Here is a 123,858-nt window from a genome sequence, read left to right as displayed (position 1 = left end):
CCCAGGAGAGTTGTGTGGTATGACTGCTCATCTCCAAAATGTACTTTCAGATGATAGCTTTTAATGAAAAATATTAAAATGATTTCTGAAGCCAGTGTTCTCAGTCTCCATTTTTTCACATCTGTAGATTTACAGGGCACAATTTAGCACTTCTCATGTTGGTATGGTAGTAAGTGTGAGGTCCTGCCCCTCCCTGAGTGAGGAGAGGTGGGAGAAAGCGGTCAAGGGTGAAGAGCATCCAAGGGGCGAAGGCTGGAACTACTGGGTCAAAGATGAGGTGCTGACCCAGGGACCCTGTTGGGTTTCATGATTTGATAACCAAAATGGGATTAGGATAAATGCTTGGATTAATTTGGTAGCAATTTGGATGGAGAGGAAGGGGTGGATTTTAGCGATACTGTGAAGGTTGAACTTACAGAATTTAGCGAAGGCTTTAATATGTGGGTTGAATGACAAAGTGGGGTCAAGGGTAATGCCAAAGTTACAGGCCTGTGAGACAGAAAGGATGGTAGTGCCAGCTATAGTAATGGGAAAGTGTGCTCTGCATACAGTAAGCGCCCAATAAATTCAATTGAATGAATGAAAGTGAGCAGGATGACAAGGTTTGGGTGGGAAGATAATAATAATAATAATGTTGGTATTTGTTAAGCGCTTACTATGTGCAGAGCACAGTAGTTCAGTTTTAGACATATTAAGTTTGAGGTGACAGGAGGACATTCTAGGAGTTATCCAGTACAGGTACCCAATACAGAGCTCTGAACACAGCAAGCACCCAGCCCAGCACTTTGCAACACAGCAGGCATCTTAGTAAATAGTAATGACTGAGACTACACTGTAAGCTTTTTGTGGACAGGGATACTGTCTTTCAACTCTATTGTATGTATTGAACTTTTGCAAACACTAAAAATGTTGCTTCAAATACAGTAAATGCTCAATAAATACCACTGCTTGCTTGCTTGCTTGATTCATAATGAGAGAAGAAGGGCCCTTGAAATGGGAATTTTGGGATACTTTGGGCCTGTTAGTCTCAATTTTGTCAATGATGGCAAGGTCAGTATGGATGGGAGATTGGGGAACACAGGGGAATGAGAGGTTTAAGGAGTCAGTTAAGGTCTGGAACAGTTGTTGAAGGCAGTGGGCATAGGAGTAGAAATGATGCTGAACAGAGGAAAGGGTAAAGTTCTAACAAGTGACAAGGAATTTAAGATGCCCGAGGTTAAACTGCTGCTTGGATTTCCACGGCATGAACACCTGAATGGAGGAAACATATTGTGGCCTGCCCTGAAAATTGTCTGGATGAGATAGATGGAAGGACAGGGGTGTAAGACAGTTGAATTTGGTTGGAAGTGCAGAGTTGAGGGAGTGGATTTGTGCATTAGGAGAAGGGAGGCTGGGTAGGAAGTAAATGGGGCATAATACCTGGGTTTAGTAAAGGGGCTCGGGAGATCAGAGGTCTATGAGCAGGAAGGAAACAGTTTTGTGGCAATAGGAGTTTGGGAGAGAAGGCAGGTAAGGAAATTTTGTTTGAAGAGTAAAATTTCCGATGCGAGGTTGGAGATTGTACCATGATTAAAGATGATAAGAACAAACATGTTCAAGTTGGGGAGTGGGAGAGGTGGGGTGGACAAGGAGGTCAAGGGAGTTGAGAAGTGTGAGAAAGTGGTTCGCGAAAAGGTCATCAGGAACAGCAGAAATATCAGGAACAATACATTTTAGTGGAAAGAGAACAGGCCTGGGAATCAGAGGACCTGAGTTCTTATCTCATCTCTGACACTTCTCTGCTGTGTGACTTTGGGCAAGTCATTTAACTTGACTCAGTTCCCTCTTTTGCAAAATGGGGATTCAATACCTTTTCTCCTTCCTACTTAGACTGTTAGCTCCATGTAGGATCTGATGATCTTGCTTTGTACAATGCTTGATCTCCAGTTATTTGTAGGGTTTCCCTGGTGCAGGATGGTTTATTACATCAGGTTTCTTCAGACTTATTGTCATGCCAGACTGTTAGACTGCTTCTGTAAAGCAGAGAAACTTAGTTCGGTGTCCATCTTCCCCTATCCAGCTGAACAGAAACCTTTGAGATAAAGAATCAACTTCTGAACAGTCAGCAGTTGCTCCTCAGCAACTTTGCAGTGGCTGCTGGGCTGTGATAAAAATCCCACTTCCTCCAAAAACTTTCCCCAATTACTTCTCCTATACCTGGAGACATATCTTCTCTTCAGCCAGGTCTAGTGCTCAGGAACTTATTTCCCCCATCCCTAACACACATATATATATATCTGCTCCATTTTTTTATGATATTTGTTAACTGTCCGGGACCGTACTAAGCGAAGTGGTAGATTCAAGCCAAATAGGTTGGACACAGTCTATGTCCCACAGGGGGATCCCAATTTCAGATGACATAACTGAGTTGCAGAGAAGTTAAGTGCCAAGGACACACAGCAAGCAACTGTATTTAAACCAAGGACCTTCTGACTCCCAGGCCCATGATCTATCTACTAGGCCTTGTTGCTTCTCCATCAATTTATCATGACCCTTCTAGGTGTAAATATTTTTATGTTTGTCTCCGTCATAGGAGTGTAAGAGCCTTGTGGGCAGGGAGTGTGCCACTTGGTTATTCTGTGCTTCCCAAGCACCAAGTATAGTGCTCTGTGCCAAGTGAGAGCTCAGTAGTAATAATTAATAACTGGGGTATTTGTTAAATGCCTGCTATATGCCAATCACTATACTAAGCACTAGGATAGATTCAAGATAATCAAGGCCCACATGAGGCTCACAGTCTAAGTAGGAGGGAGAACAGGTATTGAAGGAACTGAAGCACAGAGTTAGGTATGTGACTTCACTAAGGTCACCCAGCAAAGAAGTGGTAGAGCCTGAGATTACAGCCCAAGTTCTCTGACTCTCAGGCCCATGATCTTTCTACTAGGCCACACTTTTGGCTTCTATTGCTACTCGGATTTTGGGTCCCAAAGTCAATGAAGCAAGAATCTGTGGTTTGGTATTCCAAAGCCTGAAACCAGTACCTCAGTTGGCCAGCAGCAACACTTTTGGCACTTTTGCTGTCAATCAATACTATTTATAGAGCATGAACTCATCAAAATTCAGCATTGCAGAAGTGTGCTCCTGGATTTTTTCATCCATCACAGATAATTTACTAGGGCCCTGTATAAGAGTTGAGTATAAGGGAACTGGGAAAAGGGGTTTTCTAGGTGTCCTCCCTTACCAGAAAATTTGGGGCTTGGGCAGGAAAAGGCTTCAGAGAGGGAGCAGAAAAAATTTTCCTTCTCCGATGTCTGAAGGGCACAGTGATGTCCCTCAGCCGGTGGAAACTACAATTTGGGAAGTGGTGTTTCTCTAAAACAGATAAATGTCAGTTCTAGAAACCCAGTCCTAGGGCCACAGACAAGGCCTGATTAATCCTTCTATGGACCCTGGCATAATCAATTTTTTTTCAGCACCCCTCTTTTCCCCCCAACCCAATGTATGTGTGATATCATTGGATCACACTTATGACATCATCAAAGCCACCCCCAGGATTTGCCCTGTTCCTACCCCCAACCCCAGTAGCACTTGTCTGCCCAGAAAGATTGAAGAGGGACAATATGAGGCTCCAAATTACACTCTTGGCAAGGAGCCTCCCCCCTGCCACCCTGGCTCCCCTGAGCCATTCTCAGCTTTTTTGCAGCCTCTCAGTGGGTTTCCACATCATGGGAAAAAGGTCATTCAGCTAGCCTCTCATCCAATTTGCTCCCACTGCCAGAGCCAGGGAGGGGGTGGGGTAGGGAGGAGACACTGGGCACTATGTGTTTAAATGGTTCCCAAGGTTCTCCAGCTGGGGTGGGGAGGAGGCAGTGTCAGCAGTGGCAGTGAATGCTTGTATTAAGCATGTCACTGTTGCCGTTACCTCAAGGTCTTAGGCTATGGCCTATAGAACAAGGAGCAAGTGATAGTGAGGGATGAGACTGGTGACATTCAGGCATCAAGTCAAGATCCCTGGAGCACCTGGAACTCCAAATCACCACCCAGGGCAACTAGCACAGGGTCCCGGCCAACAACATACTTCATGGTAGTCTCCAACCCACTGCAGCGAGGGCATAGCGGTAACAGGGAGAAGGCCACTCCCTTGGTCCTGTCTTATCCAAGATAATGGTATGACTTTGTCTGTCCTTCTAACATCAAGGGCAGCTATTCATATTTGACTCAGCTCATCACTGATATAGAAATTCTAATAAACCTCATTCACACCTTTTTTTGGGGAAAAATACTGTCCCCCTTCCTGTAAAACAAAACAAAAAAAACCTGTTAACTCCTTGAAAGTGGTTATTAAAGGCCCTTTTAGGGTGCCACATTTATGGTGACTGGAAAAATTTTTAACTTTTTGGGTTAGTATTACAAGAAAAAAAACCCATCGTTGTGTTCTACAGGAAATTCCTGTAAAGGAAACACTCACCCACTGTTTCAATTCAACTTTACCACAAACCTATCAGCTAGAATAGGCTGGTCAGAGAACAGTTTGAAGATACTTGATCTTTCATGTCTTTATCTGTCATTTTCTCCCTTTCCACTGAGCTGTAGTTTTCTTGATTTTTTTGCAAATGGCCAAATATTTTCACACCACTATTTTACAGCTCTCCTGAAATAAATTGTCACTAAAATGTACAGTCACACATTACACACAAATGTTCTTTCTCTCTCTCTTTCTCTCTCTCTCTCTCCCTCTATCTCTCTCTCTCTCTCCCTCTCTCTCTCTCTCTCTCTCTCTCTTTCTCTCTCTTTTTCCCCCTTCACAGTGTTGGTCATTATTTTCTTACTGATGACTTCTGACTCCTGAATGGCTGCTGTAAAGAATCAAGGTGAATATATGATTGATAAAAGGATTACATCACTTTGAAAATTTACTTTTTCAGATATCTCTCACCAATTATACCATCTTGCAAGAGTTGAAGAAGGCAGGGAAGTTCCTTGTACTTTTTGCATGTCCTTCTACAGGAAGTCAAGGTAAGAAACTATTTCATTTACGGCGGGTGGGGGTGGTCAAACTGTCCCATTTCAGTAAACTTTTAGAGCTATTGAAAATGCCTCGGGAAATGGCAAATCCTAACTGATCAGTGTTCTCTATAAAGTTCAAAAATAACAAGGGTGCACCCAGCCCCTCACCCCCCCCCCCCCCCTAAACATACACAGCTGCATTCAAAGTCTTTGAGCCTTTTACAAAAATGGGTCTAGTTAAATTCAAGAGGTAATCCAATTTAGTTTTCTTATCTGAACACAACTGTAAAACCCTTTGATAGCAGGGACTGGGTCTTCTCTAAACCCTGTAAATCTTGAAACAAATACCAACTGGCTAGAATAATGTTATTTGTGTTACAGTGTAGCAGAAAATAGCTCATGACATAATTTGTGTGTTTAAATTATTCTCCTCTGTTACAGTGATTTGTTGGGATTTTGATATGGATAGCTAGGCTAATTTGTGGCCTAAATAGCCTTAATAACTTCATGAAGCTATTTTGTATTAGTGAAAGAAAATATAGGAAATAGATTTTGAAAAAGAATTTACTGAGAAATGGAGACTAAGTGGTGGATTTAACATTATTTACTTTTTAGGTCTTCATGTTTCTTTTTGGGAGTGTTTTCTGCCTATTTGGGGACACACTGACATTTAATTTTCAACACTAGAAGAAGTGCTTATACAACCCATTGCAGATAGACTTTTTATTGTGTATATTTCCATACATATGTGAATCAACACTAAAACTCTACCTGAAAAACCCTCAATTGTAGTTTGCTCGGTATTCAACTTTGTTTATTTCCACCTCTGGTTTTCTCTGAAATTGAAAACCTTTTAAATGTATAGAACATGTTCAGTTCCTGAAGTTTGGGCAGATGGTTGTTTAACATGTTTAACAAGTACACATGAGAATGCTGGAGAAAGGAAGATGGGTCAAAGAGACTCCTGTGATCCTTTCTATCTCTAGCAGGGCCTGTAATTCTGTTTGATTGTCTTAGTCTCTCTGTCACTCTCCCTCTCTCCCACCTACCCCTCTTTGTCTAAAGTCTCTGCCAAAATATTCACCTTAGTCTACAGAATGTGTACTGTGCTTACTATAGTAACCTCCTGTGAGTGGAATGGCATTTTGGGATTTTCTATAATTAGGGGATATTTTATTTAAAAAAATGATGTTGATGATGACCCCACTGCTTTCATTTCCTCCCCATAGTTATCTGCCACAGCTGATTTTTCCATCCTAAGTTCCCCAAAACAAAGGGTGCCCTTTGAATTGATGTGATTTGAACACTCTCGCACCTAGAATTTTAGGAACATCAAATCTTGCATGTATTACCAGCTCAAGACATATCCCAGGGGCAGGGTCATTTTGACAACTCTGCGAGCCCATGGATAATGCATTTTTCAGGGCATGGAACATCATAGCGTAATGCTGTGCATGATGACACTGGAGCTGTCTCCACAATTTAACTGGTTGGAGATTGGAAAGAAGCCTCCTCTATCTCCTCTGGCTCTCCTGTGCCACTCTGCGATCCCAGTAGGGACTGTTCATCTCTTGTAAACTCTGGACCTTGCTCCCTTTACCAAATGCTAATGGGGCTATCAGGATGTTCATCCCTGAGACTGGTGTTTTCTCCTGTCGGGTCATTAAGTGTGGCACTGTGGGTTCATCCGCTGGCAGGCAAGAACTTGGGGGCAGGGGAGGAGAGGATAGGTGAGTGTGTAATCCTCCACCCTGGTTTTCTCCCTGCAGGTCGACAGTCAGCAGTGTGGCCTAGTGGAGAGAGCACAAGACTGGGAGTCAGTACTGTATTCATTGGGCACTTACTGTGTGCAGAGCAGTGTACTATGCCCTGGGGAGAGTACAATATAACAATATGACAGATACATTCCCTGGAAGTCAGAGGACTAAACCCAACTCTTCCATTTGCCTGCTGGATGACCTTCTCTGTGCCTTAGTCAGTATTTGTCAAGTGCTTGCTACTGTTTTAAGTGCTGAGGTAGATGCATATTACTCCTGTCCCATGGGGTCCACAGTCTAAATTGGAAGAAGAATGGGTATTTCAGCCCTATTTTGCAGTCAAGGAAATTAAGACACAGAAAGGTTAAATGACCTGCCCAGGTCACATAGACGGGATTAGAACCCAGGCCTGTGCTCTCTCCACTAGGTGAGGAAGCTTCCTTTTTGGGATATTGTTAGCTTTTTACCATGAATTGAAAATTTGTATGCTTAAGTGATAATCTGCACAATTCAGAAAAAGAAGCCTTTGAAGGGGGCAAGAAACTGAAAAAGGTTAAATAGGACAAAAGCTTCTTTGAATACAGGATGATAGCTGTTGGGGATGTGGAATAATCTTCATTGTGCTTCATTCTGTGCTTTGAAATCTTCTCAAACAAGTCATAAACTAACACTGTTGCCCCATTATTTTTTGATTAACTAAGGACAGTCGAAAGATCCAATGACACCCTTTCTCAAAGGAAAGGATCAGGAGCTGAAAGTTTGCCCACCCCCCAAAAAATGTATAGGCACTGTGATGAGAACAAGAATGCTCTTTGGGTCTTCTGGATTGTGAATTGTAGCGATGCCAAAGCTGGAAGACCAAACAGTAGTCCAGAATTGGTTTTACCTGCAGCCATAAATATGGCGAATTGTTTTCTGGACCAAAAAAATAAAAAGCTGGTGTTGTAAGCTCCTTGTGGGCAGGTAACCTATCTGCTGATTTTTGTGTTGTACTCACCCAAGCTTTTAGTACAGTGCTCTGCATATAGTAAGTGCTTAATAAATACCATTTATTGATTGATTGATTGATCGGTAAAATAGGGATTACATACCTGTTCTCCATTCTACTTAGTCTATGAGTCCCATGCAGGACAGGCATCATAACCAAGCTGCTTATTTTCCGTCTACCACAGTGCTTAGTACAGTGCTAGCCACAGAGTAGACACTTAACAAATATCACAATTACTGGGGTGGTAGATAATAATAATAACAATAGTACTTGTTAAGCACTTACTATGTTCTAAGAGCTGTTCTAAGCACTAGGGCAGATACAAGTTAGTCAGGTTGGACAGAGTCCCTGTCCCACATGGGGCTCACACATTCTTAATCCCCATGCTTTGCACATAGTAAGCACTCAATAAATTCAACTGAACTTAATTTTACAAGTGAGGTAAATAAATTACGGACAGGTCACAGGCAAGAGGAGCACTTAGAATTCAAGAATCAAAAGCAAGGGAATGAAATGGTATATGAACAAATTGACAGTCCTTGCAGGGGATACTCCTAAAGATCTTCACCCATTCAGCCATAGCCCCTTGTTTTCAAAGAACTACTGACACTCCAGTGTTTGAACATTTCCAAAGGCTCCATGATCCTGATGAAGAGTTTCCTCAAAGACTGGAGGGCAGAGGGTGAGTGGGGACAGAGGGGGGCCTTTGTGAAGGTCAGAGAAAACAGTGATGTGGAACTTCCATGGTCCATGTCCCCAGACTCTGCTCACTCCCCAGCTCCTTCCCTAGAAGGTAAGCTTTCTAACTAGCATGTCACTCAACCAATCACAGAGGAGGAATTGGGCAAAGAGACAGGAGTGTCGGGGGGGAAAAGGAAAATTGAAAAAAGCAACAAACCAGTAAGACAGTTCAGAACCTAAAAGAATTCCAGAGGGATAGGGCATGCCAACTTTGTGAAAAGGATACAGTTCATTTTATTGTCCGTCTCTCCTAATAGGTTGTAAGCTCCTTACAATGGTCTACACTACTGGTCTACACTATTGTACTCTTCCAAGTGCTTAGTTCAGTGCTCTGAACATAATGAGCTCTCTATAAATATCACTGATTGAAAAAGATGCCCTGGCAGAATTGCAGTGAGCAAAGAGAGGTCCGAGATTCAGCAAATTACCAAGGAAGGACCTGTGCATGGTGATGGGATATTAAGGGAAGTACATAAAATACAGACCCAATTCTTAAGGGTTTCAGAATAAAAGTACCACATGGTTTTAGCATACAAATCTATAATTTAAGTGTTTTCTCTCCCCTGTCATACTGTAAGACCCTTGAACCCAAGGGTCTTGTCTTCAAACTCTTTTGCACTCTCCCAAGCACTTAATACAGTGCTCTACATATAGTAGGTGCTCCATAAATGCAACCTGATTGATTGACAAGTTCAAATTTGAAAAAGATTAGAATCTAATTAGCTCACAGTCTAAGTAGGAGGAGATTAGGTATTTTAACCCCATTTTACAGATGAGGAAACTGAGGCACACAGTAGTTAAATGACTAGTCCATGGTCACCCAGCAGGCAACTACAGGGCTGGGATTAGAACCTAGATCCTCTGAATCTCAGTCCATGCTCTTTCCACTAGGCCCAGCTGTTAAATGCTAAGGATGGTACTAAAAAATATGTAAGTGCTAAAAGTAGCTGTTGTGTTGACATGACTCAGAATATTCGGAGTTAATTGGGCAAGGCTTGTTAGAGGAGGTAGGATATTAGGTGGGCTTTTGCACATGAGGAGAGCTGTGGTCTGTTGGACAGTGTATCTGTTTATTTTTACATTGTACTCTCCCAAGTGCTTAGTACAGTGCTCTGCACACAGTAAGTGCTCATTATGTAATAATAATGTTGGTATTTGTTAAGCATTTACTATGTGCCAAGCACTGTTCTAAGTGCTGGGGTAGATACAAGGGAATCAGGTTGTCCCACTTAGGGCTCACAGTCTTCAACTCCATTTTACAGATGAGGTAACTGAGGTGCAGAGAAGTTAAGTGACTTGCCCAGGGCCACACAACTGACAAGCAGTGGAGTCAGGATTAGAACCCCATGACCTCTGACTCCCAAGCCCGGGTTCTTTCCACTATTACATAAGATTGACTGACTGACAGGTGTATAGAGAATTCTAGACTGGTGAAATAACATGAGCACAAAATAGAGGTAAGAGAATTGAGAGCGGAGTACAGATAGAAGATTAGCTTTGTACTGGAGAGCACAGTACAAAGTGTTTGGGAGAGTACAATAGAAATAGCAGATATTCCCTGCCCATAATGAGCTTACAGCCTAGAGGGGGAGACAGACATTAAATGAGTAAATAAATAATTTGTAATATATAATTTAAAGATATGTACATAAGTAAAGTAAGGATGGGGGTGAGGCAAATATCAGATGTCCAAAGGTCAGAGATTGAAGTGCATAGATGATGCAGAAGGAAAAGTGAACTGGGGAAAAGAGGGCTGATTCGGGAAAGACCTCTTGGAGGAGATGTGATCTCAGTAATGCTTTGAAGGTAGAGAGAATGGTGATCTGGTGTATATGGAGGGGGAGGAGTTCTGGGCTAAGGGGAGGACATGGTGAAGGTGTTGGTGTTGAGATAGATGAAATTGTGGCACAATGAGTAAGTTGACACTAGAGGAGCAGAGTGTGTGGGCTGGACTGTAGTAGGACCATAGTAAATTAGTGAGGTGAGGTAAGATGGGGCAAGATGATTGAATGCTTTAAAGCCAATGGTAAGATGTTTCTGCTTGATGCAGAGGTGGGTAAGCTAACCACTGGAGGTTCTTGAGAATTGGGGAGACAAGAACTGAACATATGAGGCACAATCCTGCCCTTTTTTATGGTATTTATTAAGCACTTACTATGTGCCAGGCACTGTGCTAATTACCGGGGTAGATAAAAGCTAATCAGGTTGGATGCAGCCCCTGGGCCACATAGAGCTCATGCCTTTGAAGAGCTTTACTTAAATTGACAAATATAGAAATGTTAAAAAAAAGCATGATCATGGGAATGAAAAATAAACACAAATGAAAGAATCAGTAGCAAATAATCAAAGAAAAATTGCTTAAGAGTGATGAGGAGACTGATGGGAAGTCCTGACAAAGTTGGAAGACAAATTGGTGAAGTCTGACTGGAGGAGGTGGCTTTTTAAAATTTTTCTGAAGGATGGGAAGGATGCTGTTTGGCTAAATTAAGCTGGGAGAATGTTCCACGTTCTCCAAACCCATTACCCAAAACTAGAGAAAATAGTTTTTGGGGGGGGGCGGGGGCGGGGTTTTTTTTTGATGGGGCTGCAGCATGGTTTATCATGAGATTGTCAGGCTGCACTTGTGAGCTCTTTCATAAGCCTCCTGGAAAGCCCAGCAGGACACACAGTTGATGCTCCCCTCTCCTTCCCTCAACACTTGGCATGAAACAAAAACTCCTCACTCTTGGCTTCGAAGATCTCCATCACCTTGCCCCCTCCTACCTCACCTCCCTTCTCTCCTTCTACAGCCCACCCTGTACACTCCACTCCTCTGCCGCTCACCCCCTCAAGGTCCCTCGTTTGCGCCTGTCCCACCATCAACCCCTGGGCCACATCCTACCGCTGACCTGGAATGCTCTCCCTCCTCACATCTGCCAAACTAACTCTCTTCTCTTCAAAGCCCTACTGAAAGCTCACCTTCTCCAGGAGGCCTTCCCAGACTTAGCCCTCCCTTTCCCTCTGCTCCACCTCCCCTCCCCATTCTCCCTTCTCCCACCCTCAGCTATTCCCCCTTCCCCTCCCCACAGCACTGCGCATATTTGTATATATCATTTCTTATTCTATTTATTTTGTTAATGATGTGTATATATCTATGCTTTTATTTATTTTGATGGTATTGATGCCTGATTACTAGTTTTGTTTTGCTGTCTGTCTCCCCCTTTTAGACTGTGAGCCCATTATTGGGCAGGGATTGTTTCTATTTGTTGCCAAATTGTACATTCCAAGTGCTTAGTACAGTGCTCTGCACATAGTAAGCGCTCAATAAATATGATTGAATGAATGAATGAATGAATGAATAAACACTTCCAGCTGTCTGGCTGTCTACATGTGTCATAATGCCACTCTAGGAGGGAGCGAGGTCAGGCAAGGAGATCAGATAAGCCTGAACCACAATCAGGTTGACACCAGGTCCTGGGAAGGTGTGATGTTGGGGCCATATGTGCATCCACACAATCCAAACATCCCTCTACAGTGTAAGCTTTCCAGCACTTAGTACAGTGTCTGGCACATAGTGTTTTAGGACCACTCAAGGTGGGAGTAAGATCAGCCAAGGAGGTTGTGGGATTTGGCAAGCCTGAACCACAATCAGGTTGACACCTGGGCATGAGAAAGTGTGATGTCAGGGCCAGATGTGCACCCACAAAATCCAAGCATCCATCTAAACTGTAAACTCCTTGTGGACAGGGAATGCATCTACTGATTCCTGTGTTTTGTACTCTCCCAAGTGTTTAGTATAGTGTTCTGAACACAGTAAGCTCTCAATAAATATCATTGATTGATTGATCTCAGAGGGTCAGGAGACAATTAAGGACAGGTTTGCCCCTGTGGAGTAGTAGGAAAAGCAGAACTTTCTCCTAGGTAACCCAGCTGCGAAAACTACCACTTCCTGATGGATACATGCAATCTGGGTTCTTGTGAGAACAGGTTCCTCCTTAAAGCTCTCCCTTCACTCAAACTAGGTAGCTTCCTCTATCTGGGGGAACCTGACATTTTCTTTTGGTTGCTTGTGGACCATTTTGATAAAGCACGTTTCTAACACGGTGCAAGGGAGCAGTGGAAATGGAGACTCTTGCATGACAAAGATTTACCTTGTGGAAAAACTTCTCCGAAACTGAAAAACTCTTGCAGCCAAAAGTAGCTATGGTAGAGTGGGTGCAACGTCTCCAGTAGATCTGAATGTGGGGCTCCCAAGGGTGAAAGTAGGACATCCCAAAACAAATGCCCACCCAATCGAGATTTTTCAGTGAAATGATGCAAAACCTGAATGGGTGTGAAACCTCTTGTAACAGATTGTATTTCATAGCTTCCTGTGTGACATGTATTGCACCATTGGTTTCTACTTCCCCAATCCCATCTCCTCATGTTGCAGCAATGACAAGGACTCTGACTGTGAAGGTACCGCCTTCTCCCCTGCACAGTTTCCCGGAGCCCCACCGGCAAACGACACATATTATCTGAGGCAATGAGACCCGAAGGAGGAGACGATGTTCTGTGGAGGCTGGATCCTTTTCTTCCTGGCCACAGGGGCAGGCACTGAAAAGCTGGATTGGGCAGGTAAGGGACAGTGTTTCCCTTTCCCTCAGGAACCACTGAAAATAAGTCAGGTTGCTGAAGACCAGAGGGTGGTGATGCATCATGGATAATTATTTGGAAAAGCAGGCTGGCCTCGTGGTGAGAGCATGGGCCTGGGAGTGTCTGGGAGTCCCACCTCTGGTTCAGTCTTAATACCTATTTTTCAGATGAGGTAACTGTGGCACAAGGAAGTTAGTGAGTTGCCCAAGGTCACACAACAGACAACTGGGGAAACCAGGATCAGAAAGCAGGTCCTTCTGACTGTGAGCCACATGTGGGACAGAGACTGTATCAAACCTAATTATCTTGTATCTACCCCAGTGCTTTGTACAGTGCCTGGCACATAGTAAGTGCTTAACAAATACCATAAAAAAAGGGAAAAAAAAAGGGTTTACAAATCCAGTGACTGCCTGCGTGGAAGAAACCTGGGAGGAGATTTGGCTGTATTATCGATGAAGAGCACCTAACTGCATCAGGATCAATATCCATGGAATTGATTGAGCACCTACTGTGTGAAGAGTTCTGTATACTAGAGCTACGGGAACATTAAGAAGGATGAAAAGCACAATCCCTGACCTGGAGATGCTTATGATATAAGAAGGGAGACACTGATGAATCGATAAGAGTGAGAGAATAGGTACAAATGACAGACCCAAATGTAGGACTAAAGCAATAATAACACTTAAAAAACCATGAATGCCTCAGTGATATGATGGTGTGAACTGACTGGAAATGTGGTAGGGTTAATCAGGAAATAATAAGTCTATCAGTCAATCATATTTATTGAGTGCTTACTGTGTGCAGAGAACTGTACTAGGTTCTTAGGAGAGTACAATATGACATAGTTGGTAGACACATGCCCTCTCCACAATAATAATAATAATAATGTTGGTATTTGTTAAGTGCTTACTATGTGTCGAGCACTGTTCTAAGCGCTGGGGTAGTTACGATGTAATCGGGTTGCCCCACATGAGGCTCACAGTCTTAATCCCCATTTTATAGATGAGGTAACTGAGGCACTGAGCAGTGAAGTGACTTACCCAAAGACACAGAGCTGACAGGTGGCAGGTCTGGGATTAGAACCCCTGTCCTCCGGCTCCTAAGCCTGTGCTTTTTCCACCGAACCACACTGCTTCTCAAGAAACCTGCAGGCTAAAGGGGGAGACTGACATCAAGATCACTACATAAATTACAGGTATATAAATAAGTGCTATGAGGCTGAGGGTTGGGTGAACAAAGGATGCATTTCCAGGTGCAAGGGAATGCAGAAGGGAGTGCTGGTTTCACCTTTACAATACCGCCAAGATCCACCCTTTCCTCTCCACCCAAACGGCTACCTTACTGCTACAGGCTCTTGTTATATCCTGGCTAGACTACTGTGTCAGCCTTCTCTCTGATCTCCCTTCCTGCTCTCTCGCCCCACTCCAGTCTATTCTTCACTCCGCTGCCCGGCTCATCTTCCTGCAGAAATGATCTGGGCATGTCACTCCCCTTCTTTAACAACTCCAGTGGTTGCCTATCAACCTCCGCTCCAAACAAAAACTCCTCACTCTAGGCTTCAAGGCTCTCCATCACCTTGCCCCTTCCTACCTCTCCTCCCTTCTCTCTTTCTACCGCCCACCCCGCACGCTCCGCTCCTCTGCCGCCCACCTCCTCACCATCCCTCGGTCTCGCCTATCCCGCCGACGACCCCTGGGCCATGTCCTCCCGTGGTCCTGGAATGCCCTCCCTCCTCACCTCCACCAAACTAATTCTCTTCCCCTCTTCAAAACCCTACTTAAAACTCACCTCCTCCAAGAGGCCTTCCCAGACTGAGCTCCCCTTCCCCCTCTACTCCCTCTACCGCCCCCCTTCACCTCTCCGCAGCTTAACCCTCTTTTCCTCTCATTTCCCTCTGCTCCTCCCCCTCTCCCTTCCCATCCCCTCAGCACTGTACTCGTCTGCTCAACTGTATATATTTTCATTACCCTATTTATTTTGTTAATGAAATGTACATCGCCTTGATTCTATTTAGTTGCCATTGTTTTTACGAGATGTTCTTCCCCTTGACTCTATTTTTTGCCATTGTTCTTGTCTGTCTGTCTCCCCCAATTAGACTGTAAGCCCGTCAAACTGCAGGGACTGTCTCTATCTGTTGTCGACTTGTTCATTCCAAGTGCTTAGTACAGTGCTCTGCACATAGTAAGCGCTCAATAAATACTATTGAATGAATAAATGAAGAAGAGGCTATGAGAGTTTAGTTGGGGAAGACCTCTTGGAAGAGATGTGCTTTTAACAAGGCTTTGAAAGTTAGGGAGATGACTTCTGAGAGAGGAGATTTCTTGGAAGACAACTGCGCAACTTGGGAGACAACTATACACATGGGAGACAGATGAGAAGCAGAATGGGCTAGTGGATAGAACACAGACCTGGGAGTTAGAAGGACCTGGTTTCTAATCCCGGCTCCACCACTTGCCTGCTATGTGACCTTGGGCAAGTGACTTAACTTTTCTGTACCTCAGTGACCTCACCTGGAAAATAGGGATTAAGACTGTAAGCCCCATGTGGAACATGGGCTATGACAATCTGATTACCTTGTACCTACCCCAGTACTTAGTACAGTGCCTGACACAAAGTAAGCACTTAACCAATGTCATAATCCTCCCTCCCCTCTGAAACTATAGTTGTCCAAATTGAAACAAATATCTGGTGAGCAGCCAGATCTCCAATTCCGTTTGTCCTGTGCAGGCACACCCCAACAACTATAGAGAAATCTCAATCGTCTGGAAGGAGTTTCCTTGTAGGGTAATGAGTTCACTTATCACATTCTCTATTGCCTGTGTTTTTAGACTGCCCCCATGATGGTCCTGCTTGGAGATACCGTGCTATGGCCGAGGAGAAATTTTACCTGTTCTGTGCTGAACCACCCCACGGTCAAAGTCCTCTCTTACACAAGGATGTCCCGGCCCTGAGACAGGGCATGTGCCATGAAAAAAAATGCAACCACTCTGCAGTGCGATGGTTCCAACAACTCCAGAATAGTAAAGATCCCCAAGACATTAGCGGCATGAAGGGCCCTGACATCAAACAGGAGAGGAATGCACTTTGCTTCCGTGCAGTAAAGAGTGAAGATGCTGGACTGTACTTCTGTACAATCAGGTACAAGCTTATAACCTCAAGCATTTATTGGTGTCTGAGAACTCACTTGCTACAAAATCTATTTGGTGCTTTCTTTGTGCCAAGCGTAGGACCTTACTCCATGGGGACAAAGGTCTCCATAGTTGTGTGAGGGGGAACTCCCAGAGTCATTGATGATCTTTATGGAGCTCTTATTGTGTGTAGAGCACTATACTAAGTGCTTGAGAGAGTACAATACAACAGAAATGGTGAACAAAATCCCTGCCTACAAGGAGAATAATAATAATAATAATGATGATGGTGGTATTTGTTAAGACCTTACTACGTACCAAGCTCTGAACTAAGCACTAGGGTGGATACAAACAAATCAGGTTGGACAAAGTCCCTTCCCACATGGGGCACACAGTCTTAATCCCCATTTTACAAATGAGATAACTGAGGCCCAGAGAAGTGAAGTGATTCACCTGAGGTCACATAGCAGACAAGTGGCAGAGCTGGGATAAGAACCCACATCTTTCTTATTTCCAGGCCTGTGTTTTATCCACTAGGCCATGCTGCTTCTCTGCAGTTTAGACTCACTCACCCCAGATCTCTGACTAGATCTAAGAGCTTTCAATCAGGGCTAAAAAGTCCCCAACTGGTGTTTTTTTGGCCTGTTAATTCTTGAAGCCTGTTCCCTCCCAATCAATCAGTAATATTTATTGAATGCATAACTGTGTGCAGAGCTTTGTGCTAAGTGTTTGGAAGAGTACAATACAACAGAGTTGTACAACAGAGTCTTTTCGACTGTGAGCCCATTGTTGGTCAGGGATTGTCTATATCTGTTGCCAAACTGTACGTTCCAAGTGCTTAGTACAGTGTTCTGCACACAGTAAGCACTCAGGAAATACAGTTGAATGAACAGAGTTGGAGACGTTTTCTTTCCGTAACAAGTTTACAGCTTAAGGGTGAGTCAGACATTAATATAAGTAAATAAATTTATTCCCTATGAAATTCCTGTCCTTTTACCATCCCCATGCTCAAAATGTAAAAGTTGGAAAGTCTGGTGCAAAGCACTGTTCTACAAGCTTGGGGAGAATAGAAGATAATCAGATCAGACACAGACCCTGATCCATATGGAGACCCCAATCTAATAAGTAGACAGAACAGGTATTCCACCCCCACTCCTTAATTTCAGAAATCTACAGAGGTAAAGACACTTGCCCAGGGTCACATAGGTCAGTGCAGAACTGAATTTAGAGGTAGTAATCAGTCAATGTTATTTTTGGAGCAATTACTACATGCATACTACTGTACTAAGTTCTTGGTGGAGTACAATATATAAAGAGTTGATAGACACAATCTCTGGCCAAGAGGTGCTTTCTTTCTTTTTTTTTTATGATATTTGTCAAGTGCTTACTTTGTTGTGCCAGGCACTGTACTAAGAGCTGAGGTAGATACAAGATAATGAGGTTAAGCACAGTCCAAGTCCCACACGGGGCTCACAATCTTATTCCCCATTTTACAGATAAGTGAGATAGGGAATTAAGTGACTTGCCCAAGGTGACACAGCAGACAAATAGCAGAGCCAGGATTAGAACTCAGGTCATCTAACTCCCACATACATGCTCTTTCTACTAGGCCACACTGCTTACAGACTAGAAGGGGTTATACACATTAAAATAAACTACAGTTAGGGGAATCAGTATTATTAATAACATTTATTGAGAACTCACTGGGTCCAGTGCACTGTACAACATGCTTGGGAATTACAGAAAAACCAAGTGACATAAGATCTGCTTAAGCACTTGGGGAAGCAGCTGGCCAGTGGATAGAGTACAGGCCTAGGAGTCAGAAGGAGCTGGGGTCTAATCATTGGTCTGCTACTTATCTGCTGTGTGACCTTGGGCAAGTCCCTTCACTTCTCTGTGCCTCAGTTACCTCATCTGAAAATGGAGATTAAGACTGTGAGCCCAGTGTGGGACAATCCTAACCTTGTGTCTATCTCAGTGCTTAGTATAGTACCTGGCACATAGTTCTTAACAAATGCCACAATTATTATTATTTTTTTATCTGATAATAAGGAATTTTCATTCTAAAGGGGAAGACAGTCATTAACACAGTTACAGCTCCCATGGTCAAAATAAATTGATGGAGAAGAGTGATATATGTGATTGCTAAGAAGAGTGAAAATAAATTCATAAGTACTAGAATTGGCTAAGGAGAAGATGGGAAATTAAGGAGGAAGTTCCAAACTGGGAAAGCAGCATGAACATGGGGGTGGAGGGTGGAGAGCAGCATTTTGGGGAACAGTGGGAGAAGCAGCAAGACCTGGTAGATAGATCTCGGGCCTGGGAGTCAGAAGGACCTGGGTTTTATTGCTGGATTTGCCACTTGACTGCTCTGTGACCTTGGGCGAGTCACTTAACTCCTCCATGCCTGTTACCTCATCTGTAAAGTGGGTATTAAGACTGTGAGCCCCAAATGGGAAATACTGTGCCAACCAGATTGGTTTGTGTCTATCCCAGGCCTTAGTACAGTGCCTTACACATAGTAAGCTCTTAACAAATACCATAAAAAAAGAAAGCAGATAGATATGGTGGGGCCAGATGATGGAGTTCTTTGAAGCCAATGTTGAGTTTTTGTTTGATACTGCAAGACCCAGGGACCCACTGGAGGATTTTGAGGAGAAAATGGAGGTAGGCTGAGTGAAACTTCATGCACTAAAAAACTCAGGTCTCTTGACTCCCAGTCCTGGGCTTGTTTCACTAGGCCAAATAGCTTCACATCTGAACAAAGCCCTCCTCATGATAGTTGTTGTTGTTGTTGTCTTATGCTGTTGAGTCAGGTCTGACCCAAAGCTATGCCATGGATACATCTCTCCCAGAATGCCCATCCTCCATTTGCAGTCATTCTGGTAGTGTATCCATAAAGCTTTCTGGGTAAAAATACAGAGGTGGTTTACCATTGCCTCCTTCAGCGCAGTAAACCTGAGTGTCCGCCCTCAACTCTCTCCTTTGCTCTGCAGCCCAGCACAGGGTAGTCTTGACTTGTAGCAGATTGCCTTCCACTCACTAGCCACTGCCCAAGCTAGAAATGGAATGGCTATGCCTCTGCTTGACTCTTCCTCCTGAGACTGGTAAAGTACTGGAAACTCTCCAGGTGCAAACCCAAGAGGTGTCCTCATGATTATTTCCCAGTAAAAGATATTAGATTTCCCCAGCGGACAATCAGATATTTATCCATCACCTAGTCTGTCTTAGCCCATCAGGGAAGTATCTGATCCCTAGCATAACCAAGGACTCTGCATCCACCTCTGCATCAAACAGAATCTCTTCACCATTGGCTTTAAAGCACTCAATCAACTTGCACCCCCCTAGCTTAACTTGCTTATTTCTTTCTTTTACCCAGCCTGCACACTCAGCACCTTTAACACCTACAGACTCTCTGTACCTTGATCTCACCTAGCTCACCACCGATCCCTTACCCACATCCTGTATCTGGCTTTTTACCCCCTCCCTCTTCCTATCAGAGAGACCCCCACTATCCCCACCTTCAAAGTCTTATTTAAGTTTGTTGTGGGCAGGGAACGTGTCTACCAACGCTTAAATTGTTCTCTTCCAAGGACTTAGTATAGTGCTCTCCACTCAGTGTGCATTCAATAAATACAATTGATTGTTTAATTAAAATCACATCTCTTCTGAGAGGCCTTCCCTGTTTGCAACCTCATTTTCCCTACTTCCTCTCTCTTCTATGTTTCCCTTGCCCATGGATTTGTAGCCTTTATTCACCCCTCCCTCATGTCCAAAGCATTTATGTACAGATCCATAATTTATTTCAATGTCTGCCTTCCCCTCTAGACTGTAATCTCCTTGTGGGCAGGAAACCCATCCACCAACTCTGTTGTATTCTCTCAAGGGTTTAGCACAGTGTTCTGCATACACTAAGCACTCAATAAATACCATTAATTGATTGCTTGAGTGGCAGCTCATGACTAAGCAGTATTGCCAGCTCTGTCACTGTCCTAGTGCTGACTTGAGCCAGAGTGGAAGAAGACCTGGTCCCATCATCCCTCCCTCTCTGCCCCTGCTGCTGCTGTGTAAGTAGTAATAATAATGATGATGATATTTGTTAAGTGCTTACTATGAGTCAAGCACTGTTCTAAGTTTTAGGGTAGATTCAAGCTAAGTGGGTTGGACACAGTCACTGTTCCACAGTCTTAATCCTCATTTTACAGTTAAGGTAACTGAGGCACAGAGAAGTTAAGTGACTTCTACAGCAGACAAGTGGCTGAGTTGGGTTTAGAACTCAGCTCTTTCTGACTCCCAGGCCCAAGCTCTATCCCCTAGGCCACGCTGCCTGGGCCTACTTTCAGGTGATGCCATGCAACGAACAGTGACTCTTCAGCTTCAAACATGCCCAGACTCTAGCTGCCTTAGCCTTCTTAAGACCCCTGAGCTGCAATGGAGACTTCTCCAGTGGGGACAGGGATTTGTGTGAGAAAGGATCAAGGATGGGTCAGAAGGAGAGACAGTAATGGTAATCATAAGAAACAAAAATTGTGGTATGCATTAAGTGCCAACCATGTGCCAAGAAGCGTACTAAACAGTTGGGTAGATATATCATTGGTTGGGAAGAATTTTGTTGGATTGTAGATTTTACAGAATGCTGCTAGGCCACTTCATTTCATTTTGTACAGTGACAAGGCTGGTCTTCTTCATTTCGTACAGTGACTATGTGAAGCACCATCCCTCTGAGCCTAGATCAGTAGTCTAGTGTCCTGGAAATGTTCCCAGCTTACTCTGAACAAAACAACTAGGCTGCTCAGAATCAATTGGTGATATTTATTGAGCACTTACTGGGTGCAGAGCTCTGTACTAAATGCTTGGGAGATTACAGTACAACTGATTTTGTAGACATGTTCCCTACCCACAGTGAGTGACAGTCTAGGGGATGAGTGATCATTAGCAAGTTCTTCTGTCTTTTTCAGGTCTCCTGCAGGACGATCCAGTTGCGTCAAGATGATCTTAGATGTTCAGCCAAAGTCAAAGTCACCCTGTTGGGGCTCTGGACCAAACCTGGTAGACTTCCTCATTGGGAGCCAAAATTCAATTTCTTGCCCCGGTTTCCATTGCCAGCATGATTCACTCAAGTCAGCCGTGAAGTGGTACAGGGTAAGGGGGCTTCCTTCCTTTTGTCTTGGGACAACAAAGAGCTACCAGAAGGGACCCTATAAAACTGTGCCAATAATACATGATTCCAAGGCCCCTGACACTAAGCATCAATCAATCAATCAATCAATGGTACTTATTTAGTGCTTACTTTGCGCAGAACACTGTACTAAAAAAGAATTGGTAGACAGGCTCCCTGCCCACAATAAGCTTACAGTCTAGATAGGGTCAGATGTTTATATGAATGAATTAATTCCAGATGTGTACATAACTGCTGTATGGGGCTGAGGATGGGGTGAAGACCAAGTACCCACAATGCAGCCACTGAGCATTCCAGGGACACCTCCAACATTGTTGTTGAAAGGAACCTCTGGATTGCTTTATAGGTGCCTTGGATGAACTAGAATAATAATAATAATGATAATAATAATAATAATACTAATGGCATTTGTTAAGCGTTTACTGTGTGCCAGGCACTGTACTAAACCCTGGGGAGGATACAAGCTAATCTGGTTGGACACAGTCCCTATCCTACACGGGGATCAGAGTCTCAAATCCCCATTTTACAGATGAGGTGACTTGAGGCACAGAGAAGTGAAGTGACATGCCCAAGGTCACACAGCAGACAAGTGCTGGAGCTGGGATTAGAACGCATGACTTTCTGACTCCCAGACCCGTGTTCTATCCACTATGCCATGATGCTTCTCAAGAACAGAGCTTGAGTGATCATACTATTTGATAGTGAAGTCATAAGAGGTGTAAAATTGCCCTGAATTTTATTGGTTTTTTGAAACAAAAGGTCCTCCCCTACAGTACTTCCAGGAGATCAGTTCTGAATATAAGATACAAAAGACTTCACGGGAAAGAGAGTGCCACAGTTTGCAGCTATTGTACAGGGTACCTGGCCTCTCAAATGACAGGACCTCCAGCTTCCCATTTTGTAAACTGCAGCAGCTGATTTTAGATCTATCGAGGGTCCCCAATGACTCCTGGATCACCCCCACTAGCTGGTCTGCAGTTCACATGGGAGGCCTAAAACCCAAGTGCTGTCCCCACTCCCCAGCATATAATAATAATAATCATATTTGTGAAGCACTTAATATGTGTCAAGCACTGTTCTAAGTGCTGGGGTAGATCAAGTTAATCAGGTTGGGTGTAGTTCCACATAGGGTTCACAGTCTTAATCCCCATTTTGCAGATGAGGTAAACTGAAGCACAGAGAATTGAAGTGACTTGTCCAGGGTTACACAGCAGACAAGTGGCAGAGTTAGGATTAGAACCCAAGTCCTTCTGATTCCCAGGCTTGTGCTCTCTCCACTAGACCATCTGTACTGTCTCAGATATTTTCCAACTAGGTTGATTCTCGATATGGACAGGACCAGATTACTGTAGGAGCCTGAGGGACTGCAACTGCACAGGCCAGGTTTTGGACCCCTTCCAGACCTCACCCCACCTCCCTCGTGTGATTTGAGCATTCGCTTCTTCAAATGGTCAACCCCTTACCTCTTGAATTTATCACCCTGGACATTATGAAGATGGTGCCTGGGAAGACACCCAAAATAGCCATCCACAATGTGTAGCATCAGTAGGGGCCTGTAGTCCTCTAACTGAAGCCCACCTCCACTCCCTCAGCCCCTGAGTCTTCATGGTGGCCATTTTTCATTTCTGAGCTCTGCAAAGGAGTGGCTGCTGATGGGGATTGGTGAGTGAAAGAGCATCTGGTGGTGCGGACCTTATCCCCGCCTCCGAAGCCTGCTCTAGACTTGACCCAGAACAATCGCCGCCAACCTTCCTCCCGCCAGTACATCTTTCCAGCCAGGCAGAACCCCAAAGACCAGATAGCTTGTGCCTGTCTAACGTCTGTGGCTGCTGCTTTATGTGGCTCATCACTGGTTCAGGGCAAGCCAAGAGGCTGGATGCCTGAGAGAGGAACCCATGTGTCCTGGATCCAGCAGTGAGGTATGAATATGGGTCCTCTCTGCCTCCACTCCTCTTCCTGGGCCCCTATCAGGTTTGCTAGGTTGAGTGGGTGAGTTCCTGGAAGAGAAAGAAGCAGTGGAGGGGCATCATTTTCAGGGCTCGGGCTTGAGCAGCCTCCTTCTGGTGCCCAGCCTGCTCCCGCTGCCTTCATTGGGCAGCTGGTACTGTGGGAGCTAGATAGGGCTCAAGGAGGAGGCCTGGAGAGTGGGTGACTGAAGGTGGAGGGTGTGGTACAGCTGGGTGGTGTGGGAGCTTCTAAGAAACGGCCTGTACCACATCCTGGGCTGCACCCCACTCAGTCCTGAGCAGTCTAGGCTTATTCTCACACCCTTTTGGGATGGAGGGTCCTGGAGGAACTGGCAGCAGAGTTCCCAGGGCTTGAAGGGCTCAGCAGCAGCAGTTGTTCCAGCTATCTTGTTCCAGCTATCCCGGTACCCTCACACCCTGACTGCGCTGGGCCCGCTGATCCCCTGCATGGTGCTACTGGCTGGGCCCCTAAATGATTTTGCTACTTTCCTACTAAATAATCCAGCCACATACTTTGTTCCTCTAGTGCCAACCTTCTCATTATACCTTAATCTCATCTATCTTGCTGCTGACCTTTCATTCATGTCCTGCGTCTGGCCTGGAATGTGCTCTCTCCTCATATCCAATAGACAATTATTCTCTTCCTAGCTTCAAAGCCTTATTGAAAGTACACCTCCTCAAAAAGGCCTTCCCTGACTAACCTCTCCTTTTCTCTTCTCCCTCTCCCTTCTGCATCACCCTGACTTGCTCTCTTTATTCATCCCCTCTCTCAGCCCCACAGCACTTATGTATGTTTCTGTAATTTATTTATTTATATTAATGCCTGTCCCCTCCTCCAGATTATAAGGCCATTGTGGGCAGCGAATGTGTCTGTTTATTGTTAAAACATGTTTATTGTACTCTCCCAAGCTCTTACTACAGGACAATGTATGATTGACTGACTGACTGACTACTGAATGGCTGAATCTTTGGATCTTTGGACTCCATATCAAAGGCCCCTTTGCACTACCACTGCCTCTTTCACCCCACACAAATCTGTGCTAATACCCCATCACTAGCAAAGACCCCCATCCTCCTCCTTCCTGTCCTCTTCTTCCTCATCCTTTTCTTCCTCCCCTAATGCACTCTTCCAAACATTTAGTTCAGTGCTCTGCAAATAATAAGCGCTCAAAAAATACAATTGATTGATTGATTGATGGATTGATTCTCCTCCGGGATATCACCCAACTCATGGTAACCCAAGCTTGGATTTGACAAGGGGCTATCAGTGAATGCTAATGGCGATCTTTCACATTCATGGACACACTCCTTTTTCCTCCCCACCTTCTGGGAGCAGGAACCCTGAGTTTGCCTTTTTGTTAAGACCTGAGGCTTGGAGGTTTAAGAGACTGGGGGAACAGAAGAGATGGGGAGGGAGGATGTAAGGCTAGGTTAGAGAGAAGGAGGAGATGGATAATTAGGGAGAAGGAGGAAATGGAGGGTTAGAAAAATGCAATGCTGTGAAGACATCCTCTGTGCCCAGTGTTACGTGAGGGAGCTTGTGAGACAGTCCAGCCCAACTTGAGAGTGGGGATATCTTTTTCCAAGTTGCTTCAGGTGCTAATGACATTGGGCCTGGACAAATCCTCGTGATTGCTTCATGAGGGAGGAAGGAGATGCAAAGAGCAGAAAAGTTGAATGATTCTAAGCTGGGAGAGACAGCAGAGTCAGGATTAGTTCACCAGGCCTGTATCCCAGCTAGGAGATGCTGCTGTCTCTCCCGGCTCCTCACTGCCTCCTTCGGCTTTAAGGTTACTTTCATTCATTTTCCCATGGACGTAAAGTTTTTCGGCATTAAACCCCATGGGAGGCAAATAGTACCTTAGTCTGGTGAAGGGGTTGTATCTGGAGCAGAGAATTTTATCTGGCCCCGAGGTCAGTGACAGTTGTATCATCTGCCTTTTTTTTTCCTTGGCTAGATTGAAAAGCCTTTTTCTCTTCCCATTGAGAACAGTAGAGTCCATTTGAAAGAAACCTATAAAGATCACCGTGGAACCTATGTGTGTGATTATGTCCAGTCTAATAACAGCAGTTGGTGGACGGTGAGGTCTGTTGTTCAAGTGAGGACTGTTGGTACGTAACAATTATGTTGACACTCATGTTTGGATGGGCTAACCAATATGCAAGGGAATGCCACCTGGGGAATCTTCCTCCTGGAGCTTGTGTGGCAAGGGAATGTGTCTATTTATTGTTATATTGTACTCTCCCAAGTCCTTAGTATAGTGCTTTGCACACAGTAAGTGCATAATAAATATGACTGAAAGAGTGAATGGAGGCTCCTGCCTTTTTGAAGCTGTGTGGTCTAGTGGAAAGATCCTGGGCCTGGGAGCCAGAGGACTTGGGTTCTAATCCCAGATATACCACGTGCTTGCTGTGAGAGGCCTTCCCTAACTAAGCCCTCCTTTCCTCTTCTCCCACTACATTCTGCATTGCCCTGACTTGCTCCCTTTATTCTTGCCCCCTCCCAGCCTCACAGCACTTATGGGCATATCTTTAATTTATTTATTTCTATTAATATCTGTTTCCCCTTCTAGACTGTATGCTCATTGTGGACAGGGAATATGTCTGTTTATTGTTATAGTACAGTGCTCTACACACAGTAAGTGCTCAATAAATATGATTGACTGACTGACCTTGGGCAAGTCACTTAGATTCCCTGGGCCTCAAGTACCTCATCTGTAAAGTGGAGATTCAATATCTGTTCTCCCTCCTATTTATATTGTGAGCCCTATGTGGAACAGGGACTCTGACCTGATTATCTTGTGTCTTCCCCAGCACTTAGGGCTTGACAGAAAGAAAGCACTTAACAAATACAAAGTTTTATTATTACTGTTGTTGTTCTTATCATCATCATCCTTATGGTTATTATCATTATTATTATTCTCCTGGACCATGCTTATATCATTTGGGGCTGGACTGTATGGGTACTGCTGGATTTTACCCTTATTAATTGTAAAGCTCCCAGGTCTTCCCCTGCCCCTCCCTTCCCCGGCTCACCCCCTGCAGTTCAGCTGTTGATGTTCTGGCCACTCCAATTCCCCCGCCCCACTCCTTATAGCTCCTCCCCACTTCCCTCACCTTGGCACCATCCCTCCTTCCATCCCCGGAAGGATGTTAACTCCTGGACTTGGGAATCATGAAGAAATTCAACTAAAAAAAAAAATCCCAATTTGTTTTAAATTTTAAGATTTAAAAAATCCCTTAAACTCAATTTTTCTCCAAATTCAAATAAAAACCAAAAACAATTAAGCTAAGAATAACCCCAATTGCCCCTTTAAACCCTCTGATTTATTCCTTCCCTATTCCTATTACCTATAAATCTGGGACGGTCCTACTCTGGGGAGGTGAGGGAGTGGGGAGGCCAAGCAAGGTGACCCAAGGTCAATCTAGGGATTGACCCAACTGATCTGTTGATGTGTGGGGACGTGGGGAGAAACTGTGGGTCTTTTGGCTAAACTGGTTTCCTGGGTGAATCCAGCCCCAGACTATCAGCATGGTTCCACAGTAGTAAGTAGGAGTGAGAGGGAGGGAATAAGATGATCTCATTTCCACAAAGGTCTGGAGGATTGAACCCAAGGAAAAAGGAGTTTAGGTTAGCAGGAAAGATGCTCAAGACGGTAACTATCTCAGCGACATCACTGCTCTCCCAAGCGCTTGGTACAGTGATTTGCATACAGTGTGCTCAATAAATACTATTGACAGATCCCTGTGGGAGCTTGATCTGAGTAGTCCATTGGTCAGATTCTGTAATATCACAGTTCATAGGCTTATGTTCTAGAAAAGAGACCCCAAAATGCAGAAATGCCCCTCCAGACAAGGCAATTGACTTCTTGTCCCAGAGGAACATTTGACTCTGCTCTTTATGCCTCCAAAGCAAACTACTAATTGTCTCTTGCTCTTGATTTACCCATCTTGAATCATTCATTGCCTTTTTTATCCTGTCCATAACACCATCCCCTTCTTCTTCCCATGCCTCTTCTCAGTTCTCTCCTCCTTCAAAACATCCTTTAAAAGTCACATCCTCCAGGAGGCATCCCTAAATTATTGCCAGCCCATCAGTCACCTCAGAACTTGTGTTTGTGGCATACTGATTTAGGTATTCACTCGTGACATCATTAGTGTAACTAGTCTCTTACACTTGACCACTGTTTATTTAACAATTTTTGTCTATTGTTTTCCCCATTAGATTGTAAACTTCTCAAGAACTAGGCTCGTGTCTGTCAGTCAGTCATATTTATTGAGCACTTACTGTGTGCAGAGCACTGTACAAAGCATTTGGGAGAGTACAATATAACAACATAACAGACACATTCTACCTCTTCCCTCAGACAACCAGTGGTAGGTTTTGAAGGCAGACTCTGTGCAGAGAACCATACAAAGGTGCTTGGGAGAGTACATTAGAGTTAGTAGACATTTATGCCCCCAGGCTCAGGGCATGCCTTTTTTTATTTTTAAAGTTATTTGTTAAAGACTTACTATATACCAGGCACTGAACTAAGAGCTGGGGTAGATACAAGCTAATCAGATTGGACACAGTCCCACATAGGACTCACAGTCTTAATCCCCATTTTACAGCTGAAGTAGCTAAGGCACAGAGAAGTTAAGTAATTTGCCCAGAGTCACACAGCAGACCAGTGGCAGAACCAAGATTAGAACCCATGTTCTTTTGACTGCCAGGCCCAGGGTCTGTGCTGTTGATAGTGCTACACATACTGACATATTGGATCACCCCCTGCAAAACCCTCCTCATCAGAATAAATTCACTAAGTCCTATAGATTTGGACTTTATAACTGAAGGTAATTTAATCACAGCCTCCAAAACCTAAGACATAGAGATATTGCTAGATTATCCAGTGTGGCTAATGATGTTTTGTTTATCTTTCCAGTGGCGTTTACTGAAATGAAACCAGACATTTTGGAGCCCATAGAGAAGACCCTGGAAGTAGAACTAGGTAAGCTTGCCATAAATAATATTAATGATAATGATATTTGTTGAGCACTTACTCTATGCCAAGTACTACTAAGTGCTGGGTGGATACAATCAGATCCCATATGGGGCTCACAGTCTAAGGAGTGAGAGCAGGTACTGAATCCCCATTTTGCAGATGAGGGAACTGAGGCATAGAGAAGTTAAGTGACTTGCCTAAAGTCACACAGCTGATAAGTGGCAGGGCTGGGATTAGAACCCAGGTTCTCTGACTTTCAGGTCCATGTTGTTTCCGCTAGGCCATATGGCCTCTATCCTTTTTCCAAGCCAAATCAATCAATCAGTGGTATTTATTGAGCCCTTACTCTGTGCAAACATGTTGACAGACATAATCCCAGATACTTCTTACAGTGAAGCACAACATCCCAGCTACCTTAGGACCCAGAAGAAAATATATTAAGTACATTCAAGGGAATGATTCCCACATGCCCTAGAGGAGGAGTATTAAAGAATTAAGTTGTAACAACAATCTTTGCTCTTTCTGAATTCTTTGGAATTGAAAGCAAGTCTAGAAACATGGAGCATAGGAGCTTGGTGTATTTAGATTCACAGTTTGTTCCAAGAGAAGATACATAAGACCACGAAAAGGGCCCTTTTTTGGACAGAAAAATAGTTCATCCATCCCTTGATTCTATCATCAAAAGTGTTCCCAAGATGCTTGTCAGAACTGTGTGTTGTTTGCCCTACTTAACCTCAATCTTTATGGTTAGTGTGGCATCCTCAATTTCTCCCTCTATATTCACAGTTGTTTTCTCTAATAATCCATTAATTCACCTACACCCCATCCCACTGCCTCACACACAAGCATATATGCATGCACACACACACACGCACATGCGCGCACACACACACACACACACAGCCTCTCACCCTCTCCTTTTCTCCCTTTCCCTCCCTCTCTCTGTTGCCATCTATTTCTGATTCTATTTTTCGGTCACTCTATGGCCATGCCTGTTCCTTTCTTTCTTCTGACCCACTCTGAACCCCTCAAAATCTGGCTACTTTTCTCTCACAAACAAGTTTGGGGGAAGCCAAAAATATATAATCAGCAGATGATTTTCTTAATTATTTCCCCTTAAAACAAGAATGATATGGGGACAGTGATTCTCTGGCAAAATCCTAGAGTTCTGCTTCTCAGGTGTTTGTTCTAGATCTGATTACAGACTTACAAATATTTAAACATAACTTGGGAACATTAATATAAAGTTAGGACTCCTGCAGTTCAATGGGATGATTTAGACTGTGTGACATGTGGGGCAGGGACTACATACAACCTGATTATCTTGTATCTATTCCAGCAGTTAGTACAATCCTTGGAACATAATAAGCAGTTAAATACCACAATTACTATTGTTATTATTGTTAATATTTTCATGGTGATTCTTCACCTTTAACTCTCTTGAAGATGTTAGATAATCACCCAGTGCATGTCATCAATGTCCCTCTTCTTGCTGATATCCTAGTCTAAAACTGAATTAAAACATTCCTTTACCAATTACGAAGCATAACTTTTAGAATTTGCAGTTAAAAATGTACATTTTCCCACCTTTGGAAGAGCATGTCCTAGAACTGGATCTATTGTCAATGACTTGATAATAGATTTGAACCAGAAGTCTCCTTGTAAAATATTTGGCATAAACAGTTATCCAAGTGGATCCAGATAACCTCAATCAATTGATCAATCAATGGTATGTATTGAGTGCCTACTGTGTGCAGAGCACTGTACTAAGCTCTTGGGACAGTACAATATAACAGAGTTGGTAGACACATTCCCTGCCCACAAACGAGTTTACAGACTAGAGAGGGAGATAGACATTAAATTATTTAATTATTTATTTATTATTTATAATTTATCATTTATAGGTACATACATTATAAATGCTATGAAGCTGAGGGTGAGCTGAATACCAAAAGCCCAAAGATCACATATTCAAATGCATAGACAGTGAAGAAGGGAGAGAGAGCCTGGGAAAAGAGGGCTTTATTGAGTAAGGCCCCTAGAAGGAGATGTGACCTTAAACCTCTTGAACCTTACCATAACCAGATCCTCATACTCAGGACAAGAAGTTCCCTAATTATCTTTTCATGTCCTTCTCTGCTTCTTTGATTTCCAGGAAAGCCTTTTGCCATCAACTGCACTGTCCGTTTTGGATTTCAAAACTCTTCTCTCCCCCCCCAGCTGGTAGAATGGTACGCGGATGACAAGGAACCACTTCTGCAAAAAGAAACTTGGTAAGAAAAGGAAGAGCTGATTAGGTTGAGGACAAATTTCTAAAGGCTTCATCTTGTTACTTACTGTCTGATTTTGAACAAATTCTACAAGATGACAATAATATGCTCTCTAAGAGAAACTGATGAGTTGAAGCTAAAGAATCTGAGGAATGCCTTCATTTTGATCAGAGATACCAAGAATAACATTCTTCTAGCCTTACTCTGTGGGGAACGGAGCAGGGCACTGAGTTGGATTTCCCCTCTGATTCTGCAGTTTCATTCAAGTAAGCAGGAATTACACTTTTGTGTCACAAGAGAGGAGCTGGTCCCTTGAATTTAAAGAAGAGACCCTCTCAGGAGCCATGTTTTTACCCTACTTCCCCTTCCAGTTATCGTCCTATCTCCTTCCTACCCTTCCTTTCCAAACTCCTAGAACGAGTCATCTACACTGGCTGCCTTGAATTCCTCAACTCCAACTCTCTCCTGGATCCTCTCCAATCTGGCTTCCGACCCCTCCACTTCACCGAAACTGCCCTCTCAAAGGTCACCCATGTCCTCCTTCTTGCCAAATCCAATGACTCATACTCTAATCCTCCTCGACCTCTCAGCTGCCTTTGACACTGTCGAACATCCCCTTCTCCTCCACACTTTATCTCACCTTAGCTTCACTGATTCCATCCTCTCCTGGTTCCCCTCTTTTCTTTCTGGCCGTTTATTCTCAGTTTCCTTCGTGTGCTCCTCCTCCCCCTCCCATCCACTAACTGTAGGGGTTCCTCAAGGGTCACTTCTTGGCCCCCTTCTGTTCTCCATCTATACTCACTTCCTTGGTGAATTCATTCGCTCCCACAGCTTCAACTATCATCTCTATGCAGATGACACACAAACCTACATCTCCTCCCCGTCCTCTCCACCTCCCTTCAGGCTCGTATCTCCTCCTGCCTCCAAGACGTCTCCACTTGGATGTCTGCCCCCCACCTAAAATTAAAACTCAACATGTCTAAAACAGAGCTCCTTATCTTCCTTCCCAAACCCTGTCCTCTTCCTGACTTCCCTGTCACTGTGGACGGCACTACCATCCTTCCAGTCTCAGAGGCCCTCAACCTTGGTGTCGTCCTTAACTCAGCTCTCTCATTCACCCCATACATCCAATCTATCACCAACACCTGCTAGTCTCACCTTCACAATATCGCCAAGATCCGCCCTTTCCTCTCTATCCAAACGGCTATCATGCTGGTACAAACTCTCATGATATCCTGACTGGATTATTGTGGCAGCCTCCTCTTGGATCTCCCTTCCTCCTGTCTCTCCCCACTCCAGTCCATTTTTCACTCCGCTGCACGGATCATCTTTCTATAGAATGCTCTGGGAATGTCACTCTCCTCCTCAAAAACCTCCAGTAGTTGCCTATCAACCTTCACACGAAGCAAAAACTCCTCACTCTTGGCTTCAAAGCTCTCCATCACCTTGCCCCCTCCTATTCATTCATTCATTCATTCATTCATTCATTCATTCAATAGTATTTATTGAGCGCTTACTATGTGCAGAGCACTGTACTAAGCGCTTGGGATGAACAGGTCGGCAACAGATAGAGACAGTCCCTGCCGTTTGACAGGCTTACAGTCTAATCGGGGGAGATGGACAGACAAGAACAATGGCAATAGAGTCGAGGGGAAGAACATCTCGTAAAAACAATGGCAACTAAATAGAATCAAGGCGATGTACAATTCATTAACAAAATAAATAGGGTAACGAAAATATATACAGTTGAGCGGACGAGTACAGTGCTGTGGGGAGGGGAAGGGAGAGGTGGAGGAGCAGAGGGAAAGGGGAAAAAGAGGGTTTAGCTGCAGAGAGGTGAAGGGGGGGTGGTAGAGGGAGTAGAGGGAGAAGGGAGCTCAGTCTGGGAAGGCCTCTTGGAGAAGGTGAGTTTTAAGTAGGGTTTTGAAGAGGGGAAGAGAATCAGTTTGGTGGAGGTGAGGAGGGAGGGCGTTCCAGGACCGCGGGAGGACGTGGCCCAGGGGTCGACGGCGGGATAGGCGAGACCGAGGGACAGTGAGGAGGTGGGCGGCAGAGGAGCGGAGCGTGCGGGGTGGGTGGTAGAAAGAGAGAAGGGAGGAGAGGTAGGAAGGGGCAAGGTGATGGAGAGCCTTGAAGCCTAGAGTGAGGAGTTTTTGTTTGAAGCGGAGGTTGATAGGCAACCACTGGAGTTGTTTAAGAAGGGGAGTGACATGCCCAGATCGTTTCTGCAGGAAGATGAGCCGGGCAGCGGAGTGAAGAATAGACTGGAGCGGGGCGAGAGAGAAGGAAGGGAGGACAGAGAGAAGGCTGACACAGTAGTCTAGCCGGGATATAATGAGAGCCTGTAGCAGTAAGGTAGCCGTTTGGGTGGAGAGGAAAGGGCGGATCTTGGCGATATTGTAGAGGTGAAACCGGCAGGTCTTGGTAACAGCTAGGATGTGTGGGGTGAACGAGAGAGACGAGTCAAGGATGACACCGAGATTGCGGGCCTGAGAGATGGGAAGGATGGTCGTGCCATCCACGGTGATAGAGAAGTCTGGGAGAGGACCGGGTTTGGGAGGGAAGATGAGGAGCTCAGTCTTGCTCATGTTGAGTTTTAGGTGGTGGGCCGACATCCAGGTGGAGACATCCTGGAGGCAGGAGGAGATGCGAGCCTGAAGGGAGGGGGAGAGGACAGGGGCGGAGATGTAGATCTGTGTGTCATCTGCGTAGAGATGGTAGTCAAAGCCATAAGAGCGAATGAGTTCACCGAGGGAGTTAGTGTAAATGGAGAACAGAAGAGGGCCGAGAACTGACCCTTGAGGAACTCCAACAGTTAAAGGATGGGAGGGGGAAGAGGCTCCAGCGAAGGAGACCGAGAATGACCAGCCAGAGAGGTAAGAGGAGAACCAGGAGAGGACAGAGTCCGTGAAGCCAAGGTGAGATAAGGTATGGAGGAGGAGGGGATGGTCGACAGTGTCAAAGGCAGCAGAGAGGTCAAGGAGGATTAGAATGGAGTAGGAGCCATTGGATTTGGCAAGAAGGAGGTCATGGGGGTGACCTTAGAGAGAGCAGTCTCGGTAGAGTGGAGGGGACGGAAGCCAGATTGGAGGGGGTCTAGGAGAGAATGAGAGTTAAGGAATTCTAAGCATCGATTGTAGATGACTCGTTCTAGGATTTTGGAAAGGAAGGGTAGTAGGGAGATAGGGCGATAACTGGAGGGGGAAGTGGGGTCAAGAGCGGGTTTTTTTAGGATGGGGGAGACGTGGGCATGTTTGAAGGCAACGGGGAAGGAGCCCTTGGAGATTGAGTGGTTAAAAATAGAAGTTAAGGAAGGTAGGAGGGCAGGGGCGATGGTTTTAATAAGGTGAGAGGGAATGGGGTCCGAGGCGCAGGTGGAGGGGGTGGCACTTGCGAGGAGAGAGGAGATCTCTTCTGAGGATACTGCAGGGAAGGATGGGAAAGTAGGGGAGAGGGTTGGTGGCGGGGAGGGGAGAGGCGGAGGGGTGACTTTGGGGAGCTCAGACCTGATTGTGTTGATTTTCATGAGGAAATAGGTGGCCAGATCATTGGGGGTGAGAGATGGGGGAGGGGGAGGAACAGGGGGCCTAAGGAGAGAGTTAAAGGTCTGGAACAATCGGCGGGGGTGGCGGGCATGGGTGTCGATGAGGGAGGAGAAGAAGCTTTGCCTGGTGGAGGAGAGGGCAGAGTTAAGGCAGGAAAGGATAAATTTGAAGTGTGTGAGGTCGGCTTGGTGCTTGGACTTTCGCCAGCAGAGCTCAGCTCCTACCTCACCTCCCATCTCTCTTTCTACTGCCGACTCCATACACTCTGCTCCTCGGCCGCTCAACTCCTCATTGTCCCCCGTTCACGCCTATCCTGCCATCGCCCCGACCCATGTCCTACCGCTGTCCTGGAATGCCCTCCCTCCTCACATCCACCAAACTAACACTCTTCCCCTCTTCAAAGATCTACTGAGAGCTCACCTGCTCCAGGAGGCCTTCCTAGACTGAGCCCCCCTTTCCCTCGGCTCTCCCTCCCCTCCTCCCAACCCTTGGTTTTTCCCCCTTCCCCTCCCCTCAGCACTGTGGTAATTTGTATATATTATTTATTACCCTATTGATTTTGTTAATAAGGTGTATATCTCCTTGATTCTAGTTATCTTGATGATGTTGTCTTGTTTTTGTTTTGTTCTGTTTGTCCTCGCTGTCTGTCTCCCCCGTTTAGACTGTGAGCCCATCATTGGGTAGGGATTGTCTCTATCTGTTACCAAATTGTACATTCCAAGCGCTTGGTACAGTGCTCTGCACAGAGTAAGCGCTCAATAAATACTATTGAATGATTGAATGAATGACCTTCTAACTCCCAGGACCATGGTATATCTACTATTCCATGCTGGACTGTGGGACATGTGGGACAGGAACTATGACCAAGCTGATTAACTTGTATCTATCCCGATGCATAGAACAGTGCTTTGTACATAGTAAGCCCTTAACAAATGAATATTATTACTATTGTCATTATTGTTGTTAATAATAATTATTATTATTATCCTTTTTCTAGGCTAAAATTTTTTAAAACGAGCATTCTTTTCCAGAATGCACTTCTCTACCATTCAACTTCTGTGCTGATGAGAAATTACTGATTGCAAAATCAATTGATTAGAAAAGAGACTACACAGGATTAGTCCAAAGCCCCCATCAAATGAAGGGGAAAGCCAGGAAATGGGTGTGGAGGGAATCTGTAGCAGAGATATCAACTCATGGAATTGATTGAGAGTATTTTTCTTCCCTAGTAAACTTACAAGCACAGAGGAGCTCAAAATCTGCAAAGAGGTCAGACTAATAAAAGTAACTCCAAAAGATCTTCACAGAACGTTCCGTTGTTTTGCTCAGAATGCTAACGGGAAAGTTGTCCAAGTCATCCAACTGAAAAAAAAATTGCCCAGAAAAAAAGGAGGTAAGGTGGAAGCAGTATTCTCAACTTTACTGGGTAATCCACTTGCAGTTTGGGTTGCTCATGTCGGACAAAGAAGCAATCCCGCAAAATATGGCAATTGCCAACAATCTGAGAGGAAAGGCTTTATTCTTTGGAATTCATCAATTCCTGACACTGAGAAGGACTTGGATCAATGATACCCTGTCTCTCTCAGTGTTTTCAATCAGTGTTCAGCCTCTAGCATTATGAGGCAGAGAAAGCAATGACTATGATTTGGGTCAGCTGCTGTAACCAAGTACCAAAGAGAAGCAGCACGGCCTAGTGATAGTGCAGGGGTGTGGGAGTCAGAAGGTCCTTGGTTCTGGTCCCGGCTATGCCATTTGTCTGCTATGTGACTTTGGGCAAGTCATTTAACTTCTCTGTGCCTCAGTTACCTCATCTGTAAAATAAGGATTAAGAGTGTGAGCCTTGGACTGTGTCCAACCTGATTAGCTTATATCTACCCCAGTGCTTAGAACAGTGCCTGGCACATATTAAGCACTTAACAAATACTATTATTATTATTAATTATTTCCAAATGCCAAAGTGGTTTGACTGGCTGAAATAAGCTTCTTGAGGGCAGGACCTTATTAACCAATTTTATTGTATTGTACCCTACCCAGTGCTTACAGTGGTGCTCTGCACACAGTAAGCACTTCAGTGCTTAGAACAGTGCTTAGGACATAGTAAGCACTTAACAAATACCACCATAATCATCATCATCACTCATTAAATACCACTGATTGATTGACTGATCTGAGCTGCGTGGATGTGCCACTAAACTCCTTGAAGAAGCAGCGTGGCGCAGTGGAAAGAGCACGGGCTTTGGAGTCAGGGCTCATGAGTTCAAATTCCAGCTCTGCCACTTGTCAGCTGTGTGACTGTGGGCAAGTCACTTAACTTCTCGGTGCCTCAGTTCCCTCATCTGTAAAATGGGGATTAAGACTGTGAGCCCCACGTGGGACAACCTGATTCCCCTGTGTCTACCCCAGTGCTTAGAACAGTGCTCTGCACATAGTAAGCGCTTAACAAATACCAACATTTTTTTTTTTGGAGGCTCAGGGGATTCTGACTCCACTGATTTTTTTTCTTAAAATCCCTAGCCTCTTCCCTCTCCTCCCTCCTACTCCCTGCAGAACTAGAAGGAGCAATCTTACAGATCCCAGAAGGGGACAAGGAGGAGTATAGCAGGATAACCCAGTGTATAATAATGTTGCAAGGCATATCACTATCCAACTGCTGCCTGGCTCAAATGCTCAGTGTTGGGAAATTTTGGTAGGTCTAGTGGATTCTTTACTGTTTATGATCTACAGAATAATAACTGCACATTCTTTAGTTGGATGCTGGCTTGAGTTCTGCTAAACCCTGGTGAACACAGTTTTAAGCTGACCTAGAATAACTAAACCTGGCAAAAGTTCACCTCTACTCCCATTTCCTACCTTCTGTTTCTGTTCCTGCTTTTTTTTTCTTTAATGGTATTTGTTAAGTGTTTATTATATGCCAGGCACTGTATTAAACCCTGGAGTAGATACAAGATGATCAGGTTGGACACAGTCCCCATCCTAAATGGGGCTCACAGTCTTAATCCCCATTTTACAATTGAGGTAACTGAGTCACAGAGAAGTTAAGTGACTTGCCCAAGGTCACACAGAAGGCAAGTGGCACAGCTGGGAATAGAACCCAGGTCTTCTGACTCCCAGACCCATGTACTTTCCTCTAGACCACACTGCTTGGCTCCAATAGCTCTGTCTCTTTGCATTCTGCCCTGACTCTCTGCCTACTGCTCATCAAGGAATCAATCAATCAGTGACATTTATTGAGCACTTACCTCACTTACCTTCTGCAGAGTGCTGCAGTAAGTGCTTGAGATAGAACATACAACAGAGTTGGTAGACACATGCTCTGCCCACAAGGAGCTTACAATCCAGAGGAGGATCTAGTCTCATTTCAACCTTTTCCTTGTCCCCTGCCCAGGAAGTCTCTTCCCAGAATCTCCACCCATCCACCCAACTCCTTGTGACCATAACCTTACAGTTTCTATCTCCCTCCTTCTCTCTCCTCATCCATCTTTCCTACTTTTACTCCTCTCTCTCCCACCTTCTCTCCTGTGAATATCGTGAGGTGTTGATGTCTTAACCCAATGTCCTTTGGCTTAGAATGGGTGGGGCCCTGTTGTTGCAGGGACTTTGACCTACGTGTTATGTGGCACCATCACCATGCTTCTTGCAGTCCTGGTGGCAAGTGCTCTCATCTGCTTGTACTGGATCGAAATCATCCTGCTATACCGGCGCTGTTGGGCCAAGGATGAAACGCTGTGGGGTAAGACCCATCATTCAGGCTTGAGCTTTTCTTCCCCAAAAGAAGGAGGGGGTGAGGGTGAGAAGGAAACAGTGCTGCAGCTTACTACCATTCTACTTCCCAAACTGACACTGACATCCCAAAGATGCCCTTCAGTCAACCTTCTCCCAGTTGCAAAGTTGAGGTCACTCATCAGGCAGAGAGGAAGAGGCTTTGAATAAACCCTGCCTTGCCTGATCCCCATTTTGGGCTCTGTAAGAAATCTTGGTTTGTGGTGTGGTTGAAGTGTATTTGTTTATATATACATATATATAAATTCATCAGTGCTCTGCACAAAGTAAGCACTCAGTAAATACAATTGAATGAATGAATGAATCAATATACATATATACTTTATTCTCCCAAGCCCTTAGTAGAGTGCTCTGCAAACAGTAAACACTCAGTAAATACGATTGATAGTACACTGTATTACAGAAAGCACCAAAGAGAGTGAGGGTAAGATAGATGGAGGCAGTGTGTGTCTGCGCAGAAAGACAGGTGAAGATATTTCCCCTGTCCTGGGGTGGGGAGGCACTTCACCTTTCCCACACATTGAGAATATGGAGGACCTGGATTAGAACCCAAATAAACTGCAAATGGCAATTTTGGGAAAAATACAAAACTCCTCCTGAATTAGGACTGTCCTGGCTAAACTCTTTCCCTACACTGAAATAGCCCTTATTCAATTTAATGCTTGACTTTCCAGAACCCAGATGAAGCATGGTCAGTGCATACTGACTTTAGATCCCATAGAACTCGGGGTCTTAGAGTATGGATTTCCCATAATCCTAGGGAACTTCAATCTCACACTTCCTCTCTCTCAGTCAGTAACAGAGAAAGAACAAACATTCAAGTTAAAACTTGTGACTTGATAACATGATTTTCAACAAAATAATATGGTCCATGTAGTAATGCAATAAGTCGGCCACAGAATCAGAGAAATGGTTCTATTGAAAGCCCTTTCACTGCCCATTTTAATGGTATTTGTTAATTCAATCATATTGATTGAGCTCTTACTATGTGCAGAGCACTGGACTGAGTGCTTAAGCACTTGCTAAGTGCCAGGCACTGTACTAAGCACTGGAGTAGATACAACTCAATCAGCCTGGACAGAGTCCATGTCCCATATGGGGACCATTGTCTTAATCCCAATTCTAAGGTTGAGGCAACTGAGGCACAGAGAAGCCGAGCGACCAGCCCAAAGTCACAAAGAAGATACAGGTCAGAAATGGGACGAGAATCAAATCTGCCTAGTCAACAATAAGCTCTGAATGTGTCCTGTTAATCTCCATCCCCATTTCCAATTCCATCTCAGGGCAGACCTGCATTAGCTGACTTCTTGCAGTTTCCTCCAGTTCTGAGATTTGATATTCTCAAGGGAAGGGGCCATGATATCATGTGAGCTAAGAGAGCTATTCAATCAGGAGTTTAAGCATTCATGGGACGGGAGGTTCAGCTGCCATGTTGCTGTTGTAGTGGATAGAGAGCATGGGCCTGGGAGTCAGAAGGTCATGGGTTCTAATTCTGTCTCTACAACTTGTCAGCTGTATGACCTTAACCAAGTCCCTTCACTTCTCTGTGCCCCAGTTACTTCATCTATAAAATGGAGGTTGAAACTGTAAGCCCTACATGGGATAGGGACCATTTCCAACCAGATTTGCTTGTATCCACCCCAGCGCTTAGTACAATGTCTGACACATAGTAAGCTCTTAGCAAATGTCATAATTATAATTCTTATGATTTCTTGCTGAGCTCGCCAATGGAGTGAGCATTCTGCGGGGGGACCAGCAAGAAGTGGAGCAAGCAGGAAAAAAAAGACCACTCCTTCTATTCCTACTGTTGCCACCAACAGCTGCCCCAGATTGTGTGTCTCTGGCAACCACAAGGGGGCTACTGTTGGCACTTGCGAAAGTGTTCTCCATTTACCGGTGGGGAAGTAACTTGTGCATTATGCACTTTACGGGATGGTCCGTGTGAACTTCCTATGGAACCTCTTGCAGAAGTCCGCCAACCTTAGAGCGTTTCACCAGGGTTCCCCATGACCCTCCCTTTGATCTTGTTGCTCTGAAGCCAAGCCTTGCTGTTTTCCTTTAACAATAATAATTGTGGTATTTGTTAAGCACTTACTATGTGCCAGGCACTGTACTAAGCCCTGGGGTGGGTATCCCAGTTCTGCCACTTGTCAGCTGTGTGACTGTGGGCAAGTCACTTAATTTCTCTGGGCCTAAATTCCCTCATCTGTAAAATGGAGATTAACTGTGAGCCTCACATGGGACAACTTGATTACCTTGTATCTACCTCAGTGCTTAGAACAGTGCTCTGCATTTAGTAAGTGCTTAACAAATGCCAACATTATTATTACATTATTATTACAAGCAAATAAGGTTGGACACAGTCCCTGTCCGACGTGGAGATCACAGTCTCAATCCCCACTTTACAGGTGAGGTATTTGAGGCCCAGAGAAGTGAAGTGACTTGTCCAAGGTCACACAGCAGACAAGTGGTGGGGCTGGGATTAGAGCCAATGACCTTCTGACACATAGAGAAGCACTGTGGCTTAGTGGAAAGAGCACGGGCTTGGGATTCAGAGGTCATGGATTCTAATTCCACCACCACTTATCAGCTGTGTGACTTTGGGCAAATCACTTCACTTCTCTGTGCCTCAGTTAACACATCTGTAAAATGGGAATTAAGACTCTGAGCCCCACCTGGGACAACCTGATTACCTTATATCTACCCCAATGTTTAGAACCTGGGACAACCTGATTACCTTATATCTACCCCAATGTTTAGAACAGTGCTTGGCACATAGTAAGCACTTAACAAATACCATGAGAAGCAGCGTGGCTTAGTGGAAATAATAATAATAATTAAGAGCATGGGCTTGGGAGTCAGAAGTCATGGGTTCCAATCCTGGCTCTGCCACTTGTAAGCTGTGTGACTTTGGGCAAGTCACTTAACTTCTCTGTGCTTCTGTTACTTCAGCTGTAAAATGGCGATTAAGACTGTGAACCCCATGTGGGACAACCTGATTACCTTGTATCTACCCCAGCACTTAGAACAATGTTTGGCACATAGTAAGCTCTTAACAAATACTGTCATTATTATTGTTACCCAGGCCTGGGCTCTATCCACTACACCATCCTTTCTCAGGTCTCTACTAATACAGGCCCACTTTCGAGCCCTGAAACTTTGTGGCTGGAGCCGAGGGACAGGATACTGGGAACTTAAAATGAAAACACTATCCAAAAAGGCGTCTGGTGCTGAATCAGTGCTGGGGAGTTGAAAACCAGACACAGAGCCACTCTAAACAAACAACAACCCAGCAGTCATAAAAACAAATGGTAGCTGGTGGGGTGGTTGCAGTGAAAAGTGATTTCACTTCTCACCTGCTCCAGTGGTTAGAGGGGATGCTTGTATGTGCAGAAGTTGGGTAAGGTGGAGAGAGAGGACTCTTTAAATGTAAGCTTGAAACTGCAAGGGGCAATTTCTTTAAAAAGTTGAAAACCTCTGGTCCCTGATCTAGAGTTCTAACCCTAAGTATAATCCAATTAGGATATCACTGAGATCCAGAGGTGCTGCAGAAACCTTGTAATTAGGGGGCACTGCCAAAGCTTCTGGTCCATTAATTTTGATAATAATAATAATAGTAATAATTGTGGTAGTTGTTAAGCACTTACTGTGTGCCAGGAACTGTAAGAAAGCACTTGGGTAGATACAAACAAATCGGGCTGGGCACAGCCCCTGTTCCATGTGAGGCTCATGGTCTCAATCCCCATTTTACATATAAGGGAACTGAGGTCCAGAGAAATAATAATAATAATAATGTTGGTATTTGTTAAGAGCTTACTATGTGCCAAGCACTGTTCTAAGTGCTGGGGTAGACACAGGAGAATCAGGTTGTCCCACTTGGGGCTCACAGTCTTAATCCCCATTTTACAGATGAGGTAACTGAGGCACCGAGAAGTGAGGTGACTTGCCCAAAGTCACACAGCTGACAAGTGGCCGAGAAGTGACTTGGTCAAGGACAGCAGACTAACAGTGGTGTGTAGCAGGAATTCAGATCATATATGGGCCCACACAGAGAGCCCTAAATCCACTCAGGAGAAACCATTGTCAAAATGTTTTTTAACCACATCATATGTAATCAGGTCTCTTCCCATTAGAACTATGTTCTTGCAACACTTGATTTTCAAATATACATTCAAGTCCACGAACTCAAAGGAACATTCACTATAACTCTGTTCAGGTAATGATCCATCCAGCCTGTGGACTGTATGTCCTGGTCATCGAGTGTTGCTCCTCTCATCCTCTGATCATTCCAGCAATTTATAGCAAAGAACGACTTGGAGTAGGTATTGGGAAACAGAAGTTGTGATGCTTATGTAATGTCACAGTCCCCTCTGCTGGTAAAATAAAGAATCGTCCTATGGTTGTACTCCTCTCAAGGCGTCCTTAAGACTCAGACTTCTGCCATTCTTAACCAATCAATCAGTCGTATTTATTGAGCTCTTTCTGTGTGCAGAGCATTGTAATAAGCGCTTGGGAGAGTACAATACAACAATATACAGAGTTGGTAGTAACGTTCCCTGTCCACAACGAGCTTAACCAGAATAGAACCAGATTTCAAGCACGAGCATGCCATTACCAGGCGGATAGCAGAGTAATAATAATAATAATTTGGATATTTGCTAAGGGCTTACTATGTGACAGGCAATATACTATGCGCTGGGGTGGCTACAACAAGCAAATCGGGTTGGACAGTCCCAGTCCTACATGGGGCTAACTGTCTTAATCCCCATTTTACATATGAGGGAACTGAGGCCCACAGAATTGAAGTGACTTGCCCAGGTCACAAAGCAGATAAGTGGTGGAGCTGGGATTAGAACCCATTACGTTCTGACTCCCAGGGCTGTGGTCTATCCACTACGCCGTGTTGCTTCTCTGTGAATATATGGAGAAGCTTCTCTACGAGGATACCATGAAAACAGAAGTGTGTTGGACAAAGTTTCAGAGTCCCAGTGGAAAGATCACAGAACTGGGTATCAGGAGACCCAAATTCTAATCTCAGCCCTGCTTTATGGCCTTGGGCAGGTTAATTAACCTCTCTGTGCCTCAAGTCTCTCACCTGTAAAATGGGAATAAGATAATTGCTTCTCTCTACCTCTTAATCTGTAGCCCAGGATGGGGCAGGAACTGCACCTAATATGATTAGCCAGTATTTTTCCCAGTGCTGAGCATGATCCTTGACACAAAGTTACCACTTAATAAATGCTATTACTATTAATATTTAAAAATCAGAAAATAAATGATAAACTGAAATTAGGTTTACCAAAACAAAGATAAAAGCAGGATATTTCAAGCATGTGAAGAGGGAAAAAATCAAATTGGAACACTTCTATGGGACTATCCACAAATTGAGAAAAGAAAATGTACTTTGAGAATCACACAGGATAAAATGCAAGCAATGCTTTCATAAAGCTGTTAATGAGCAGCATAAATCAGTAGGTCATAAATATAGCAATCAAGTTCAAAGGATCTCTCTAGGTCATGTAAACTAGCTGCTTTCTGAATCCCCCAGTTGGTTGTAAGGGAACACTCTGCAGATTAGATCCTGTATGGATATCTGATTTCACATGATGGAGGGACAGCTGGCCTTGGTTGTGTAAAGAGTTTAAGGGTCCATATATTGCCTAAAATAGAAACTAACACACATTTTCCCCTTGTTTCTTCTCCATTAGATAGGAAAGAGTTTGATGCCTTCGTGTCATATGCTAAGTCAGATTCTTCTGAAAGCTCGGACTCTCTGCCTCTCAGTGAAGAAAGCTTTGCACTAGATTTTCTCCCCAGTGTGCTGGAAAACAAGTATGGCTACAAACTGTGTTTGTTTGAAAGAGATATGCTTCCTGGAGGAGGTAGGTTTCCACTTCCTAGAGGAAATGAGGTGGGCAAAGACAGCATTTTTCAGCTTCCTGATCCACCCAGTTGTTGCCTTGCTTTTTCTGGTTCCATAGAAAAGAGTCAGGCTAGGAAGTGTCCCTTTAGGCCAGAGAAGATGTCAGCTGGACTGAGAGCATTCCCTCCCTAGTACTACTATCAGCAGTATTAAGCACACATGGTTGTTGAGCACTGGATTGAGCATGGACATATGTGTAAAATCCAGGGGGTGATGGGAGTCTTTGTTCCCATAGGATTCCAGCTAGAAGGACAAAGTCATTATTTTCCATTCTTACTTATCCCAGGTCTCTTTTCCCATACATCCACAGTGAGTTATAGAGAAAGATGAAATATGTAGAGGGGAAGTATAGGAACATCTCTACCTCTGAGGATGAATGTTTCCTGACAAGCATTGTGACTCAGAACATCTGAGTTATCATCTAGGCTCTGCCATTTGTCTGCTGACTGACTTTGGGCAAATCTGTGCCTCAGTTACCTCATCTGTAAAATTGATTTAAGATTGTGAGCCCCATGGGGGATATGGACAGTAACTTCTATGTCTCTTAGGGCTTAGTACAATACCTAGTACATACTAAGTGCTTAACAACTACCATTTAAAAAAATCATTGGGGAGGTTGGAAGTGAATCAGTGAAGGTCTTCTGGGGAGGGGGCTATTTGAAATGCTTTGAAGGAGGGAGGGAGTTTTTTTTGGTGAAAGGCAGGGGAAGGGAGAGGAGAGCAGGAGCAGGAAAAAGGCATCTTAACCAGTGTCCACAACAGTCCAAATTTGCTTCCCAGAAGCAGCCTTTATTCTTCTTTTGGAGGTCCCTGAGGGTAGGAGGAGACAGAATCCTTCATATTCTTGGGGCAACCAAGAAGAATACACTTTAGCCCAGCTGCATGTCTCCACAAGCCAACACACTGGTTGGAAAACAAACCAGGCTCAGTGACCTTCTAATCCCCAACTGAGTGGATTGAAAATTAAGTTGAGAATTACTGAGTTGTTTATGCCACACAAGAGATTGATTCAGAGTACACTCTTTTGGGGTTTGGTGGGCTGTTGCCTTATTATCTAGAATAGATAATACAGCTCTAGACCAAAAATTGAACCCTGGCTAACGGCTATGAGTAGCACCACCAAGTGGTTACTACTCTGGCCTGAACTACTGCTCAGTCTTCTTGCTTTGTAACTTTGAGCTTCAGTTCTTCCACCTGCTCTGTCAAAGTGAATTCTGGGAAGATAAGACATACTGGGCCTAATCCTTTCTGTGACAGGATGCGGGGACATATTTACTTCTGGCCTGGAACATTTTGCCTCTCAAAACTCTAGGGTGCAAGGAGCAAATTTCTTCTTTCCATTCACTAACTGGTTCCAGGGTGATTTGAAAGAGATGTTGTACTTTCACCCAGTGAGTCATTTTCCTCTCTTTCTGGCAGGATCAGAGAGGTTAACTTTAGAAAAATGCTATGAACAATTCTGGGAAATGCAGAATTCTATGTCTCTAAGGGTAAGTGGAACCAGAAGTCATTACCAAAAATGAAACTCTCCCTCTTTCTCTTTTTAGCCTACACCGATGACATTGTGACTGTAATTAAACAGAGCAGGAGGGGAATCTTCATCCTGAGCCCCAACTACTTCAGTGGACCCAGCATCTTTGAGCTGCAAGCTGCAGTAAATTGTGCTTTAGGAGATGAAACACTAAAGCTTATTTTAATTAAATTTCATCCCTTCAAAGAGCCAGCTCACTTACCTCACCTGGTGAAGAAAGCCCTCAGTGTTTTACCCATGATTCCCTGGAAAGGTTTGAAATCTGCTTCCGCCAACTCCAGGTTTTGGAGTTCAGTACGCTACCATATGCCAGTGAAAAACTCGAGGAGACTAAGGAGCACAGAGCTGAAGATTTTTCCAAGAAAGGATTCACATGAGGAGAAACCCTTGAAAGAAACTCATGGTACCGATAAGGGAGACAAGGAAGGAACTCAAAGATCATAAGCTGTCTGTGGACAGGGAACTTGTCTGCCAACTCTTGCACTGTAGGCTACTAAGTGTTTATTTCAGTGCTCTGCACTCAGTAAGCACACACTATATACCACTGGTTGATTGAACTCAAACGGAGTTTCTCACCATTCTAGATGATGCTGCAATGATGTCAATCAGTCAGCCAATATTTATGCTGTTGTTGTCAGAAGAACATCAACAAGATGAAAGGAATAATTTTAACACTTAGGTTTCTTGTACCATCCAAGATGAGGAGGCTGTAGTTACCATTCATGTAACTACATTAATGTCAAGGGTAATGCATTCTTCAATCATTGTCAATTTATATGTTTTTCACCATAAAGTGATTTGTGACTCCACTGCTTTTTAATTTACCACTTCCTGAATATCATGCAACAGTGTTCTATGCCTATATACTGATCATCATGACTGATAGAGGATAAATGAAATATTTCTTCTGGAAACTTTGGTGATAGTCTTCTGGATTGATCATTCATCTGAGGCAGTATATGCTTATTTGAGGCTAGTTATCTTTCAGATTCTTCTTAGGTGCCAGAATTCAGCACTTCAGGGACATTCAGTAGATCAAGCAAATGCCCACTGTGTTCAGAGCTCTGGACTTAAAACTTGAGAAAGAGGGGTAGAATTATAAGCCATGAACCCTGCCTTAAAGAATTTACCATCTATTAGGATTACAGATAATTAAGGAGAGTAGTGTTGCCTAGTGGGAAGAGCACAGGCTTGAGAGTCAGAAGACCTGAGTTCCAATCCCGCTTTCGCCATTTATCTGCAATGTGACCTTGGGCAAGTCACTTAACTTCTCTGTGTCTCAGTTACCTCATCTGTAAAATGGGGATTAAGACTGTGACCCTGTGAAGAACATGAACTGTTTCTAACCTGATTAGCTTGTATTTACCCCAGGGTTTAGCACAGTGCATGGCATATAGTAAGCACTTTTTTTATTTGTAAAGTACTTACTATGTGCCAGGCACTTTTCTAAGCAATGGGGTAGACACAACAAATTAATCAGGTTAAATGCAGTCCATAATAATAATAATAATAATAATGTTGGTATTTGTTAAGCGCTTACTATGTGCCGAGCACTGTTCTAAGCGCTGGGGTAGACACAGGGGAATCAGGTTGTCCCACGTGGGGCTCACAGTCTTAATCCCCATTTTACAGATGAGAGAACTGAGGCACAGAGAAGTTAAGTGACTTGCCCACAGTCACACAGCTGACAAGTGGCAGAGCTGGGATTCGAACTCATGAGCCCTGACTCCAAAGCCCGTGCTCCTTCCACTGAGCCACGAGTCCATATCCTTCATGGGGTTCATAGTCTTAATCCCCATTTTACAGATGAGATCAATGAGAAACAGAGAAGTTAAGTGGCTTTTTTTAAATCTTGTTTATTGAGCACTTGCCCAAGGTCACCCAGCAGATAAGTGGCAGAGCCACTAGAGCTAGAGCTGAATGAAGAGGGGATATGTGCATGAATTAGTACTTAAATAAAATATATGTTAGATATAGCCTCATGTGGTACAGAAGTACTTAAGTGGTCATTGGGTGGATAAAACCTGGGGAGAATGGAAATTAACAAAGAAGACCTCCGGGAGAAGATGTGATTTCAGAAGGGCTTTGAGGATGATTCACCCTCATATATTAATGCAAGGCCATTTTACTCTGCATTTTCTAAACTGTGAGCTCATAACGGGCAGGGGATATCTCTGCTAATTCTGTTGTATTGAACTCTTCCAAAAGCCTAATATAGTGCTCAATAAGTACCACTGATTGATTGATTGACTCTCCACTGGATCAAGCTGTAGGGAAATGTGCATGTAGAGAAGATGGAGCTGTTCACCTTCTGATTTCTGAATGGCTTGAGTTTGGAAGAGATTGGGCCTGATGGATGGTCGGCTGGCCTCACAGAGGCATCCAACTCATCACATGCCGCACTGGTCCAAACTGGTGCCTTTGGACACTCTCAGAGGAGAAGGTAGCAGGACAGGAAATTATTTCTAGACCATTTCTTCAGGATGTAATGGATTCTTACAGGACTGGTTGGAGCAGGGAAAGTGTATAGGGTTGAATCCACATTGTCTAGGACTGTATTTCACTGTGCCACATTCCTTTTCTCTTTGCCACAGATGCTCTATAACCTGGCTATGATCCATTATCTCCACATGCCCACCAAATGAGATTTTGATTGTGATAGGCACTGCATAAATCCTTCAGAACTAGCTCATTGTGGGCAAGCAACATATCTAGCAACTTTGTTGTGTTGCACTTTTGCAAGCGCTTAATACTAGTGCTTTGCGTACAGCAAGTGTTCAGGAAATACCATTGATTCATCGATTGGTAACTTTTCAGAAGCTCACTTGGTGACCTTGTTCTGTCCATTTGTTGTTGAGTACAGCTCACAGGTAGGCTGACAAAGTGCTCAAGAAAGTGAAGGTGCTTCAGTAAATAAGAATAATGATGAATGTGATATCTAAGTACTTACTGTGGACCAAGCCCTATGCTAAGCAATGGGTTAGATACAAGATAATCAGGTCAGACTCAGTCCCCGCACTATATGGGGCTCAAAGTCTAAATAAGAGGGAAAACAGTACTGAATCCCCATTTTACAGAGATGGAAAGTGAGGTCTAGAGAAAGTAAGTGACTTGCCTAGGTTACACAGCAGCCTTCCTGAGATGGGTTCCAGTCTCAGAGTCCTAGTGGAAGATGGGCATCACCAGCACTTTATTAACCTTCATTTTGAGTTAAAGAATGATAACCTTTCAAGGATGATAGAGTCTGATTCTTCACTGCATTTTTACTACAATATTTATTGAGAACTTACTGTATGTAGAGTAATATATTAAGCATTTGGAAACATATACAGTAGATGGAGAAGACATTGTCCCTGCCCTTGAGGGACCAGTTCATTCCTCTATCACCAGCCTACTAACTGTACCTTAGTTTTCTCTATCTTTCTGACAATGCTCTGCACGTATTCATTCATTCAATCATACTAATTGAGCACTTACTTTGTACAGAGCACTATACTACATATCCTTCCCCTTGCTTCCCCCTTCATATCCAACAGACCACTGATCTTCCCATCTTCAAAGCCCTCCTAAAATCACATTTCCTCCAAGAGGCGTCCCCTGACTAACCCCTCATTTCTCCATCCTACCCACCTTTCCTTCTTCTTCATCTATACACTTGGGTCTCGAGCCCTTAAGCATTTTGAAACTCATTCTACCTCAGTCCCACAACACTTATGTACATATTTTTATACTCTGGCATGCTCTCTGGCTGTCATTTATTTTAATGTCTTTCTTCCTTACTGACTCTAAGATCTTTTTTAAGGTATTTGTTAAGGACTTTTTATGCATTAACTACTTTTCTAAGTGCTGGGAGAGATGCAGGTTAATCAGGTTGGACACAGTCCCTATCTGACTTGAGTCTCACAGCCTAAGTAGGAAAGAACCCAGGTATTTAATCCCATTTTACAACTGAGTAAAGGCACAGAGTAGTTAAGTGACTTGCCCAAGATCACAAACAGCAACTAATTGGCAGAGCCAGGTTTCGAGAATGGCCTGGACAGAGCACGGGCCTGGGAGTCAGAAAGACCTGGGTTCTAATCCCAATTCTGCAACTTGACTGCAGTGTGACTTTGGGCAAGTCACTTAACTGTGCCTCAGTTACCTCATCTAGAAAATGGGGATTAAGATTGTGAGCCCATGGAGAATGTGGACTGTGTTCAACCTGATTACTTGGTATCTAGCTCAACACTTAGTATGGTACTTGGCACATAGTAAGCACTTAACAAAAAACATTTTAAATAAACCCAAAAAGCAAAAAAGCAGGTACTTTGGCTCCCAGGCCCCAGGCCCATGGTCTTTCTACTAGGCCATGCTGCTTCGTCTTCAAGGCAAGGATCCTGCTTACCAGCTTTATTGTAGTATACTCTCCAAAGCACTTAGCACAGTGCTCTAAATATAATTAATAAATAGAATTCATCAAATGCTTACTGTGTGCAGAGCACTGTTCAAAGATTTGGAAAACACATTCTCTGTCCACAAGGACTTTACAATCTACTGAGGAAGATAGACAATAAATAAATTAGAGTGGGAAAGCATCAGAGTTGAAGGTCATATACACAAATGCTATGAGGGTAAGGTGATTACCAAAGTGCTTAGGGGGCATGGACCCATGTAATAATAATAATTATGTTGGTATTTGTTAAAGGCTTACTATGTGCAGAGCACTGTTCTAAGCACTGGGGTAGATACAGGTTAATCATGTTGTCCCATGTGAGGCTCACAGTCTTAATCCCCATTTTACAGATGAGGTAACTGAGGCCCAGCGAAGTTAAGTGACTTGCCCACAGAGACACAGCTGACAAGTGGCAGAGGCAGGATTTGAACCCATGACCTCTGACTCCCAAGTCTGTGCTGTTTCCACTGAGCCACGCTGCTTCCCTGTACATAAGCAATGCAGTAAGGAGGAGAATAGGGTGCAGAGATGAGAGATTAGAATGCTTTCTGGAAGATTGCATTTATTAGACTTTATAATTTATTATAAGATTGTGATTTATTAGACCTTGAAGATGGGGCCAGTGGTGGTCTGTTAGACCTGAGGGGGGAAGGAGTTTTAGGGAAGAGGGAGAACATGAGTATGGGGTTGCCACTGAGAGAGATGCGATCAAGGCTAGGTTGGTGTCAGAGGAATTAGAGGTGTTAGAGGAACTCTGGAGTCAAGTGGCAGAGTTGGGATTAGGGCTGAGTGGTAAAGGGAGAAGAACGAGGCTATGGAGGAAGAAGAGAGCTAATTGAAAGTTTCTGCTTGATGTGGAGATGTATGGGCAGTCATTGGAGGTCTCTGGGAAGTGGGAAGACATTTTTTTAGAAAGAAATCTATGGGCAGCAGAGTGAGAAAATGAATGGGAGAGAGGAGAAGCTGGAGGCAGGGAGGTCAGGAAGGAGGCTGATGGGGTATGACAAGAACTTGAACTAGCGTGGTAGCAGTTTGGATGGAAAGGAAGGGCAGACTCTAGTGATGTTATGAAGTTAGAATCAACAGGATTTAGTAACCACGTGAATTTGTGAGTTGAATGAGAGATGAGTTGAGGAAAATGCCAAAGTTGCAGGCTTGCGAGAAAGGGAAGGTGGTGGTGTTGTCTATAGTGATGGGAAAGTTGGAAGGAAGAGAATATTTGGGCAGGAAGATAAGAGTTCTGTTTTGGGCATGTTATGCTTGAGGTGTATGCTGGACAGTCAAGTAAAAATGTCTTGGAGGAGGAAATATGAGATTTCAGAGAAGGCAAGAGGTCAGAATTGGAAAGGTAGATTTGGGAGTTATCATGTAGAGATGGTAGTTGAAGTCATGGGAGAGAATGAGTTCTACAAGGAAGTGGGTGTGCATGGAGAATGAAAGGGGAACCAGAACTGGGCCCTGAGAAATCCCCTTAGTTAGGGGTTAGAGGGTGAGGAGAAGCTGGTAAAAAGGGTCCAGAAGAATGTCAGAGAAGGAGCAGCTGGAGAGGAAAGGACAGTGTTCTTGCAACTTAAGTTGGATAGTATCCACTTCAGTACTTAGTACAGTGCCTGGCTCATAGTAAGCACTTGACAGATACTATGATTATTATTATTATTTTACAGGAGGAGACAGTCCAAAGTGTTGAAGTCAGATGAGACATTTAAGAGGATTATTTTAGATTAGAGTCTGTTGGATTTGACAAGAAAGGAAATCTTGGAGATTTTGGAGGGGACAGCTTCAGTGGATTGGGCAGAAGCCAAATTACAGGGGATTGAGGAGAGTAAGTAGAGGCCGTTAGGAAAGGAAAAGGATGAGGGAGATGAGATGATAACTGGAGGGGGCAGTGGGGTTGAGGGAAGGGGTTTTTTTAGGTTAGAGGATATGTAGGCATGTTTGAAAGCAGAGGGGAAGGGACCATTGGAGAATGAGTGTCTTAAGAGAGAGATCAGCTAGGGAAGAAGGGAGAGGACAAGTATATTAGTTTAGGCAGAGGTAGAAATTTTGTATTTTGAAAGGAGGCAGGAAATTTTTTGAGTAACAGCAGGGAAGGATGAGAGTCGATGAGGGGCAGGAGGAGGGTGGGATTTGGCTGGAGAGGGATAGGATAGAGGGATAGATCTGACAATTACTTTCCCCACCTTCAAGGTTTTACTCAAGGCATATCTCCTCCAAGAAGACTTCCCTGACTAAGCCATCTTTCCTTTTTTTCCTCATGCTTCTGCGTTGCCCTGTTTTGTTCCCTTTATTTACCCCTCACTCATCCCCTCAGCAGTTATGGTCATATTCATAATTTATTTATATTGATGTCTGCGTCTCAAGACTGTAAACTCACTGTGGGCAGGGAACCCGTCTACCAATTTGCTATAATGTACTCTCCCAAGAACTTAATACAGTATCTGCTCACAGTAAGCACTCAAATTGATTGACTGATTGAATGCTCTTATATCTAGGGCAGTACACAGTGCTGTGCTTATCTCATAGTAAGTGCTTAAAATGTCATATTTATTAATATTTAATATTTGTAGGTCCTTACTCTGTGCAGAACTAGGCACTGGAAAAAAATTAAACATGTGAGAGTTAGCAATAGTCTCTGACCCTCAGAGATTCAAATTAGAAAAATAGGATGGGGAAGGGTTTAGGGACAAACACAGTAGGAAAGAGGAATGAATATGATTACAAAATTACATAAAAGACGAATTCCAGAGCCCAACAAATATGTCGGTACAGCAGATCTGTAGGGCTTCAAAGTGCAGCAGCATGGCTTAGTGGAAAGAGCACAGGCTTGGGAGTCAAAGGATGTGGGTTCTAATCCCGGTTCGGCCACTTGTCTGCTGAGTGACCTTTCACAAGCCACTTAACTAGTCTGTGTCTCAGTTACCTCATCTGTAAAAAATGGGGAATAAGACTGTGAGCCCCATGTGGGACAACCTAATTAGCCTGTATCTACCCCAGCACTTAGAACAGTGCTTGACACATAGTAAGCACTTAACAAATACCACAATTTATAACTGACTTATTTTTTTATTCAGGGAGCATTGTCAGAGAAGGCAACTTTTTTTAATGGTATTCGTTAAATGTTTACTATGTGCCACACGTGGTATTAAGCATTGGGGTAGGTACAAGCCAATCAGGTTGTGTAAAGCAGCGTGGCTCAGTGGAAAGAGTACGGGCTTTGGAGTCGGAGGCCATGGGTTCGAATCCCGGCTCGGCCACTTGTCAGCTGTGTGACTTTGGGCAAGTCACTTCGCTTCTCGGTGCCTCAGTTACCTCATCTGTAAAATGGGGATTAAGACTGTGAGCCCCCCGCGGGACAACCTGATTCCCTTGTGTCTACCCCAGCGCTTAGAACAGTGCTCGGCACATAGTAAGCGCTTAACAAATACCGACATTATTATTATTATTAAAGTCCATATTCATTCATTCATTCATTCAATTGTATTTACTAAGCACTTACTGTGTGCAGAGCACTGTACTAAATGCTTGGAAAGTACAATTCGGCAACGGGTAAAGCCCAACAACGGGCTCACGTTGGGGCTCACAGTCTCAATCTCCATTTTCACAGCCTTAATCTCCATTTTACAGACTGGGTAACTGAGACAAAGAGAAGTTAAGTAACTTGCCCAAGGTCACACAGCAGGTATTGGGCAGAGCCAGAATTAAAACCCAGAGCTGTTCTGTGTGGCAGTGGAGAAAAACGTTTGATGCAACTAATTCCATTTAAAGATGGTCTCTACATCAACAGGGACTAGATAAGGAAATACATTGGCTCTGGGGCAATTGGGGTGTGTGGGTCAGTGTTCCCTTAGAGAAATGCTTGAGGTTTGGGGTATCTGACTGAGCTCGTGCATGGTGCCATTGTGTTACCTAGTTAGGTGTATAGGCATCATACTGATTGTACATTCTGTATAATATGGTGAAGTTATGTGATGATGTGTACAATGTGATTATGCCATACAGAACTGGATCAGGAGACATTTTTTTCTGCCTCAGATGTTAAACGCCTGAAATAGATCCTGCTCCAGAGAGAGGTTCATGACTTTGCCTTTCTTTGTAACACCCTATGGTGCTTTGTAGAGTGCTCTTCACTAGGGGGCATTCAATAAATGTTGTTGACTAAGAGAGTCGCTCTTTGCAATTCAAAGCAGTGTGACCTAGTGGAAAGAGCATAGGCATGGGCCTCAGGAGACCTTGGTTGTAATCCTGGCTACACCACTTGTCTACTGTGTGACCTTGGACAAGCTGCTCGACATCTCCGTGTTTCTGCTTCCCGTTCTGTACAAATGGAGAATAAATACCTAATAATAAAATAGTCCCTTTCACATAGTCCTCCCAATCTAAGTGGGAGAGAGAGTAGATCATGTGGAGCAGAGGCAGTGTGCGTCCTGATTGTCTTGTAGTTTCTCCAGTGCTTAGTCCAGTGTTTGACACATACTGCTTAATGAATAGCATTACTGTGATTATTATTAACACTAATAAATTATTATCTTTAACAAATACCACTATTAGAATAATATCAGTGCGTCTCAGTGCTGAAGATACCGCATCCGAAGTGAAGCGGCGGTTTGGGAAGAATGACCACTAGGTGTCACTAGAGGAGCCGCTGGAGAGCAGTCAGAGGAAGCTGTTTATTCCCCAAACTCAAGCAAGTGCACAGAGCCTGGAGTGGTACTGGAGCTACCTGCTCTCTTAGTCATTCAGAAAAAAATGAAATAGTGGGGGAAGGAGAGGAGGAGGAGGAGGGGGAGGAAGTATGGAGCACATAGCTCCATCTGCTAAATAGTTTGCACTCTGGAAAAATCTTTTTCCTGCTTGCAGAGATTCAAGATGTTTCTGAAATCAGCTCCCCAGAGCCTTTCCTGATTTCCTGGTTCAGGAGGAAATAGTGGGCTGCAGAGAATGAATGAGATCAGCAGCGAAAGAAGAGAGAGAATATTTCTGTGGCTATACCGGTCCAGATGAGGACACCTCAAGGCCAGTGCAGCCGCTACTCTCGATTGAAATAATCCATCAATGCCTACACGTTCCTCAGAAGCTATGCGGTCTGACATCTTTTACATCTGACAAGAGAAGGAAGCAATCTGGTTTTATTCCCCATTGACATGACAGGACACTACCTGAACGACCTCCAGGACCACACCTGTAACCACCTGCCTTCTAGCAAAGACGAATGCAGCCTCCTGCTAGCAGAAATGCTGAACTCCTGTGGGCAAAACCAATCCTAGGCAAGCAGGGATAGAAGAAGAAGGTCAAACCCTGGCTATGGAATCTTCTGGATTTATGCCACCAGGACTCTGGAGCTGGTTGCTGTTGCTGCTCACCCTCGAGCTCGCCACTGCGTCTTCTGATTTCAATTTGTCCAGTTCCTCTGCATATGAGAACGAACCCCAGGCACGTGTGGCTGATGCCGCTGCTGCGGCTGCCACCTCCGATTCAGAGCAAGGGGAGAGACTGCATGTTTTCTCCCTGGACTACGACTATGTGCAGATCCCTTACGAGGTCACACTCTGGATTCTTCTGGCGTCCCTTGCCAAAATAGGTGGGTACCAAATGGAACCTTGTTTTCCCCAGTTGTCATTGTCTTTGTTCATGGAAACTATTTAAACACGCCTCAGAGAAATAAGCAATGTCACGGTTCTTATTTATAAGCAAATGGCTTTTAGCAAACTTCTGAATGAACGGCATGAAGGAGGTTCAATGTTACCTCACAAAGGGGTCATTCAAACCACATTTAGTGGTGATGCGCTTGACAGTTCTCAATTTCTATGTAAATTCTCAGTGATTATTTGAAAGATAATCAGAAGAAAAGCACATAGAGTTCTGCTGTGATGGATGACTTGTTTAAAATTCAGTGTAGTCCAAAGTGCCCTGCTGTCATATCTTTCCTCTTCTTTCCCAGAATGGCAATGCAAGGTCACTCGTGAGTTCTTTGAATGGGCTATATCATCTTTGAAAGTTGGTAGAGAGCAACAGGTGGCTTCATAATGCCCCCCTTTTTCTCTCTCCTGCTCACTTGGCTGACGGGAGTAGGGACCCAAAATGTTAGTCTCTTAGGTATTTGTTCCAGCGTGTGAACCTGATAAGGAATGGGCAACTGTGTGCCTCTCATTCCTTACGTGGGAGAAAGTAGGTGAAGGTTATCCTTCAGTTTGATCTCTAATAGATGGTGCTCCACTTCAAACCCTTGCACACAAGGCTGCACTTAATGACTTTTGTGGTTTTAAAACATCTTGGAGAATTTATGGACTAAGTGGATTTGGTGATGAAGCTACCTTATTCTTCAAAGTCTGGTGTGTTTTAGTCAGATTGTGAGCCCCATGTAGAAAAGGGCCTGTGTCTGACCTGGTTACCTTATATTTACTCCAACACTTAGTGCAGTGCTTGGCACATAGAAAGTGCATAACAAATGAATCAGTCAGTAGTATTTATTGAGTGCTTAGTATGTGCAGAGCACTGCTGTAAACACTTGGGAGAGTACAATACAAGAGAAATTAGCAGAAATGTTCCCTGCCCATAATGAGCCTACAAATATCACTAATAAGAATAATAATGGCATTTGTTAAGTGCTTGCTATGTGCCAAGCACTATTCTAAGTGCTGAGGTAGATACAAGGTAGTCATGTTGTCCTATATGGGGCTCACAGTCTTAATCCCCATTTTACAGCCGAGGTAACTGAGACACACAGAAGTTAAGTGATTTGCCCGAAGTGGCACAGCTCACAAATGGCAGAGCTGGGATTAGAATCCACAACCTCTGAATCTCAAGCCCATGCTCTTTCCACTAAGCCATGCTGCTTCTCATATTATTAGTATTAGTACTATTATTGTTATTTTATTTTTATTAGGGCTGTATTATGCAGAAACATGGAAAAATTGAAGCTGTTATTCATTGACCTTTGGATTTCTGAGCCTGGAAGCAGCCTTCTTTTTCTCTTTACTTTTGAGGCCTATCAGCCTGCAGTTTCTAAATACTGAGGAGTAAAATAAAAAGGCCCTGTTATGACCTTCATTCTTTTTTAGTTTTTTTGATAGTATTCATTAAGTGCTTACTAGGTGCTAAACACTGTACTAAGCACGGTGGTAGATTCAAGATAATCAGTTTGGACATAATCCATGTCCCATGTGAGGCTCAGTCTTAATCCCCATTTTCCAGAGGAGGTAGCTGAGTCACAGAGAAGTTAAGTGACTTGCCCAACGTCACACAGCAGTGGTGGAGCTGGGTTTGCAACCCTGGTCCTTCTGACTCCTAGCTCTGGGATGAATCCACTAGGCCCCACTGCTTCTCGTGGTTTGAACAAAAGTGTGAAGTAGGGAATCTGAAAAGAATGGAGGGATTACACAGCTCTTGTCCTTCAGGGCCCTGAGATTTCCAGTATCTATGGAGTTCCTAGCTTTCGAAAACCTTTTGTGAAGCCTCATTTGATTGTAGATGATGAAGATACCTTATTTGTAATATGGGGATTAAGACTGTGAGCCCCCTGTGGGACATGGGCTATGTCTAATTTGATTAACATATCTACCCCAGTGCGTTTAAGTGCTTACTATGCACCAGGCTTTGTACTAAGCACTGGGGTAGATATAAGCTAATCAAATCAAGCAATCACTTGTATTTATTGAGTATTTACTGTGTTCAGAGCACTGGACTAAGCACTTGGGAGAATACAGCATAACAATACAATGGACACATTCCCTGCCCACAACAAGCTTACAATCTAGAGGGGAAGCAGACATTTATGTAAATAGATTATTTACAGTTATGGACAAAAGTGCTGTGGGGCTGGCAGGTGGTGAGTAAAGGGAGTAAGTCAGGGTGACACAGAAGAGAATGGGAAAAGATGAAATGAGGGCATAGTCAGGGAAGGCCTCTTGGAGGAGATGTGCCTTCAATAATATTTTGAAGATGGGGAGAGTAATTATTTGGGAGAGTAATTATCTGTCAGATCTGAAAAGGGAGGGTGTTCTTGGCCAGATGTAGGAAGTGGCAGAGGTTGGCAGCAAGATTGATGAAATCAGGGTACAGGGAGTAGGTTGGCATTAGAGGAGAGAAGTGTGCAGGCTGGGTTGTAGTAGGAAAGGTAGGAGGGGGCAAGGTGGTTGAGTGCTTTAAAGCCTATGGCAAGGAGTTTCTGTTTGTTGTGGAGGTGGATGGGTGACCACTGGAGGTTCTTGAGGAGTGAGGAAACATGGACTGAACATTTTTGTAGAAAAATGATCCAGATAACAAAGTGAAGTATGGACTGGAGTGGGGAGAGATGGGAGGCAGGGGGGTCAGCAAGAATGCTAATAGAATATAGGATAAATGTTTGGAATAATGTGGTCACAGTTTGGATGAAGAGGAAAGGGCAGATTTGGGTGAGGTTGTGAAGGTTGAACTCACAGGATTTAGTGATAGATTGAATATGTGGGTTGAATGAGAGAGAGGAGTCAAGGGTACACCAAGATTATGGGCTCGTGAGACAGGAAGGTTTGTGGTACTGTAATTTAAAAAAGGCAATTAACAGACAGTATTTCCTAGCACTTTCTTTTTTGCATAGCACTCTTTTAAGCCCTTAGGAGAGTACAGTAAAAGTGAAGACATGACCCCTGCCCTCAAGGAGTTTAAAATCTAACAGAATCCCTTCATAATTACAAGGTCTTCATGAGGGTCATGCTCTAATAGTCTCCTTTCCAGTACCATTTTAGGAACAACTGTGTTGTTTTGATGTTGGCAGAGTTTAGCGGCCTGTTTCTGGTGGCCAGATAGGTTTCTGGGATATAGAATCCTGGTATTTATGAGGGCTCAGGGCCCCAGAAATTCTTCATTCGGTGGTCAGTAAGGAAAATCACAATCTGCCCATGAAAGGTCCTGAAATGGGAGTAGTGGCAGCAGAAATTGTGGTAGTGGTGATAAGACCGTGAGCCCCATGTGGGAAAGGGAATGTATCCAACCCGATAAGTTTATGCCCCAGCACTTAGAATCATGCTAATAAATTCTTTACAAATACCTTTAAAAAAATATAAACGAGGAACCTAGCCTCCTCAGGGAGGTGGAAAACAGAGGAGTTGCCCCATTGCCTTTTCCCTTCTTCTGGCCTTGACTTCCTCTGGTGACCTTAGGCTGCCCTCTTGGGTGGTAGCCTGGGAGACAGCAATGAGGACCATAGCATCATGAACCTGCCATAACACCAGGGACCCATAGCAGCATAGTGGCGGGGGCCAGGGGTGAAGGTTTTGAGTTATTTCTGTCCTCCTAGACTTACTGTTTTCTCTATGGCCCTCACCAAAGTTCTGAGATAGAGAGTGAAAGAGAGAGAGAGAGAGCCTTTCTGCCTCTCTTTTATAATCAGTCTGCTTTCTGCTCTTCAGCTTTCCTATCCCATCTTCTCTTCACTCACCAGGACCCTTTGCCCCATCGTCTTTGAAGCTCCCTCCTCCTCATTCCTCTATGAACTATAGAAAATTGTCCTACTTTTTGCCTGTAAATGCATATAAATGCAATCCTTGAGAAGGCAACCTCTTTTCTAGTGGAAAGAGCATTGGCCTGAGAGTCACAGGACCTGGAGTCTAATCCCAGCTCAGTCACTTGTCTGCTGTGTGGCCTTGGATAAGTCACTTAACTTCTCTACGCCTCAGTTTCCTCTTCTGTAAACTGGGGACTACATTCTATTCCCTCCTTCTTAGACTGTGGGACAGGGACTGCATCCAAACTGGTTATCTCATATTTACTATGGTCTTAGTACAGTACTTGGCACATAGTAAACACTTAACAAGTACCATACTAATAATATAATAATCATTATTATTGGCATTATTTCCACCACCTTGGCTCCTCAGAAGGGGGGCTCTTCCAGGAACATTACAGGGATGTCAGAGGGAGAGTGGTGTGTCAGCCTGCCTCTGCCTCACTCCCAAACAATACCATGTCTCACTCTACAATACCAACCCAAGAAAGTTCCTCAATAGGATGGTCAATTTAATTTCAGAGGAAGTAAAATTCTTCCTCCATGGTTTCTCCACAAGGCAATCAGGTTAACCACCCCTGGCACCCCACCCCACCCATCTTAAAATTATAACTGTGGGATTACTTAAGTACTTTCCATGTGCTAAACACTGTGCTAAACTCTGAAGTAGATGATGATAATAATAATAATAATAATGGTATTTGTTAAGCACTTACTATGTGCCAAGCACTGTTCTAAGTGCTGGGGTAGTTACAAGGTAATCAGGTTGTCCCATATGGGGCTCACAGTCTTAATCCCCATTTTACAGATGAGCTAATTGAGGACCAGAGAAATTAAGTGGCTTTCCCAAGTTCACACAGCAGACAAGTGGCAGAGCTGGGATTAGCTCATGTCCTCTAACTCCCAAGCCTGTACTCTTTTCACTAAGCCTATGAAAGACCAGGCACAGTCCCTTTCCCGCATGGGTCTCATATTCTAATGGAGAGAGAGAACGGATTTTTTTACAGATGAGGAAACTGAGCCACAGTTTCCAAGTGAGTTGCCCAAGTTTTCACAAAAGATCAGTAGAGGAGTTAGGATTAGAACCCAAGTCTCCTGACTCCCGGCCCTGTACTCTGTGTAGGCCATGCTGCACCTCATGGCTCCGAATGCTCCTCTCATCACCCCCACCCCCTCACACCATCATCTTGATTCCTCCATGGCCAGCACCACTTTCTTTGAAAACTTGTTTCACTGAAATGGTTATGTCTGATTCCTCTCCCATCCTCAGCCCCAAGGACAGCCACAGTCAGGCAGAGCCAGGGCAGGAGCAGAAGCTGGGCCCCTGGGGTAGGGAGTGATGATCGCCTTCAGGCTGCAGATGGGGAATGAGCTGGCTATAAATGCTGCAGTGAAACAAGCTATTTTTTTTTATTCATAAAACAATGCCAGGTGTATCTGTGGGAAGAGGACCTGGAGATGGTGGGCACGGGGCAGCAGAGTCAGTGAGCAGGAAAATGATTTATAAAACACTGTGAGGAGCAGGTTGGGATAGTTATGGATGGGAGGAGGGGATGTGGTATAGAATGCACCTGATCACCAGCCGCGGACCCCAGGGAGGAATGGCACAACTCTGACTTACGAAGGACTAAATGTTAGACCCAAGGGGATGTTTGCAGTATTTAAATGACTCAAATAGAAGAAAACACTATATGTGTGCACTTTTAATGCTTTTTAATTTGGTGCCCAAGCTGCTAGTACAGTGTTGAGTACACAGTAGAATCTCAGTAAATACAATCGATTGTTAGGTTGATTGATGCATTTCTTGGAGGCCCAGAGGAAACACTATCACTGTTTTACAGCTCAACTCTTTTTTCATTCACCTTTTGTAATGTCTCAGTAAAATTAATGAGCCTCAGTAAACTATAAATCTTGTAATGTTATTTCAACAAGACAGGCACACAGAAGCAAGCCAGGTGTTTGGGCTCATTAGAGGTATGGCCCATTTTTTGAGCTCACAGAAGTTCCTGATGATCTTTTAGCTATCTCCTGGTCAGAAGTTGTTTTCTCATCTCTTTCATAGAAATGGGCCTTAAAAAATGTTGAGCAAACAAATGAATAAAAGACTTCTTTTCCACTTATGGGGTGCTTCTAAAAAAATCAATATGAAGCAATTCACACAGAATATTCAAAGCAGGCTGTGGGAATCTATGAATGACTCTAGCCATGCAAATAGCTTAATGAAAGAGTAAGTTGGCCTACATAGTGTTCCTGGATCTATTGATTATATCACTGACTTTGCCTACACAATCATCTGAAGGACCCCTTCTACTCATATCTTACCTACAAACTTTTATTTACTCATAATTATAATTGTGGCATTTTTTAAGTGCTTACTTTACACTATACTAAGCATTGGAATAGATACCAGATTATCAGGTCCTACATCGGGCTCACAGTCTCAGTAGGAGGGAGAATAGGCATTGAGTTCCCATTTTGCAAATGAGGAAACTCAAGACGAGAGAAGTGATGTGCCTTGCCCCAGGTCAAACAGCAGATGAGTGGCAGAGCTGGGATTAGAACTCAGGTCCACTGTGTGCTCTTGACACTAAACCATGCTGCTTCCACTTCATCCCAGTTTCACAAGCAACTCCTACAACTTCCCACAGCTCCGTGATGAGTGACTGACATACAACAAAAGGTTCCCTCCTTCATATACTTCTAATATTCTTCCTCATTTAAATTAATAATGTTGGTATTTGTTAAGCGCTTACTATGTGCCAAGCACTGTTCGAAGCGCTGGGGTAGACACAGGGGACACAGGTTGTCCCACGTGGGGCTCACAGTCTTAATCCTCATTTTACAGATGAAGTAACTGAGGCACCGAGAAGTTAAATGACTTGCCCAAAGTCACACAGCTGACAAGTGGCCAAGCCGGGATTCGAACCCATGACCTCTGACTCCAAAGCCCGTGCTCTTTCCACTGAGCCATGCTGCATCCCCTGCCCACATCAAACTTAGAGTCCAGAAGGGGAGACAGGCACTAAAATCAATTAAGGATATGTACATAAGGGCTGTGAGGGAGGGGTGTATATCAAATGCCCATAGGGTAAAATAAAAACTTGAATTTTGTAGTGTTTCAAGTTTCAAGAGAGCTTTTGTATGAGTTATCAATCAATAAATCAGTGGCATTTATTGAGAGCTTACTGTGTGCAGAGCACTGTCCTAAGCACCTGGGGGAGTACATTGTAACAGAGTTGGCAAATGCGTTCCCTGCCCACAACGCCCTTCATTTATGCTGTTTTAGACTCAGAACATTCCTGCAAGATAAAGACAAATCCCATTATTATTGTTATTGCTATTCTTCTTATTATCCCCATTTTCCTGACTAGGAAACTAAGCCCTGAGGTCACACAGCCAACTAGTGGCAGACCTGGGACCAGAAGCCAGATCCTCGGGCCTCCTGAATTGTATTTTTTTCCACTCAGCCATGCTATTTCACCTGATATAGTAAATGTTTTGCCCCATGCTCTGTGTCTTCCCAGGTTTCCATCTCTATCACCGACTTCCAGGTCTCATGCCAGAAAGCTGCCTTCTGATCATTGTTGGTGCCCTGGTAGGCAGCATCATCTTCGGCACCGACCACAAATCCCCTCCAGTCATGGATTCGAGCATCTACTTCCTGTACCTCCTCCCGCCCATCGTCTTGGAGGGAGGATACTTCATGCCGACCCGGCCCTTCTTTGAGAACTTTGGCTCCATCCTGTGGTGGTCCGGAATGGGCGCTCTCATGAACGCCTTTGGCATCGGCCTCTCGCTGTACGTGATCTGCCAGATCAAGGCTTTTGGGCTCAGCGACGTCAACCTGCTGCAGAACCTGCTCTTCGGCAGCATGATCTCGGCTGTGGACCCCGTGGCTGTCCTGGCTGTCTTTGAGGAGGCTCGGGTGAATGAGCAGCTCTACATGATGATCTTCGGGGAGGCTCTCCTTAATGATGGAATCAGCGTGGTGAGTTCTGTCCGTGGCTAATGCTGCCTTCTCCAGTGTATCTTGTGTGGGGCCTGGAACCAGTTGGCATTCCCATGTCTAATTTGGAAGGAGTGATCCCCAAAGGCATTATGGGATGGGAGACTGGGGTCAGAGTCACTAACGTGATGTGAAAATTCTGACCTCTTCAATTAGGATTTGCTTTGGGTTCTTTCAAATGGTTTCCAGTGTTTTGATGTCATTTACTAGACAAATAGCTGCTTAGTTTAATATAATTTTCTGCTCAGTGTGCCGAAATCACTGCTATGGGCTCTTCCGGGATTTTCACACCATGGAAAAAGCAACAGTTACATCTTCTTGATTCTTTTCTATCTTTTCATTGCACCCTGTGGTAAATGGAGTTAAGTAAAACCTGGGAAACAGGGTAAGCTCACTATGGTTGGGTAATGTGTCTACTTTGTTGTATGGTACTCTTCCAAGTGCTTAGTATGGTGGTCTGCATATAGTAAATGCTCAATAAGTTCCATTGGTGATGATGATGATGATGATGATAACTATAATAACAATAATAATGTTGGTATTTGTTAAGCACTTACTGTGTGCAGAGGACTGTTCTAAGCACTGGGATAGATACAGGGTAATCAGGTTGTCCCACGTGAGGCTCACAGTTAATCCCCATTTTACAGATGAGGTAACTGAGGCACAGAGACATTAAGTGACTTGATCACAGTCACACAGCTGACAAGTGGCAGAGCCGGGAGTCGAACCCATGACCTCTGACTCCGAAGCCCAGGCTCTTTCCACTGAGCCACGCTGCTGAAGTCATGCCCAGCTGGTCATCCAAGTAAAGGCAGATACAGTAATTGTGATATCTGGTAAGCGCTTACTTTGTGCCAAACACTGTACTAAGCACTGGGGTAGTAACAAGATAATCAGATCAGACACACTCCCTATTCCTCATGGGGCTCATAGTATAAAATGAATTCTCATTTTACAGATGAGGAAATTGAGGCACACAGAAGACAAGTGGCAGAGCTGGAATTAGAACCCATGTCCTCTGACTCCCAGGCCTGTGTTCTTTCCATTAGACCACACTGCTTCTCAAGAATGGCACGTCTAATGTAGGAACTCTCCCTCTCCCAGTGGTCTCTCTCACAAATACATACACAGCACTGAATGGTCTCAGATGGTTGAAGGTGTGCATTTCTTGGGGCAAGTTGGATTTTAGCAAATGTTTCCTCCATATTTTCCAGACTTAGGAGCTCTCTCATTTCCTCATCCTTTAGCCCTCAGCTCCCATGACAGAATTTTTTTATGGTATTTAAGTGTGCTTACTATATACCAGGCACTGTACCAAGCTATGGAGTAGATTCCAGCTAATCAGGTTGGACACAGTCAGATCCCGCATGGGGCCCACAAGTCATCTCCATTTTACAGATGAGAGAATTGAAGCACAGAGAAATTAAGTCACTTTCCCAAGGTTACATGGAAGATAAGCAATTAGAACCCAGGTCCTTCTGACTCCCAGGTCTGTGCTCTATCTACTAGGCCACAGATCCTTCTTATACTCTATTGTTCCTTTTAAATCTAATTTACTTTAGTGTCTGTTTTATCCATTGAAATGCAAGATCCTTGAGAACAAGAATTGTGTCTACTAATTCTTTTGTAGTCTCCCAAGTGCTTAGTACAGTGGTCTGCACATAACACTCAATGAATACTACTGATTAATTCTAAATGAAAGCTTCCTGATTGGCTATCAGTTGTACAACCCAGTGAGTTTCTCTGTTGGCCTTTTATTTAAACTCCTCCCTAGATCAAGGCAGATGAGTGATTCAGAGGGAGAGAGACTCTTGGGAAAAAGCCAGCCAAGGTGGTTAGGAAACATTTGGCTTTAAGTAGAACTTAAATAGAAAATACAGAAATCGATAGCAAGGACCTGAACCATTGTAATGGACCCTTATATTGAAACTTTATGCCTGTTTCTTTTTATGAGTTTTTACTTTTTGGGGTATTGATAAGCAGTATCTGGTCCAGGGCAACCTGAACCAGGATTTTGCAATGTGGCCTAGTGGAAAGAGCATATGTCTGGGGGTCACAGGACCAGAGTTCTAGTCTAAGCTTTGCCACTTGTCTGCTGTGTGACCTCAGGCAAAATACTAACTTGTCTGTTCCTCAGTTTCCTCATTGGTAAAATTGGATTAAATACCTGTTCTCCATCCCATTTAGATTGTGAAATCCATGCGGGACAGGGGTGGGTAAGGAATGTGTCTACCAACTCTGCTAAACTGTACTCTATTAAGTGCTTAGTAAAGTGCTCTGCACAGTAAGCCCTCAATAAATATGAATGGTCAATTGATTTACTGTGTCCAATCTGATTATCTTGTATCTACCCCCACAAACAGTAAGTGCTTAACACAGTACCACAATTACTATTTTATCATTATTAATAAGGCTAACTAGGGAGATGTTTAGTAATTGCTGCAGTCCTTCTTGCTGTTCTTCTTGAAGATAATGAAGATAGTGGAGTCTTTGAAATCCTGAGATCTATTCTCAGCATATAACTGTCCCCACTAGACTGTACATATATATTTCCCCTCTAGCTGTAAGCTCCTTGAGTTGCCTACCAACTCTTTTATGTTGTACTCTCCCAAACACTTTGTGCAGTGCTATGCACACTCAGTAAATATGACTGATCTATTGAACCCGCTTCCTAGCTGGCAATAGAAACAATAGTTGTTGTCATAGCACTGGCTCTGACCATGTAGAGGGTAGGGTGGCCTAATGATGACAGCTCCAATCAATCAATCTATTGTATTTATTGAGTGCTTACTGTGTGCAGAACACTGTACTAAGCACTTGGGAGAGTACAATAAAACAGAGGTGGTAGACATGTTCCCTGCCCTCAAGGAGCTTACAGTCCAGTGAAGAAGCAAAGATGCTTCTGGCGGTATTATGGAGACTAAATGGATATTTATCCCCATGAGCTAATAATTATGATAATAAATGTGGTATTTGTTAAACACTTACTAGATGCCAAGCACTGTGCAAAGCACTGAAGAAGATGCAGTACAATCAGATCAGACACAGTCTTTGAGCCCCAAGGTACATGCATCCATGACTGAACTGGGGCTGCTATCTTCTCAAGGGTTGTATGTAGTCAACACCGCTCTTTGATGATGCCATGACAGTACATACAAGTTTAAACACATTCTGTAAAATGGCACATGGCTTTAAAATATGAATTGAAATAGTGACATGAAATAATCTCAGCTAAAACAAAATCCATCTTTGAGGCAGTTCAGGAGCCTTGGAATTGAAATGTGAAAATGGTTTCTTGCGATGAGTTTAATGGGAATGTGTCCAAAAATTAAACTTTTAATATTCTACTTGTTCCAACTTCTTATAAGGGGAAACTGGAAGGTAGAGGCTGGTCTAGGTGATCTGTTGAGATTCCTTCCAATACTTTGGTCCTCTGATTTAGAGTAACTATAACATCTTTCGATTAGACTGTAAGCCCGTCAAACAGCAGGGACTGTCTCTATCTGTTGCCGACTTGTTCATTCCAAGCACTTAGTACAGTGCTCTGCACATAGTAAGCACTCAATAAATACTATTGAATTGAATCTTTCCAGTTAGTAGCAGTACATACCTATCTTAAAATTGTTGATCACCACTTTGTAGCTTTTGTTGAGTTGGAGTCAAACCCAAGCATTCCATTAACGCTATGAGTTTGGTTTGGTGAAACTGGGACTCCTCACTCTCTCAAATCTGACTGGAGTAGGTAATATAATCAATCATATATTATGATTCTGTGTCCAGAGCACTATACTGAGCTCTTGGGAAAGTATGATATGATAGAGAAGCAGGGTGTCCTAGTGGAAAGAGCACAGGCAGGGGAGTCAGAGGACCTGGGTTCCTAATTCCAGCTCTGTCATTTAACTTCTCTTTCTCATTATGTCATCTGTAAATCCTCCTCCCTGCAGCTTACACTGTGAGCCCCTCGTGGGACATGGCCTGTGTACCACCTAAGACTTGTAACTACCCCAGATCTTAGAACAGTGCTTGACATGTAGTCTGTGCTTAACAAATATCTAAAAAAACCCATAAAACAAAAAACACCCCACCAGAGTTCATAGACTTAATCCCTACGAAGTCATTACAATGTACAAGCAGGGACAGATATGAATTATGGATAAGGTAAATGGCAGAGTGTATGGATATTTACATATAAGTAGTATGGGTTGAGGGTGGTGATACCCAGTGATTTCCACAGCTCATATCTGGACCACTCCTATAACAGAGCTAATCAGAAGGAGAATCTGTCTCTCAGTGCTATCACTGTATTTCTTTTGGCTGCCTGTTGAAACCAAGTATCAATAATTTTTAGTTGTGTTTCAACCAGTTTGTTGAAATGGTGCCCAAGTTTGCTTGAATAAAGCATTCTAAAAACTATGGGGGAAACTCAGTCCACATTGGTTAAAAAATTGTAAATGTTAAATTAGATTTTGTAGGATTAAGGGTCAACTATCGATTAATGGTAATCAATTATCTTTGGACTTTTAAATTAGAATTCTTGCAAGATGGAAATGCTGTCTTTTTTCTTGGGGGGCTTCTATGCTTTCACTCTGATAAATGGGATTGTTTGTTTTTCTTAATGGCATTTGTTAAGCACTTATTTCGTGCCAGGCACTACACTAACCTCTGGGGCAGATACAAGCTAATCAGGTTGGACACAGTCCCTGTCTCACATCAGGCTCAAGTCTTAATTCCCATTTTACAGCAGACAAGTGTGATCTCGTTGGAGGCAGGGATTGTCTCTATTGCTGTCTGGTAATAATTTTCCAAGCACTTAGTATAGTGCTCTGCACAAAGTACGCACTCAATAAATATGGTCGAATGAATGATTGAAAAGTGGCAGATCTGGGATTAGAACCCAGGTCCTCTGGCAAAAGATGTCAGGGCCAGTAGGCTTGCTGAAACATCGTAGATAAGGCTCCTATGATCTTTCACGGGCTTATCTCGCAGCCTGAAGCTCATAATGAGATTTGAAGGTACAAACAGTGGGTTTCCCCTTCCTCTGCCTCCTCGTGCTTGGCATTTGGGTTGGCATATGGGCAGGTGGGAAAGATCAGCTCCATCTTGTTAATCCAGCCAAGGGTTCTATCTATTCTAGGAAGTTTCCTAGAATCTATTCTAGGATTCTAGAAAAGCAGCATGGCTTAGTGGAAAGAGCATGGGCTTGGGAGTCAGAGGTCATGGGTTCTAATCCTGACTCCGTCACTTGTCAGCTGTGTAACTTTGAGAAAGTCACTTAACTACTCTGTGCCTGAGTTACCTCATCTGTAAAATGGGGATTAAGATTGTGACCCCCATTTGGGACAACCTAATAACCTTGTATCTATCCCAGCACTTAGAACAGTGCTTGGCACATAAGTGCTAAACAAATACCATCATCATCATCATCATCGTCATTATTATTATTATTTCTAGTAATGACAGCAGAGTCCTTGGAGGAACCATTTAGTGGTTCTCCTCCTGGTCATCCATCAAAATGATTAGGCCATTAAATCCCTAAATTTCTTCTCTCCATCCCCAACATTTTCTCTGCATCAACAATAAAGAGTTCTCCTCCATGAATTTACCCAAACCCCGCTTGAGACTACTGATACTTTTTTTTCAGTGAAATGTTATGGGTGAACAAATGACAAGCCATAAGTAAGGTAAGAATTTAACAGCCATCATTTTGTGTAACTAGCCCTCAAATCTAATGCTTTGAGTGTGAAAATATATAATTAGTATTTATTCTGTTTCCTTCCAGGTGTTATACAACATATTAATCGCCTTTACGAGGATGCATAAATATGAAGACATAGAACCTATTGATATTCTAGCTGGATTTGCTCGCTTCATTGTGGTGGGGATTGGGGGAGTGTGTTTTGGAATTATCTTTGGATTCATTTCAGCCTTTATCACACGTTTCACTCAGAACATTTCTGCCATTGAACCGCTGATCGTCTTCATGTTCAGCTATTTATCATACTTAGCTGCTGAAACACTCTACCTCTCTGGCATCCTAGCGTGAGTACAAATCGGACCATTGCCCAGTGTTATGGGAACTTTCCCAAGTGCTTACTTAGTACAGTGCTCTGCACATAGTAAACACTTAATAAATGTGATTGAATAAATGAATGAGTGAACTAGACATCTGAAAAAGGCACAGCTTCTGAAGATAAAATTTAAAGAGAGGGTTACAAGATTCAGGATGGTAAAAGTTTGATAAAATCTGAGTCAGGAACTTTGAGTAAGAAATATCACTTTAAAATGTCCACTTACAACTTCATTTGCCTGGGAAGTAGACTCCCTAATCAGTCAATCATATTTATTGAGTGCATAATTTATACAGAGCATTATATTATTAAGGACTATTATTAAGGGCTTGGGAGAGTACAGTATAACAGAGTTGGCAGGCATGTTCCCTCCCACAAAGAGCTCATAGTCTACAGGACTGTTAAGGTGTATAACTTCCTTGTTTGATCTGTCCAGAACCCTTATAAATGCTAAAGAAGAAAAAGAATAATTTCTGATAAACATACTCACATTCCAACAGAATTTTGTATGTTCATTATACTAGCAACATCCTCAGGTTTCCATTGCAATAAAACAATTCCTCACCATCCAACAGTTTTGAGGATGGTAGGGGAGTGTGCAAGAGGGGAGGCATTTGGTACAGATTCATCTATTTTGGGAAAGAATTTTCAATGTGTCTCAACCCACGGATGTTCTTGGAATGACATTCCTAGGTATTATTTAATATCTTATCAATCCATTTTGGCATTACCCCGGGGCCCTGTTCCAGAGCTCTGGAACTAGACTGAGTCATGATAACTGAACAATTCCTACATAAAAGCTGTCACAAGAAGTGCCAGTCAGTCGGTAGGAACAGGTTAGGTGACATGTCTTTAATAACATATGCCTTGTGTATAACTGGGGCTGCCTTATGGCTGAGGAGCCCACCACAATGCGTAGTGTTGAGTGGGGTTGTAGAAGTCAGTGCTGGTTGTCCAAGGAGAGTCCTAAATGTGTTTCTCAAAGAAGGTGCAAATAGACTGTCATTTTATTTTACAAAGGCCGTGCACACACCCATGACAACTAGCAGCAGTGGTAACCATGTCAACAAATAGTCATTGCATACCCTACCCTGTACTGTGCATTAATTTCTGAATAACAAGTCGCTTCTGTCTCAGTCAACAGTGAGTCAACAGTGTTCAGTGAGAACCCCCTAGGTACAGAGTACTGCTTCTTCCTATGAGAAACTCTTACAGATTAGAGGCAGGGGTTAAGAATCAGTGTCCCAGCAAAAAGGAAAGGGTGAAGTTTCCTTTTTTTCCAAATCCCAGGTGAAATCTCTAACATGTCCTATTTGAAGATGCTAAGAAGAGGGACCTTTCTGAGGTGCTTGTTCTGTCCGACTCACTGTCTCTCCTGCAGGATCACAGCCTGTGCCGTGACCATGAAAAAGTACGTGGAAGAGAATGTGTCCCAAAAGTCCTATACCACCATCAAGTACTTCATGAAGATGCTAAGCAGTGTCAGTGAGACCCTGATCTTTATCTTCATGGGCGTGTCGACGGTTGGAAAAGACCACGAGTGGAACTGGGCTTTTGTCAGCTTCACCCTCGCCTTCTGCTTGATCTGGCGGGCAATAAGTAAGAGACGGATCATTTCAGGTGGCTCTCCTGGGTGAATGCAATGCTTGGCATCACTTTATAAAGAATTCTTTTGATGCAGAAATAAAATAGAAACTGGATGTGAACCGGTAAAACCGGTGAGAGGAGGCTAGGCATTGGGAACTGACTGGGTAACTTTCCCCATCGTCCTGGCGGACCAGGACAATTTACATTTTTTAAGGTTGAATTTCCCCTCTGAGGGTCACACCTGGAGAGTTTCCAGTACTCTACCAGTCTCGGCTCTGGGAGGGAGAGTCGAGCAGAGGCCTACCCCTTCCATTTCTAGCTTGGGCAGTGGGTAGCAAGTGCAAGGCAATCTGTTACAAGTCAAAACTCACCCGTGCTGGGCAGCAGCATCATCGGAGAGAATTGAGGGTGGAGACTTGAGTTCACTGTGCAGAAGGCGACAATGGTAAACCACTTCATATTTTTACCAAGAAAACTCCATGGAGCCACTACCAGAACAAATGCAGATGGAGAGTGGGGCGTTCTGGGAGAGGTGCGTCAGTGGTGTCGCTATGGGTCAGTAACGACTCAACAGCATAAGGCAAGACAAGGTTGAACTTGGCTTTTCTGCTTTCAGGGGGTCTTTTTAAATAAAAAGAGAATTTTCCTATCAACACATTTTTATATAGTCAGGATAAATTTATCCCTTCCCTTCTCACCTCGCTGCCAATTTGTGTGTTCTTTCAGCTGAAATCAGATATAGACGACAAGCTGCTGGAATTTACACTTGGGAGGACTGCGGAGAGGCTTGCACATTGTGCTTTGTGACAAGCAAGCGTTAGTTTTGTTAGAAAATGCTCCTCAAAATAATACAGGTGTCCCTTATTTCGGTTTAAAGTGTCAGGTGGAGGATGATAATACCATACCTGATATGGTTTACAGCTCGAACCCATAGAATCTCCATCATTAAAAGTGATTAGCAGTAATGTGGAGCGGGTTTACTGATACCTGCAGAACCTAGCTCCTGTACTGAAGAGAGCTTGACACATGGAATTCCTCTTAGCCTTTGCCACCTAACCCTGTGGCCCATTTTTGAAGTACAACTTTAGAAGCCAAACAGCAGAAATGATCAGCGTATGACTCATGTCCCTTTCTGTGATTAGAAGAATTGGCAGGCTTTGGGCAAAAGGTTAGGACTTCAGGTCAGTCAGATAGTCGAACATATTTATTGAGCACTTACTTTGTGCAGAGTATTGTATTAAGTGCTTGGGAGAGTATAGTACAACAGTATAATAGACACATTCCCTGTTCACAGTGAGCTTAATTGAAATGCTGTTGAGGCTACCGAAAGAGAAGCCAGCAAGTTTTAGGCAAAACTTTTCTCAAGTGTCCACCCACATTTTTGTCTGGGTTCCAAACTTGGCTGATAGTGGGGGCCCATTTCCTCCAGCCAGATAAAAGTTGCAGAGTCTAGACTTGTATATTAGGGAGCACCTACCTTTCAACAGCTTCATTGACCTTCTGGGTGAGGTTCAGAAAAGGAATGAAAGGGGAATGAAGAGAGAGTTAAAAGAATTAAACAGCTTTAGTAGAGACATGAGCTCAGCCTTAGAAGCAACGGGAGACTAATAGTACAGTGTAGCCCACTGACTCTAGGTATTGTTGTACCAAACTGCACACCCATCTAATACATACCACCATGACTGTTCACAGTACACATGCTTTTACATAACTGTTCTACAGTACCTAGCACACATGGCTGCTCATTGCCCACTAACCCCCATAGTAGAAATAAAAGTACTTACATATTCATAGCAAACCCTGCCAAATATAACCTACATGACTGCATGTATCATGAAATAAATCTATAAAAACAAGACTTTGTATGAAATCCACCTCTGCATAGAACAGAAACACCTTACCATTGACTTTAAGGCACTTAATCACTTTACCCCGCCTACCTTTCCTCTCTGATTTCTTACTATAACCTAGCCAGCACACTTTGTTCCTCTAATGCCAGCCTACTCACTGTACCTTGATCTCGTCTATCTCACCCACATCCTGCCTCTGGCCTGTAACTCTACCCCACTTCTTGTATCAACAGACAGTCACTCTCCCAATCTTCAAAGCCTTATTAAAAGCACATTTCCTCCAAGAAGCCTTCCCCACCTGAGCCCTCATTTCCTCTTCTCCCACCCTCCTCTATGTCACCTTTGCACTTGGATTTGTACTCCACCCTCAGCTCCACAGCACTTATTTACATATCTGTAATTCATTTTTATATTGATGTCTGTGTTCCCTTAGACACCGTAAGTTCTTTGTGGTCTCGTTGTGGTCAGGGAATGTGTCTGTTTATTGTTATTGTTATAGTGTACTGGACATACTTAGCGTACTAGACTATACTTAGTCTGGTGCTTTGTACACCATAAGTGCTCAATAAATATGATTGAATGACTGAATAAATGGTCAGTGAACATGTCTACCAATTCTGTTATAATGTACTGTCTTAAACACTGTGCACACAGTACGAACTCATTGAATAAAACTGATTGATTGGTTGAGGTGACAGAGGTTTCCCCCTGCTTGTTTTCCCTGATATATGGGAATTACTATTACATACATCCACACTAGCATTTTTACCCTCAACATGAAGATAGCTGGACCATCTGAAACCTTAAACAGAACCAAAAAAAGGGGATACATTTCAGTAACCGAAAACCACAATGCTGCCAAATTGCCTCAGGCTGTGAAAGCCTTCAAAATATAGGTCACAGGTATAGTTTGAAGAGAGCAGATGATGGGAATAAAGGGTGTTCAAAAAAAGAGACAGACAAAAAAAGCAGAGACATTCATTCCCAGGTTTTTGATTTTTGAACTATCATTAATCAACTGGACAATGATCTACTAAATACCTTAACCCCAAATTAATTTATTCCAGAAACAGTTATTTCAGGATGCTAAATTTGCTAGAATTATAACAAACCTCTTATTTCCCTGTGACACAGCAAGGAATACATTATGCCTAAAATAATTGCCTTGTTTCTACAAGAGATTTTCAACCAGTTTTAGAAATTGTCACATTCTGGGTCTCAAGGTTTCACCTGAAGCACCCAATCTCCACCAACACATCTCTCCAAAAATATCCCCCTTACATCCAGGCCTCTTGCACAGTCAGGCCCTCAACACACTCCATAACTGCCAAGCACCTCTTATCACCTCAATTTATGCACAGGACAATATCAGCAGGTAGGTAAATAAAGAGTCCAAAGCTTCAGAGATTGAGCTTGGTGAAGCACAAGGCCTAGTGGATAGAGCACAGGCTGGGAGTCAGAAGACTTGGGTTCTAATCCCACCTCTGCCACTTGTCTGCTGTGTGACCTTGGGCAAGTCACTTAACTTCTCTGTGCCTTAATTACTTCATTTGTACAATGGGGATTAAGAAGTGAGCTCTATGTGGGACAGGGACTGTGTTTATATTTACCCTGCCTGGCACATAGTAAGTGCTTAACAAATACTATTAAAAAAATCAAAACAAAAAACACTTTTTCTCCTATCACCTGTTCCCACTGCTGCTGCTGTTCCTTGCTTGGTTGCTGAGAGTTCCAATTGCCTTTCTCCTTTGTTAGGTGTAATAGACTTAATCTCCTCAGGCTTTTGATGTACAGTACACTCACCCATTGCAAAATTCTTCTCCAAATGAGTGCTCTAAGGATTCTTTCTTCCCTTCTAGGTGTATTTGCTCTCTTCTATGTCAGTAACCAGTTTCGGACTTTCCCCTTCTCCACTAAGGACCAGTGCATCATTTTCTACAGTGGCCTTCGAGGAGCTGGAAGTTTTTCACTTGCATTTTTGCTTCCACTGTCTCTTTTCCCTAGGAAGAAAATGTTTGTTACAGCTACTCTTGTAGTTATATACTTTACTGTATTCATTCAGGTGAGTGTTTGTATTTTATTAAAGAAGGTTAACTTCTCCCTAATGGAGATAGTAATGGTGTTTATTGAACACCTGCAGGGTGAAATCCAATGAGTCCATATTTCCTTCACTCTTGTTGAGGTTCCCTGGCTATTCAATATCACTACCTCCCTCTCTCCCAATGAAAATTCTGGTTGCACCGTTTTGAGGTCTAGGACCTCAGTTTCTTAAGATCTTAGGCCAGGAGGGGCTCCTGGGATCAGGCAAGATGGCGGAAGGTGTGGGGAGGATTGGTGAGATTGTGACATCTTTTGGAAGAGCCATCCCTTTACCCTCCCTGGCCTGAACAAATCTCAAAAATCCAGCGGCCCTGTCTTGATTGCTACTACTACTAATAATAATAATATAATGATAATAGTATTTGTTAAGTGTTTTCTATGTATCAAGCACTGGGATAAAGTAATCAGGTCCCATATGGGGCTCACAGTCTGATTATAATGGAGAACAAAAAGAACTTCATTTTGCAGATGAGGTATCTGAGACTACTTGTCTGCTAAGTGATCTTGGGCAAGTCACTTGATTGTAAGATGGGGATTAAGACTGTGAGCCCCATGTGGGTCAGGGACTGGGTCCAACCTAACTAACTTGTATCTACCCCTGTGCTTAGTACAGTGCCTAGCACACAGTAAGCACTGAACAAATATGAGAACAAAACAAAAAAAACTAGGCACATATTTGTCCACGACATGACAAACCAACTCTATTACATTCACTTATCTGAACTTTTAATTACCTGAAGTATCACTGGTTACAATAGGAACTTGTCTACCAACTCTGTTATATTGTACTTTCTCAAGCGCTTAATATAGTGTTCTGCACATAATAAGCACTCAAGCACTCAATAAATAAATTGATTCAGTTTTCCATTGGTTCAGGTAAACTCACAGATTTATCTTTGAGTCTTTTGGGGCATGACCAAACAATGATGAATGTTGTGTTCCTTCCAATGCAGGGAATCACAATTGGTCCACTGGTTAGGTACCTAGATGTGAAGAAGACCAATAAGAAGGAGTCCATCAATGAAGAACTTCACATCCGTGTAAGAAAATAAGTCCTCAAGCTTTTTCTTCCCACAGCCCCATCTCAGGCCTTTTTCATCATGATACCTTTCCTTCCTCCCTCACTCCTAAGAAATACTGTCCTATTTTAAAAAGAGAAAGAGAAAAATGCTCCATTACAGATAGTGTGGAATTTCTCAAACCTATGTAATGTACATCCATCTTTAAAATGAATAAGCACTTGTGATATCAGATTCATAAAACGACATCTCACAGGGCTTAGGAAAAGAAACTCCAGGTGAAAAAATCTTTTTTCACTAACCACCTGGTTGATTGCTCTTCCCTGCAAGAAATATGTTGCTGGGGAAATACATGCGGATTTCAAAAGTCAATCCTGCATCTGGCAGTAGCAATCAATGATAAAGTTATAGATATATAGTCCATAGTTGGAGAGAGGCAATGGACAAGCAGAAATTCCTGACCATTGCCTTTAAGACACTCCATCTGCTTGCTCTTTCTCCTTTTTATCCATTCTCTTCTCCTTCTATACCCCAATTCTAACTCCTTATTCCTCTCAAACTAACCTTTGCCTCTCACTCCCAACGCTTCCTTCTGCCTGAAACTCATTTCCCCTTCAAACCCACCAGAAACCACTCTCTCAATCTTCTAAGCCTATCTCCTCAAATCTTATCTCTTCCAGAGGCCTTTCCCAATCAATTTTCTCTTCTTCCTAGCTTACATCTTCCTATCACCTCAATGCATCTGTATCAACTCAGAACAACCTGTAGCAGTGCAGTATATATCATGTCCTATTTGCCTATTTAACTCATCTCCATATCCACATTTTTCTCTTCTTATCTGCAAATGATTCTTATGACTGTCTCCCCCATTAGATTGTAAATTCCTTCAGGTTGGAGACTGTGTCTACAAACTCAATTGTACTTTCCCAAGAATTAGTACAGGGTTCTGCACATAAATGATGCTCAAAGAATACTATTGATTGATTCTGATTAGATGTTCCAGGAAATTAAGAGAACTAACATTTTGTTGAGTGTTAAAATTATCAATATATGCCTTTATTTTTCTAAAATCCTTTCATATTCACCACCTCTGTAGGTATCATTGTACCTATTTTACCAAAGAAGGAAAAGCATAGAAAGGTTAATTAAATAATATCCAAAGTTACAGCAGACTAGTAGAGAGGTGGGACTAGAAGTCAAGCATCCCAACTTCCCAACCCAGACTCTTTCCACTAAACCACCCTGCCTAGCATGGTATGTAACCTTTTTAAAATATATTTTTCAAAATGAAAATCTCTCAAAAATGTGACCAGTGGTTACTTTCTCATGTTTGATTTTGGTAGCTGATGGATCACTTGAAAGCTGGAATTGAAGATGTATGTGGACAGTGGAGCCACTATCAAGTGAGAGACAAGTAAGGAACCTAAATTCCTCATTTGCTTTTTATGCCTGGAGAGAAATATTCCTATCTAAAGACATAAAATTCCATATACTCCATTGCCCCACCACTACATCTTTCAGTGCTACATTTCAGTCCTAACCATTTGCCTTGATCTGGAGCTCTGGCTTCCTGTGCAGGCAGCCTGCTTACTGCTTCCCCTATAGCTCATGACCAATCCAGAATGAGATTCCATAACACCAAGCAGCAGTGTCTGGAACAAAGATGGCCCCTGAAGAGAAAGGGGTTTGTTATGAACCCATCAAAACCCACCTAGGATATACGATTACAAGGCAATCATATGATTGCAACCTAAATGTTGAGAAAGTTCCTTCTTCCCCTAAAAGCAAAGGTGGCAAAGCAACTGCTCTGAAGAAATAAAAATCATTACAGGGATAATCATCAAGACTAATGCCCAGAATACCAACCCAGTCTCATGTACCTATACATTTCAGTTGCCTCTAGACGGTAGGCTCATTGTGGACAGGGAATATGTTTGTTGTTATATTGTACTCTCTCAAGCACTTAGTACAGTGCTTTGCACACAGTAAGTGCTCAATAAATATGATTGACTGACTGACTACTGGATTAGCTAGCCACTCTGTAGACCCAAATCTGTAGAAAATCTATACAGTTTCTCTAGATTCAGGCTGTCAGGATATATTTTTTTCTGAATTTGCAGCATTCAAAGTTATCTGCATCATAATGGCCCAAACTTCTGTAACTACCAGTCTAAAGAAGCAGTGTGGTCTAGTGAATAGATCATGGTCCTGGGAGTCAGAAGGACCTGGGTTCTAATCCCAGTTCTGCCACTTGTCTGTTGTGTGATCTTGGGCAAGTCATTTACATCTCTGGGACTCAGTTCCCTCATCTGTAAAATGAGGATTGACACTGTGAGCCCTTTGTGGGACTGTGTCCAGTCCTATTTGCATGTATCTACCCCAGTGCTTAGTACAGTGCCTGGCACATAGTAAGTGCTTAGCAAATACCACAATAATAATTATTATTATTGGCATCTGGCTGAGTAAGTCAGATTAATTGTGCTTGCATCTGCTGCCCTTATGGACTATTAGAATGGAGTATTTGTTCCAAGGTCTCAACCTGCCCTGACTTCTTTCTTGCAGTGGGAACCAAGCTATCCCCATCCTTTGTACTCTTTGCCCTGATTGCAACTTGTGCCTTTCCTTTGTCACACTAATTCTCAGTATAAGTAGGGTAACAAACCATTCTTCCTTGCTTTTGCTTTTTCTATTTTTCTTCTCTAGATCATGGACAGGCAATGTGACTCTAATTCTATTGTATTGTACTCTCCCAAGTGCTTAGAACAGCATTCTGCATGTAGTAGATACTCAATAAATACCACTGATTGCTTCTTGTATTTTTATCATTCTCTTGCGTTCTTCCTTTTTAAAATAAGTATTACAGATTTAGGTTTTGGTTTCACATAAACCTGTTTCCTAAGGCTTTAATGGGCATAATGTAATGATTGCTTTCTCTCCTATCTTTTTTTCACAATGGTATTTAAGTACTTACTATGTTCCAGGCACCCTACTAAGCACTGGGTTGGATTCAAGATCATCAGGGTGGACATAATTCTTTTTCATTCATTCATTCAATCGCATGACTGTTTACTTGTTTTGATGTGTGTATATTTGTAATTCTATTTATTTATATTGATGCTATTGAAGCCTGTTTACTTGTTTTGGTGCCTGTCTCCCCCCTTCTAAACTATAAACCCATTGTGGGCAGACATTGTCTCTATTGTTGAATTGTACTTTCCAAGCGATTAGTACAGTGCTGTGCACACAGTAAGCACTCAATAAATATGATTGAATGAATGAATGAATTTATTGAGGGCTTACTGTGTGCAGAGCACTGTACTAAGCATTTGGGGAGAGTATTATCATAATAATAATATTGGTATTTGTTAAGCACTTACTATGTGCCGAGCACTGTTCTAAGTGCTGGGATAGATACAGGGTAATGAGGTTGTCCCACGTGAGGCTCACAGTCTTAATCCCCATTTTACAGATGAGGTAACTGAGGTACCGAGAAGTTAAGTGACTTGCCCAAAGTCACACAGCTGAGAGGTAGTGGAGCCGGGATTAGAACCCATGACCTCTGACTCCTAAGCCCATGCTTTTTCCAGTGAGCCCTGCTGCTTCTCTATAATATAACGATAAACAGACACATCCACTTTCCTAGATGGAGCTCACAGTTTTATTCCCCATATTACAGATGAGATAACTTAGACACAGAGAAGTTAAGTGAAGTTAAAGTCACACAGTAGGCAAGTGGCAGAGCTGGGATTAAAGCTCATGTCCTCTGACTCTCAGTTCTGTGCTCTTTCCACTAGGCCAAGATGCTTCTCTGCTTATTTTTTTTTTCTCTGTCACTCGCTCTGCTTTTTTCATTCTGTCCCTGCCTCTCTCCCTCTTTCTGCCTCTCTCCCTCTTTCTGCCTCTCATCTTCTCAATGTGGGCCTCTCTCTGCCTCTCTTTTTGACATATAATCCCACTTGTTTTCAGAAATGTGGATAAACAATATCAGTGCACTAAAACTAGAAAAAAATTCATTTCAGGTTTAAAAAGTTTGACCACAAATATCTACGGAAAGTCTTGATCCGGGAGAACCAACCCAAATCCAGCATTGTTTCTCTATACAAGAAACTGGAAATGAAGCAGGCTATTGAGATGGTCGAAACTGGGATCCTGAATACTACAGCCTTTGTGATTCCACTCCAGTAAGTAACTTTATCTGTTTGTTCTGGGGAGGGCACATCAGAATGAATAACCTAAAGAGACTCAAGTAGTTCATTGAAATGCAAACCAGGACAATGAGTTTTATGATAGAATAACTGGGAAAGTTAACCATCCAAGTTAACCATCTCAAGATAACGTGGCTCAGTGGAAAGAGCACGGGTTTTGGAGTCAGAGGTCATGAGTTCGAATCCCAGATCTGCCACTTGTCAGCTGTGTGACTGTGGACAAGTCACTTAACTTCTCTGTGCCTCAGTTACCTCATCTGCAAAATGGGGATTAAGACTGTGAGCCCCACGTGGGACAACCTGATTCCCCTATGTCTACCCCAGCGCTTAGAACAGTGCTCTGCACATAGTAAGCGCTTAACAAATACCAACATTATTAAGATAATAGATAATCCCCTGTTCCTCCTTCTGGTCTTTGTTTTAATGGTATTTGTGAAGCACTTACTGTGTGTCAAACACTGTTTTAAGCCCTGGGGTAGATATAAATTAATTATGTTGGAAACAGTCTCTATCCTGAATGGGATTCAGAGTTTAAGTAGGAGGGAGAACAGGGGAACTCATGTACAGAGAAGTTAAGTGACTTGCCTAAAGTCATACAGCAAGCATTAGGCAGAATCTGCATTAGAACCCAGGTCCTCTGACTCCCAGGACCGTGCTCTTTTCACTAGGCTATATGCAATCTCATCTTTCCTGCCTGGGACCTCTTGCTTAATCCCCCTCGACTGCCTGGAATGCCCTCCCCCTTCACATCTGACAGATCATAGCTATCTCCATCTTCAAAGCTCTTCTCAAATCACATCTCTCCAGGAAACCTTCCCCAATCAATCTTCCCACTTCTCACTTTATATATTCCCCCAACTGACACTTCAGCTCTATTGTGCCACCTAGGGACTTCAGTACTCATTACCCCATAGCACTTATATTCTATTCTCTATTCCATCTGTTTATATTCCATTTTATTAAAGTTTATCTTCTCTGCTAGATTATAAACTCCTTGAGGGCAGGTATCTTAAATGCTAATTCTATTGTAGTCTCCCAAGTGCTTATTACAGTGCTCTGCACACACTAAATGCTCAGTAAATGCTCTTCATTGATCGTTTTGACTGATCCCAAGTGGAAAGCCATGGTCCCAAGACTTGGATGGATAGTTTTATGGAAACAATTTCTTGAATTGGTTTGGGTAGAGCCTTTCAAAGTCCTTTTCATGCCAAAGTTAACACATTTTAAGGTGTCTACAGTGCAGAGTATACCGTTTTCTATTTCTCACCCTCCATCAATCCTTCTCTTCTTAAACCCTCGCCATCTCCCTTAACCCGGAGCCTTAGCTTCTCCTGCCATTTCTCCATTATTTCCAAATACAGGTAAATGGCAGATAACATTTTCCTCTGGAGTGGCTCAAGTAAGTCAAATAGAGCCACTACCCAGCCACTACTATCTCTTTGGGAAGAAATGCTTGGAGTGTTTGTGGTGGAAAGGAGTGTGCTATCTGAGGAAGAAACATTCTGAAAAAACAAAGAGTTTGCTATGAACCAATCACACCCAGATAGAGTACAGGAAATTAGCCCCATGTCCAGGAAGTTGCACAAAAGGAGAAAAGTTTAAGTGTTTGCCAGATAGTTGGATTTAGGAGAAGTATATTTATTAATAATAATGATAATACTAATAATGACATTTGTTAAGTGCTTACTATGTGCCAAGTACTTTTCTAAACACTGGTAATCAGTTTGTCCCACGTGGAATTCACAGTCTCAATCCCCATTTTACAGATGAGGTAACTGAGGCACAGAGAAGTTTAGTGGTTTGCCCAAGGTCACACAGCAGATAAATGGTGGAGCCGGGATTAGAACTCAAGTCCTCTGAGTCCCAAGCCCGGGCTCTTTCCACTGAAGCCATGCTTGGTGAGAAAGAGTAGCATGGAAAGATCTTAGCAGGAAATGAGATGTGTGTACAGCAGATGTTTGGGCTTATGAAACAGTGTAAGCCTTTTTCCCCTTGAGAAGTGGACTTTTTGGCAAGTCACTTAACTTCTCTGTGCCTCAGTTCCCTCATCTGTAAAATGGGGATTAAGACTGTGAGCCCCACGTGGGACAACCTGATTCCCCTATGTCTACCCCAGCGCTTAGAATAGTGTTCGGCACATAGTAAGCGCTTAACAAATACCAACATTATTATTATTATTATAGTTCTGGGTACATCTTCAGAGAGATTCCCAGGTTTTAAATCCATGCTGTTTTGAAGGCTACACCTCTCTTCCATTACACCTCCGGACTGTTTAATAAAGTATTGCTTATTGGAACTGTCATGCAGTGATAGGGGCAGGGGGAGCACCTCGGTTGCAGCACACTGTCTCAACATCATCATGGGTATGTGTTACCCCTCCTCTCTCCCAGCAAAGTGTCAGATGGAGAGACTTTGTTGTGACCTCCATTTGTTCAAGGATTTCTACTAGGGTTAAGGGCAGCGCTAGGACTAGATCTCAGTACTGTTAACGTGGATGTTAATACCAAGAACGCACTGTCTACTCTTGGGAGTTTGATAAATTGGAGTCGGCTAGCCTAGGAATGGAACACTTTCCTCCCCTAACTTGTGATTTTTTTATTCTGACCTGACATATTAATGTTTGTCTTCCCCCAGAGTTGAAGCCCACTGTAGGCCGGGAATGTGTCCAGCAATTCTATTATACTCACCCCAGTGCTTACTACAGTACTCTGCACACAGTATGTGCCCAATAAATATAATTGATTTATGGATGGCATGGATTTCAGTCACAGTTCTCAGTTTACTGAGTGAGTTTACTTGAGAAGACAGCTAATGTTTAGAGCTGCAACAATGAGCATTTCTATCCACTTGGAAGTGGAGCTACTTCCACCTGCTTTGCTGTACAGGTCTGAGGATACTTTTCAAAGAAAATGTCTTCTTGCATTTGGTATCTGAAAACATGTGAAAAAATGAAGATTCTTCAGAAATTTCCCTTTCCATGGAGATGGAGAGGCACAGATTGACATTTACTGCGCTTCTAAATTGTTTGTGAGAAGCATTTATCTCAGTTGAAAATCAGCCCTGCATACAAAACATATTTTTGATCCATGTAGTTCCTTATTAATTTTTCAACCATTTCCCTTTGGGCTATTTGTAAAGTTTTCTCTAAAAACAATTCACAAACTTTTTTCTATAACAAATTGAAGCAGTCTGTTCAAATCAACCCTTCTTATTCCAGCCTCATGGTTTGCAAGAGCACTGTAGAGCTACTTTGGTTTGAAGAAAAAATCTGATAGTGATCTTAAAACAAAATTTGAAGCTCTTAAGCATTTAGTACAGTGCTCACCACACAGTAAACGATCAATAAATTCTGTTGATTGAATGACTGATTGTAAGCTCCTTGTGGACAAGGATCACATCTCTCACTCTGTTACATTGTACTTTCCCAAGCACTTAGCACAGTGCTGTACATAAAGTAAGTGATCACAGAATCAGCATGGCTTAGTGGATAGAGCACAGGCCTGGGCGTCAGAAGGACCTGGGCTCTAATCCCAGCTCTGTCACATGTCTGCTGTGAGATCCTGGACAAGTCACTTCACTTCTCTGTGCCTCAGTTACCTTATAAAATGGTGATTAAGAATCTGAGCCCGATGTGGGACCGGGACTGTGTCCAATCTGATTAACTTGTATCTACCCCAGTGCTTAAAACAGTGCTTGGCTCAAAGTAAGCACTTAATGAGAACCATAATTATTTATTATTATTAATAAATACCACTGATTGATTAATCAAAATGCAATGGAAAGGAGACTTGGAGGGCACAAGATACATTTTGATTTAGACTTGAACTCACTGGAAGCCAGTTTGGTACATAGTACAGAGAAGTTTCTTTATTAAATTCAAGGTGATTGAGATCTGAATAAACAAACTCCATAAAAAAGAGTGGATTCAGTGTTACCTCCTTTGAAAATGGGAAAAATCAATGTTGTTTAACTGGCTCATATCCTATTGTTTTTGAGAATCTCAGAGCTTGGTTTTCAGGAGCTGGTGATTCCTGAGGATCATTAAGAGTCTATGAATCATGAGTCTAAGAAACCCCTGGCACAGGCCACACAGACAGAATATTGAATAAGTAATACTTGATGAAGAGCTCATGTAATGGTTTTGAAAATCTGAGGATTAAAGGCTAACCCAATATTTTGTTCATCTTAAATTTAAAAATTCAGATTACTTGAATTAAAATGGATCAGTAAAATTCAAAAATCTTAAAAGAGCATAAATGATTTTAGACTTTAAGCTCCATGTGAGCAGGGAGCATATCTACCAACTCTGTTGTATTATACTTTCCCAAAAATGTAGTAAAGTGCTCTGCATACAGTAAGTTTTCAAATTTAAAGCATTAATTGATTGAATGGTGATCATAGTGTTTCAAAACCATGACCTCTAGTTAGGTAATGGCTATCTTTGGAGTTAAGCCTTCATTTCACAGATAACAGTTCAAAATAAGACTTCTAACAAATATTCTGGGATCCTCTAGATTGTAAGCTCATTGTAGACAGGGAACCTATCTACCAATTCTATTATATTGTACTCTCCCAAGTGCTTAGTACAGTGTTCTGCACACAGTAAGCACTTCAATAAATATGATTCATTGATTGAGTGGCAAAGATACTCATATGTTACTATTATTATATTCATTAAGTGCTTACTATGAGCCAAAGTATGATGCTAAGTGTTAGGGTAGGCCTAAGGTAATCAGATCAAACACAGTCCCTCCCACATGAGGCTCACAATCTAAGAGGGAGGAAGAGTAGCTATTTTATCTCCATTTTACAAATGAAGAAACTGAGGCACAAGCACCATAGGCAGAGGTCAGCCTAGAACCCAGGTCTCCTGACTCCCAAACTCAAGGTCTTTGCATTAAGCCACTCACTTTCATCTCCTCCACCATTAACTGTTACCAGTTCTTGGGGTTATCTTAGAGGCCCTGGGAAAAAAAGATCAGCTCCTCCATAGCATATTCATATATTTATTGCTCCTCTAATGCTGACCTTTTCACTTTACCTTGATCTCATCTATCTCACCACTGGCCTCTGCCATATGTCCTCCCTCTGGCCTGGGAAGCCCTCTCTCCTTGACAGACGATTACCATTTCCCCCTCCCTGCCTCAAAGGCTTATTGAAGGTACATCTCCTCCAAGAGGTCATCCCTTACTAAGCCCTCCTTTCCTCTTCTCCCACTACCTTCTGCATCATCTGTATTTGCTCCCTTTATTCATCACCTCTCCCAGCCCCACAGTACTTATTTACATATCTGTCATTTATTTATTTATTTATTTAGATTAATATCTGTTTTCCCCTCTAAATCTGTAAGTCTGTTGTGGGCAGGGAATGTGTCGTTTATTGTTATGTTGTATTCTCCCAAGTGCTTAGTACAGTGATTTGCACACAGTAAGTACTCAATAAATTTGATTAAGTGAATGAATTAATAAATGCATAGCCTCTGGGATCAAGATTCCCAAACCTCTTCCCAGAATAGCTGCACGAGAGCAATGAACCTTCAGTTTTAATTAGAGAAAGAACTGAGCCCACTACTTAAGAAAGAGCAATGTGCATTTTCAGAGCTCACATAGGCTTACAAGGCATCTATCTCTGGAACAAAAATTTCAGCCAGAAAGTTGGCTGTTTGTATATGACTGGGCTATACATATGTAAATGAAAATGTGATACGTGTTTTAGTCAGTTAATGCTATTTACTGCACCTTCACTGTGTGCAGATCAATCAATCAATCAGTCACTTACTGTGTGCAGTGCCCTCTACTAAGCACTTGGTAGAGTACAATATAGCAAAGTTGGTGGTAGACATGTTCCCTGCTCATAACGGCCTTACAGTCTAGAAGGAGAGACAGATATTAATGTAAATAAATAAATCATGGATATATATGTAAATTTTGTGGGGATGAGGGTGGGGTGAGTACTAAGTGCCCAAAGGGAACAGATCCAAGAGCATAGATGTACAAAGTGCTTGGGAGAGTACACTAGAGGAAGTTGACACAATTACTGCTCTCAAGGAAATGAACATTCTAGCGGGAGAAACAGACCCTAAAACAAAATACAGATGGTGAAGGAGCAATGGAGTTTAAGGGTATAAACGTAAGAAGGGAGTGAGAAGGAGTTAGGTAAGTACCTAAATACAAAGGTGACATGTAGTGAAAGGAAACAGGTTGGGGAGAAGAGAAATTAGTCAGGGAAGGCTTCATTTAAGAGATGTGATTTTAGTAGGCCTTTGAAGATCAGTAGAACAGAGGACTGTAGGTTCTTAAATGGGAGGGAGTTCTAGGCAGGAGGGAGGCTTCTACAAAGTAAGTAAGGGCTTGAGAAGTAGCATGGCTTAGTGGAATGAGAAGGAGCCCAGGAATCAGAGGACTGGTGTTCTAATCCCATCTCCACCATTTTTTGGCCATGTGGCCTTGGGCAAGTCACTTAACTGTTTTATACTCAGATACCTCATCTGTAAAACAGGAATTAAGACTGTTAGCCCCACCTGGGACATAGACTTTGTTCAACCTAATAAACTTGTACTTATCATAGTGCTTAATACAGCGTCTGGCACATGTGTTTCACAAATATTTAAAAAAATGGCATTAATGGCAAGAGAGATGACAGTGAAGAACAGTGAAGTAGATAGTAGGTTGGTATTGGAGGAGTGAAGTGTGTGGGCAGTGTTGTAGCGGGAGAGGAGCAGGGTTAGTAGGAGAGAGTGAGCCAACTGAGTGACTTAAAGCTGTCGGTGGGGATTTCCTGCTTGATGGTGAGGAAGTCATTCATTCAATCATATTTACTGAGTGCTTACTATGTGCAGAGCACTGTACTAAGCGCTTGGAATGTACAATTTGGCAACAGAGACAATCCCTGCCCAACAACGGGCTAAACAGGGGAGACAGACAACAAAACAAAACAAGTAGTCTGGTGTCAATATCATCAAGATAAATAGAATCATATATACCCATCATTAACAAAATAAATAGACAAATAATATAACAAATATGCAAAAGTGCTGTGGGGAGGGGAAGGGAAAAGAGCAGAGGGAGGGAGTGGGGGAATGGGGAGGGGAGGAGGAGCGGAGGGAAAGGGAAGGCTCAGTCTGGGAAGGCCTCCTGGAGGAGGTGAGCTCTCAGTAGGGCTTTAAAGAGAGGAAGAGAGGTAGTTTGGCGGAGGTGAGGAGGGAGGACATTCCAGGTCAGTGGTAGGTTCAGGGGTCGACAGCGGGACAGTCATGAACGAGGGACCGTGAGGAGGTTAGCGGTAGAGGAACGGAGTGTATGGGGTGGGCTGTAGGAGGAGAGAAGGGAGGTGAGATAGGAGGGGCTAGGTGATGGAGAGCTTTGAAGCCAAGAGTGAGGAGTTTTTGTTTTATGTGAGGGTAGATGGGAAATTATTAGAGGTTCTGTAATGGAAGGATCTACCTACACAGAGAGGCACACAATTTTAATTGTGGTAAAGTTAAAGTTATCTGAAACTTGCTTAGGTAACAAATGAATTAGTAGACTAACAGGTTTACTCAACAGATTCATTGCAAATTCTTTTGTCAGAGTAAGGTTATCAGTTCAATGCATAGATGTTATCATTTTGGTAATGTTTCTGTTGGTAGATCTGGAGTTTATTAAAAAAAAAGGTTTTCTTCTGAATTTCACCATTCTAGAAGAGTATCTGAAAACTGCATCCATAGAATTCATAAATATTTGAAGATATATTCATTTAAGTAACCAAGATAAATATAACAATTATATCTCATCCCTTCCTAAATGGTCAGTTTGAACTGGGGAAAGAGCCAAGTTCAGGATAATGTTTATCAAGTTTAACATGGTCATTAAAATACTTTCCTTATTTCACCTTATCTGAGATGATTTTCTGCTCCAGTAAATCTGAACTATTCTTCTAGATGTCATTTTTACTTGCCCAAATTACACTTTACTATATTCAACATTAAAATTTTTGTCTATGTGTGCAAATAAATAAATCTATTTACAAATACTTTTTGTACAAATAAATTTAAGGATGAATTGCAATTCCAATCAATTGGTCAAACAATTGTATTTATTGAGCACCTACCACAGGCAGAGCACTGGACTAAGTTCTTGGGCGAGTACAATATAACAGAGTTGGTAGACACATCCCACAATGAGCTTACAGTCTTACAGTCTAGTGGTAATTCCCTCACGACTAAGTTAAATCCTGGAATAATTTAGGGCTTTTGTGTTACTGTACCTTTCATTCAACAACAACTCTGGCATGAAAGTTCATGTTCTAGATGAAAACCAATCTAATAAAAATATGTGCACTACATGAGGAGCCTATCATTTAAGAACCTTCAAGCCCTTTGCAAACAGCAAATCACCTTCAACGTCCCTAGCTAGCATTGGAGTAATGTTATTTATGGAAAGAGCATTGGAGTGGAAGTCAAGCAGTACATGTTCTAGTCCCTCCCCTTGCCTACTGTCTCACCTTGGGCAAGTTATGTGCCTCACTGTAGCTGCAGTCTATAATGAGGCAACTTGCCCCAGTGTCCAGTAATGATGGTATTTATTAGCATTTAAAATATGTCAAGCAGTTCTCTACGTGTTGGGATAGATACATGGTAATCAGATTGGACGCAGTCTCTGTCCCACATAAGATTCACTGTCTAAGAGGGTGGGAGAACAGGTTTTCTAACCCCATTTTAAAGATTAGAAAACTGTGGCACAATGAGGTACATAACTAATATTTTGTTTTGTATGTAACTAATAATATTGTTCTAAACTAATATTTTTAACCAAGGAGAATACTGAGCCAATGATCATTAAATCAATGGTATTTATTTAAACACTTACTGTGAACCAAGATCTTGGGAGAATACAGTTCAATAGAGTTGGTAGCCCAATCACTGCCCACAAGAAGCATACAATCTAGTTGGGGAGACAGATATTAAAATAAATTTCAGATAGGACTTGCAGCAGAATATAGAGATATGACCATAAATGTTGTGGGACTGGCGGTGGAGTGAATAATTGATGCAGAATGGAGGGCAAATAGGGTGGGGAATAGAGAGATTAGTCAGGAAAGGCTTCTTGGAGGTAATACGATTTTAGTAGGACTTTGAAAATGGAGAAAGTGGTGGTCTGTTGGCTTTGAAAGGGGATGGAGTTCCAGATCGAAATGAGGACATGGGCAAGGGATAGATGGTGAGACAGCCAAGATCAAAATACTGTCAGTAGGTTGGTGTTAGAACAATCAACCAATTATTTTTATTGAGCACTTACCGTGTGCACAACACTATACTGAAAGCTTGGGAGAGTACAATGTCATAGAGTTGGTAGAAACGTTTGCTGTCCACAAAGGACTTATAGTTTAGAGGGGGGGCAGACATTAAAAATAAATTATGGATATGTACATATGTGCTGTGGGGCTGAGGATGGAGTGTATATCAAGTACTTTAAAGGTACAGATCCAAGTGATTTGGTAGTGAGAAGGAAGAGGGAACAGGGAAAAGGAGGGCTTAGTTTGGGAAGGCCTCTTGGAAGAAATATCATTTTATTAAGCCTTTGAAAGTGGGGAGAGTGGTGGTCTGTCATATATGAAAGGGGGAAGGAGTTCCAGACCAGGGATAGGATGGATGTGGGCAAAGTGTCATCAGTGAGATAGCTGAGCTCAAGGTACAGTGTAGGTTCTCGTTAGAGGTGTAAAGTGTGTAGGGTGAGTTGTAGTGGGAGAGGTACAAGATTAGTTAGGAGAGAGTGAGAAGTGATTGAGCTGAAGAGTTGTGTGTCACGTGGCTGGCTGCATTTTAGTGGGAGATCAGAGAAGCTAAAAAGGAGGGGAGAGCTTATTGAGTCCATTGGAGGTTTCTGAAGAGTAGGGAGATCTGTGCAGAACGATACTTTATATAAATTATCTAGGCAGCAGAGGGAAGATAGATTGGAGTGGGGAGGGAATGGAGAATGTTCTGTTTCTTGTTCTTGTTTTTCTTCTTATTGCCATTGCTTTTAAGTGGCACTGTGTTCGAGGAACTGTTTGAAGGACTATGATAGGTATAAGAAAATCAAATTAAGACTTTCTCTGGCCCACAGAAGTTTCTTAATCTAAGATGAAGATGCCATATATCATGGTCATGGTTCTAATCCCAGCTCTGCCACTTGTCAGCTGTGTGACTAAGGGCAAGTCACTTAACTTCTCTATGCCTCAGTTACCTCATCTGTAAAATGGGGATTAACTGTGAGCCTCACATGGGACAACCTGATTACCTTGTATCTACCCCAGTGCTTAGAACAGTGCTCTGCACATGGTAAGCGCTTAACAAATACCAACTTTATTATTATTATTATACATAAGAAAAGAATGTCATGGGTCTGGAAGCCACCTAAATAGTAATGCCATCACAAACGTTCAGATAACCAATCATTGGTACTTGTTGAATGCCTACTGTGTGCAGAATATGTACTAAATGCTTGTGAGAATATGTAACAGTAGACATGATCCCTGCCCTTGAGGATCTTACATATTAAAGCCATGAACCAAGACATTTTAGGCTGAATTGATTCTAAAAGTGGTGAAAAAAAATGTTTCCTCAAAGAAGTGTTTTGAGGGGTTTTTTTAAGTCCTTTGCGGAATAAGCCAGAAAAGGAGTAGCCCTCAGAGGGCACAGAAATGAAAGCCAAGTTTGGTCCAACTCTCATGGCAGTTTCCCTAAGAGAAGAAGCATGATGCTTTGGTTTCTTCCCAATTGTGTTTTCAGGACCCAGAGAATTCAAGGAACCAAGAGGCTTTCCCCAGCCGACGTGGAGTCCATGAGGGACATTCTCAGCCACAACATGTACCAAGTGCGACAAAGGGTGGGTAAAATTCATTTGAATTGTTCCTGCTCTTTGCTTTTCTCTGGCAGAACACAAAACTAGCGGCCCTGCCCAGCTCGGGCTACTGCAAGGGGAAAGGCAGGCCTCAACTCCGGCAGGGAAACCAGAAAGAAGCTGAGATTCTGGACTTTCACAGACATAGGAAACCTTCCTCCTGGAGGTGGGGCTTGCAGTGAGGAAAGGGGGAGGTAAATCCCAGAAAATGACTCTAGAGGTCAGGCTACCCTCGCTCTGAAATCAAACTATCCCTCTGAAGCTTCCAGTCCAGGCTCCAAAAAACCCAGAGTGCACAGCTGCAATTCCCAATAAATCAGGAATTCCCAAGGGGATAAAGGTGGGCAGGGTGAATACAATCTAAGGAATACTGTACTGTTTTAGAAGGAAAAAAAGAGTGAGTCTTTCTGGAGGAGGGAGATTAAGATCGGAACTAGAAAAGGGATAACTCCATAGACTGTGAGCCCTTGGAGGGATAGATCTATGTATAATTCTCACCCGTGATTTTTTTTCCAGTGCTTAGTAGAGTGTCCTGCATACAGTAAGTGCTTAATAAATTCTATTACTATTCTTGAAAAATGAGATAGAAGATATAGGTTAAAGTAATAATTTCTGAAAGGGCTATCAAGATGTTCACAGGGAGCAGGATCCACAGGAGAACAGATTTCAGGTGGAAATGACTAAGAAAGCTTGAGAGGGGGTTTGAGGAGCAGCATGGCCCAGTGGAAAGAATACAGGTCTGTGAGTCAGAGGACCTGGGCTCTAATCCCAACTCTGCCATTCGTCTGCTGTGTGACCTTGGGCAAATCACTTAACTTCTCTGTGTCTCAGTTCCCTCATCTGCAAAATGGTAATTCAGTGCTGGTTCTCCCTCCTATTTAGACTGTGAGCCCCATGTGTGACCTGATTATCTTGTATTTTCCCAGTGCTTAATTCAGTGTTTGACATATAGTAAGCACTTAACTGCTACTATTATTATATGATAGAACTTAACAAAATCAAGATGGATGAGGACAGGGCAAACCCGGAATGGTTGTGCAGCAGATTTCACTCCACCAAGATGGGGGCAACATGGAAACTTGATGGAATAGGCTAACAAATCAAAGGAAACACTTTTCTCCCCCAGTGGATGTTAAACAAAAGGACATTGTTACCTCAGGTAGTTGTATGGGCATTTTCACTACTCGTATTGCTAGAGAATTGGGGAATGCTTGTCTGACAATGCAATCCCCTTGCATTCACCCTGCAGTATTAGAAGAAACAGTTGAACATGCACATGCTCAGTGCAGGTTTTCTTTAATGTAGGGCTTTGCAAACACACAACCCCTATCAGTAGTAATGGCATTATTAAACACAGATCCCTATACTGAACGCTGGGAAAGAATACACAGGTGGGTTAGACATGGTGTCTGTCCCTTGTGGGGCTCACCATCTAAAAATAAGGAAGGGCGGGGGGTGGTGACAGATTCATGAGGAGAGATGAAACAACACTAAGACAACATATAGACAGAAACAAAGCTCAATAGGGTGCTGGGTTAGAAGAGCAGAATATCGCACTCCTTGTGGCTCAGAGACAACAATCACACTGCAGCCATAGTGAGTGATCCAGCAGCAGCAGCTGCCTCAGTCTTCCAGAGGCTTTGTGGAGGCGGCACCAGGTTGCAGCTGCTTCTCCCTTTCCTGCTGGGGTGGTGGAAGGTGGGTCAGGATGATAATTCCCCAGTGATATGAAGGAGAGTTGGTTTGTGAACTCAGTGGGCATTAAGGTGGTCCAGTAGAGAACGACACAGAGCTGATTTGGGTGGGGGCAGCTGGAACCCGGAGGAGTCATGCAGGCATCTGTCAGGCAGGTATCAGGGTGACCAGCCCAGTTTAGGTCCACATGGGCAGCCCACAATGCATAGAGCATGATGCTGTGAAGCAGCCTGGCCTAATAGAGCATTGGCCTGGGAATCAGATGGACCTGGGTCTTAATCCTGGCTCTGCTGCTTGCCTGCTATGTGACCTTGGGCAATGCACTTCACTTCTCTGGACCTCAGTTACTTCATCTGTAAAATGGGGATTAAAACCATCAGCCCCATGTGGGACATGGGTTTTGTCTAACCTAATTAGCTTGAATCTACCCAGTGCTTAGTTCAGTTCTCGGCACAGAGTAAGTGCTTAACAAATACCAAAAAAAAAAATGCAGGGAACAGAGCCTCAGCAGACATTGGAAGGACACTAGTGGGGAGAGCTCATTATAGGAGAACTGGGTGAGTATCGGGTTTCAAGTAGAGTTTGGCTAAATTTATGGATGAGCAGTTCATAATGAGTTACTGGAGGAAGTTTGGAATGACAAGAGAAAAGTTGGATATGTTAGATGATCCATCCCTAGCCATGACTGTCCAGGAAGGCAACCATTGCATGCTTCTTCTGGGCATCCAACTGCTACTGTTAGAGACAGAATTCTGATCTGGTTGGACCACTGGCCTGATCCAGTAGTGGTGATTCATCTGTTCTTTAAATTGTATGGTGTTCACATGCTGACATGCTTATCTTTGTAATAATTCAGATATTAAAATAGAATACAGTGTCACATTAAAGCATACTATGAAGTATTGATCATTATGAAATATTTTCATACTAACATTACATTGCTATATAGCACTTACAATAGGAAGGATGCTGTATTAGGCACTGGCAAGAAATATAAGGAAATCAATTCTGATGGGAGTCCCTGGCCTGCTGAAGACTCATAATCTAATGGGGGAAGGACAAACACATAAAATGGAAGATTAGGTAAATGTAATAAAGACAGGTTAAGCTTCAACAATAAAAATATCTACAGTAAAAATATGTCAGTTAAAATGTCCTTGAGGGGGCCAGTCCTCAGCCATCACAGAGCGGAAAGGATGCTGAGAGCTGAGATGGGTAGGACGGAAAGAGCACAGGCCTGGGAATCAGAAGGTCATGGGTTCTAATCCTGGCTCTACCACTTGTCTTATGTATGACTTTGGGCAAGTAACTTAACTTCTCTGTACCACAGTTTCCTCAATTGTAAATTGGGATTCACTCTCTGGACTCTCTCCTCCTTAGACTATGAGGCCCATGTGAAACAGGAACTATCAGTCACTATTATCTCAAATCTACTCCAAGGCTTAGGATAGTGATGATGATGATGACATTTGTTATGCGCTTACTATGTGCTAGGCAATGTTCTAAGTGCTGGGGTAGATTCAAGCTCAGGTGGGGCTCACGGTCTCCACCCCCATTTTCCAGATGAGACCACTGAGACCCAGGGAAGTGACCCACCCAAGGTCCTCCAGCAGACAAGCGACAGAGCTGCAATTAGAACCCACAACCTTCTGCCTCCGGGGTCTGCTACGCCATGGCGCTTCTGCAGGAAGCGGGTCTCCCCCTGCTCCCTAGGCCCCCTCCCCCACCCCCGGCCTCCCACATAGTAAGTGCTTAACAAATACTACAACACCAATAATAATTATAATTGTGGTATTTGGTAAGAGCTTACTCTGTATCAGGTAGTGTACTAAGTGCTGGAGGGGGGAATACAAGCAAATCAGGGTGGAAGCAGTCCCTGTCCCACATTGGGCTCAGAGTCTTAATCCCCATTTTACAGATGAGGTAACTGAGGCACAGAGAAGTGAAGTGACTTGTCCAAGGTCTTACAGCAGACACGTGGTGAAGCCGGGATTAGAAACCATGAGCTTCTGACTCCCAAACCTGTGCTCTATCCACTAGGCCATACTGCTTCTCTCCTATTGTTGTTGGTATTATTATTATAATGTTTCAGGCAAGTAGTCCTTGATCCCCAACCTCTAGAGCCTTCCCAGTCAATTTCCTGAACATTATTAAGGGACTTCTGCCACCTTGTGCTCCTGCAGGGTGTGGGTTTTTGCTGCAGTGGTCTCAGGTGAAAGGAGGAGGCTGGTCCAGGCAGCAGGAGACCTGCCCCACTTTCCTTCCAGGTGTCACCACCTGTTGACTGTCTGACTTTTCACTGGCTGGATTTCTCCATCTGAACTGTGATGAGTGACTCCTGTCTTCACACCTCAGTGGGTGAAACTTTTGGGAGAGATCAAGGAATTATGGAACAAGTGTCAGTGAAGTAATCAGCATTTCCAGATAAATTAAACCTCTCACTGTACCTCTTAATATGCAGTGTGCTGTCCTTAACCTAGGCAACTGGGAGCCATTCCTAGAACAATTTTGCTGAATCCCCTGTAGACTGTAAACTCATTGTGGGTAGGGAACATGTCTACCAGCTCTGTTATACTGTTCTCTCCCAAGAGCTTAGTACAGTGCTCTGCACAAGGCAATTGCTCAATAAATACGATTGCTTAATTGTCCTAGGGTGTCAGACATGACCTAGACATGTAATTTTGAGAGCCATTGGGAAAATGTCTAGGCCCCTCTCTCCTGTTTCATTCCTGATCCAACCCTAGGGGCAATGTCCATTCATTCACTCAATCATATTTATTGAGCGCTTACTGTGTGCAGAGCACTGTACTAAGTGCTTGGCACCATCCAGGTGAAGGTGGGATCTTTTTCCAAACAAAGTCATCATAGGAATCCAGTTCATTCATTCATTCAATAGTATTTATTGAGCGCTTACTATGTGCAGAGCACTGTACTAAGTGCTTGGAATGTACAAGTGGGCAACAGATAGAGACAGTCCCTGCCCATTGATGGGCTTACAGTCTAATCGGGGGAGACAGACAAAAACAATAGCAATAAATAGAATCAAGGGGATATACATCTCAATAAAACAATAGCAATAAATAGAATCAAGGTGATGTACATCTCATTAACAAAATAAATAGGATAATAAAAATATAATCAAATGAGCAGAGGAGCACAGTGCTGAGAGGAGGGGAAAGGAGAGGGGGAGGAGCTAAGGGAAAGGCGGGGGAAAAGAGGGTTTAGCTGAGGGGAGGTGAAGGGGGGGTAGAGAGGCAGCAGAGGGTGTAGAGGGAAAAGGGGAAGCTCAATCTGGGAAGGCCTCTTGGTGGAGATGAGCTCTCATTAGGGCTTTGAAGAGGGGAAGAGAATTAGTTTGGTGGAGGTGAAGAGGGAGGGCATTCCAGGAGAGTGGGAGGACGTGGCCCAGGGGACAACAGTTCTGGACTCAAACCCTCTTCATTCAGTAGTGGGGAATTTAGATGGGATCTGAGGATGCTGGAGAGCAAAACTGATTCAGCCCTGGACCCCTTCTTATGGAGGGGTCCTGAGGCTGGGTTTGAGCTGAGTCAGAGCTCTCTGGGCCACTCCTAAGTGGAGCAGGTCTCCTCTCCCTGCATCCTGTACCCCAAGATTAGTTTAGATCCAACCTAGATGTGGTGGGTTAAAGTGGGACTTGTATCCTACATCTCCCTCTGGCCTTCACTTCCTATTGGTAGGAGAAGCAGGGAACCAGGCAACAGGAACAGCCTAGGCTGACCTATGAAGAAGTACGTGAAGGCCCCTGGCCCTACTGGCTGAGGCCCAAGCCTTTGTGCTGGTCCCACCTTTGGCTGCAGTCAAGATAGCTAAGGGGAGGCACCAAAGATTGGTTTGTTTGGCCACACCCGCACCCACTCTGACAGAAGCTGCTTCTGAAGTTGAGAAAATTCCCCTAAGGCTGTTCCTACTCACAGAGTTGAAAGAGAAGGTGGAGACAAGGCAGAAATTTAAAATCAGGGACCTGGAAAAGTTCAAAGCAGAGGACAAAGGGCAAGTCAAAAAGCAGTCCTGTGTAGTAGCAGCCAACCTATCTCTTTATGACCCCTCTCACCCCATCACCGTGAGGCCCGTTCTGAAAATGAAAGTCCCCGAAACCACGACTTGGGTAGGATGTGTGTTGAACTTGGAGCAGGGAAGCCAGGGAAGGGGAAGGAACATTGAGACCTTCTCACCTTTGCCCTCCTCACTGGGGTTACTGCCAGGGATAAAGAAATGTCTTGGAACCTCACAAAAATCACCCTCAAGGTGAAGAAAGTCCTTGCTACCTCCCAGCTCTTTAGCCCTCCTGCCTTAAAGAAAACACTGAGGAAAGTAGCAAGAATTTCCCCCACTGGAATTTGGATGGCTATGAGCTACTGCTATGCCATAGTGAGTTATACCTTGAGTAAATGTTAACAGAGCTGAGGAGGAAATAATTTTGGATCAAAAATGGATATTTGTGGGTGTCTTTCATAACCCCTTTTGTTTTCAGACACTATCGTACAACAGACACAACCTGAAAACAGAGACAAGTGAGAAACAGGCCAAGGAAATTCTCATCCGTCGCCAACACACCTTCAGGGAGAGTATGAGGAAAAGCAGCAGCCTGCCATGGGGGAAATCGGTATAAATTGTGATTTACTCCATTAGGGTAGGGGGAGTGCTGGGTTTTATAAAGCAGAACTAGATTTGTGATGCTCCTGGTCTTGAAATTGGTACCTTCCGGTCATAGGAGGAAAAATAAAAAACCCCAGTTGTGGGGTCATCATATTTGGCAACTGCACTTTCCAGAAATACCAATGCTTGCCATTTTGAGAAATGCCAATTCACTTACCTCTGGGTTATATTTTATGAACATATCCTTTTGACTGCTAAATCCTTAAAGGTGGGCAAAGTATCACCGGTGGGGTCTTCTTAATCCTGTTTGAATAGAGCAACAGACTCCTTGCCAATCTCCCATCTTCCCAGATCATTTTCCTAAACATTTTTCAGCACATGCCTCCCTGCTCATCAAACTTCAAAGGGTTGTACATTCCTTTTTGCATCACACAGAAACACTACACTATTGGCTTTAAGGCACTGATCATCCTTCCACTTCTGACTTAACTGTTTCCCATTACAACCCAGCTCATACTCTTTCTTCCTCTCAAGGTAACCTCCTCACTATGGGTCCTTCTTAATAATAATAATAATAATAATGTTGGTATTTTAAGCGCTTACTATGTGCAGAGCACTCTTCTAAGCGCTGGGGTAGACACAGGGGAATCAGGTTGTCCCACGTGGGGCTCACAGTCTTAATCCCCATTTTACAGATGAGGAAACTGAGGCCCAGAGAAGTGAAGTGACTTGCCCACAGTCACACAGCTGACAAGTGGCAAAGCCGGGTTTCAAACCCATGATCTCTGACTCCAAAGCCCGTGCTCTTTCCACTGAGGCACACTGCTTCTCTTATTTTCCCACCACTGACTTCTTGCATATGTACTCCCCTCCAGTGTTAGAAACTTCCTCTCCCTTCATATCTGACAGCCCTCAACCCTCCCCATCTTCAAAGCCACTAACTAACATCCCATCTCTTCCAGGAAACTTTCCCTAGTTAATTTCTAATTTCCCCATTTTTGGTCCCTCAGTGGTCTCTTTCACACTTCCACACCACCTAAGCACATAAGGTACTTGCAATCCCCATAGTACTTAGAAACATATCTTACATACCCTTAAGCCCTAACTGATGTACATGTCTCCTCTTTCTTCTTACTCATATCTGCTAATTAATTAATTAATTAATTAATTAATTAAATCATATTTCTTGAGTGCTTACTGTTTGCAGAGCACTGTACTAAGCACTTGAAAAGTACAATTCAGCAATAAAGAGAGACAATCCCTGCCCACACCGGGTTTACAGTCTAGACAGACATCAAAACAAGTAAACAGGTATCAATATAAATAAATAGAATTATAGCTATAGTACACATCAAAACAAGTAAATTAATTTGGGGTCTGTATCCCCAGTGGATTGAGGTAAAGGATCACATAGAGAAGCAGCATGGCTTAGTGGAAAGAGCACGAGCTTAGGAGTCAGAGATCATGGGTTCTAATCCTAGCCCCGCCACTTATCAACTGTGTGACTTTGGGCAAGTTACTTCACTTCTGTGTGCCTCAGTTCCCTCATCTGTAAAATGGGGATTACGACTGTGAGCCCCATATGGGACAACCTAATTACCTTGTATCTACCCCAGTGCTTAGAATGGTGCTTGGCACATAGTAAGTGCTTAATAAATACCATCATTAATTAATTAATCTACAAATTAATAGAGTGCTCTGCACAGAGAAAGGGCTCAATAAATACCATTGATTGAATTGATCAGTACTAATTATTCATTCAATAGCATTTATTGAGTGCTTACTATGTGCAGAGCACTGTACTGAGCACTTGGAATGTACAAATCATCTCTCATTTGTCTCATTATAATAAGATATCTCATTTATCTCATTATAATATATAATATAATATATCTCATTATAATAATTATCTCATAATAATAAGCCCATAACCTTGGCATTATCCTAGACTCCTCTCTCATATTCAACCCATATATTCAATCCGTCACCAAATCTAATCGGTCTCACCTTCACAGCATCGCTAAAACCAACCCTTTCCTCTACATCCAAACTGCTACCATGTTAATACAATCAATCATCCTGTCTCGGCTAGATTACTGCATCAGCCTCCTTGCTGACCTCCCAATCTCCTGCCTCTCCCCACTCCAGTCCATACTTCACTCCGCTTCCCGGATCTTCTTTCTACAGAAACGTTCAGGACATGTCACCCTCCCCGCTCAAAAATCTCTAGTGGTTGCCTATCCACCTTCGAATCAAACAAAAACTCCGCACCACTAGCTTTAAAGCACTCCATCACCTCACCCCCTCCTTCCTCATGTTTTATTTAATTAATACATAATAATAGTTTATGTATATTTTTATTTATATTTTATAATTTTATTTCTAATGATGTCTGGTTATTTGTATTGATGTCCATCTCCCCACCTCTAGACTGTAAGCTTGTTGTGGGCAGAGATTGTCACTCTTTATTGCTGTATTGTGTTTTCCCAAATGCTTAGTACAGTTCTCTGCACACAGTAAGTACTTCATAAATACAGCTGAATGAATTCCGCACTTACTATGTGTCAAGCATTGTTCTAAGTGGTGGAGTAGATATAGGCTGATCAGGTTGGACGCAGTCCCTGTCCCATATGGGGCTCACAGGATAAGGAGGCAGGAGAAAAGATATTGAACCCTCATTTTACAGATGAGTAAAATGAGGCACAGAGAAGCTACATGACTTACCCAAGATCTCCCACAGCAGACAAGTGGAGGACAGCTTCTCTTACTCCCCCAAGGTTTTACTTTGTTGCTATGCACAAAGTATGTGCTCAGTAAATGTTCTTGATTGATTTATCCCCATGGTAAGAATGGTCTCCATCCCAGGGAAGAGTTCTGGGAGCACAAGACTGTCCAACACATTCACCAGCATGTGCCATAATGAATGTGTCAGGAGGAGGCTCAGGACTGGGAGTCAGGAGATCAATCAATTGATGGTATTTATTGAGTGCTTACTGTGTGTAGAACACTGTACTAAGCACTTGGGAGATTACACTACAACAGAATTGGTAAACATATTCTAGATTTATACCCGGCTCAACTATCTGACTGCTGTGTAACCTTGGGAAGGCCTGGATTTTCCTCATCTGTAAAATGGGAATAAAATGCCTGTTCTTCCTCCCACTTAGGCTCACTTAGGCTGGAGACAGGGCTGTGTCCACTCTGATTATCTTGTATCCAGTTCTCCACAAGGTGCTTAGTACATAGTAAATGCTTAGTAAATAATCATTATGAAGAAAAACAACAATTGGATTCTTTAGTTAAAGGCACCTTGTCCTTCAAAGCTGTTCTTCAGCTGACCAGCTGTACTTTTGAGCCCTTATCTCCTTCTAACCATTTACTCTATTCTACACTCCAGTCAAGCTAACCAACTCATTCAATCTTTCATACCATTCCCTCTCCCTGGAATGCTTTCCACATCTCTTGTGCAAACTCTATCCCTCCCCTCTTTCAAATCTCTGTTAAGCACGCACCTCCAGCCTGAGGCATCCCGGATTAACCCCAACTGACTGTGAACATCCAGTGATTCTGCCCCACCCCCAGGTCACCAAACACTCCTTCACCACCATTTCTAGAGCCACAATATGGGTCTTTTTGTTCCTGACCTCTGTCCTTTTCCATCTTACCAACTTGCGGCTTGTCCTCTGTGAACACCTCTTCCCTTTAGACTGTAAGCTCCTTAAGGGTGGGGAAAGTGTCCTCTTTTTTCCTTTGTAGTTCTCCAACACCAAGGTCGGTGGTCGGGTGGTAGGTAAAAAAAATGGGACCTCAGTAAACAGCCTCGAACCAAACCAAACGGAATTAAACAGATTTAAAGAAGTGGTTAATGCCCTGAGGGTCTTAACTGGCTGCTTCTATCCTGTTTCCTTGGCTCTATCTTCCACATTAAACATGCTGTCTGTTTCTCTATCTTTTGTGTGCAGCCTGGCCCCAAAAATGTCCGTTACCTCTCCTTCCCATATAGCGATGCACGAGCAATGTGGAGAGACACCAGGATGGCAACTTTTTCAGGTACTGGGACATTATTTCAGCTCCTCCTCTTACTGATTGGTCAAGGGCCCAATTAACCCATTTAACCCACTGTTTAAATATTGCCCAAGTTCTCCAGACCCTCCAGATCTTGTTAAAGAGATTCTAATACTAACTTATGTCATCTGATAGTGATTTCACCTGGGTGCCATGAACCCCAAGTCTTTGGGTCTGGACTAGGCTTGCCCAGAACCCACTGAGGCAGGTTTCAGGCAAACTTGGATAGTCTTGGGCCCCCCCTTTTTTAATGGTATTTTTAAATGCTTATAATGTGATGATGATTATTGTGTTTGTTAAGTGCATACTATGTGCCAGGCACTGTACTAAGCACTGAGGTAGATGCAAGCCATTCAAGTTAGACACAGTCCATGTCTCATGTGGTGCTCACAATCTTAACCACCACTTTACAGATAAGGTAACTGAGTCATGGAGAGGTTAAGTGACTTGCCAAAGGTCACACAGCAGACAGGGATGAAGCTAGGATGAGAACCCAAGTCCTTCTGACTCCCAGGTCTGTGCTCTATCCACTTGACCACACTATTTCTCCCTCCCTGACTTTCTGGGCTATCCTGCAAAGGGGGAGATTCAGGAGAAAAGGGTGGGGAAGGCAGATAAATACACACTGAAGCGTTCTTTCTTTAAACTTAATCTTTATCAGGAAGTGAAGTTAAAATGAAGAAAAACCATTTCAATATGCACTTAATCTGATGCATAAATAACACAACATTTAAGAGACACTTGAGGGGCTCTCATCTTCAGTAAAGTAGGCTGAATGACAAAAACAATTAAAAACAAAAAGTAGGAGTCTGGTGGGATTTTTTCCTATTGTTCAATTACATACCAGGCTTGGAGAAACAAATCATAAATTTAACCAGAACAGAACTGGCAAACAAACATGAATGCTTCATTTGAATATGCTTTCATTTTCAGAAAGCCAAAGATGAGAGAAAAGTGGAAGGTGAAACAGTTTGGGATTTCCATTAGATATTTAATGGAAGGAACTATGTGCCCATGTTAATTTTCTAATTATTTTGTAAAAATAATAATGATGATAATATTTGTTCAACACTTACTATGTGTTAAGTATTGTTCTAAATGATAAGGTATATACAGGTTAATCAGGTTGGACACAGTCTCTGTCCCACATAGGGCTCACAGTCTAAGTAGGAGGGGGAACAGGCTTGGTGTAGTGGATAGAGCAAGGGACTGGGAATCAGAATGTCATGGGTTCTAATCCCAGGTCTGACACTTGTCTGCTGTGTGACCTTGGACAAGTCACTTCACTTTTCTGTGCCTCAGTTCCCTCATCTGTAAAATGGGAATTGAAACTGTGAGCCCCATTTGGGACAAGGACTATGTCCAACCTGATTTACTTGTGTGCCCCCCCCCCCCAGCACTTAGTATAGTGTCTGGTACATAGTAAGCACTTAACAAATGCCACAATTATTATTATTATTATAAACAGGCATAGAATTCCCATTTCTCATAGAATCCCTATTTTACAGTTTAGAAAACTGAGACATAGGGAAGCTAAGTGTCCTCTAGACTGTAAGCTCATTGTGGGCAGGGAATGTGTCCACTAACTGTTATATTATGCTCTCCCAAGTGATTAGTACAGTTCTCTGCATTCAGTAAGTGCTGAATAAATATGATTTACTGATTGACTGCTTGAAGTGATTTGCCCAGGCTCCACTAGACCATACTGCAGCTAGGAGTCAGAGGACCTGGATTCTAATCCCGTCTTGCCATTTAACTGCTGTGTGGCCTTGGACAAGTCACTTAACTTCTCTGTGCCTCAGTTCCCTTATCTTTAAAATGGGGATTCAAGATTCTTTCATTCAGGAGTATTTATTAAGCACTTACTATGTGTAGAGCACCATACTAAGTACTTGGAATGTACAGTTCGGCAACAGAGACAATCCCTGCCCAGTGATGGGCTTACAGTCTAAACGGGGGAGACAGAGAGCAAAGCAAAACAGAACAGAACAAGACAACATCATCAAGATAAATAAAATCAAGGAGCTATACACCTCATTAACAAAATAAATAGGGTAATAATATATACAAAAGAGCAATATCCACGCTCCCTCCTACTTAGACCATGAGCCAACCCTATATGGGACCTGATTACCTTATATCTATCTCAGCTCTTAGTATAATGCTTGACACATAATGAGACAAATCCCAAAGTTATAATTTTTATGATTATGCTTTTGATTTATTTTAAGAGTTTAGTTACTAAAGGAATCTCAAAACAAAGGTAATCAATTAATTTCAGGCTGAAAAAAGCATTCTAAATATGAAACATAAACATTTCTAAAACTACCAAGATGAAACAGAAATCATGGGTATTAGCTTTGTTTAAGGGCACAAATGCTTTCACTTTTCTCCAGAAGCTTGAACTGTATGATTCCCCTATGAACAGTTAGAACAGAAATGACAATATGGCCAGTGATCACTGAAGCTGAAATCAAGTCAAAATTGGAGTCACCTTTAATAAAAGTCCTTGCTCTGCTTTTACCTGATGCTCAACCTTGCCAGAGGCTCATCCAGTGTTCCAGATTTCCTGTGCAGATCCTGGGTATACCAAGAGCATTGTCAGCCATTTCTCTGTTATGTATAAAGCAGGACTCTTTTGAAACTGAGTTGGTTTTCACCTGAGGAAAAAACTGCTTTCTGATTATTTGTAAACACTTAAAAATATTTATTAAGTAAAATAAGCCTGCAAATCCAACACCTCTTGAATTTTTGGAATTGAAATACAAATTTCTCACAATGACATTTTAATGTGTGAAGTGTCATTGAATCATGTCTATGGATGTTATGGCTAATTTACAAGGCTGCATTCCTCTGATACCCTTTGTCTTTTATGAAGCAATCCTTTGGCATGGGGATGTTTCAGTACTGTGAGTGAGGAAACTGAAGCATAATCTCCTCACTGTGCCTCGTACTTGCCTGTCCCGCTGTCGACCCCCGGCCCACGTCCTACCTCTAGCCTGCCCTCCCTCCTCACATCCACCAAACTAGTTCTCTTCCCCTCTTCAGAACCCTACTGAGAGCTTAGCTTCTCCAGGAGGCCATCCCAGACTGAGCCCCCCTTTTCCTCTGCTCCTCCTCCCCTCCCCATCGCCCCTATTCCCTCCCTCTGTTCTACCCCCTTCCCCTCCCCACAACACTTGTGTATATTTGTACATAGTTATTACTCTATTTTATTATTGGTGTTTATATATCTATAATTCTATTTATCTATTTTGATGCTATTGCTGCCTGTCTACATGTTTTGTTTTGTTGTCCGTCTCCACCCTTCTAGACTGTGTGCCTGTTGTTGGATAGGGATTATATTGTCCCTACCTGTTGCCGAATTATACTTTCCAAGTGCTTAGTACAGTGCTCTGCACTCAGTAAGTGCCCAATAAATACGATTGAATGAATGAATGAATGAATGAAGAGAATCTAACAGACTTGTCCAATATCAGTGGCCCAACTAGAAATAGCATTCTCCCCTCAAATCCCTCTCCATTTTGAACTCCCCACAGGAAAGGCTGACACAGGAACATTAACAGCTTTTCCCTTTGTCCATCTCCAGGTGCAGATCGCAGTGATTCCAGCTTTCCTTTGGGAATGTTTAGTGGACATCCCCGGACAGGGTCCCTCCAAGAAAGACGCCAGCAGCAGAAGATGATTCCAATGGAAAAGGCTCGTAGAGGGGGGGGTTCTTTAAACCTGGGTATTCCAAGAAATCCAAACCAAGACCATCCAATGGGCAGGGAAAGAAAGCCATCTTTGATGCCAAGGCCCCAATTTCATGCAGTAGATGAGGAGTTTGAGTCAGGAGAAGAAAGCGGGGAAGGAGCACAGCCAACATGGACAGCTGAACCCAGAGATGGAAGAGAATTTCACAAGTTCCACAGTCCTCTACTCCACAGAAATTAACACTAGCCTTCCCACAATACTTTTCCTGTGTTGTCTCAGTAATGTCTACACCCGGCATGTCACTTTGCTAAAAAAGTGTCCAAAGTTCTAAGGAGAACAGAAGGTTTGCCAAATCATATCAACTCTGTCTCTCTGAAGCCATAGAAAACTATCAGAATGGGTGGGTGAGAGAGCTGGAAGTTCAAAGAAATTGTGTTTGGGAAGACTGAGCATTCACTAAAAAAGCTGAATTGTATTCTAAACTTTTTGGTTCCTAGCTCATAAGATAATCTGAACAGTGCTTGATATTCAGTATTGTGTATTCCCCATTTGGACTGTGAGCCCATCACTGGGCAGGGATTGTCTCTATCTGTTGCCGAATTGTACATTCCAAGCGCCTAGTACAGTGCTCTGCACATAGTAAGTGCTCAATAAATACTACTGAATGAATGAATATATGTAACTTATTGGCTTGACTGGCTTGGTTATTCACCATGTACTATACTCTTTAAAAAAAAATATCTTTAAAATATGTTAGGTGCTGTCCAGGCCAGAGGTTAATACCTAATACAAAGGGTCATTCAGGATCTTAAGTGGTTACAAAAATAGAGGTACAATAAGTGCATTTTTCTACCCACAAGTTGAAACAAGCCAAAGAAATTTAGGTTTTAACATCTCTCAAATAATGTCAGTATTCACTCTGTCTTTGAATAGAAAGCTTTGGAATTTTTCCAATTTGTACTGCATAAACATATGTTCAGGGTACAACAGAATGGCTTAGTAAAAGCCAACTTTGGACCAGTACAGCCCCTCTAAGCATTCACTAAGCTTATGCTTCCAAGAGCCTAGAACAATGCTCTCTCACATTAAGCTTTCAATAGATACCACTGGTTGATTGATAGATTGAAAGGTCGGGCAGGTCTAGGTCTAAGGGATAACAGAAGGCACCCCTGCTTGCTGGTACTCTGAGTTTGTAGATCAGGATTTTAAAAGCATTCTATCTTGAAACGTTAACTTTGTGAGTGACATAAGGAGTCTTAGTATCCCTATATTATAGTTAGAGAAAATGGGGCTTAAAAGTTCAGTGACCAGAGAGAGATGTCCAAGAAAGCCTAGGCTGTTGAAGGCATGCCTTCAACCTCCATCAGGTCCCCTTAACCTGAATCAAGAGAATTAGATCTCCCATATCAATCTATCAATCATATTTATTGAGCATTTACTGTGGGCAGAGCACTGTACTGAGGCTTGGGAGAGTACAAAGTAACGGCCCAACCAATACATTCCCTGCCTATAATGAGGTCCTAAGTTTGTTTTGCTTCTGATTCACAGAGAGACGCATAAGGGGCTTAAACCTTGTGAAATTGGTTTCAGAGCATGTCAGATGTAGGATTTTTTTTTTCTATTGTAAATGAGTACCTTGTTCTTGTGGGTCTTTGTGGGAAGAAGAGGCTCAGAAATCAACTTCTGCTGGGGGACCTCTTGACCTCTTTGGTTTTAATCATGTTATTGTTAGAGATTAGTTTGGACAATATTCAGGCCCCTATTGGCCTAGAATCCTGAAGGGCTACATTTGCCATTATCTTCTGAAAAATGACACTCTGGGGGAAGGTGGATCTGCCCACTTAGAAGCTGAGAGGAAGTCATTCAATCATGAGCTAGGAATAAACTTAAAATCTAACATGTAAAAGTTCTGGCTCTCTTCCAATCAATCAATCAATCAATTAATGGTATTTATTGAAGGCTGACTGTGTACAGAGCACTGTACTAAGCCTTTTGGAGAGTACAACAGAATAGAGTCAGTAGCTGCATCTCCACTTGGGAGCTGTGCCTCTTCAAGCAAAGTGTGATTGACTTAGAAAATTGTACTAGGAAACTTCCAGTAAAACAACTTGAAGACAGTTGAGAAAGTAGACTTGAGAAGCAATAAAGCCTAGGAGTCAGAGGACCTGGGTTCTAATCCCAGTTCCACTACTTGTCTGTTTGGTGACCTTCGGCAAGTCACTTTAGTACTCTTCATTCAATAGTATTTATTGAGCGCTTACTATGTGCAGAGCACTGTACTAAGCGCTTGGGATGAACAAGTCGGCAACAGATAGAGACAGTCCCTGCCGTTTGACGGGCTTACAGTCTAATCGGGGGAGACGGACAGACAAGAACAATGGCACTAAACAGCGTCAAGGGGAAGAACATCTCGTAAAAACCGATGGCAACTAAATAGAATCGAGGCGATGTACAATTCATTAACAAAATAAATAGGGTAACGAAAATATATACAGTTGAGCGGACGAGTACAGTGCTGTGGGGATGGGAAGGGAGAGGTGGAGGAGCAGAGGGAAAAGGGGAAAATGAGGCTTTAGCTGCAGAGAGGTAAAGGGGGGATGGCAGAGGGAGTAGAGGGGGAAGAGGAGCTCAGTCTGGGAACGCCTCTTGGAGGAGGTGATTTTTAAGTAAGGTTCTGTGTTTAGTACTCTGTGCCTGTGTCCTCATCCATAAAATGGAGATTAAATCCTACTCTCTCCTATTTATGTGGTCCCCATGTGGGACAAGTATTGTGTCCAACCCTATTTGTTTGTATCTACCGCAACTCTTAGTACCGTGCTTAGCACATGGTAAGTGCTTAACAAGTACCACAATAATTTTTGTAAGCCCAAGTTCTTTTTAACTTCTGGCTACCGCATTTGGGCTCTGTTTGGCTTGTAAGACTGCAGGCATGGATGATAATAATAATAACAATAATAATAACAATAATGATGTTATTTGTTGAGCACTTACTTTGTGCTAAGCACTGTTTTAAGTGCTGGGGAAGATAGAAAGTAATCAAGTTGCCCCACATAGGGTTCATAGCCTTAATCCCCATTTTAACTGAGGCACAGAGAAGTTAAGTGACTTGCCCAAACTCACACACCTGACAAGTGGCAGAGCTGGGATTAGAACCCACGCCTTCTGACTCCCAAGCTCATGCTCTTTCCCCTAAGCCACGCTGAACACTGGCTACATCCAGGTGACTGACTAATAGGTATCTTGGCTGAGACACATGTGTTTAGATCAATCAATCAATCAATCAGTGGTATTTACTGAATATTTATTTTGTGCAGGGCAGTATACTAAGGACTTGGGAGAGTACAGATCATAGAGTTGGTAAGCCTGCTTTCAACTTTTGTGGAGCTTACAGTCTAACAGGATGAACTCCTGCTTAGTCACTGAGTTGTAAGAAAGCAAATTTTGCTTCTCTTTTTCTTTGCATTCTGTCAGGAGTCCAGTGACTATGACTACTATATGAAATGTGACTATGGCTTTCTTCTCTAGTTCCTCCAACATGAAAAGTGGCTGACCTCTTTTAGAAAAACACCATCTGGATGTTATTTACTCCATGGGTGTGGAACTATAATACAGGAGACTTTAAGTATTTCAATACTGACAACAACAGGAATGCCCATCCTCCCATCCTATACATTGACAATGCCTAGTAGTGGGATAAGTGAGTAGAGAACACTCCTGAGCTGCTTCCCTTTTGCTTATCATTTAGAGTGGTTTGGAATCCTGAAATTCTGGTGGTTCTGACTGGCTTTAGAAAAACTGTAGGTGTAAATGGTGAGTGTGCAAATCAAAATGGGAAAAGAAATTTCATTTAAACATCAGACTTCACAACAAATCATAATGCAGTCTGGGTAATTATGGACCAAGGGGTTAGGCTTGATTTTGCTGTGGGTTCTTCCCAAATTCTTCTCAGCACTGGTTTTGCTATATAGGATTTAATCAACAAGTGACGATCATAGGGTTCCTCAGCAGTAACATCAGCATCCTTGAGCTTACAGTCAATATTGTTGATTGATTAATTCATTGATTAGAGAATGATGGGACTAGTCCACATTCCTCTTCTCTTTTTCCCTGAATGAGAATCTGTGAGATGAAGAGGAGAATGGAGTTCTGCCCTATTTAGTGGGTGACTTTCAGTGTTTTCTCCCTGCTGTAACTTCACCAGGATTCCAAGAGCAAATGGACAGGCTTATCACGCAAGTCTAGAAAGTTATTGTTTCTCATTGGGTGGTTCAGGCTTTACTAGTGTTTTCTTAGAGCTGGGACTTGCAGTTTGATTGTGAGCTTCTGGAGGGCAGGAACTGCCTATTTATTGTCCTTGAATTTTCCCCTTAACCTTGTCTAAGGGCCTTAAATAGGATGTGATTTATGATAATAATGATGGCAGGCTGATTATACTAATAATAAATCCTAATTGTGATTGATTTCTATGTTAAGGAATATATGTAAAGAATCCTGGACATTGCATAGGGAAAAACTAGGGATAACTTTAAGTAACTAAAATGTGCCAGTTAATGATATGTAAAATAGTTCAAAGTAGAAAAGAACAGTTTCCTAAGTTTCTGTAACAATTTTTCATAAACTTTAAAAGTGATACAAGAGTGCAATGCAGTGAAAACTTCTTATGATGAAATAGGACTTGCCTATTTTGTGTTATATAAGACTTCTTTGTACAATAAGTTGCTGAAATCAGTAAATATGTGTTCTATTGAGGGTTCATTATAAAGGAATTCACTAGAAAGAGGCTTTACTGAACGTTTTTCTATAATTGTCATGCAATAGTTTTCAAAGATATTTAGGTTGCAAATAAAGCAGTAGTTTTTATCTTCTTAAACACTGTTCCATAAAGTATTCTTTAAGCCTAGTTCCTTCTGATGAATCAGTACAATGTAGATAACTTTTGTTTGGGACATGAGTAAATGTTTGTTGGACAACAAATTGAGAAAGTCGATCCCTGAACTGAGAGTAACCAATGCTGTAATTAAAGTCTTAATACTTCTTTGCTACATAGTCTTGAGTTAAATACAGGTTTATGTTTCATGGGTGCCTCACCAGGTGTGGCAGATTAGAAATCAAGGAATTTCTGGCACAGGCCTGGTTTAGAGCAAGGTTGCTCAGTTCCTAAGTGGACACAGGTTTGACTGAAATGCCCTTCCTTTTCCTAGGCCTTCCACCTCTCCTTTCCCTCCCTTAGAAGGAATGTTTACCAATCTAAGAATGTAGATGTGGAATAGTACCACTACCACGTGAGAAGACTAGCTGTGCCTGATTTTGCTTCCACCACTCATTCAGTGCAGACTAGTGGAAAGACCACAGGACTGGGTCAGAAGACGTGTGTGTATTTGGGCAAGTCACTGAATTTTTTCTGTTCCTCACTTTTCTCATTTGTAAAATGGAGATTAGATTGTCTCTCTTCCTTACAGGATTGGAGTTGTGACTGGCCTGATTGTAATGTGTCTTCCCCAGCATTTAGAACAATGGCTTGGCACATTATAAGCACTTAACAAATGCCTCAATTAGCATGGTTATGATTAATGTGAGCAGTTTTTATTTCTTTCATTCATTTCATTCATTCAATCATGTAATCATATTTATTGAGTGCTTACTGTGTGCAGAGCACTGTACTAAGTGCTTGGGAGAATACAACACTAAACAGACACATTCCCTGCCCATAATGAGGTTACTACTTCACTTTTGCTTGGGCACCCTGAATAGTTCCCCTTCATCAAGGAGTTCAACAAGAAGCAACTCAGTGGCTGCATTAGCTATAATCTTCATAATCTCCAGCCTAGTGGAGAAAGCATGGGATTGGAATCAGGAAATCCAGTGTTCTAATCCTGGCTCTGCAAGTCAGTTTACCTTCACATTGTTCATCTAATCCCGACTCCCTCACTTGTCTGCTGTGTGACTTTGGGAAATCCACTTCACTTCTCTGTGCCTCAGTTACCTCATCTCTAAAATGGCAATTGAGAGTATGAGGCCCAAGCGACACAGGGGCTGTGCTCAACCCAATTTGCTCACACCCACCCCAGCAGTGTCTGGCACATAGTAAGCGCTTAACAAATACCATTATTATTCATGTCAGCACCGTGTTGAGCAGGGACTGTGACTGATTTAATTATCCTATTTCTAGCCCAGTGTTCAACACATAGTACGTGCATAAAATAAATATCATCATCATTATTGTTATTATCCACTGTGATCCTTTCACCTGTAACCCTGGTTGAAAATCTCTGGTTTGGGGTACTAAAGCTTTTAGCAAAATTCACCCTATTGAGCTGGAATGGGAGGGTAACAAATTCAGAATACCAGGATACCTTCTGAAACTGGCATACACGAACTCTGCCTCTCTTTCTGAAAACAATTAAACAGTAAATACATCGGTTAATCATTTTTCTTGAGCCAAACTGTTGGGATATCTTAAGAAGTGCTAAGTATACCTATTTAAAATGATCTGACAAAGAAAGCTATTTTCCCACATTAAATGCTCTTTTTTGTGTTAAATATAAGTGGGAGCACAAGGCCTCAAACCATGATTCACTTTGGCTAAGAATCTGCTTAAAAATCAAATTAGTAAAAGTTGCTCTGTAGATTTGGGAGTCCTAATGGTTCCATAACAGGATGGCTTATATTTTGCTATGGCATGTTATTCAGGCAGAATCCTTCAAGATGATGTAGGAAACAGCATTCTTAAATTTATTCAGGGTGATCTGTCTCTCATTTTGAATTACTAGGTCATCCAATCTAGCAGTCAGGAGGAGAAGCTGCAGAAAAGGGAGGCGGGGCTTTGTGTGAACCTGGGGAAGAAGGAACCTCAAGATGATTGGGGGAGTAAGTGTGGTTTCCTCCTAAACAAAAGGATTTGTGGGTGAAACTTGAGCTGATCACTGTAGTAGAGGGGACCCCATTCTGGGCCGCCAATGCTTGGGAGGGGTCTCCAGGCCAGTCTCAGAAAAATACTGCTCCTACCAATGCTGCAGTCACTGCCACTTTGGGAGGGGTTGAGGGTATGGAGCTGGGGAACTGCTGTTACTGCAGCTGCTCTAAAAATAAATCCCTTGGCCCTGGGGCTTCCCCTTCTGTGGATATGACTGGCTGGGGGAGGTTGGAGAGGGTATTTTTTTCATTTAAAAATAGACAAAAAATAAATCTTTTTATTTAAAAATAAATAAATCTTCCAGTGCTGGTGAGTCCGGCTTTTACCCCTTTGGCCCCTACCTCCGCCTCCTCTCTTTCCCCTCCATTGACAGTGCCCCAAGGAGCCTAGATGGCTGCAGGTGGTCCCAGGTGTGGTGGGGCATTTGGTGAGCCTGGGCTTCTATCAGACTTGGGCCCACGCTCTGTGGTAGCCTCAGCTCTAACCCCTCCTGTAGCAGGGGCTTTGTGCCTGGGGACTGGGATGGAGACTAATTTCAGAAACATTCTCTCCATCTCTCAGTATCTATGTCCCACTGTAGTCTCACTATTACCTGGGAATGGGGCATTTTAATTAAGCTTCAGCACTAGCCTTCCCACCATCTGCTGAGACACGGCAGTCCTGACTTCAGGGACAATGGAGCCAGGGACAGACAAGGGTACTGATTTTGATTTTTCTGAAACATTTCTCAATCTCTAATAAAGTTTTAAATAAAGTATCAGATCCTGTCAACAGGAACCAATGAAAAAAAAATGGCTCATGTGGGTAGTTACCAATCAGAGGAGGCAGCTCATAATTGTGCCATAGATTAACCCCTTCAACTGAGTGAAGAATGATCACATCTGGGTGCCTGGGATGGCCACAATTCAATCAGACCTAGTTTTGGCAGTCTATACCAATGCCGTATACCCCCGCTAACTTCAGGAACCAAGTCACAGGCTATAAAAAAAACCCAGCCCATCAAACAACAAGAATGAAAATACTAGCAAACTGGATCAGTAAAGAATTTTAATGACTCAGAGTTGGGTGTGTTCTGTTTAAAATGGAGTTTTATTCTGAATGACTTTGTTTCTACTATTACATTCAAAATCTTCTACGGGACTTTTTTCTTGATCCTATGATAAATTACTCCCAGGGGATCCAAGGGAGGTCAACAAACCATATAATCCTCAATGAGCAGAGGAGGGACCTGAGGAGAGGAATTTAAAGCAATGTAACAGTACTTCAATGAGAAAGCTCAAGACCTCATTTTGGTAGTGAGAAGGAAGTAAAAGATTTTCTCTCACTGTGTAAAACCACTTATTATAATTTAATTCAATGTTTTCCAAACAGGGTATAATCAATCAATGAATGGTGTTTATTGAATGCTTATCATGTACATAACACTGTACTAGAAGTAGCGTGGCTTAGGGGAAAGAGCATGGGCTTGGGAGTCAGAGGTCATGGGTTTTAATTCCAGCTCTGCCACTTACCAGCTGTGTGACTTTAGGCAAGTCACTTAACTTCTCTGTGCCTCAGTTACTTCATCTGTAAAATGGGGATTAAGACTGTGAGCCCCACGTGGGACAACCTTATTACTTTTTATCTACCTCAGCTCATAGAATAGTGCTTGGCACCTAGTAAGTGCTTAACAAATACTATTATTATTATTATTACCATGAGCTTAGGAAAGTAATAATAATAATAATGGTATTTAAGTTCTTACTATGTGCCAAGCCATTTACTAAGCATTGAGGAGATGAAAGATAGCCCAGACCCACATGGGGCTTGCAATCTAAGTAGGAGAGAGAACAGATTTTGAAGGCCCACTTTGTAGGTGAAGGAACTGAGAGACAGAAAAGTTAAGTGACTTGCCCAAGGTCACATAGTGGGTATGTGGTGGAGCTAGAATTAGAGCCCAGGTCCTCTGACTCCCAGGCCCATGCTTTTTCTTCTAGTCCACACTGCTTCCCTAAATACAGTATAATACATTAGAGTTCCATGCAATAGAGTTGGTAGACATGAGCCCTGCCCACAGGAAGCTCACAGTCCACAGGGGGAGACAGACATAAAACACATAGATAGGGGAAATAATACAGTATAAGGGCATGTATACAAGCGCTGTGATGCTGGGGTGAATACTGCAGGGCATAAGGGATATTAGGCACAAGCCCATCTACACTTCAAATTGCCATATAGGATAGAACTAATCTGTGGTGGAATCAGCAGGCCCTACGACGCCTTTGCCGTGTTTGCTTGCAGGGAGCTCCAGAGAGCCCAGCAAAAAAGCAAACCATCTTACCTCTGAAAGTGTTAGCCCTGAATGAGGCAGGGCCCAGCTTCTTCTACAGGGTTCTGATGATCTTGTACCCACTCCAGCCTTAGTATATTTGCTTTGGTAAATGCTTAATCTCTATCAGAATTATGATCATCATGAGTCTTATTGTTATCTTATAACATCTGGGAGCAGGATAAAAGATATTCTTCCCCTCTTCCTTGTATCCACCCCATTGTTTAGTACAGTGCCTGGCACAGAGCAGCGCTTAACACAATACCACAGTTATCATTATCCTGCTGCTCCTGCACCTGCTACCTTCCCCTGCTGATTCCTCAGGAGTTGTTGCCTCTTGCCAGGAGCACAAAAAGAAATGGCCTTGCCATCTTAGAGGCAAGAACTCAGGGAGCAGTGGCAGCAGCAGTAAGATTCAAGAAACAGAGGCAGCAGCAGTGAGTATTTAATAATAACAATTGTGGCTTTTGTTAGAGGCTTGCTCTGTGCCAAGTATAGTACTAAGTGCTGGGGCAGATACAAGATAATTGGGTCCCACATGGGGGCTCACAGTCTAAATAGGAGGAAGAACAGGTATTGAATTCTCATTTTGCAAATGAGGAAACTGAGGCACAGAGAAGTTAAGTGAGTTGCTTAGGTCACACAGTGAACTGGGATTAGAAACCAGGTCCTCTAACTCCAGACCCATGCTCCTTCCACTAGGTCACACTGCTTTTTCTGAGAAAGTCCTGCATGAGATAGAGTGAGTGTAAAGCATGTGAGGATACTTGAAACGAAGTCTTACTGAACACTAAAGGCGAACAGTTTTCAAACTCCGGCTTAATTGAATGACCTCTTCTACAGCAATAACAAATTTATCCTTGACTGAAACAATGAATAGGTCTCCAACTTGTTTGATTTTTTTTTATCCCCTGTCCCTGGCATAACCAAATCCTGTTTTCCTGACTCACTGCAATGTTTCCTCCTGCCAATCTCATTGTCTTTTCATGGAAGTTTTACTTCCAGTCTTTAAAACCAGTTGTGATCCAGGAAGAATAAAAAATGATTGCCACCCAGACTAAATGAACATGTCTGCTTGGCAACAATCTATTGAGGAACTTTAAAAACAAAAATGTCCCTTGTTCATGGTCAACAAGGCAGGAAGCATCACAGAGCTTCATTGATTAGTTTTCCTTGCAAGGATCTAGTAACTAATAGCAAGTGAAACCCTGACTTCTGGTTTCACTGGTGCTGGGTTTCAAGAGTCAAAGTTGCCCTTGTTTTTACTTTGTTTTTCTGGTGGAACACTTTTAGACCCCTATTATCTATCTATGCCATCTTAAATCCTGGGAACAAAAAAATTCTGAGAATCAGGTTGAAAATAGAAAACTTCACAGAGGGAGTTTTTTGGCATGACCAAGTAGGATAGAACATGAGGAAGAGAGCTGTGGAGGCACCTGCAGTTTCATTAAATCAGGGACAATTTAAATAATGCCTGTTGTTCTAACCAGCAGTCCAGAAGCTGAATTTCAAGTTCTGAATTCAAACAATACTGCTGGCCTCCAACGTCATTCTACAACCACAAGGAGTTTCACCGGACTCTGGGATCCTAGAAGGGGTGTTACAGGAATAAATACTCCCACCAGCCCCACAGCACTGTTAGTAGTAATAATAGTAGTTGGAGAAATAAATTTGTTAAGTGCTTACTGTGTTAAGCACTGTTCTAAACAATGGGGTAAATGAAAGATAATCAGATCAGACACAGTCCTGGTCCTACATGGATCTCACAGCCTAAGTAGGAGGGAGAACAGGATTTAATCCCCATTTTACAATTGGGGAAACTGAGGCACCGAGAAGTTGAATGACTTACCCAAGGTCCCACATCGACCAATTGATAGAACTGAGATTAGAAGTCTCATGCTCTTTCCACTAGGTTATGCTGCTTCTCTATGTAAATATCCTAATACTCTATTGTATCTCTTACATGTAAGTTATTTTAATGCCTGCAGACTGTAAACACCTCCCCTGGGCTGTAATATCCTTGTGGGCAAGGATCATATCTACCAACTCTCTGGTATTGTACTTTCCCAAGTACTTAGTACAATGCTGAGCACATTGATTGATAGAAAAGTGAGTACTTACTCAAATTCTGGAAAACAGTTCAGAATATGGTGATCTTGTAATGTGCATGTTCAGGTCAGGAATCCAAGGAACAATTGATATCTTGCCTCATTATTGTCAGAATACCAAACACTGGAATTAGGTGAAAGAGAGCTCATCTTAATTCCAGACACTCATCTTCGAGTGGCATAAACTCATTTAAGCAGTGTGGGGATCTCCTAGAAATCTCCTAGGTCTCTAGCTTTTGCTGAGTATTTATGGACTAGAAATCAGTATGATTTGTTGGGGACTTCATTTTCTGAAAATGTAAAGATGATGGCAAAATTTGGGTCACTGAGTTCAAAATAAGTCTGTACAGTATTTCATCACTGAATAATAAACCTTCGATAATCTTTGTCTCTCTCCCCTATTAGATTCCTTCAAAGCCCCACCAGATCACTTACTATGCACAGAGCACTGTACTAAGTGCTTGGAATGTACAATTTGGCAACAGATAGAGACAATCCCTGCCCAAGAACGGGGTCATAGCACAGTCTAAACGGGGGAGACAGACAGACAGCAAAGCAAAACAGAACAAAACAAGTAGTCTGGTGTAGATATCAAGATAAATAGAATCATAGCTATATACACCTCATTAACAAAATAAACAGAGTAATAAATAATGTAGACAAATATGCACAGTGCTGTGGGGAAGGGAAGGGGGAAGAGCAGAGGGTGGGATAAGGGGGAATGGGGAGGGGAAGAGGAGCAGAGGGAAAGGGGGGGCTCAGTCTGGGAAGGCCTCCTGGAGGAGGTGAGCTCTCAATAAGGCTTTGAAGAGAGGAAGAGAGTTAGTTTGGCAGATGTGAGGAGGGAGGGCATTCTAGGACAGCAGTAAGACGTGGGCCAGGGGTCGACAGCGGAACAGGCGCAAATGAGGGACCATGAGGAGGTGAGTGGCAGGGGAGCGGAGTTACGGGGTGGCCAGTAGAAGAAGAGAAGGGAGGTGAGGTAAGAGGGGCCAAGGTGATGGAGAGCTTTGAAGCCAAGAGTGAGGAGTTTACTACTGTTCTCATGACGACTCTTGCCTACAGATTCACTAGGATAGCTTCCAAAAGACATTCTAGTCTTCCAGAGTTCTCCCTAGATAGTCTTGTCCTTAAAAGTTTGTATAGTAATGCATGTCTGTGAAGATCATGAGCTACATCCACAAGTAATCACACTGAAACCTAGCTTCTTAGGGACCAGATTCCTGGTGTTTGATTTAGTTATCAGGAGTGATAAGGAATGGACAGAGCTTCTTGCAACAATGGGTATACTGCATTCTGGAAATGAATGTGTGGAATCGTGGTTGTTCTGGGTAATAGTCTGTTCTTAGTTTGTTTAAATTTTGCCTTTGCCTTGGGCTAAAATTCCGTGGCACAAATGGACCACTCCCAGTCAGTTAATGGGCGCTTTCTCTCTGACTGTGGCTGAAACTTGAGATCAACTTTATGGGTGAGGTCCGGAGGTTCCTGTTTGCAGAAAGCTGCCTCACCTGTTCCCCTGGGGACCCAGCCATGAATGTTTGAAATATCCTTTAGTGGCCTGAAACTGACCTGCCAAGGTGGTAATGGGGGATAGAGGGAAACATTAGAGGGTGCAGGAAGAATCTAAAATACCTGCCTTCTCTTTTCTGCTTTAAAAAGTGGCAGACCTGGAGTGGAGAAAGTGTGATTTAAGAATAATGCTCATAATCTGTAAAAAAAAACACTGAGTATCCATGGTTAAGCCACCAGGATGGAGGAGGAGGGATGATATTGGACATACTAAGCTCGTGGAACTAAACAAAGGGGTGCTCAACTCTAAGAAGGCCACCCAAAATGCCAAAGTTAGTCTCCAGCCTTGAGTTAGCAGAGCAAGCTGTTCTTCTCTCCCTGACTGTCCCAGTGGGATCATCAGAAATAGAGAAAATCAAAACCCAAACTGGAAAACTGGTTGGGATAGATGATTTTGCCTGAATTTGAACAGTCTAAATTATGATTTGGGCGGGGGGTACTGATAGAACCTGCCTTAGAACCAAACCTAGAGGTGGTATGGCTGGTTCAGATTTTCATTCAGTTTAATATATATGCTATAATCTTTCTTAACCAAGGTATGGCCATTGTCAGAGATGACTTTTAATTATTCTTTTAGGAGGTGGAGTAAAGCAGAAGTTGGAAAAGTTTGCAGACATTTATTATTTTATGGACATTTATTAGCACAGTAAAACTATTATTTAAAAATTAGGGAGTGGGTTTGCATTGGCATCTAAATGTTCATTTGCCAGGTGGACTTGTTAACTGAACTTGTGGTGAACTAGATCAATTGTTGCCAAACCTGTACAGGAAACGATCCAATATTTATCCATATTTTTCCCACTTTTATTATTACCCAGCCCCTGGCAGGGCTCTGCTTGCCTATAAGTGTGCCTTAAACTGAGTTCTTGGGATGAACAGAGAGTTTTTGCCATATTCTCTCTGAATTTAAGCATTGCCAGATTAGAAATTAGGCACCTTTGGCAGTTGGAGTGATGCCTTTAAATCCTCAAGGTATATGACTGAGCATACTGAAGTAACTACCACTTCAGGGATGGGCAAACAAAACATTGCTGCCTCGCCTTTGCCATCATTGTAGGCAATCCACAGGAAGCTGGCCCTGCATGTCCGTGACCCCAGCCACCACTTGGTTGCCACTCCAAGCATCATGGCCTAGTGGATAGAGCATGGGCCTGGGAGCCAGAAGGTTCTGGCTTCTAATCCCAGCTCCACTTGTCTGGTGTGTGACTTGGGCAAGTCATTTCACTTCTCTGTGCCTCAGTTACCTCATCTGTAATATAGGGATTAAGAGTCTGAACCACACAAGGGACAGGGACTGTGCCGAACCCAATTTGCTTATATTCACCCAAGCGCTTAGTACAGTGCCTTGTACAGCACACTTAACTGATACCATAATATTATTACTATTATTATCCCTGGCACTGTATGATGACTGGTGACCCACACATTCCTGCCCCAAGCTCTTCCCCTTCCCCCACTCAGATATAAACAGAGTGGTGAGAGCCATTGTGGAATACCCAAGTTAGCAGAATGGGCTCTGGAATTGGCAGTGAGGACTCATAACTAGTGCTTCTAACTGAGGAATGCAAGATGTTTGAGTGCAGGGGTCACATCCCTTTCTGTCCCGGACTTCCCAGGTGCTTAGCGCAGTGCATTGTATCAAGTGGGCGCTCAATAAATGTTATTACTACAATTAAGGGGAGGGGAAGAGGTTGGCAGGCTACCTACCCCCGGCACAAACTTCTAGAGCTGCTGATCCTTGCCCAGAAAGAGTGAATACAGTTGTCGAAGTTGCCTCACCTAGGTCCAGAGTGGTGCTTAGAATTTGACCCAATCTGAATTACAAGAATAAGCAAAGAGTAAAATAATTCCTCTAGCCTGTAACCTCCTTGTGGGCAGGGAAATGTTCTACCAACTCTGTTATATTGTGCTCTCCGAAGCACTCATTACCGTGAACAGTAAACTGTCAGTAAATATGAATCATTGATCATTACACTTGGTTCTGCTAGGTGGGTGACAGAGTTGCTGCTTCTCTTCTCTGAAATTATAGCTGCAGAGGCATACAATTCATCACTGCTAGTCATGGCCACGTCTCCTTAAGACCTGGATGTGTGTTTTGGTGAGGAGTAGGGTGGAACTGTCAGGAACCCTCTTCAATCATATCCAACAAATAAATTTTCCTAAAAGAAAACAATCAGCTTCAGTGTCCTGAACAACTCAGGCTTTCTGGAATTTCTATTCCATATTACATCTAATAAATTGCTCATTTGTAAAAAGAAACAGCCGTAAAAATCAATTCATGGGGTTTTGGAAAACCATTTAATGAAAACAGATTGTTAGCAGTTGATTACTTTCTCTTCATCAAAGAGTAGCCACAACCATTTACCAGAGAGAGAAGCAAGAGACTTTTTGGATCCTACATCGAACACCAGTAGAAAGGTAGTTTCATTTCCTTCAGAAGAACACAATAGTAGTCAAACTGAATTCCCTGCCTCCTTCCTCCTATGCTTTGTTAAATAATCAGGCGAGGGAGCTTAGATTCAGAGCAGCCTTCAACTGTTACTGACATAAAAGCCTATTTTCATGAGCTCTGACTCAGAGATCCTTTATGTCAGACAGTAAACATTAGACAGCCTGCACACCTCTTTATCTGAAACTAACTGTAACTGTAAGTTAAATTTCTGAAGAGAAAAGTATTGAAACTTTGACAAGAACATTCATTTCCTAAGAGTCAATTTGCTTTTAATAGTTTAGCCATCTTTTATGTGAAATAAATCTTGTTTTGTCATTGGTAAAATGCTACAATTGTCAAGATAGGGATGTGATCTCCCTAAGAGAAGGGTTTTGGTTAGGTTTGCCTGCTGGGAAAACGGAAGCTTGCCATTTTCTATTTTGTCCTCAGTTTCACCATTTGGAAAGTGAGGATAACATTATCTCTGTTTTCACTGGGGGACTTCTAAGACTCCTTGGGAAGATGTCAGGGTAAAAAATGTCTGATCATTTTTTTCTTAGGCAGAAGGTTTTAAAACAATAATAACAAAACAACTAAAACCCCAGCAATTCTCTCTACTGCAAGGTCTTTAAGGGCAAGAACCATGACTGCTAATTCTGTTGTATTGCAGTCTCCCAAGTGCTTAGAACAGTGCTCTGTATATAGTAGGAGATCAGTAAATACTACGATTGATTGATTGACTCAGTCATTTTATTTTCTGGAGAAGGAATACTTTTTATCAAAGTGAAGTAGGACTTCAGTGACCTCTGTTGATGAAACTAAGAATTGCAGTTTCAGTCAAAGTCCTGGAAGGCTTGAAACAGGACTGAAGAGGAAACGTGGGAGATTTGTTCACCTGTGAGCTCGGTGGAAAGAGGAACAAAACAACTCATCTAATATTTAGATTTGCAGTTCAGCACAAGCTTATAACTTTTCTCTTCTCATTTTGGATTGTGTCTGAATATGGAAACACATAAGCCACATTTCAGGAACTTATATTTTTTCTTTTGTTAAATTGCACTGCATTCTAGGCATTCTCAGTAGGACAGAGAAAAACTTTGGTACAGGTCCTCAAGTAGAGCCTGCGGCAGAAGGAAAATCCCTGATCCAGCCTGCATTTTGAGGTGGGGCCTCTCTGTCTCCCATTAGGTCAGAGTGGCAAGGGAGGGCTGGATCACGAGCAGACTTTGGAGTGGGCAGACCAGGGGATGTTAATTCTCTAAATTCTGGAGCAGGGTGGGAAATGGTGTTTCTAGTGGAAAGAGATCCTTATGGATGGGATCACGTCTACCAGCTCTATTACTCTGTATCCCCACACCCTTTCCCAGGCATTTAGTACAGTGCTCTGCCCAAAGTAAGTGCTCAATAAATACCACTTATTGAGAAAGAGCACAGGAACGGGAGTCAGGAGACCTGTACTCTAATTTTGACTCTGTTACTTATCTGCTGTGTGACCTTAACTCAGTGTAGGCAGGAAATGTGTCTATTATTTTATTATACTGTCCCAAGCACTTAGTGTACAGTGCTTTGCATAAAATCAGTGTTCAATAAGTACAATTAACTGACTGAATGACTGACTGCCCTTGAGCAAATCATTTAATTTCTCTGGGCCTCAGTCTCCTCATCTGTAAAAATATGGGGATAAAATACCTGTTCTCCCTCCCTCTTAGAGTGTGAACTCCATTTTTGCTTGTTCAGATCACTTAACTTTTCTGTGCCCTAATTTCCTCATTTTTAAAGAGAAATAAATATGTTTTGTACCTCCCTCTTAGACTATGAGCTCCATGTGAGACAGACACTGTGCCCAGTCTGATGATCTTGTTTCCATCTCATCATTTAGCACACAGTAAGCACTTGCTCAGTAAATACCACTGATATAGAAATGATTATTGAGTCTCCTCGAGCATTCAGTGCTGGACTGGACTTTGTATTAAAAAACATTTCCCTACATGGTTCCTCCACTCCATGTACTGAATGGGGAAAATAGGCATTACAGTACAACACAGTTTTTAGTCCAGTTTGAAACTTCAGAGAGGTGTCTCTGCCAGAGATCACTTATTTTACATGCGTATATTTAGTATCAGCTTTTTTTCTGTTTCTGAACCTCTTTCCCTGAAGCTCTTTGGTTTGAATATTATGTTTATTTCACAATTATTTTTCCTCCACAGAGATTTCCAGTTCAGATTCTTTGACATGTCCTGGTGGGGACAATTGTTTTAAGAGTGTTAAGTGCATTTTCTTTCCAACCTCAAACATTCCAGCATTCTTGCATATGGCAGGCAAGTTTTTTTCTCTCCAGTTTGAGCAAAATTCCTTTTTAGCTTGGGGGTCCAACCTCCAATAATTAAAGTGTGGCCTCAACTGAGTTTATCTTCATAACTCATATGCTTATCCACCATCCCTAAAGGGAGATTCCATTAGCATGTTCATCTATGTGGGGTTGAGCGCCCCTCTATATTTACCATACAGCAAGGCAAAATGGATGGTTTCTGGTTCTTATCTTTTTAAACTTGAACATGTTCCATTTATTTGGAGCTGGAGTATAGAAATGACTAGTGATTTAGAAAAGTAGTGTGGCCTAGGGAAAGAGCACAATCCTGGAAGTCAGAGAATCTGACTTCTAATTCCAGTTCTGTCATTTCCCTGCTGTCTGACTTTGAACAAATGACTTAATTTTGCTATGCCTCAGTTTCCTCATTTGCAAAGTGGGAATTAAATACCTTTTTCTCCCTCTTATTTAGACTGTGAGGCCCATGAGGAACAGGGACTCTGTCCAACCTGACTAACCTGGAGCTTCCTCAGCTCTTAATACAGTGCTCATTAAGTAAAATACTTGAGAAATACCACAGTTATCATGTGTCATTTTAGATCAGTTTCCCAGCAGCTTTGGCCTCTCCTGTGTCTCTCCTACCCACCAGTACGTCTTATTCCTTTCAGTTCTACTGTTATACTTCTATAAATAAATTAATCAGTGGTATTTATTAAATGGCTCCTGAATACAAAGCATTGTATTAAGTGTTTGGGAGGGTGTAATGCAAGGTACACTTTCCCTATCTTCAAGAGGCTTATAATCAAATGGCAGAGAGAGAGAGTGAGAAACAGACATATTCACAAGTGGTGAGAGGAGAAGGAAGGATGGAAGTGGCTCCATAAGTGTTTAAAAGCTGGAGAGTCAAGTGGAATGAACAGTTGAAGTGGGATTCCGAGGAGCAAAGATTTTGTAAACTTAGGAGTTGGGTAAAAAGAACCATCTGAGCATAAAGAAAGATCAGGAGAGGATTAGAAACCATTCAATTTGATTCTGAGGAGAGCATCAGTGACCTTAGAGAGTATAGTTCCCACTAAAGACTAACCTAACCATCTCTTATTCCCCCCACCTTCTCTTTATTCCTTCATTTCCTCCCCACTTTCTGGCCCTC

The 123,858-nt window shown here is 42.9% G+C and overlaps 2 protein-coding genes and 2 non-coding genes across 6 annotated transcripts; 3 read left to right on the top strand and 1 right to left on the bottom strand.

Moving 5' to 3' along the window:
- The first annotated feature begins 4,569 nt into the window (after window positions 1–4,569).
- Window positions 4,570–46,312, top strand: LOC100084120 (interleukin 18 receptor accessory protein). 2 transcript variants are annotated; one of them, XM_039911192.1, is made up of 11 exons: window positions 4,570–4,995; window positions 12,884–13,068; window positions 15,915–16,224; window positions 21,173–21,356; window positions 25,319–25,472; window positions 28,286–28,351; window positions 30,501–30,618; window positions 35,390–35,553; window positions 37,753–37,890; window positions 43,649–43,822; window positions 45,411–46,312. In XM_039911192.1, exons 2-11 carry the CDS (start codon window positions 12,999–13,001, stop codon window positions 45,836–45,838), a joined length of 1,806 nt encoding a protein of 601 aa, XP_039767126.1. In that variant the 5' UTR covers window positions 4,570–4,995; window positions 12,884–12,998; the 3' UTR covers window positions 45,839–46,312. The 2 variants fall into 2 exon arrangements, with proteins under 2 accessions (XP_039767126.1, XP_028906747.1); XM_029050914.1 differs by lacking the exon at window positions 37,753–37,890.
- Window positions 19,231–19,362, bottom strand: LOC114809863. Its single transcript, XR_003757635.1, has one exon. It is a non-coding gene; the product is annotated as a small nucleolar RNA SNORA7 (small nucleolar RNA).
- Window positions 46,313–54,602: 8,290 nt separating the features above from the next.
- Window positions 54,603–105,649, top strand: SLC9A4 (solute carrier family 9 member A4). Of its 2 annotated transcripts, XM_001514608.5 has the most exons (12): window positions 54,605–55,404; window positions 62,829–63,292; window positions 69,090–69,349; window positions 70,760–70,977; window positions 74,675–74,877; window positions 75,869–75,955; window positions 77,278–77,348; window positions 79,954–80,115; window positions 90,887–90,983; window positions 97,186–97,317; window positions 101,273–101,360; window positions 104,965–105,649. In XM_001514608.5, exons 1-12 carry the CDS (start codon window positions 55,128–55,130, stop codon window positions 105,309–105,311), a joined length of 2,406 nt encoding a protein of 801 aa, XP_001514658.1. In that variant the 5' UTR covers window positions 54,605–55,127; the 3' UTR covers window positions 105,312–105,649. The 2 variants fall into 2 exon arrangements, with proteins under 2 accessions (XP_007664996.1, XP_001514658.1); XM_007666806.4 differs by lacking the exon at window positions 97,186–97,317 and having other exon boundaries at window positions 54,603–55,404.
- Window positions 71,189–71,326, top strand: LOC114809406. The gene has a single exon (XR_003757192.1). It is a non-coding gene; the product is annotated as a small nucleolar RNA SNORA7 (small nucleolar RNA).
- Window positions 105,650–123,858: the final 18,209 nt, after the last annotated feature.

This window comes from Ornithorhynchus anatinus, chromosome 2 (genome assembly GCF_004115215.2).
Source record: "Ornithorhynchus anatinus isolate Pmale09 chromosome 2, mOrnAna1.pri.v4, whole genome shotgun sequence".
Taxonomy (NCBI): domain Eukaryota; kingdom Metazoa; phylum Chordata; class Mammalia; order Monotremata; family Ornithorhynchidae; genus Ornithorhynchus; species Ornithorhynchus anatinus.
The sequence above is the reverse complement of the archived record's forward strand: the minus strand, read 5'-3'. Positions and strand labels throughout refer to the sequence as shown.

Coding starts and splice junctions, on each gene's coding strand:
- SLC9A4 (XM_001514608.5), top strand. CDS start 55,128: ATGGAATCTTCTGGATTTATGCCACCAGGACTCTGGAGCTGGTTGCTG. Junction 70,978..74,674: donor CTTGATCTGGCGGGCAATAA/GTAAGAGACGGA, acceptor CTTCCCTTCTAG/GTGTATTTGCTCTCTTCTAT. Junction 101,361..104,964: donor CAGGATGGCAACTTTTTCAG/GTACTGGGACAT, acceptor GTCCATCTCCAG/GTGCAGATCGCAGTGATTCC.
- LOC100084120 (XM_039911192.1), top strand. CDS start 12,999: ATGTTCTGTGGAGGCTGGATCCTTTTCTTCCTGGCCACAGGGGCAGGC. Junction 13,069..15,914: donor TGAAAAGCTGGATTGGGCAG/GTAAGGGACAGT, acceptor CTGTGTTTTTAG/ACTGCCCCCATGATGGTCCT. Junction 37,891..43,648: donor CAAGGATGAAACGCTGTGGG/GTAAGACCCATC, acceptor CTTCTCCATTAG/ATAGGAAAGAGTTTGATGCC.